This window comes from Ziziphus jujuba, chromosome 12 (genome assembly GCF_031755915.1).
Source record: "Ziziphus jujuba cultivar Dongzao chromosome 12, ASM3175591v1".
NCBI classification, from domain to species: Eukaryota; Viridiplantae; Streptophyta; class Magnoliopsida; order Rosales; family Rhamnaceae; genus Ziziphus; species Ziziphus jujuba.
The window spans coordinates 19250678-19394856 of record NC_083390.1 but is presented as its reverse complement, the minus strand read 5'-3'; the positions used below and the strand labels follow the sequence as shown (position 1 = coordinate 19394856).

The following is a 144179-nucleotide window of genomic DNA, read 5'->3' as shown; positions in this document are numbered from 1 at the left end:
TATATAACAAATTACAAGAAAAAAAAAAAAAGGAAATTAACTCATAATAGAAAACTAACTCAATCCTAAATATATATTCACCAAATCCCTTAATTAAAGGGATTTTAACTAATCACCTAATTTATTTACAGCTCATCTACAACTCAACATACAACTCAAGACACGCCTTTCGGAGGGTGATCACCATATTCTTAGGACAAATCACGTGACTTAGCTATTAGCACAAATATTCAGGTTGAGCTTGTGGTGAATGCTCTGAACCAAGATGCAAGGGTTATTTTTTAAATGCAAAATTTCATTGACGTTCTACTTCTACCATGTAATTGTACCTTTCTTCTCAGTTCCCATTTTCTATGTTAGTAGTCATTCTTTTGTTCTCTTGTCCTTGGAAGTACTTTATTAATTCCAGTAGCTAAATCAGGGATTTAATGCACTGTTTTTCTTGTAGAAAATATAGATATATCTTTTGATTGGTTTCTGAGTAATTCGTTTTTCGTGGTTGAGCAAATTATTCAAATTCAATAAGCTTGAACTTTGATATTGCATCATTGTTGGTAGGTGGAGACAATCAGAAAGATTCTATCATTTCATAGAGAAGATAGAAGCTCTGATCCAAAGAATCCTCAAGGCATCCTGCTTGATTTTATAAGCAGTTGTCAAAATTTACGTATTTGGTCATTGAATACATCTACCAGAGAATATTTAAGTAATGAGCCGCTTCAGAAATGAAAGCAAATCGGTGAGTGATGGAGGCAGGCAAGTAAAGGTACATTTCAATTGATTATTGTGTCATGGAGTTGAGTTTATTGATAAATCAACTGTCTGATAATGCAATTAGGAATTACCAAGTCAAAGAAGAAATAGAGAAATAATTATGTTATGAATTTTTCTTGTGTAAGTTATGTATTGGGCCTATTTCTACTCTACATTACCATCATATACTGTCTTGTCCGAGGTTATATGCCATTGGTAGATATGTCTTACTTTATAGAGTGATCTTGCATTTAAGTTCATGCCTTCTCTGAATTATGATAGTTGTTAACTGTTTTGAAAATGAAGATGTTCTAACTTCTAATTTACTACCATTTTAATAGGGTTTTAGACTTCTATTAGGCTGAAGTGAGCAACAGTCGCTTGTCCAGATTTCAAAATTTAAGAAAAGGAGCGTTCACCTAGGTATTCATTGGGCCACAGTCAATCATTCCAATTAAAAAATTTCTAAATTGTTAACTGTTTACTGTGTTAGCTGATCTACATAGTTTAACCACAAAATATCTCAGTAGTTGTTTAAATTTTAAATTGTTCTATGCATGAAACATGAATATAATAGGTGTCTGACCTGTTATTAATGTCTGCATCGAGGGATGGTTTGCCACTAAAATTTTTAAACATGTACATGTTTTTTCCTGAATTCAGGGGATCGAGTGATGGATTATATGAATATGGATGATAGGTCAATTGGGATGTTTTGGGTTGTATCTTACACCATGGAACAGCCAGCCAGTGAAACAGTAATGAATTGGTTGTCCTCTGGTGGTGTTACAGAATTACTGGGACCAAACCCTCAGTCGAATGAGAGGTTAATGGTTATGAGGGAAGTAAGTCCTCTACCAATGTCACTGTTATCTGGCTTCTCTATGAACTTATGTTTGAAGCTGGCTAATGAAATGGAGGAATCGTTATTTTCTGGGCAGGTACTCTTTATTTCTACCTGGCAATTGTGGCCTAGAATAGGCATAAATGGTGTGCACGAAACTTAAATGTTTGGATTAGGTTCACATAGGAGAGTGAAGGCACAAACTGATACTAGGGAACTTTATGGAAAGATAATACACGACAAATGGTTAAACATATCATCAACCCACATACTACTTATCCTTTAGTGTTATATCTGTCATTATTTTACTGTTAATTCATGTTTTGGTTTAATAATTTGTTATAAATATACAAAACTGAAGGTCACCAAGGCCTTGACATTACCTGGGAGTGTAGTTGTGTCAGACATCATATAATGGCAGTTGATTCAAATGCTTTCTTTTGTTCCTTCAGAGTATGTCAATATATAATTTTGAACAAACAGCCAACTACTTTGGAATTAGCTAAGCAAGGTACGTAGCATTCAAGATCCACTGAAATTGGTTAAAACCAGTTATTCTGTCCTCAAAAGAAAAATGTAAAATCCAGCCAACCAACTGCTGCACGAAATACCTTGCAGTTGTGTGTCTATGAGGTATTCGTGTATTTCCATTACTCTTAAATTACTTGTTGTTAGCTTTATACAAATGAGAATAAATGTGGACTTAGATGCAATTTCCTTTACATTTGTCGGTGACTTATTTGCAGGCTCTAGTGTTTGGCTGGTTTTATTTTTTAGTCTCTACAAACTTTGGACCATCTTTTGATATTCATTGTTTATTCTTTGAAGCAGGTTGTGCCTAGCATTTCAATGGCTGAAACCTACACATGATTGCTGCTCATTGCACCTCATTCCTTATTTCGTTCTCATTTCAATGTAATTTTCTTTACTTTCAAAATTTCCATTACTCCTGTTATTTTTGTCATTCTTATACGTAGCATAATTAACTGTTCATAATAATAGTGTACTAATCATCAATAAAATGTATAGAAGGGAAATTAGTTTCCACCCTCGACCACCTCCCAAAGACAAAAAAGGTTTCTGTGCTCTCCTATTTTCTGTTTGAATAGACAGGCAAAAATAGGTCATGTATAATGGTAGCCTTCTCACACTCATGAACACCCTAACTCTGATCAGGGGAGAAATTCAATCTTGTTTCTCTAATTGGACCCATAGAAATTCCCTGGTGGCTCCTTCAAAATTGCATTTTCACATAAAGCAAAGGCTCATAATAGATTTTTGGTATCAGTTGCCTCATCGCCTGAATATCTACCATTTTTCTTCCCTGTTTGACCATAATGGGCTAAAGCATGATTCTTTATGAATAACCCTCCAAGAGGCTGTGACTTATGGAACAATTCCTATCTTTTCATTGCCTGCTCTTGATTTTGTTTGAAGTCTCAACTTGTATTTTTAGAACTTTTGACTTAATGTTACTTCTCTAACACTTACAGTAAGGTATAAACTACTGTTTAAGTCTTATGTTTGAAGTCCATTATTCTCTATCATCTTATGTAACTAAATATTGGGATAGTTTGTCTTTTTGATTATTAATATCATTCTAATCTGTCTGAAATGTGAAACTTTAGCATTTGGCACGAAGTAATCTGGCAGTGTTGAGCAGGCCTGGGTTTATTCTTTTGGTGCTTGAAATTCTGAACTACCTTTTGCTTCCACTTTACAGGTGATTATTAATATGATATGGGATATCACACATTTTACAGCTCATTTATATTCTGCAGCAATATGGGACTTCTTTTTTCCTTCATGCAGCTGGTTATCTAGATTTCATTTTGATTTTTGGTTCCTTGCTATTAACACCTTAGTTTTGGATGCTACAACATGTAACATGATATTTATTTTTGCTGTATGATTGCTTGACTGGCTAAAAGTTATAGCTTAAACTTATTTTTGTCTATATAGGTATCGAGGAAAAAGCAAAGCCTTAATGTATGATGTTACAAAAATAGCATCTGCACTAAAAGGAAAACGTGGAGATCATCATGTATTTAGATTGGCTGAAAACTTATGCATGAACCTTATTTTGTCACTGAGAGATTTTTTCTCCAATGGTCTCTAAACTGCAATTACTTCTGTTTACTTATTTCCCCATACAAATTACTGAAATTCCATGCTTGTCTACTTTGACAGGGTCCAACTGAATTTGCTGAAACTTTGAATCGAATAACTGTTCTCACACTCGCAATCGTCATTAAAACACGTGGAGTTACTGATGCTGATCACCTGCTTTATCTTCAAACAAAGTTAGAACAGATACTTGGAAGTAGTGAACATACATGGTCAGAAAAAACATTACGTTATTTCCCTTCTGTTCTTCGCGACGCCTTGATTGGACGGATGGATAAGAGAGACCTCGCAATTCAAGCATGGCAGCAGGTTCATTACTACCCCTTTCGATTTTATTAATCATTATTATATGCTTTTCGTTACACTGTATCTTTGGCAGGAAAAATTTATTTGCTGGAGACAAAAACTATTTTAGTCTCCAACAGCATCAACTAGTGATATTACTTACTGGCTTTAGGGAAATTATAGGGACGCACTTGCTTATTTATGTTACCCTCATTTTGTTGATGTACATTTTGTTCTAGTTCTGAGGTAGAAGGCTATTAAACGAGCTGGCCATGCGTCAACATATTTGCCATTTTTGCCTGGAAATGGTGTATTAATGTGGAACTTAAGGATTAATTTTATATAAGATATGGTAAAACATGAAAAACCTCTGCAAATTTTTTGGATGGACAACATTGACTAGTGGCATACTCAGATTGTGATCTCAGAGCAGAAGAAGAACTCCTCAACAAATAGTTCTCTCTGTTATATGCTTCCTGCTTAATGTCTCAAAAAAAGATACAATTTTGAAATGAGTTTTTTTTTTTTTTTTCCTTTCTTTTTTTGGGTCATTTTTATTACCAAAAAAAACAAAAAAGAAAAAAAAATTCTCTCGTGTTAAGAGAGGTTTAGGTGCCTCATGGATTGTAACAGAGAACTGAAACAATGAGAATTCCATAGTATTATTACTTATAAAACTATAATTATGTTTGTGTTACGCATTTTTTTATTTTTTATTTTCATTTTTTAGAAACAGTTGGTCAATATTATATCTTAAGTAACAGTCTTATACTCGCAAATAAATTACACTGAAAACCATCAAGATTACATTAATCTAAATTTTGTGGATGTTTAAAAAAAAAAAACAGATTTGTTTTGTAACAGAGAACAATAATTTAATAATAAGAAACAGATGTATTAATTGACTGTTTAGCTGACAAATGAAAAAGATTTTTAAAAAAATGAAACTAAATTTTTTTTTTTGTCTTTTAATATGTTGTCCTTTAAGTTTCCAAACACCATTTATAATTATTTCTGCCCTTCAAAAGTCCTTTTTCTTTGGACATGTTTTCTCTTTTTTTTCAAATTTACTTACATGATTGTTTTACTAAACCCAAATTATATAAAACAAAATATAATTTATTTTCAAAACAATATTTATTAAATAATATTTAAAATTTAATTAATTTATTTTTTAATTTATTTATTTATTAAAAATTATATTTTATATTTAAATTATATAAATATATCAATTAATAATATTTTTGATATCTATTATTAAAATAAACTTTTCTCCCAAAATCAAATCCAACAATAAAAGTGTTACGTCATATATCAAAAATTCAAAATATTTATTTTTTTTGAAAATAAAACATGTTTTCCATTTTCCTTTTCATTGATAGGACACTCTTGAATGTGACTGCTCGTATCCTCTCAATCATATAATTGTTCAAAAGAAAAAAAATCATATAATTGAGTTTCTCCCTCACAGACATTCAAAAATAAAAAAAATAAGCCATTTAAAATAAAAGTTATAAAAATATAAATGGGCCCCACAACTCACGTGGCCGATAGGCTCACACTCATAAGTGGTGACAGCACAATTACGTGACTGCGAAGCAAAGTCATCGCTGCTTGGTTTACGGGTTTTGACAGAATTTCACGACATGTTCGACCCACATATGGGACCCACACCCCCCTGTCTAAGCTAACTAATTTAAAACGTGACTTATATATAGTACCTATCATCCAATAAACAAATAAATAAATATATAAAATAACATTTTTACGACACAAAAATTAAAATATATATTTATATATAATAACATTAAAAAAAATGATATTTTCTTTTGGTTTTTTTCTCTGACTTTTAGGTTCCACAAAATTAACCGACAAATCCTAGAGAGAGAGAGAGAGAAGAGAAAAGATTCTTCAATCACAACCATTCACTTCACATAAGAAACGACAGCCATTTATTACCGGTTAGTACTGTGCTTTGCCAGGTGATTGTCGTTGTATAGAGACAGTGACTTTACATCATTTTTGTTCCATGTCTGCCATATCCTGCTCCGTCTCTAACCTATTCTTTTTATTTTTAGAACCAAATATAATATAACATATAAATTAAAATTTCTTTTTATAATTAGAACCAAATATAATATAACATATAAATTAAAATTTCCTTCATATTGCTCTCAAGTCCAAGATTCTTATATATATAGAAAAAGTTACTATAAGCATTTAGATCAAAATTAATATTTTTAAAAAAATTTATATTTTACAGTATACACATATATAATAAAATTAATATTTTTTTTCAAAACATCAATTTTAATATAGTATTAGATATATCATAATTTTTTCCTATATTTATATATATATATTTTTTCAATTTCCTTTGTTATATTAGATTTTAAATTTCTTTTAATTATTTGAACCAAATATAATATAACATATAAATTAAAATTTCCTTCATATTGCTCTCGAGTCCATGATTCTTTTATATATATATATATATATATATATACACATATATTATTTTTTATTTATTAATTTTTTTCGATTTCCTTTATATTTGATTAGACTAGTCAATTATTGATAGTCCAATTGTCCAATCAAATTAGATCATCCATAAAATAATTCAGTCTAATGTTTAGTTCGGTTCCTTTAATTCCATAAGACTAAAAAATATCCCTCTTCCTCCAAGTCCCTACATAATATTAAAAGGTCTGGTTCACAAAATAAAAAAATAATAATAATTCACCAAACTTAAATGCTTCCACAAAAAGCGATAGAACTAACAAAATTTAAGGATACATAAATGTTGTTGGTTCACATCTCAATCATACTTTTAAGTTTCTAACCAATGCATTACATTTCTTTACAAGAGGGTCCTTTGTAAAATTAAATAACTTGTCTACTGACAAAGACTCTTAACATTCTAAGGTGAAACTCATGTTTCATTTGTTTCAACATATATAAGATTTTTATTTCCTCATTTACCCCCAAAAAAAAAAAAAAAGATTTTTATTTCCTTAAGAGCTAAAAACTATTTCCCAATTTATAATAAACAGTAATGTGAGAAAAATTAGGCTTTTTTAATTTTAATTTAAAATTATTAATTGAGATAGAAGTTCTGCATATACTGGGGTTGTGGTTCATGTAAAGTCCAAGTGGCACCATGTCATCCAACATGCCATCGGCTCAATCATCCAGTAGAATATTTTTCTCAATTGAAAGTACCGCAGTTATATAACTGGCCACATCACCATATAGTCTATTATAAGCTGAGAACAGTTCTCATATATATGTAATATGTAATAAAATAATGAGGCAGCAAAATGTTCAAATAATTTTAGAAAATTGAGCATACTCTAAAGAAACATCAAAATGGTATTTTTCACCAACAAATTCTCATATCATATTCGTAAATATTAAAAGGTGAAAATCACAAACTTCTAAAGATCAGTTTTAGAGGGACATGACCCTTTAGCCAGTTGCGTTTACGCGCATGTTAATCATGGATGGATGTGGAACTGTGATTTGCAATAAGTGTTTCCTACACATAGATCTCAGATAATTCAACATGCAAATTTCTTTCACGGTACACACAGTAAATTTTGACAAAGCTAACAAAGAATTGACTAAATTTTACAATACCAAAAAGCTATCCGACCAATGGCTAAACAGCAACATGAATGGGAAGATCTATATATATATAAATATTTTTAATCTGGTTCTTATTTGCACAATGTAAAAAAAGAGTGAAAAATAGTTACACAAAGGTACTGCAGTTCTAAAGTCGGAAACAGAAATCCGACCAACATAATAACATTCAAAACAATAGAAGATAAAGAGACAAAAAAGAGCCCTACATCCAACTATATATTAGAAAGTCTGGGACTTCAAATCTGAGACAGCAAATATAAGTCTTCTTGAATAACAATAAGAAACATTTGTTTCCTACATAAATTTGGCATACTTCTTTTCAAATATGGCTTCATTCCTCACAGATTTTCTCCTTGCTTGCGTAGGGAATCTGCAACAGAACTTAAAGTGAAGTTTGCACCATTAGATTCTGGGGTGGCACATTCTGAATATTTCTTGTTCAGCTGGTAAGGTGCTGAACTCATCACCCTGCATGCACAAAAGATACAGACCTCAAATTATCAATATCTGTCCATTTCTCCTGCACTAAAGGATTGTTCATATGCTTGTCACTTGTACAATTATTAAGGCACAGTGACTTTTTCGTTGTTTATCAACATTTACTTAAGCTAGTACAATATTTACTATTCCTTGTGGATTCAAGAAACTAAGATTTCAATTTCAAAATTAGGAAACAGTAATAGACCTTCTCAGACCTTTTTCCTTCCCAAAAGAGTACAACAAAAAGGGTAAGTTGTAACCGAAAGCACATATTTGTAAACCCACCTCTCGATAACCCTTAATGGCAGCCCAAAAAGCAAAGTTGAACAATCATAGTCAACTTCAATTTTCAAAACTTTCCTTTCAGTACTTTACCATCTAATTTTAGATATTGGTCATTTTTATAATAATTCCAGGAACAGCAGATAGAATCATAATTATGAAAGCATCTTTTGCTTGAGAGCAAACAATGTTGTCTGACAACTGACTGACCTTTCCTTGCGCTTCTCTAAAAACCGAGCCAAGGATGCTTTGCGAGCTTGTGGAACAGCTGCATAAAGAAAAATACGTAAATTAATTGGCAAATGTTGCATGTGATAACTTTATTCTATACTAATATTACTAGTCCAGACAACAAAACACTTCTTGATGAGTAAAGTGAAACATGGTGAATGCCACAAAGAAAGTCATGAATAGTAAAAGACTAGGCGCCAATGTGTAGGATTTTTCACAGCACATAGTTGATTGAGAAGAAAATATCAGAACACTACAACTCAATGACTGCATCATACCTGAAGGCATCATAGGACTTGCAGCAACAGACCCAACGGCATTGATCATTTTTGGCGGCTCCACTTTGCTAACAGGAGAGCTTGGAACTCCAGTGGGTTTAGCAGCCATCAGTTCATCAGTGCTTGTGGATCCACTCCCCGACTGGGCACCAGTATGTGAAGAAACAGATAGAGGGCTTGAAAGAGCAGAATGAGGTGTGCTTATGGGCTGATTCACCGGAACACCATCAGCTGCTGCCAACTTTAAGCTAGGTCCCTGAACTTGAGCTTTCAGGTTTGCTCCATTAGAGGCCATGGAAGAACCATTTCCAGCCAAGAACATGATAGCTTGAGCCTGGAACAGATGCCACAGATAACTTTAGCTCAAACACGATCAAATAGAAAGTTGGTTGTGACTGCAAGACACAGAAAGGAACAGAGAGAGAGAGAGAGAGAGAGAGAGAGTACCTTCTCAGGTGAGATACAATCAAAGACATTCACAGTACCCGCATAAAAGATGGTCAATTGAGGAGGAGACCCAGGGGCCTTGACATTGTTCCTATAAAAGACATTCCAAAAAAAAACGAACCATCATCATCAATTCTAACTTCCATTTCCATGAAAAATGTTCATCAAGAATTCTAGCATGATATGAAAATTACCATGGTTCAGTGATACCAGCAATTGAACCAGCACTTGGAAGAACTAGATGCTGAGACGTAATAGGAATTCCTCCTAGTAATTGTTGCTTCACAGTTCCAGCAGCCAAATTCTGACCGGCTGCAGGAAAACCCATAGGAACAGATACTGCTGGATTGGAAAGTGAAAGCATCTTCACATCATGAGGACGGTGCACAGAATGCATATCATGTTGCACAGGATAAGCTGTCAGGGAAAAGTGAGTGCCACCTTGCCTATCGTGATTGAAGGATTTCTATATAGTGAAACCAAAAAACAATAAGAAAAGGGGCAACAACAACACCAATTACTACTAGTAGAAACCTATATTTCTTGTTAAATCAAGCAGGTGTTAAAATTTTGATGAAACTAATTTTGTAATTGCTTCAAATCATCCTACTTATGCTACAAATTTGACCTGGTTTAAAAAAAGAACATGAACAAACCAGACAGCTTTCAACCGTTAAATATGCCAAAAAGATGATAACAACTTCATTGCCATCTGGTTCTAGACAAACCCTGATGCAAACAATTCAAGGCATAATATCAAACCTGGATTTCACTCATAGAGCGTTTTTTACTAGAATCAAATGCATCTGCAGTTGCCATAGGTAAGAACCCAGAAGACATAAGGGGCTCAGATACCATCTTTCTAGTCTTATCTTCTTGACCCATCTTGAAAGACATCAAATGGGGTAGGGCAGAGACCTTATTTGAGAAAGGCCATTGCATACCAGAACCTCTAGTGTTTCCTACATATCACAAAAAATCTTGGTAAGCAACACAATATTTTCCAACAAAGCACATACCCAGAAGGAAGAATTAATTTATAAATTAAATTAAATTAAAAAATAAAAATAAAAATAAAACACTTTCTATGATACTTTTTTTGGGGAAATAAAAACAAAAATTTCAAACCTCCAAAAGTAAAAAGTAAAAACAAAAAATAAAATCATAGCTGCCACAAGTTTGCAGAGATACCCTCAGGTTAAGAAGTTGAATAAATCCTAAAATTCTTTGAATTCTTTGTGAGTATTCCAAAGCCGATTTCTTTTTCAAACATCTAAACATGTAGTTATTGGGACTTCACAAATTTAAACGTATAGCAATTCAGCCATATCCAGGCAATCACATATAAAAATAGAAAATATTTCACAAAATTTCTTTCAATTTGATTAAGAAGACTATAACAAATAGCTGCCATTTTGATGCGCAATTATAGAAAGAGGGTTCAACTTTCAAGTATAAACCATAAGATTCAAAAGGAAAAAAAAAAAATGCTTCTGAATCGAGCAGACCCATTACTTCAAATGTTAATACCAAAACAATAATAATTTTAACATATTGATTCAAGATAAACCCATGATTCAGAGCCAAATATTACAATTTCAGAAAATAAAAAACAAAGCCTCCAAAAAAAATGGAAAAAAAAAAACAACAACAACAACAACAACTAAATTCAACCCGAAAACAAACCTGGGTCTTTGCAGGAATCATTATGAATCTCTTCCTTCACCACAACCACTGGCTCCTTTGAGTTTAAACCCAAGAAATCCCTCTCCATCTCAGACCAAAATCACTCGGAAAAGAAAAAAAAAAAAAAAAACCAACAAATTTCAGTGAAAACCCAACTCAAAACCAGGCTAAAAGACCCACTTCTTCACCACCCACCAAATTTCCCTACAACACAAACCCTCTTTGTCTAACATGAACTCAGAGAGAGAGAGAAAGAGAGTTAAGAGAGAACAAAGAAAAGCTTCCAACTATAGCAAAAGGAAGAGAGGAAGAGGAGGAGAGAGATTTTTTTCACACAGAGTATTATATAAGATATTGACCGTTAACTTTATTTATTTACAAAAATAAAGAAATAAAAACTACTTATTATCAGCAGGTGTGATAGCTACCTATAGATCCGGTATTGATGACCGGCTGGTCCGGTAAAGTACCACGTGCGTTAGCATTTAATCTCACACACACATTACCAAAATTCGTTCCCACCTGTCGGTGGTACCACAGGTTTGTACTGCCACCTTCTGGGATTTCGACACGTGGATTTTACACGTGACTGGATTAGCTCGTGATCTTTAGTATCACCAAATCGCCCCCTGTGTCTACGCCGATTTTATGAGCACAGCCCGTGAACTGTGAGCTTTGAGATGTAAAAAGATCGCCGTCTATTTTATTTTATTTTTTTCTATTTTAATTGGATATTCTAATGGTGGGACGAGGAAGTGCTAAATTAGCCTGTGATGTACATTAATGTTATGTTGTACTCACTAAATGTGTATTTATTTTCCAAAAAAAAAAAAAGAAAAAAAGAAATAACAATGTGAATTTGGTCAAATTAATTTAAATAATAAAACCTTTGCTACTAAAATGAAATAAAATTGACTTAGATATTATGTCATTCTAAAATAATTTTTTTTCTATTTTCTACTTTCTATATTAGGAAGCACAATTTCTATTTAGTAATTTACTATCTATATACTTTCAGAAATCACAAAGTTACTCATTATATTAGATTTTAAATATTTGAGTTTACCTTAATTAATTTATAAAAGTAATTTTTCCCACATCACAAATTTAGTATTCTTATATATTGATTGTATAACAATTAATATATACAAATCTTATATTTTAACAAATGCAATTATGTTTTTTATATTAGTTGTCCTAATTTATTTATAATTTTTTTGAAAAAACCAAAAATGTAAATTACAATTGCTGTATTTGTTATTAGGATTTCCATTAAAAAAAATTATGACGGTAAAAAAAAGTAGCTAATTTAAAAGCATATGATTGACAAAAATTATAACACATATACATAAATAAGACTATTCCATGAATAGTAGAAAACAGAAAAAAAAAATCTTGGAAATCAACCATAATCGATTCAATTTGAGACCATAGATCGTAGCCACATCCCTCCATTAGTAATAGTGACATGCAGTGCCTTCTAGATACATGCCTTAATAGAATAAAAATAGCAACTGAATTCAAACCAAAAAAAAACCTTACTAGAAAATTTAGAAGAAACTAATTTTACGCATTTTCTTTTTATTTTTTATTTCTCAGAAAAGCATTTCATAAATAAAAACTTCAACTTCAATGAAACTGTTTTATGTAATTTTCATCACATGCAATTCAATCCCAAGGACTTCTTTTATCTATTTTTGGTTGGACAACAAGATCCGCACATTCAATTCATAAGAATAAAGTTCACAATTTTATCTAACTTCAAATATGATATAATTATCTTTATGTATATTTGTGTAAAGTTTTTGTCACTACTTTTTTCCTCTTTTGTTTTTTTTTTTTTTCTATTTTTGATCAAATCGCATGCAAAATAGCAAATTGGAGTTAAGAAAAACCTTTATAACATATAATTAGAAACCAACTAGTAAAAAAAAAAAAAAGAAAAAAAGAAAAAAGAAATTACACACGAAAATTGTGAAACATTTATTTATTGCATTTAAATAAACAAAACAACGGATGAAGAAAAATAAAGTAAACTAATATACCTAACAATAAAATAATTGTAATTTAAACAAATAAAGATTAAATGAAATAAAGTAATAGAACATATGGTCGTTATTATTTACGTTAATCCATTAAGCAGAAAAGAGCACGTGCGGAGAACCGGAATGGTAGAAATTAGACAATAAGGTGGAGGCATAGTGTCACGGTCCTACATTTTATGCAGCGGAATAGACCGTGCGGCGCCAAGACTCTCCAGTCATGGCCAGCCTTTTCACTATCCGAGTTCATATATCGACCCATCTGATACCAATTGTATGCTCATGAGGTTCCCATAGTCGTCATGGCTCATGTCGCTCAGCAAGCTAGCCCGATGGCCTTGCGCCCACTCGGTAGCTTGTTACTCAATCTTGTGCCAAGATCTAGCCAGCAACCCATCTCTTCACTCGGGCCTTGGTCCATGCACATCTCGAATAGCATCCGACCCTAGAGCATGCACACCAGCATCATGCCAACATGCCCTCAGGGTAGCAACACAAGGTTGGAAGCCCACATATGAATGTCACCCGATGGCACGGTGTCGTCCCGTCCGTGCCTATTTAGCTTCCGACCCTCTTGAGCGAGGCAGAACCCGAGCCCCCGCTCAATGGCACATTTGCCACAACCTTGTAACAAAGGCCTACGTGTGTTCTTGGCATAGCCGATAGAAAACGGCATAGCGAATGCTACACTTAGCCTCTGACACAGGAGTGACGCGCAATACCAGCTCATAGCGCCTACCGGTACTGTCCTCGGGACTCCCTGTCCCTCGGAGACATATGCCCACCTTCGTGGCACTATATGTCCGCCCCATGGCTTGCCGTCGCCCATGGGAAGCTCGCTTAGCCCAAGCTAGAAGCCGGAGCCGGGGGCCGTGGAGAGCCAACACGGACCACCCCCCTAAAGAGCTTATTGAGCCATTTCCATTCTGGCAGCCATAGATATCACTTTGTGCGAGGAATCATAATGGGGTTTTCTCTAGCAAACCTTCACATCTTGGCTTGCCATTCGATATGCACCATCCTAGTGACATTCTTAAGAACTTCCCACGGCCCGGGATCGAAGATCCCGACCTTCAAATATTTACGAAAATGCCACTAGGCCATTCCAAAGGTGCGGACCGTTACATCCTCCCCCACTTCATTACGTCGATGCCCTCATCGACGTGCCCGCTTGCTATCTTCAAGACTCCTGCACTCCGCGCAACACCTTTCATCCACATAAGCTCTTCAGGCTCAAACTCAAGATCCTGCATACTTCGTCCCTCTACCTCTGTAGAATCACCCTCTGTGACGACCTTCGCGCGCCCACTTTTGGACTTGGCCAAGGACCTACTGCATGCGTTCACCCAAACTCAAGCTCTCCTCAAAACATGCACCTCCTTGTGCATAAATTAGTGCTTCGCCCCGCACTTTCAGCTCGATATGCAGATGGTGTCCCCCCTCGGACAAATTCTGCCTCTTGTGTATCTCGCTGGCACCCTAGCCAGACTCATGTCCCCCTTGGACAAATGCTTTCTTCACTTGTTGGCATCACTCTTAGCCAACTTCATGTCCCTTCTTGGACGAATAGCTTCCCGAGCTCCAAAGTAAGGCATCCTCTTGCCTTCAAGGTCCTCTCGTGGACCGAACTCTACCAAATAATCCGATGGTGACATTGACCCTCTCATCGAGCACACCGTCTCCTCTCAGGTGGTGCCCCTACGTCAACTATCCCAACGGTACCCAAACTCGAGAGTTCTTCATGTGGTAGTTCTCCTCTCTCTTGAACTCCACTTCATGCTTTTTCGGCACTCTGTTGCCGTGACGAGCTAAGTTTCCCTTCTTAGCTCTTGTTCCCGCGCTCAAATTTCCATCTCCACGATGGTGATGTGCTAGCAATTCTCAAGCTAGCTTTGCCTTCTCCAAAGGCAAATTTATGCACAACATCCCTCGAGTGTGCATCTCAAATTTCCATCTCCACGATGGTGATGTGCTAGCAATTCTCAAGCTAGCTTTGCCTTCTCCAAAGGCAAATTTATGCACAACATCCCTCGAGTGTGCATTTATCCTTGTGGCTTCCAAAGCCAACCCTTGCGCAAGTGGCATCCTCTTCCCGACGAGTTACCACATCTTGAATGGAGGTCCTCTCTTCTGCGACCTCCTTATTTCGGCTGTTGACACCTAGTGTCACCTTGAACTAAGTCCCTTCCTTAGTTCTTTGCCTCGATCTTGCTCACTTTTGTATTTCGGCTCCTCCTCTGAGCCAGTTTTGCCCTCTGGCAAATTTACAGTGCTCCACGCATCCACTCGTCTTGACTTCTCATTCGCTTCGACAAGGTTGTCTTTTCTCTTGGACAAACGTGGCCTCTGCCACCCAGCTGCACTGGCTTGCTCTTTCTTCCCCACTCTTTGTGGCTGTCAAGACTCTTCGTCAAAATGGACCTATTTTTGGTATTTTCTGTAATTCTTAAGACCAATACCCCAAAAGAAACACATGGCTAACAAGCCCTCAATTATTCAAGAGAACTGCACTACTTACGGCTTGTGCTCTCATTTAACAACGCATGAATTCCTTTCTGAGCACCAGTCACTTATTCCAAATGCTTGTCCCATTCATGAACTTCGCATTTGCCTCGCTGCTCGAGCATCCAGTTAAAGATATTTGTATCGCACACTGGTACTCGTTTGGTGAACATCCCCACATCATATTCAAGTTGGGCATGCTGCCACAACTAACCACGCTCCATGCAAGAACGCCCCCTTCACAGTAGCATCGGGGTTCTACGGATCCAAGCATCACCAACCAATACCATCCGTTCCTCGGTTCGCCTATTGCAGGACAAACCGGGCTCTGATACCACTTGTCACGGTCCTACATTTTATGCAGCGGAATAGACCGTGCGGCGCCAAGACTCTCCAGTCATGGCCAGCCTTTTCACTATCCGAGTTCATATATCGACCCATCTGATACCAATTGTATGCTCATGAGGTTCCCATAGTCGTCATGGCTCATGTCGCTCAGCAAGCTAGCCCGATGGCCTTGCGCCCACTCGGTAGCTTGTTACTCAATCTTGTGCCAAGATCTAGCCAGCAACCCATCTCTTCACTCGGGCCTTGGTCCATGCACATCTCGAATAGCATCCGACCCTAGAGCATGCACACCAGCATCATGCCAACATGCCCTCAGGGTAGCAACACAAGGTTGGAAGCCCACATATGAATGTCACCCGATGGCACGGTGTCGTCCCGTCCGTGCCTATTTAGCTTCCGACCCTCTTGAGCGAGGCAGAACCCGAGCCCCCGCTCAATGGCACATTTGCCACAACCTTGTAACAAAGGCCTACGTGTGTTCTTGGCATAGCCGATAGAAAACGGCATAGCGAATGCTACACTTAGCCTCTGACACAGGAGTGACGCGCAATACCAGCTCATAGCGCCTACCGGTACTGTCCTCGGGACTCCCTGTCCCTCGGAGACATATGCCCACCTTCGTGGCACTATATGTCCGCCCCATGGCTTGCCGTCGCCCATGGGAAGCTCGCTTAGCCCAAGCTAGAAGCCGGAGCCGGGGGCCGTGGAGAGCCAACACGGACCACCCCCCTAAAGAGCTTATTGAGCCATTTCCATTCTGGCAGCCATAGATATCACTTTGTGCGAGGAATCATAATGGGGTTTTCTCTAGCAAACCTTCACATCTTGGCTTGCCATTCGATATGCACCATCCTAGTGACATTCTTAAGAACTTCCCACGGCCCGGGATCGAAGATCCCGACCTTCAAATATTTACGAAAATGCCACTAGGCCATTCCAAAGGTGCGGACCGTTACAATAGGTAGACTACATCATGGTACATGTTTGGTTATATAAGGTCTTCCACTCCTATTCTGTTCACGTGGGGTACTTTATTTTATTATAGATAACTTTTTATTCTTTGGCGCGTTTTCCCACGCGCCTTATCTGCTCTGCCCACATGCTGACCCATCCACTTCTTTCCTAGCTGTCAACCAACTACTACATTTTCCCTCCTTTTTTTACTATGCATGACAAACACGTGTGCATTAACATACCAATGAAATGTTTACTTTTCTATTTTTATTTAATTTTTTTTGTTTTTCACAAGAATTTTGTTTTTGTTTTTGTTTGTTTTTTGAACAAATCAAAATGTACTTACAAAAGTTGCGAAAATAATTGAAACAAGTTGGTCCAGCAGAGAAGGTGTTATATTTTAGCTAGTACGTCATGTCATTCTGTATTTCTCTTTTTACATTATAATTTTAATTATCTATGATTATCGCATATAACAATAAAAGTTTTTCATTCCTGCTTTCATAGTGGAGTAATTTTTTTTTTTTAACAATAATTTTGAAATTGAAATGGCCATATCCTTAATATTTTTTTATTAAAAAAGGGAACAAATTGTAATATATATATTTATATATATATATATATATGTATAATAATTTATTTGTAAATATGTAAAATTTAATAAATAATTTCGATAACTATATTGTTAATGTTAATTTCTACTCAAGAAAAGATTGTCATTATGTTAAAATTTAGGATCAATATTTAGAGTCACATGGGGAAAAAATGAACACCGAGTATTATAGAATAAAAAATGTTGCAAGTGGGATATAGCTGAGTTACCTTTTAGTTTTCACACATACATTTTTAATAGATTTAAAATAAAACCAATTAATTATTATTATCTTATTGCATGATATGAATGATGATTACCCATGATAATAAAATAGTATTCTATGTAATAATATTTGCTAACCAACCATTTTATAAAACCATTTGCAAATTTGTTATGAATATTAATTAATTGAAACAAAATCCAATACGTAAAGAAAAGAAAGAAAAAAAAAATTATTTGTGCGTGTGTGTGTGTGTGTGTGTGTGTGTGTGTGTGTGTGTGTGTGTGTTTATGTTTTTGCTGCAATGAAGCTCCTCATGGAAGAGTAACTGATGGAATGTATGGTAATATGCTTCAAATCACCGTCTGTTTCTGTGACATTTGCATACAACTCCAAATAACAGGAACATAAAACTGAAAAATAAAAAATTTTAAAAAAATTTTGAAAAAAGGCAAAGAAAAGTCAAATGCTTTAAATATTAATTAAGCAATAACTAGTTGCCGGTGGCGTGGAAATATAAAGAAATTATTATTTGATTATGACGTATGTAGTTGACACGTGATATGAAAATGATTTGATTTTATGATACTTTTAAAGCATGTGATTTCAAGGAAAATGGTTTTCTATAAATTAACAATTCCAACAACATTGTGTTAATGATATAAATTTGGTGAGTGAAGCTATTAGGTGAATTGGGACCACGGGAAATTCCTAGTTTATTATAAATCCCAAATAATGAATTTATTGTTTCTCTGTTTTACACATGTATATAATGATTTTTCTTGCCTTTTGATGCCAAGGAAGATGAAGAAGTATTGACGTAATTAATATTGGAAATTTTAATTATATTCTCATCATAATATTTGTCGCAAAAAAAAATATGAAAAATATCCCAGAAAAAACAAAAAAAAAAAGGGTTTGTTGGAAGCAAGCGGAGTCACATATATTTAAAAGTTAAAATGTTGCTATTAGTATTTCATATTCCCATTTTCTACAAATCTTTTAATTATATGTTGTATAACTATTCATATTTAAATAATATCACAAAATAACTTTTTGAGTGCATCCAAACACAAAATTCATTTCTTTTAATATGAGGATAAAGCGTTTTCATAGGACAGTCACTTCAAGCGTTAAAGTTATTATTTTATCTTAGAAAAAATAAAGAGTTTAAATATTAATTATATTTAATATTAATCATTTAAGTATGTAGATGTAGAGTTTAAACTCAAAATTATTTTTTGAGAAAAATAGCTGTTTGGCACATACTATCCTAAGGATAAACGTTTTTATCTATATTATGTTTGTAATTTGTAATTTATCTGTATTTTTTTATTAAAATATTAGAAGATGTTCAACAACCATATATATTTCATCTTTGTATTTATTCTTCATACTAATAATGATGGCAATGATGCGATGGTGGGCATGAGAGAGAAGTATCAGATAAGAATGGGGATTAGAGAAGTAATGATAATGTAAGCATAAAAAGGGACAATTAATTCGATGAAAAATCTAAATCCATTATTGCAAGTTTGTAAGATGGAAAGAGGTCATCACTACTGAGTACTAGCAGCATACACAATTATAATATTTTGAGCGCATGTTTCCTAATTTTGCCTCTTAATAAAGGGACATCGGCTGAATTCGAAACTACATCTTACCAAAGTCTTCCTCCAATATTTATTTTATTTATATTTATATATATACATATTTTTGCGATAAACTATGCACGTTTTCTTTATAGAATGGGTATCTATTATTAGATATTATATTGTGGAAAAGTTTTTGTTAAGTAATATATTGTCTATATTAAATGCCAATATTATGGAGAAAATAAATATGTTTGTAGATATAAATTTTGATAATGTTTAAAATGCACTAATTTGATATACATTTTAAATATTTTTATTAGAGAGTGATTTTTTTAAAATATTACTCATATTACTTATATGTTCATGTCTATTTTTGTAATCTATATTTTTATTAGAAATACTCTAACAATTCTTTATGTTAATATTATAATTTTCTACCTATAAAAAAAAAAAATCATTTTCTAATGACATTCATTCTAAATATTGTCATTAAAGAGTAATTTTTTAAAAATACTATTCATATTATTTATAGAGTATAACTATTTTCACAATTTACATTTCATTAAAGAAGTTTTAATAATCATTTCAGTTGTCATTATTATTTTCTATCTATAAAAAAGTGTTATTTTTCTATATTTAATATTTAAGCAGCAATCATACACGTTTCAATTTTTTTTTTTTTTGGGTGAATCAATCATACATGTTTCATGAATATTAAATTGGGGTCTGGCTAGTATCATCTGGTTGTTTCCTTATACTATATGAAGGTTTTGAAATAAAAAAAAAAAATGCTAATCGCTTTCGTGTTTTAAGTTTCTTATTTCTTGCATCAAGAAAAAAGAAAAAAAAAAATCTTATTTCTTTGGGATCTACTCTATTTCACATGCATTATAAAATATTATATACAAAGTCAAAAGTAATAAACAAAGAAAATGATTTGAAAAACATCCATGAAGGTAACTTGTTCCACTAGTATTCTATTATTGTATTTGTTAGTTGTTTTAATTTCTTTTGTCTTTTGACTTTCTTGTTACCTATACTAATAAATGGGTTTTTCAAAAGAAGATGCTTACCTGCTTAGCATAAAATATTATATTTATTTGTTAACCAAGACAAAATAAAATTATTTCACGTCCCCTTGTGTTCCATAGATTGGTTTGGGTATATCGGTAGGAGGGATAAATCCCAGGCAAATATATTATATGTGATATAAAACGTGGCATGGTGATTGAAGTTGATATAATTTGCAGCTTTAATAGTGGTTTTGTCGTTTTTGTTAATTATTGTCTTTGACTGACTTATATACATATATCTGGATTGTTCTGGCACATGCTGAACTCCAGTTTGAAACCACAGATTTCAGAAAATTGTTCAAAGTTTTATAATATTTTATTTATTTTTATTGTCTGGAAGCTCTAAATTACAAACAATGTGCTAGGCGCACTTTAAAATGTGGAATTTTATAAGACATAAGCACCATATAAAAATATATGAAAATTTTAAATTCTTAATCATTTTGTAATTAATTAATTTCTCTTGTAGTCCAAATTGACCAACCACTCATTTCTTAGGGATTCTTTATAGCGAGAGAGAAAGAAAACATATGTGGCTCCAAATATATAAATTGGAATGGAAAAAAGAATATATGTATTTGCCTTGGAAATTTTTTTATTTTTTATCTCTAAATCAATGTACTTTATAGTGTAGGTATTATTTTATTATGAAATGATTGTGACCTTATTTAAATATCAATTAGAATAATCTTATATTTCACTAAAAAAATATTAGAACAATTATATATTCCTTTCCAATTATTCAAGTCAACTGAAAAGCTTTCAGGAAAAAATAAAAAAAGTCAATTAAAAAGCCATGGGGCTTCACCATTTTATATATATTTATATGGGTTTTCTTTATTTATTTCCAATATTCTCTCTGGAAATTTCTAGGAAACTAAACGAATTTTAATTTGAATTGTATATATATAGTTCATTCGGATGTATTAGAACAATATCAAGTGGCTCGGTTTGATTGACTTGTATATAAATAACAGCTTCAGTAATTAATCGGCACCTATATAATATTATATTACATATATAAGATTAATCTTTGTCAAAATAAATGGTACATTGCTTTATTTTCTTGGAGGCTGCATTAGGAATTTACTGCAAAAGATTGTAAGGTTCCGAGGAAATGATTATAAATTTCCAAACTAAATACACATATATAAACTTACTTTCAAATTAAACAACATATGAGGAAATTATATCTACTTGCTAATAGATAGGTTTGTAAAATAAGAATTAGAGAACCTTGGGTTCGAAGATATATGAACCTTGAGAAGCTATAAATAAAGATGTATATAAAAGTAAATTTTCATGTTCGAAAAATCATCATTTATCTTTTTTTAATTTTTTTAAATTGTTAAAAAAAATTACCAGTTAATTCATATGTTAAAATTATATTTTTACAATGTTATTTAATTTAATTTTCTTATGACTTTAAACATTTAAAATTAACTAGTAAAAATTGATAAATGAGTATGTTTTGAGATATATATATATATATGTATATGTATATAAAAGGTTAAAAAGAGATTAATGATAATTTTTCAAAAGTGTATGATCAAAGTGAAATAATAACAAAACTAAAAGGATGTAAATAAAATTTAATCCGTATACAAATTGTCTTCCCGATGCAGGTGGATTTAATATTTGGATTGTTGATTAGGGAAAAAAAAAAAAAAAAAAAGAAGAAGGTTGATTCATGCAAGACAATTAAGGTATTAAGTATTATAAATATAATTTTTGTCAAACTCATTAATTTATAAGTAGGTAGTGATTCATGTAATACTGTAGAATCAGTTGAACTACTTTCATGTTAAAATATATTAGTTTACAATTAATCATCAAAATAACTATTGTAAGCATTTTTTGAGTAATCACTGTTTCCTTTTGTAATTTTTTATACATAGCTACAATAGAAAGAATATGAATATATTTCTCAGCAATAACAGAAAAAAAATAAAAAAAAATATATATATATATATATAACCAAGATATATTATTATTTTTATATACATATATTTGATACATAGCTATAATAGAAGGACTATGAATATATTTCTCAGCAAAAACAGAAAGGAAAAAAAAAAAAAAATACACACACACACACTCTGACACACATACGATCATTGTATATAAGTCAAAACCTAAAAGCAAACACCAAAGTGACATATTCTTTTGAGTCTTTGAGAAAGCTGTACAACACCCCAGCTTGTAATTTACGTCTCACATTTTTCTTATTATCAAATAGGAAAAATCTCACACTACAAGCTCGTGCTATGTGAAAATCAAATTTCATTATCATCTTCTTTACCTTGTTTTATCCAAACTTTGACTTAAACAGTAAAGAGTTAACACCTTTCCTAGTAAATGCCTTCTTTTTTTTTTTTTTAATAATTTAAATTTAAATTTTTTTCAAAAGGCAGATTTGCCAAACTTTTTTATTTTTTATTTTATTTTTGGTGATAAGTAGAAGATTTAACAAACTAATAGCATCAAATAATAATAGAAATAATAATTCACACAAAAGAAAAGGTGTTATAACTTTTTGCTTTTGGTAGAGCTATAAATAGGGTTGAGCATCTTGTGATCAGATTAAGTTTGGCATAATATTAATTTGTTCGAATTTGAATTCTAAAGAAAATAAGTCGAATTTAAATTAAGTTTATAAATAGTTTGTAAATAATTTGAATTTGTTATCCATATATATCTATATAAAAATTATACTATAAATTTCAATAAATTAAATATTTATAATGTATAAACAATTTTTTTTTTATATTTTAAATTTATAAAACTTTCAAAACTAAATTAATTTTATAATAAAATTGTAAATATAAGCGAAATTTATTAAAAACTATTATTTAAAAAATAAAATTTTAAATTTTTAAATTTTTATGTTATAATGAGTTGAGCCCAATTAAATTCAAATTCTTTATAAACGAGTCAAACAGAATTTGAATAAGTTATTTTAAAATTTTATAAGCTCGAGCAAAGTTTAAGCGCAAAAAAAATTCTACGAATGTTCGACTCATTTGAACCCCTAACTTTTAGTGATAAAAAAAATAAAATAAATTTTTTTTTGAACAACTAAAAGAAAAAAACTTTCCCATAAAAACTTTCCAAGCAATCACTCATCATAATATTATTCTAGTTAAGCAAATTTAATTTCAAAATTCTAGTAAGGTCCAGTGCACCTGAAAATTAAATCTAACTACTCGAATGTTGTTGAAAATAGTGGGGGCAAAAAAATTGATTCTAAAAAAAAAATATTTTCTAAAAAATAGTTTTGAATTTGAATACTTACATTCAAAATAAAACTAAATAAATAAATTGATGTGTCGTATCTATAGAAAAAAAAATTCAATATTTGTGGAATACTGAAGATTTTCTTTTATATGTATTAACTATTCAGTCCAATTAAAAAAAATAGATAAATAAATAAATACTATTGAGTCTATTTGATGGCAACCGACACCTAATTTTACAAAAAAACACATAATTATTGTTGATAACGTTTAATTGTTTAAGAAAGAATAAAAACAAGGAAACTGTTTTCTTTCTAGACATTGTACCTTTAATTTTCAGCTATTGTCAATTCAAATTGTACAATGAAGAACTAGTTCCCAACCAAACAAACCATGTTCATGGACAGTGATTTACTTGTATTTGAGTCCTTTTTTTTTTTATTTTTTTTGGGAAACTAAGGTAGAAAAATCCATTTTGAAGACGAAGGACAATGTTATTGGAGGCATTGCAAAATCACATGCCTAATTTCTTCAATTATTTTAGGCATCACATGGCTAGCTACTCTTATTTTGGATAAATATCCTATTTTTCTGTGTGAGTTCTGAGATCCAATAAAAGATTTTTCCATGTGATGGTGCTGTTTCATCAGCCAATACCCTTATTGAGTCAATGATTGCTTAATCAAAGATTCAAAAGCCCTTAAGGATCAGAATTTTCAAGATTTTCTCCTTGAAAATCCATTAAAACGATATATATCTAATTATTTTTCTTTTCATTTATTTATTATTGTGATTATACTAAAACTGGAAATTCAAATTGGTATTTCTGAGGGTCCTTAATTCTCAGGAAAGAAATTGACTGATGGCTTTTAGACGATAGACACACAGCACCGAAAAACATAAATGGTAAAAAGTGAAGAAGTTTCCTAGTACGGCAATAATTATATATAGCAAAAGCAATTGAGATGACTTTTTTTTCTTTTTTCTTTTTTTTTTAATTTAATCAGAAATCGGTGCCAAACGGCCCTTTAGAAACTTTATTAATCAATATAGAAGAAACTCTTCCAGACGACATTTCAATTTAATCAAAAAAAAGAAAAGAAAAAAAAGATGACATTTCACAAATATAATGTAGTTTTTATTTTTTATTTTTTATATTTAACTATATGTATTCTAGCTTAATTGAATTTTAGTAGCTTTTATGTATTACGCCACTTGAGATTAATCCGTAATGCAAGAAATATATATATAGAGAAGCATATAATCTGTGATAATGTCCATGAATTATAATTATACAAATTGAGATCGAGTTAATATATATAACAAGAATTTTCTTTTTCCTTTTCTTTTTCTTTTTCTTTTTTTGAAAGAAGTATGTATTTTTTTGGAGATAATTCATTTGGGACAAATAGACAAGAATATATTGATTTTTTTTATATTATTAAATAATTTAGACCTTTATTTGAAATAATAATGTAAATTTTAAAAATAAGCTATACTCTTGGCTTCAAGTTTACAAATTGAGATATCTCATTCTCCAGGATAGTACACTTTCTAGCATTAAAGCATATGGCGTTCAAGGTAGACGGAATTTAGAGAACACCTCTTCACATCAATTTCAGCAATTGAGATGACCATTCATATAATTCACAAAAAAATAAAAAGGATGACTATTATTATTATTATTATTACTATTATTACTATTATTATTTCCAACCTGATTGGGATGTCCTAGAAGCTTTTTATATCTGATTACTTCTTTTAGATTATTATTATTATTATTATTATTATAATAGCATGCCATATGTAATTCAATGTAAAGAATGATTTGAAGTGAAAAAAAAAAAATTAAAAATGTAAAGGATGACTTTCGACATATTGAATTTAAATATCAATATCTTGACATCAATTATATTAATTGAGATGAAAATTCATAGACTACAAGGGCCCCGATTGACAGTATAGTTTAAAAACTATTCTTAAAACAGTATTTGAAAAATAAATAAAGAAGGGGGGAAAAAGAAGAAGCAAAATTTAGAGAACCACTAGACCTTATATCCTGAAAACTATATATATATAGATATATATATATATATATATATATATATTTTTTTTTTTTCTGTTAAGAACTATTTTGAACAACACACAACAGAGAATATGACCAAATGGGCCTCAGTTTTCTTCTTCTATTCCCCAAAGCATTTCGATCCCACATCAATATTTACACCAGTTGAGATGCCAATTCATATGACATATTAAGAGATAATGATATAGGACTAGAAATGCCATGTAATCCTGAATAGAAGAGTTTGAGTTAATAATTCAGAACAACAAGATAATCAAGATTTTCCAGAAAAATATATATACATAATCAAGATTTTCTGTTCATGATTAAAGAAATTTACATTTTTACTGAAATTTAATACAAAATTTACGGAATCTCATGAAAACTCAATATTTTTTATGTATTTATAGTTTGATTTCAAAAGGCTAAGTCTTAAAAACTGCCAAGGCTAAGAAACACTGTATTAAAAATCATGAGCCATGAAAACTTAGGAAAATGAAAGGGGCTTAGGATTACATAGTTGTGAGGAAACTGGGAAACTACACCTACTACATGTGTCCAATCTGCCTCACATCCATTATTACATTTATACAATTAATGCACGCAACTTCTACTAATTATTGCCCATATCTAACTAGCTCCACCAAATTTTAAATAATGATAATGATAATGCTAATAATAATAATAACTCGAAATGGTGACTAGGTTAGGAAATTTAACAGCCGGATATCTCAACTTTGCTGGCACCTTAGCAACTAAAATAATTAAAAATGAAATAAAATAAAAGGTAAATAATGAGAAAAGTCAAGAAAAATATAAAACCCCAACAATGATTCCCTACTAGCCTTATTAAACCCAAATAATAATAATAATAACTACTCTGCCTATGTAACACAAACGGGATCAATGGTAAACTAGAAAAACCTACAATGACAGTGAGATTCTCAATGATACCTGACTTTCAAGTTTACCCCTATATCCGCCCCGGTTTAGCACCGGGCTTGGCTCTATGGGGAAAAATTGCCAAGCCTAAGTGAGAATTTATAACCAACTGGTTATTGAATTGGCTTGAATAATGCTAAGGCACAGAAGGCCTAATCATGAAGCTCTATTTCGTAACCAAAATTCTTTCCCTTACATTTTTGTTTCCAGTTCAAGACTGTAGATCATTAGGGAAGAAATACTGTTAGAAATTAGAACAACCTCTACTCAAGAGTAAACAGGAATTGAGACACAAAATGTTTAATTGTTGCTCTACAGGTGCCTACAGATTGGTAGCAAAAACAAGAAGGGAAAAAAAAAAAAAAAAAAAGATATTATCATCAAAGGTCAAATACGAATTTCAAATTTATATTTAATTTGTTGAAAAGAAAATAATTTATTAAAAATATGAAAACTTTAAAGGAAAATAGTTGAAAAAAATAAAGAGAATTTTATAATTTTCGGATCGGGTTGTTCAATGATTTATTTCCTTCATCAGAATCATATATTTCGAAATTCATTTATCAAAATTATAAAGAGTACAACAAGATCGCCTATTTGCACGTGTCAACCAGATATGAATAAACGAAAATTAAAGCATGTAAAAAGCCATAGAAAGCCAATCAAAGGAACACTTGTCAAAGAGAAAAAGATTGTTTTTTTATTTTATCAAAGGAACAAATGTCAAATAGAAAAAAAGATTGTTTTTTTTTATCAAAGGAACAATTGCCAAATAGATAAAAGATTTTTTTTTTTTTAACTTCCGAAAAAAAAAAAGAAAAAAAAGGAGAAAAATGATTCTCAATAGGCCTTCCACAAACAATGCCTTACAAAATCAACTTTATTGTAAAGCCACTTCAATCATCAAACATATACAAATGCACATTTTGTCAACTGTATCTGTATGATCATGTTCCACCGTAAGTAGGTGAACAGGAAATCACCAAAAAGTGCTAATGACTGAAATTTATAACAGAATGGTTTGATTCATGACTACACCGATGCAACAGCCGAATCAACTTCAAGAGGTTCACTAATTTGAAGGAGTTCATTGCGCAGCCCTGTAAAAACAATGGAATCTGTTTCAACAGGTCTAAACTTTATAAGCGCTGAGGGGACCAAGTCCTCTTCATCTAGTGTTGGAAGTTTCTCTCCTGCTGCTGGAAAACGAGGGATCACCCGCCGTTTGACGAGTACAGGATGTAATAGATCGTATTCCAAACTGGGTTCTTTCAGAGCTGAGCTCACAAACTGACATAGCAAGATAAGTAAATGTTATGCTGAATTCGAACAGATATTTGACTGCAGAAGCTGGTGACAAGGGTTTGAAATCAATAACAGTAAATAACATCCTCCAACACACCAACATATTTCACGTTAATTGTTTTTGTTAATTGACTGTGTTATTATTAATTAAATTTTAGGTCTCAATCAATAGATTATTACTTTTGATAAGCTCCCTGAAAGAGGCAGAGCTTGTACATAATGATAAACGAAAATCTGAACTAAATAATACAGACTGAAGGAAAGCAGATTTTTTTTTTTGGGGGATTAAGCAATGTACGACTATAAACAGTTTGTGTCTAAGTAAATGCTCTTCAAAAAAAGGCCAAGAAATACCTTAATTTCATGGTAAGGCTTAGAAGCTGAATAACAAAGAATGTAAGACTCAGAAGTTTACGATTTTTAAATAAAAAGTGCTTGTTGCTTTAGATATACTGGTAAAAACATATACAGTTCCTTTTTTTAATTTTTATTTTTAATTTTTTAATTTTTATGTTTGTGTATGTGCGTATGTACAATATTAATAAACAACATTTATAGCAGCAGAGAAATTCAAAAACTAAGTCATTATAGAAAAAGTAGAAAACAAACCTCATAGAGAGAGCTAGTTGGTTCCCATGGATTGAAAAAACCTTGAAGCACCACTCCATCAGGAAAATGGATACGAATAACAGTTTTAGTGTACTTCCTTCTAGCAGCTTTTGCCTGCTTTTCCTTGTATGACTTTGGGATTAAAAGCTGTGAATCTGCAATCTTCTTCCTTCTCAAATCAGCTTCTCTTTTCAGCTCATCAAAAGAGAGATTATAGAAAGAATCTGGTAGAACTATTTTTGCTGCTATGCTTTCGGAGACAGCAAAGAAGACCCTGACCTAAACTAGCCAAAAATTTAAGAAAATGAGGAGTAGGTAGTGGTAAGAAGAGACAAGTCATAAATATCGTAAAACTCTAAAACAAAAAGGTATTCATTTTCTTAAAAAAATAAAGCAGCAGAAGAATAATGGATTTCGAACAATAAAAGTAATGAGATATAATGATAGCACACATAACAAAGCAAGTCTGCATGTCAACAATAGCCAATAAAACTTAATCAAGGAATCAACTGAGCTATTCCAAACAATTACCATAAGAGGAATTAATATGAAGGGCCTTGCACAAGATAAGATGTTGCCAGTTAAGAACATCTGATCAAAATTCTAGTTTGCTAGCCATAGATAAAACTCACTGATCATTAGTTACAAACTTTCTTTTCATCAGTACAACAAACCATAACTCAGGTTTTGAACAATTCTAACATGAGTTGCGAAAGCTATAACTTTTGGTGTAATGACATCACATTTGCAAGTAAAACAAAAGTTACCAACTAACCCAACTAGCAATGCTTGAAATAAAATAATAGGATAATGCAAAAAATTTAAATATAATTGGGTCATCATGGTGCAGTTGGCCTATAACCTTATCTGAGAAAGAACTAACCGTTGATTATCTATGAAATACAGTTTTAGTAGTGAAGCTGGTGACTGTACATCGTCTATAAACTTAAATCACCAGAGTGCAAAGTCAACAGGAAAGGGGAACAAGAATTGGATCAAAGAACAACATAGCCTATATATAGTGCCTCCAAAGACTTTTGTGCGTGAATATGTTCAACATATCCTACATAAGCTCTTACTAGAAACTTTTGAATATGTTCTATAATTTCATCTTCAACAAGAGTGTACTTGTTGACCAAAGAAAGGAAAAACGAAGGAAAAAAAAAAAAAAATGATAAGAGCATAATTACAAACAATAACACAGCAAATCAAACGCTAACATTTGAACTGTTGGACTAACAGATTATTAAAGTTATCTTCCAATTTTAGTTTTCACCCTTCTTCACATGGTATTTGCTTTGCTTGTAGAGACCAGATGATTTCATCAACCAGAAAGCAGCATTGAGAAGCTTCATTTATATGCAACACTTTTTAGTCTCTTTCTGCGCTGCATCCCAGTTCACCAAAAGAAACTCTTATATAATTACTAATCGCCCCAAAATTACTTAATTACACAGATTCTGTAGTTCCTATACTTGCATAGCTTAAAAACCCATCAAACCAAAAGGTCTCAGGATTGTCAACTAACTCCAATCTAAAAACATTTAGAAGTCACGAATAAAGTATTTTAGCACTTTTAAGAACAAATATGTTCCTAACACTATTCCATGTTATTTTTTCATTTCTCTCTTGGACCGAACTGCAATCATATTCTAAAATCCCACTAAAATCAACTATTTTAACTATAAACATGATGCAATACACAGAAAATCAATTTAGCAAAGAAGAAAGTCATAATATTACTTAGAAGAAACGATCAGTAATTGATATACCTTTCTGTCAATCTTCTTTGGCGCAACCTTTTCATCCGCCCCTACTGAAGCTTGAGATGAAGGATTTTTCATCTTCTGAGGCTCTTGTACCTTCGGTGGTTCGAGTAAATCAATAGTCCTTTTTATTATACCAATTCGTTCCTCCGAAGGAACCTCCATTGCAGCCCACATTTCACCCTCCTCCTCTCGCAATTCAAACCCCACAAGCTCCAACAACTCGACCCCTCCGGCGACCTCACCGATCGCCTCCCTTATCTTTGGATTGCTCATTCTGATTTTTCTGAACTTTGCGTTTTGTGGTTCCCCAACTATATTCCTAAAAAGCTTGAGAACAACCTCAACCGACCCTGCTGTTGGCTTTCCCGAAAGAAATGTGCCAATACAAACCTCCAATTCACTCTGAGATGACTCCCCTCCATCGTTGTTCAATCCCGAAGCACCATCTTCTCTATTATTTTCAACTGAATCATTCTCACAGCTATCCACATGCTCAGACACCTCTTCTTCTGACCTAAACGATTGACCACAAAGTGGACATTCATACACATTCAGTGAGTGCCCATTTTGAGATCTCTTACCAGTAGTAATCAATGAATCGAAAGCATCAAACCCATTTGCCGGTTTGCGATCCGGGTTCGAATTATTCGAGAACTGTGACCTACTTTGTTCGTGATTCTGTGTTTTCTGAGAGGAAGGCTTAGAATTCAACGAAGCTGATGAGGAACTATAACTTGGAATCGGCTTCGGCTGAGGGGTTTGGGAGGGACGTGTAAGAATTGGATTCGAAGGTCCCGATGAAGACGATCCCAAAACTCTACCTTGGCCCTTGAATTTACCAGAAGAAGAAGAAGAAGAAGAAGAGAATGGATTATTGACCTTCTTCATGAACCCCTTAACTTTGTCTTTCATGTCGCCCATTTCTGATTAATCAAAAACCCTCAAGTGGAAAAAATAAAATAAAAAAAGTCAATACCAAGGAATCAAGAAATGAAAGATAACGAAAACAAGATTTATCGGAGGACGAAAGGAAACAGCTACAGATGGATTTGAAGAACAAAGTCTGAGTAATTTCGAGCGGAAAACGAAAAGAATTTCCCTGTTTGGTTTCTTGGAAAATGGGGGAAAATGAGGTGGGTTTTTGGCACAAAGAGTTGGGAGAAATAAACCTGATTGGAGAGACTTGTTGGAGTTGATTCGCAACCGCTTATTGTTGGCTGTCTGAATTTTTCTCTGCCCTGGACGACGCTGTTCGCTGTTCGATTAAGTTTCCGTGAAACCACAGTAAGTGGTCCAATGTGGTCATGCCACGTCAGGGTCGTATATGTTTACATTGTTTTGATTTGCTACTCACCGTTGACCATACAAGATCATAATAATAATAATAATAATTCCTATTACAAGATAAAATAAAATCAAATAATGCAGATATAGATTATATGTTTAATTATAGTTACTCTTTTAAAACTCCACTTATATATAATTTAATTGTATTATTATTAATCAATAAAATATTGACATTTTATATGCATCATAATAAATGTGCTAGATGTAGATTTAGCATTATTCAATCCCTTTATAACTTTTTGTTATTAAGGACGCTACAAAGTTTAGTAGAGAGGCAGCCATAGAAGAAGGTTTAATTAAAAGTGATTCAAAAAGAGCACAGGAATTATCGACCAATGCTGAAAATTGTCTTTTACCACACTGTTGGTAGAAGATATTTCCTATGAATAATTTAATTGTATCTTTAACCTAAGATTACAAACACAATAACATAATGGCACATAAGTTATTGTACCTTTTCACCTAAGATTACAAACATAAGTTATTGTACCTTTTCACCTAAGATGACAAACATAATGGCACATAAGTTAGCTCGTTCTGCTCTTTCTTTTGATTATGTAATTATTTGAGGAGGAACCGGATTGGCTACTTCCAATAATTCAGGATGATATTGGTTATCTTCTTTAATTAATTGAATTAATTTTTCCTTAGGAAAAAAAAAAAAAAAAAACTTTGCATTATTGAATTTTTATTTTTTTCATTACTCAATAAAATTAACTCCATCTTTCCTATAGTTACATAATTTCTTGTTTTGGGCTGGGACAAGGAAAAGGTGAATCCATATCTCCGATTTTAACAATTAGTTATTATTATTATTATTTTGCTAAAACAATTAGTTAAATTTTTATGCATAACGTGTTATTTCATATATAAAATCAAAAAATTAGTGATATTATATTAGAATTTAGAACGAATGATTTTGACAGATTTATAATTACTTATATAATTTAATTCAATTTTTAGCAAAAAAATAATAATAATAATTTTAATTCAATTAAACAGCAAAATAAAAATTAATTTCTTCTGCACGATTAAGGACCGAGGGAAGTTGTTTTTGTTTATATGAGAACTTTAGTATATAAGGGACAAATAAATTAAATAAATCATGATTTGCCGCCCAAGAGAAAAAAACTACCTCTAGATCTAATAAGTCCGAACACGAATACTCCAAACTTGCCGATCAAATAGTCTGCTAATGTTCCATACTTTAGATCAAATAATCTGCGAATGTTCCAAACTTCAGATGTGGCTATTAATTTATATATAATTGTCTGTATGTTGGAAAAAAAATAAAATAAAAACAATTTATAGTTGTTTGCTACTGTAGTACTTAACATTGCAGAAATGAAATTAAAAAGGGCTTAGGGGGCAGTATTGGCTTTTACTTAAATCCTATCAAAAAGCAAATTGCATTTGACAGCTTGATTAAATCCTATAACAAGCTAACTGCATTTGCGCCCTAGCTTGCACAAAGTCATAGCTTTGAGCGTGTGTTTGGATTCACCTTAATCTTTGCCATCAACATCATCAATCAATCACGTTATAGAAAGACCAGATGACCGAGAGAAGCCTATAGACCAATATTTGCATCAATTTACCAAGGAAAAGTAACATTCTAACAAGCAGAAGTTACATTCCATTTGGTTTTGGGCTTTTCCAGAGTCTCTTCCGATTATAAATCTATCTTTAACGCAGCATCTTGAACCGATCATATTTGCTAAACAAATTTTCTTTTTACAGATCTTCAAAGACATTATGTTCTCATCAAGTATTATCAATGAAAACAAAAACAAAAGACTGAATCGAGCTAGCCATTTTTAGTAGATCCAACCTCAGTCACAAACTTAGAAGCCAATCTTAAAAATAAGAACAAAGGTTAGTTCCTTCTCCATTGGCCAGCCAAGACTCGGATAAAAGTGATTAAATAACTACAAAGATGGAATAGGAAAAAGGAATCCACAATGTGGAAAGGAAAAAGGGAACTGACATGGTGGAAGAAAAACATGGAAACAGAGCTGTCAAAAGGAGGAGCAGATTATTGGCACTTAAATCTCCATTTGCACCACAAGTATAACAGACCAGATAAAGTAGACTTATCCTCAAGTAACATGTTTAATCTAATCAAGTTGGATTAAGCAGAATCTAAATCAATCTGTTCCTTTCCATATCAGCCAAGAGAGTAATAACTCGTCGAGTATATTCACTGAAGAAAGAGTATTACAGTCACAAGCTAAACGGTCCAAACAAAAATTCATTTCCATCCACAGATATGATTAGATAGACACTCATTAACCAGTGAATTGAAGCCTAAATTGAGCTAAAAATAGGGAAATCGATCCTAGGTTGAGACGGTGACAAAATTAGGTATTAATAAGGAAGACAAGGAATTTCAAACTCCTCATACCAGAACTTTCATAACCTGTCGTCCTAATGAAAATGCAAAAGAGTTGAAAGCCATGCTCAAAATAAGAGTTTAACATCAATAAGAGATCAAATTTGGAATCAATACAGCCAATACTTTATGCAAAGCCAAATATTGCCAAAAAGCTTGAATGGTGGACAACAAGAAGCAACCATACTTCTAAGGTCTACTCATCAAGACAAGCAGAGAAAGAGAAATCTATAAAAACACATTAAGCTCTAACAAATGCATGGGTAAGTTTAAGATAAAGACACATTCCATGCGCTTGATTACTAAGCTCATCGTTGGCAAACAACCATATCTTTGACTCACTCACTATAACTAACCTGACCTATGTCGGTATTCGAAAAGAAAACAAAACCAAAACCAACCAAATTCTCCGCAGCTCTATCTAGTCCCTAACAACACCATCCAAACAAGAATCTTTTTCACACCAACACCATCTCATAATTTCATAAACATAACCAAAGCCATGTAGACCGATGCAACAAGCATAACTTCTAGACCAAACGCATGAAATTTGGGGATTCATAATACATACTAAAAGAAAAAAACCCTAGTTGCAATAGCAGCTTCCACCTTCACTATGTTATTTCTTTTCAAAACTGAATGAGAGATTGAATATAATTCAAAGACTCAAAATCCGCAAATGCAAAATGCAGTAGTAGCTTTGACATTCGATTAATTTCAAACGCAATGCAGTATAATCCCAACTAAAAATTCCAAATATCCAACATTAAAGCAATTTATCATGTTATAAAAGCATCCAAAAACATAAAAATCTAAAAAAAAAACAACATACAAGAACATAAAAAAAAGAAAGAAAAGAAAATTAAAAGAAAATTACTCCATAATTCGTCTAAATCCATGTGAAATTTTTTTTGAACACAAACCCATATGAATTCAGTTCCGGTTCTTCAACCGCTCGATTCGCTGATTGAGCTGCTCGATCCGGACGACGAGGCTGGTGACGGAGTAGAGAAGCCAGTAGAAGATCAAAGCGGCGCCGATCAGAAGCGCATTACGCTGGCTCTTCATGATGGATTTCTGGTGTCGCAGATGCTCAGATGGGGTACAGGAATCGGCCTCACAGTTGGGACGGGTCTCGTACTTCCAGTAGATATCCAAGAGCAAGAAGAGGCAAAACGGCACAATCGAGAGGAAAGGCTTGAGCAGATTACGTGTCACGGCGATGAGACCCTTTCGGAGACCATCGAGTCCCGGGATCGTCAGGAGGAGGACCATGATCGCTTCTGCGGCAGCCGCGTAGCCCAACACAACCCATTCAAGCGCCATATCTGCCGGAGATTTTTTTTGCTTCTTTGTCTCTGAAAACCCTAGATCTTTGAAGAAGTGGTTATTTTTCAGACGGTGGAAGTTAATGAAGAATTTCTTCGTTACTTGAGCTTGTGGAATGAAATGCTGTGTCGGTTTTCTTTTTCCCTTTTTTTTTTTTTTTTTTTTTTTTTTTGGAATAAAATTTATTTTGGTATTGCTTCGTGAGAGAGGAAACTGAGAGAGCGTACTGCGGGCTTCAATGGAGGTATTGATATGTTGACCAATGGATTTACGAATCCCTTACACGTGGCTATGTTTATCGTCTCTCTGTCGACACCTGGCTCATTTTTGTAGCGTCACGTATCGAAAATTCCTGTGGTTTTTTGGTCCAGAGTTGAATGTCAGCCCAACTCTATGCAGTTTATGGTCTTGGGCTGATTTGGGCTCCAGTCATTTTCACCCAAACAAGTTTCAACTCTGGGTTACATAGATAATTTGGGCTTATAAACCCAAACCATTTTTTTTGGATTCGCACTTTTTATTTACTTATTTATTATTTTAAATATGGATAAATTACGAACTTCAACTTGTAATATTGGCCCCCAAAAAAAAAAACTCAAACTTGTAATTCTTTTTTTTTTTTTTTTTAATTCAAATTAGGGGAGGAAGGTTTTTCAGTCCCAGCCCTAGTCAAATCTAAGATGTGATATTAAACTATTAGATATTATTAAACTGTCCTTTAGAGGACAAAACTTGTGTTCAGGAAGTATAAATGCTATGCTTTCTTTCACTTTTATTAAGTATAACTTTCACAATTTTTTTCTTTCTAAGTATTGTATACAAAATATATTTTTTTAATTTTCTATGACTTTCACAATTTTTTTTCTTTCTAAGAATTGTATACAAAATATATTTTTTTTATTTTGAATGAGCATGTTAAATGAGATTGGAAGGACACGATTTTATAAAATAGTCTTATAAATATATGCAGTATGAAAATTGTTCTTATTTAAAAATTAAAAAAAAAAAAAAAAAAGCCTAAGCACAACGAATGTTTATGCAAATCTTAAGTGGAGGCCCATTTTTAAAGGTTGTGGGCTACCATATTAGTCTTTCGTTTTCACTAATGAGGTACTCCATGTAACACGTTAATTTCATCTATAGACGCTAGGTGCCTCCAGATTCGTCAAGTTGGCACGATAGTCCTTTTACTTCAATTCTTTTTTTCTTTTTGCCCTTTTTGTTTATTTGACAATTTCAAAATTTCTTCAAAATTCTACACTTTATTTTCTTTTTTAGTTGCTGTCGTTTAAAAGAATTTCAAGTTTTCAAAAGAAAAGTTTAGAATTTCGTGGTTTTTGGTAATTTGACGGAGGGTATAAAGATAAACACACGTTCAAATAGATGCTTTATCATTTTTTACTTTACAGGTGTCCAAAACAATGGGCAGTCCGTAGAGAAAGGCTTTACAAAATTGAAGAAAAGAAATATATAAGTTTAAAACTGAATATTTGTAATTTTATTCGAGGATGTCATGGTGAATAATAAGAATTGTAGAATTGGGTTGCCTCTAGAACGATAGTCCCATGTAGATTATTTGATGGACCTATTTAACTTGCAAAGAATGGAAAAACCTAAAAGATAAGACCGAGATCTTCCCATGTCATATATATGATTTATGAGAACCGATTAAAAATCGAGAACATGTATTTCCAAAAGCTGTGAAGGAATAATGTGATAATTCCACTTCCTACTTTAATTAAACAATACAAAAGAAAATGACATAAGAAAAGTAGAGGGGCAAGATAAAAAGGGATAAATGTTTGATATGATATTGTACTAGAGACAAATTTAAATGGGATAAGTATATGATATTATATTGTACAAGAGACAAATTTAAATGGATAAGAGAGAGAATGATATAGCATATTCAATAATTAATTGGGTTTGTGCAAAGAAAAATAGTATTTGTTATTATTATTGAATGATCATATGTTAAATGACAATTTAAATAATTATCATAAAATTATTTATTTTAAAATAAAAAATAATAAAATTAAATATTTTAATTAAAAATTATTATATAAATTGATGATTGTCGTTAATAATGATAAATAATAAAATTTTTATACAAAATATAACTAAAATGATGTATTCAAAATTTTGATTGAATAACAGTAAACTAGGGGATATGGATGGGTAGGAATCTATCTGTGGGACCAATATTGGATTAATCTTCATTACTTATTACCCTCCTAGATATATTTGTAAATTTTTTAAACTCATTTAGCAAATTTGCAGTGGCAATTGAAGGTCTTCTCAACTTTATTGTGAGACAAAGTGTCATTCCTCTAAAACTTGTGACCATATCACTTGGACAATAATGATCTTAACCATATATAATTATTGCACCAAACCATACGCTAAAAAACAGGTTATCATGCTTGCCCTTTTGTGGTCACAGCCCATGAAAGCCGCCAGGAATCTTATGTACTGTGGTATTGTAGCCTTCTTAGATGTTTCCCACCCTAACACTGTCCTCAACGTACCTACTCTCTAACCTGTCCCATCTCTTTCACATACAAAATCTCTATACACTATTCATTATTATACATAAGATATAATCTCATTTTTATATGCAGTGAAGTCTAGTGAACTTCATAATCCATTAAAATATTTTCCTTATCTATATAATTCAATATCTTTTATTTATTTGTTTTGAACATATGTTAAATGGAATTTTTGTGATTTTGATCGACCCTTATTTTGAGGATAAGCACAATAGTTATTGTCGTTTTGAGTTTATCAAAAAGGATATAATTTTTCGGGGTTTGTTGGCACTACAATCTGCCATAAATTTTCTCTCTCTTACATAAAAAGTCACAATGATCAGGAAAGAGATCCCTTTTACGGGAAGCTTCAAATGAATAATTTAAGTTTGTGCTAGGGTTGGCTATATTTCAAATTTTCAATAGCCTTGCCTTTTTACTGTGTTTGCCTCTTTCAAAAGCTGAAGTCCATGGACGGCCAACACAGTACTCTCCACGTGAGAAGAACAAGACAATGAATGACAAATAGGGAACCAGCTGTCATTGTTTTTTGCAAAATGGAGGAAGTTACTTGGTACTGACTTGTTGGTTAATTTGTCAGAAATGACAGAATTTTGAAGACATTTTCTAACCAGGCATAAATATCATAATAATTATTGCTTCTAATTGACTATATATCGAGGTTAGGTTTGAGTTTGACGAATGTAACAACAACCTCTTTTTGAGTCAATGAACAAAATAATAAAAATACTGAGAGAGGTGGGATTAAGAGGTACAGGTAGAAAGAATTAATGGTAGATTGTAAATATAATAATTAATTAATTAACTAATGAGAAACACCTTTTTGACTACACTATTTTTCCACTCTATGGAGGTTTCTAGCTAGTTTTATCCTCAGTGATTATTCCAAAAGAGAATAATCAACTCAGAAAAAGAGCTAATGGGGAACCAGGCAGCTGGAATTATAGATAAGCTGTTTTGCATAAAAATATGTGACGTAAATGATGATCAATTATGTTATAATGGGTAATTATCTGGAAAAAAATGAAATTAATATTTTAATATACTTTCATATGAATCAGAGCAACAATTGTTCAAGTGCTACTGGCTTTTTCTTTTGTCTGAGTGACAATGTTCTGGAAGGCTAGAGCGCTTAGTTTTTCCTTCCATCTTCTCATTTCCCAAAGTAGTTTTGCCAGTGCTTCCAACTTTAAAAGACCTTTTTTTTTTTTTTTTTTTTTTGGGATAGAAACTTTAAAAGACTTTTGCACACAAAGTTTTAAGTGATTATGGTTTTTAAACAGAACTTCCGTTTGAGATAGTATAAAATTTTATTAGTTAATTAGTTTTGATAAAAAAAACTGTTCTAAAAGTAATAAACATTTTTAACAAACTGTTCAAACATTATCAAAGATAGTTTTTCAAAAACCAAGCCAAACATGGTTTCAATAGTTTGTGAAAATTAACAACTATACATATATTGGGTAGAGAATTAAAGAAATTCATTAGCTTAAGAAAATAATTTCTTATACGATATATGAATTTTTCGAAAGGTAAGCAGAAAACTAAACTTATGAAAACTCTTTTGTATCCATATCATTTTGAATCTAATGGACTAATAATAGATTAAAAACTTAATTGTAGAAGTGGATTATTATATTAAGAAATGGTTAATAAATCATCAAACAAGTCATTTGTGCTGTTACCCAAGAAAAATTGGTTTTTTAATAATAAAAAAAAGAATTCACAGCAATTTTCTAAAAGGACCTTTTATATAATAGGACATAGATGATAGACCAGCATTTACGAAAAGGCTATACATTTTTATATAAAATAAAGAAGAATGCCAATTATCAAAGAATGGGAAGGAGGTAGAAATGTTTTATATTCTGCATGGAAGATTCTCTGGTTTATTTTATCTTCTTCTTTTTTTCTGGTAATTATGGAAGATTCTCTGTTTTGTATATATTTCTCATCTAACTTAAAATAGTGTTTTTGGCCGCTTGCCAAAGAAAATTAAAATAGTGTTTTTTGCCGTTTGCCAAAGAAAATTCTTTTAATCTGCCCTCTCAATTTGTAATGCTTCTTGTCACTTTTTTGTGACTTGTTTTTTTCCTTTATTTATTTATTTATTTTTTTGACCTATCTTATGTACTGTCCCAGTGTCACATGCAGGATTTCATCATATCTTCTCCTTTCTTGCTTTTGTTAATTAAAAAAGATTTAAAATAAAATATTTGTGTATTATTTAATTCTTACCTAGCTTCCATCATTCACAGCTTCCCCAATTACATCCATAAGCCGAAGACACATATACAATATTTATACACAAAAAATAAAGAGACAGAGAGACAAAGGTAGAGATTAGGACAGAAATAAAAACTCCTATATTAAAAGGCAAAAGAAATGAATAATGGATGAGAGAGAAAAGACAACGTTCCACAGGATACTATATATACCAGCATCATGAACCTGGTGATTATTTATTTAATTAAATGCAATCAAAGTTTCTTTCTGCTAAAAAATATTAGTCGGGCCGTTGAGCTAAAAAAAAAAAAAAAAAAAAGGTGCATAGTATATATATAATATAATTGAGGAAACTTTGGACCTTAATCATTGTTAGGATCACCATTTATACATCTTTGAATATCCAACATCATTTTTTCTTGACCAATTCGTTGTTCCTCAAAACTGGACAATCTAGTCAATACATGAGTTGGCAGATCACAGAAAGTGTATAATACTTTGAATTTGATCCCAAAAAGTAAGACAATCAGATGGTAGAGATTACAGAAAGCTTTAAGGCTGAAATACTGCAGTAACACAACCAACAAACTATTAGGTTTGTTGCAATATTTTGACATTTGAGAACTGTAGCACCGTCACATACATATCAAATATGGATGAAAATATATGATATGGGGATCTATTGAAACAATTTACAATCCCACTTGTATGTAAGAGACAATAGTTCAAATTCAGCTTTTGATTTAGTCATTAGTTAGATGCATCCAGAGGCCAGAAAGAAACAGAAATATATGGCCCGAAAAAAAAAAATGACAAAGAAGCAAACACAAAATCATTACTGTCAAAAAGATTAAAGAATCCAAATACTACAGAGCTTAGATGATCTTTCAATTGAAATCTCATAATTCGACTTTTACTCGGGTTTGTTTGGAATGTTAAACTGTAATGTATTGAATTGAATTAAACTATTTTAAACCTCTTTTAAGTCAATTTAAAGTAGTTCAATCTATCTCAATACAATCTGACATTCCAAATGAATGCTTAAAATTTCCAAACTTCAATAAAAAGTTGGCAATTTCTTTATAAGAAACTAGCAAAGATGAACTAACTCATCATTACAAATGCACTTTTTACATAAAAATTTGCACAAAATAAAATTCATGGTAAACAGGCTAACATTGTTCAAAACTTAAGTGGAAGTGTGGGAAAGTAAGGAATCTTAGAGCATTTTTTTTTTTTTTAATTTTTTTTTTCCTTCTTATTGCAAATTTCATTTCACTGGTTTCAAGGTACAGCTTTAAACATACACATCTTTTCTATATACCTTCAAGTATCCTTTATAGGAAATATGAAAGAAACACTTTCAAAAGGGAACAGTAGGAGAGGAAAAAGTTGGGATTAAAGAGCTAAAAACTGAAACAAAGAAAGAGCCACCAAAAAGCGAAATAATTTACCAAAGAGGGATTAGGAGAAACAGAGAGTCCATTCCAAGAATTATCAACAAACAGGAATTTATTTTCCACCTGTAGAGAAAATATGACAATAAAATTAAAGAGTTTAATAAACTTTTTCATGTTGCAAAAAGCATAAAGAAAAGTGGGATTAGAAACAGAGTAAAGAAAGCAATAATATTTGTACCTTTCCCTTTTTCACATATTTTTCTTAAGCAAGAGAGGAATACAATTAGAAGAGCCACACCAGCAATAAGTCCAATTAATATTGCAAGCGTCTTCTCAATCTCTTCATCGTTATTATTACTATCATTTTCGCCTACATCAACAACCAGAAGGAAAAAAAAAAAAAAGCATCAAATAATTTAAAATCCCATCTTACTTTAACTTTATGCACAACAAATAGAATAAAGCAACAATCATATATCAATCAATTTTATTTTATTTTTTTGGATTTTTGAATCTTTAAAATGGGAAAAAAAACCAATGAGAGCCACTCATTTTTAAGGCTAATTTTGTTTGTTCTTTCTGCACATGAACACGAGAAAGAAAATGCATACATGCCCGTCAAGTTCTGTTTATATAGTCATGTCAAGAAAATGGAGATTACGATATGATTATGATTTCAACAAGTATAGCTCTCACCTCTCTCAATATTAATCATGCATTATTTTAGCTCTGAGTTACTAATGAATGAGTGTTTTTTCTTTCTTTTTATTTATTTATTTTTTGGGTGGGGGAAGCTATCTAACTAGTGTGTATATATATATATATATATACACATATATAAACTGAAATTATCTACTAATGCTTCATCAAACCGTTTATATTGGGCACTTAGCAGTCTATTACTAGTCTATTGGGTGCTAATTAGTATATAATTTCTATATACAAGATGATTTTTGGACCGTCATTGATGTTCTTTTGGCATTGGATTCTTCCACCAAGTTCCTTATGAGACACTAATTCAAAGTAGGGTCTTACTTGCCCCGTTGGACTGCAATTTTGGGTTACTATGAACTTTACAACGAACTTTTTCTTTGTTGAATTTACAATTCTCGAACTAAAAAAAACAACTAGTCAAAATCAAAGAGCAATTTTCGAAGGCCTTCTTTTCTCACCTTTTTCTCTTTTCTTTTTTTAGTGCCAAATTGAATAACCTTTGAGCAAAGAAATATGAGTGAATTACAAAAATATAAATGTTATATATAATAATTCGCTTTATGTAAAAATACTCAAAAGGGATTAGATTTATTTCTCAGAATCTTGGAACCCCATTATGCACATAACCCACTCTAAGTGAAATCAAATTATGTGATTCAATTCACTTGAATATTCCCATATACCATAGAATGGGAAACACTTCACTAGGCATATATGGTAGTAAGTGAATGAGAAAAAGTGCTTCCATTAAATATACACTTTACACAAACTCATGAGTCACTAAGCATTAAGATAAATATGTTCATTACCACTCTAATTACACACACAAAAGTAAAATTAAAAATTACCACATAAAAAAAAAAAAAAAAAAGAAGAAAGGAAATAGAGGCTGGCTAGGAATTTACAATAAAGTTCTTGCATAATCAGAACTTACCCAAAATTTACCATGCATGTTTCAAATTTTGCATATTAGCTAGGTAAGTAATTTAGTATTTTCACATCGAGGGCGTTGGGTAAATTCATAATTATTCAAGAGGGGTCTTTACGCTTTTAGAAAATTAGATAGAATTCCACAGATTTGGGGCCAAAGTGCAAATAAACAAACAAGCATAAATAAACCAGAAACCACCACCGGAGTGGCCAAACTAGCTTACCATTTCCGGAGCGAGAGTGAGATCCACCTTCCGAGTAGCGCGCGTAGCACTTAGCTAAGAACATATCACCCCAAGCAGCGGGCCCACACTCAGTTTTGAGCCGTCCGATCGCCTCCGACAGACAATCCTGACACTCACTCGCACTCAAATCCCCTACACACTGCGCCTCACCCCGAACATCCCCAGAACCACCCACACGGTAAGGCCTATTAGACCCATCGGACGTCCCCAAATAAGCCAGCACGGCATCCCTCCTAGTCAACGCGTCAGAATCATACCCGATCGACGGCCCACATTTCTTCACCACCACAGTCTTGTCCTCCACACCCAAAAACTTGCTATTATCATACTTCACGAAACACCCTTCGAGCTGCAAAGCTCCACCGAACGAGTCAACGCACAGAGTCCCGAGTTGACTCACAGCGCGAGCCACGCAGCGGCCGCAGTCGTTCCCGTTGAGGTCACCGCGGCATTGGAAGAGGCCGTAGACGGTGTCCTGAGAGCTGGAGCTGGAAGAGCCTGAGATGGTGAAGTTGTTGTAGGAAGTAGACATGGCCGAGTTGACAGCGGAAGTGAGCAGCGAGTTGACGTTCGACTCGTAGGGCGAACCGGGTGCATATTTGAGCTGAGAACAACCGCCGAATACGAAAGTCTCGGTTGCGGAAGTTGATGGGGTCGTGACAAGAACTGAAACAGATAGAAGGAAAACGAGCACGGCAAGGGCTCTTTTGGTTTCCGACATGTTTAAGACCGAGCAAAAGGTAGAAGAGTGTTATGGTTTTGTTGTGGTGATGAATATTATGAGGAAGGAAAATTGCAGAGAAAGAGATAGAGAAAATTTTTTTTTTTTCCCTTTTTTTTATTTATTGGGTTTTGTTTTGTAGGAGAGAAAGAAGAGGAAGGGGTTTGCTTGGAGGTGAATTTACGTAAAGGAAGGAAGTTTGAATGATGTGGTGAGGGGGTTGTAAGGTGGGGGTATATCTAAATTCAGTGCATCCATGTGTAGGTGATCATAATAATAATTATTATTATTGTTGTTGTTGTTTATTATTTTTATTAATATTATTGGCCTAATATTGGAGGGTAAGGTGTCCTAGTTGGAGAGGGGGGTTGAAAGTCAATTATGGGTGAGAGAGATTGGTTATGGTTGACAACATCAATATGAAAAGCTACTCCAGAGTTTACCTATTTATATATATATATATATATTTATATATATTGTATAACTGGATCTTTGAATTGGGTCCTACAAATTTCATTGGCTTAATTATCAAGTTTGCTGGTTTTTTCTGGGGCAACCTAAGTTTCCCTTTCCTTGTTTTTTACATATTTATCTTTTTATTTCTGAGTAATTCCTAGGTAAAATCATTTTGTGGGGTTCACTGAAATGTATAACTTAACTGACACGTAGAATCATAACTTGGAATTTTATTGCTAATTATTATTATTATTTAAAAAAAATATATATTTTGGAAGAGAAGCTGTCCATCTACTTAAGTTTGTGGAAAGATTTGGTAATTCAACCTGACACGTAGCTAGAGATTCATAAAGAAAAGTGTTGAGATAACGCAAAGTAGGTTTAAAAATACCCTAAAAAAGAAATCAAATATATAATATAAAAAAAAGGGTATTGTTTTTGAGAGTTAAGTAGAATTATATCCATCTATTTTACTGTTCCAAAAGCATAACTACCAACTCTGATATACTGATGGGTCTCACACACAAATGGTCGTACTCACGAAAATATCAGAAACTAGCCCTTTGAGAGACAGGTTGAATTGAATTTTAGCAGGAGTAATTGAATATTTTGAAATAACACATTGTTTCGGCTTGACCCAAAAAAAGAAAAAAAAAAAGAAAAAAAAAAAAAAGGTAGAAGTGCAAAATGGGACACGTAGCTATTTACAAAACATTGGAAAAAAAAAAAAAAAAAAAAAAAAAAAAAAACCAAGAAGGTGCAAATCCGTCTAACTGATCAATGATGGTGTCAGTTTATTTATTTATATTAATTCTATCCAAACAACCTAAAAGTGAATATGAACAATTTATCCTCGGGAAAGTTGAAGATAAAACGCACCCATTTTCACTATATTCCATTGTAGAATCTTTGGATACTTCCATGGAAGTAGTTTCAAGAGCTGTGCCACGTCCTTTTCTACGAAAGACGGTCTGAAATTTCTGATTGCAATTTTATTCGTAGAAACAGAATATCAGACCATATCCGAAAAAAAAAAAAAAAAAAAAGAGTATCAGACCATATACCAAAAAAAAAAAAAAAAAAAAAAAAAAGAGATTATCTTCCTTAGGTACTTTATAACGAATTTAAATATGAATAATTTTAGTTGTTAGCTTATATATTATAATATTAATTAAAATATGAATGATTTTTAATTCAATTTAATTTTTTATTTCTTCATCATATGGTTTCCCTACTCAAATAAAAATTTGGCTGGGCAAGAATTTAATAATCCCTTTATTGAAAATGCAAATACATGGTATTGCCAATTTATCCGGCATGGATTTGTTGGTTCGCCTTTAATTTTTGTTGGTGAAGAAACATTTTGATTGCCACAAATAGAGGCCGGGGTCCCAAAATTGAGTCCTTAAAATAGGGGCCATCAACAACTTTCTCTATGAATTATGGTATTTTTATGTTTATAATTTAGGAAAAAAAATAATTCCTGATACAGAACTTTAACTTAAAATTATATGAAGGGAGTAATTAACAAATTCTCTTTTTTTTTTTTTCCTTAAAAAAAAAAAAACACTATTTAGGAGGACCAACCTGGCAACTTGTTTACATTTGACCAATGGATGCCCTGTTTGGAAGGTCCTTCAAAACAATTTAGAATCTATGGGTGGGTTGAATTTTAGAACTTCATAAAATCATATAATAATGTAGTCACCAAACAATAGATGAATAAATTCAGTTCTATATCAAATATTGTACAATATAGTTATAAAATCTTCATGGAGGAATCCAACAACTTATTATTATTATTATTATTATTTTTAATTACAAAGGAATCAAATAACTTGGCCACAAACCTTTAAAACCAAAAGGATAAGGATGGGCAAAAAAACAAAACAAGACCCCAAAAAAAAAAAAAATGAAAAAGGAAGGAAAAATAAAGTTCGTATATTTTATATGATCTATCAGTTTCTAACACGTCTCCATTTCACCCAAAAAAAGAAAAAAGAAAAAACACTAGAGAAAAAATAATAGAGAAAATTTAGTGCCATAACTTTCATCTTTTCCAATTTATATTTATACATACATATAATGACTGGTTTGTTATTTATAGCTCAACGTCTTCCTCTCATGAATATGATGCTTCAGCTGACTCCTCTAGGTTTTTGTTTATTCTTATGTAAAAGGAAAGGCCAATACTGCTGCTCATTATTTAATTGGAAATTTCTGATAAAGATTGATTTGTTGTTTGTGCTATATATATATATATATATAATATTAATTGTTCAATTTCGATTGAATTTGCAATATTATTTGTTTTATTTAGATGTTTGTTACAATTACGAATGGCTTTTGTTGTTTTAATCGTGTATCAGTAATTAATTCAGTCATATTAAACTATTTTTTTAATAATATTACCGTTAAAGCTATGAGCGATGTTGTTGGAAAAAAACTCAACACCGATGTCTCTGATTGTGCAAGCGTGCCACTTTCTGGATTGAAAGAAATAGAAAAAATAATAATAATAACAATTGCAAAAATAAAATAAAATCAGATGAATATATTTAATTGCAGAGAACAAACAATTAAAAAAGTTCTAATACTTTAATAATTAAAAAATTTTAATCAACTAAGAAAAATATATCAGAACAATACTAATAATAATAAAAATTAAAACCAATAAAATGGACGGTCTAAAAACCAGTATAAAATTAAATGGTTATAACCAAATAATAAGCTGTTGAAAACTAAAAATAAAAATGAGAGAATTGTTTTAGTGTAAAAAGGTGTAATAAAAGTTGAGGTGTCTCCTCGATGAACAAATAAAGCTTCAATATATAGTAAAAGAAGCCATTCACAAATTTTTTTCTTTTCGATATCGGATATTTGAAAATATTTCATTTCTAAAACCTAATTGGTTTTTTTTTTTTCTCCTAATCCATATGAGATATTTTTCATTTTGCTTCCTTATTATTTTAGACCGAAAACATTGGTACAAACAGATGTCAAATAATTGGTCTTACTATAAGCATTTTATTTATTCATTATTATTAGTGTTTAATTTTGACATGTTATGTAGTGATGTTAACATGTTTCGTGTGCAATATACTAATATTAGATACTGATGGCAATCTGGGTGCCATATGTAATATATGACAAATGACTCATTTAGGGAATTAATGTTTTATGTTTTAATTTTGGTTAATTTCCTTCTTTAATTTGTTTTTATTTTTTTTCTAAAATGTTTTTATTACGTTCTTTCTGAATTTAGAACAGGGAGAGCGGGGGAAAAAATCATTTTTGAATTATGTTTCGTATGTCTCTCCCTCCATTTTTTAATGTGTACTTTCCGGATTGATTTCTCATTATTTTTTTATAAAAATCAGATGAATCTCTCTATTTTTTTAATAAAAAAAGAAGAGTTTAACTTACATTTGTACGGATTCTTATTTTGCAATTTTTCTTTTCATTGCCTTTAATTATGGCAACTACAAATAAAGACTTTCTCTTATATTTTAAAAAATTATGCATTATATTTAATTCTTCCACACCATATACCGTACTCATATACGATTCTGAAAATCTCTATAATTTGAAAGGTAAGACTATATATGATGTACAATTAAACTCATGGATATTAAACAAAAAATAAATAAATATAAAAATAAAAAAGCTAGTGTACAAATTTTGACGAAGAATTGATCTTCTACTTTTCCATGCTCGTTGACTGACAAAAAAACACCATAGAACTTGCAAGGAAATCAAAATAGTTCGAAGCAATTATGCTTTGGTTGTAGCGCAATAATAAAACAAATGAAATTGACCGACGACTTCGACATTTTATTTTCTTAGTCAAGGAAAAAAAAAAAAAAAACCATATATTCACTTTCTCATGTAAATTAATGCACCATAAAACACGCAAAATCAATATCCATGGAGCTTCTCTGTCTTTCTCTGTCTCGTGATTGTACTATAACACCATGTTGTAAAGGAGATAAAATAGAGGGTGTTCAATCAACCAAGAAAAAGAAAATGGCCGAGGTAGTTGTCAATATGGCACTAGCTATTCTTGCTATGTCCCCCGTGTCCAGGCTCGAGTTTGGAAAAGGAAAAAGAAAGAAAATGGCCAAAAAGAAAAACTTCAATAATTATAGGCTTGTACCTTGTATTATATGTTTTCTTTGTAAAGCTAACTAGGAAATTTATATAGTAAATATATATATATATATATATATAAAGATTTGGTTTTGAACTATCTTTTACTTTATAATAAGTAATTTAGATAATATGATAAATTTTAGAGTGAATTACGATCTTAATTTTTAACTTTGTTATAAATGAATTCATCTTCAATTTTGATTAAATAAATTGATAATAGTTATATCTATGAATTAATAACGAAATTTATAAGAAAAGATATTAAGTTGTTAAAAATGTGATAATGCTTAAAATATGTCAATTGCCAGGTAACCATGTTTTATATTCTAAAATGGGAAATAGTTTTCCAGATCAAATTTATACCGAGAGAAATAGACAATAATATGAAGTGTATGGCTATTTTCTTAGGTTCCGACCAAAGGGATTGGCATTTTGCGAACAGAGATAAGGATTCCCCACGAGCAGTGCTCGGCTTGGTGCTTGAATAACCCAAAATTCTCGTTGCTTTTGTCTCTGGCCCAACCTCATGTGCCTGGCTTACGGATCTATACAAATTATGGAAGCGAATTATAAAACTTTCCCATGCTCTACGTTTTGTTGTTTTTTTGTCAAATTTTAATTCAATCTACGCCAAGCCTATATATATATATATATATATTTGATATGATAAACAATTTTTAGAGAAGGATTGTAAATAAATGTCCCTTACAATCTCTCTCTATAAATTCTAATTATATTAAAACTATATATATATATTATAGATATTGTTTTTGTTTGTTAATTGGGAAAAAAATAGTAAATGTTTTTCATCAATATTAATCATTTCTGTATTTGGATTTTACCTGAGAAAACAGTGATGGGATATTAATCTTCCAACTAATAAGAGTCTTCTTGGTAGATCTCCAACCTAAGGAAAAGACGTGAGAACCAACGTTCATTAGGAGTAAGCCGTGTTCGGAAGAGCAAAGCATTATTCTCACTTTGTACTAAATCTATTTTCTTTAATGCCAAAAATATAAAAAATACAATATATATATATATATATATATAAATAAACAAATAAACAGAGGAAATTAAGTTCCGCTTTCACTTGAAGGAACCAATGAATAATTGAAATTTCAATTACAAGCAAACTACTTTTACGTTTTATATTTTCTTTCCCCGCTATTTATTGGGGAGATACAATCAAACGATCTCATAGACAAATATAAGATATGGGATCGGCTCTATGTTGGCCAAAATATGGGGATATACTTTACTTTTGTTTACAGCACTTATTTTTTCAAAGGTGAAAGTTTTAAAAAAAATATTTGCGTTTTATTTTTTATTTATTTTTCATTGTTTTCTTCATTATTTGTTTCCTAAATTCAAAGAGAGTGACAAGCCTAGCAGGATTTATTATTATTATTATTATTTTATAAAAAAAAAAATTTGGGCTAAGTTGGCAACTAGCATGTAGCGACTTTTATGCTTTTTGCCACTAAAAAAAAATGTTAATCATGTAAAATCATTAATTTGCACTCTTTAATAATAATAATAATAATAATAATAATAATAATAATAATAATAATAATAATAATAATAATAATAATAATAATAATAATAATAATACGATGATTAAGTTCAATTTTAAAATACAATAAGAAAACACATTACTATTCTGAAAAAAGAAAAGGAAACAAATTACTGATGCTCAAGGGTTAGTTCATATAATAATCAATATCAATGAGAAAGTGTTTGAATTATTTTAGAAATTAAAAAGATATAAAAGGTTTTAAACCATGAACAGAAAACAATTTCCAGGAAATGGACAAAAATGGTTTTGTTGTGTGGAAATTTTCCTCGAACTAGTCCGAAAAGGCCCATACAAGGAGCAACGATAGGAACATTTTAAGCCCACTTAACAAGAAGGCGACATTCTTGTTAAAAAAAAAAAAAAAAAAAAAAAAGGGCCACTCCCCCACATATTTCAACCAATAAAAACAACAGAGCAATGCCATAAAGCTTCTTTTAAACACAAAACAAAACAAACATGGTACACACCCGTTGCTTAAAATCTATGAGCTGGATGATTGGTTTTTTTTTTTAATCTGGGACAGCCCAAATGTTCGTATGTACCTTTGTCCCCACATTGATTAGTTTAACAAATTTAAAGGGTATCTACAAAGTTTGGATTACCATTTTCATTGGGCTAACCTACTAGTGGAATTTCAATCGTCATTTGTGCTACTTAGTGCCATAGGGTATATAATATGGGCTATAAGCACGTTAATAGGTGTTATGGGGTATATATACCTTGGGCTATGATTAGTGGGTACCTGGGGTGGGTTTGGCTGTCCATAAGAGTGGTGCTTGATGCTTAATGTGAGGGAGTGAATCCTTAGTGTATGGGTATATAATATGAGTGGTGCTTAGTGAATTATGTGAGGGAGTGATGGCACACATATGAGGATTAAATAGGTTAACCTTTTTTGCTTTTAGGCTTATTTATTTATTTTTTTAATTCATGCTATGATAATATATAAATTCAAATTGAACACTAATATTAAAAATAAACCTATAAACCATATTATTATTATTATTATCATCTTAATCATTAGAACTTATAAAAATTTTATTTTTATTTCTTACAAATTGAAAAACTTGAAATCACAAAAAGTTGACACAAAAGGTACAAAATTATAATGTGGGTTTTCTAATATTTATATGCAAAGCAAAACAAAATCATGTACACCCGCATAAAATTGCTGACACATGCATGATAGGTCATTTATAAAAAGAAAAAGAAACGAAATAATAAATAGAAAAATAACAACCGTGAAACCTTGTAATATAAGAATCAAAACATAGTAGACGTATGTTATTAAAACTGCAGGAAGAACATTGAAATATCAATTTATAAATTTTATACAGATCGAATATTTGTACGAATACAACTCGTGCTATTAATAGGGAAAAGAAGCTGGATTGATGATAATAATAATAATAATAATAATCCTAGCTTTGATTTTGGATCTTTAATTTGCATAAATTTAATACATCAAGCACTCCATTACTTCTCTTTCATGTTTAGCTAGATGGAAATGGGCTCGATAAGCAATGATAAAACACGGTCTTTTATTTCTCTATCCGGCATACGATGTCTATCTCCATGTTGGTACATGCATTGAGCCATATTCAAGCAAGATTCATTGCAATTCTGATAAAACTCTCGGTTTGGAACCATTCGCATTAACATCTTCATTCATATTTTTCCGCGTTTCGCCAATAAAAAATTTGATGTGTTTCCGAACATCAGCTTCTGGAGCACCAGTTTCGTGCATATAACACTGGATTGATTTTGGAACATCACCTCTTTTTAATTCATCCTGAATATTACAAGAAACCGAAAAAAAAAAAAAAAAAAGGATGAAAAGAAATATTGTGTTAGGCACAGATTAACGAAAAATTATAAAAAAAAAAAAAAAAAGGATGAGAAGAAATATTGTGTTGGGCAGAGACTTGATCTTGCACGAAAAATAAACAAGACTAAACAGTAAGAAAAAAAAATCATTATATTTCATATAATTTGGATCCGAATTGGTTTGTTAAATTTAGTTAATTAATAATGAAACATTGGGTATACTATATGTGTAATGTTTATTTTTCTTCCCTTATTAGTATCTCTAAAGATCCAAATTAAACCCAGTTAATGGAAAAACTGGGTTTACAGATGATATAGTTTTGTTTACCGATGATGTTCCCAAATTGTCAGCAAGTCGTAAAATCATTGATGACCAAATAAGTACTTTTGGGTACTCTTCCAAGCATTGCATAGCCTCTTCTGTAATTAGATTTGAAACAAAGAAATAGGTATGGACCAATACAACAGGAGCTGATATTGATATCCATGCATTCTTCAAAACTTGGAGTATGTCCACTGTACTACTACTTTTTTTTGCTGAACCACTGTACTACTACTTTGCTTCTTGTAAATAACACTTACAAAAATCTGTCCGCTGATCCAACAGTTTATACCGATTAGTACAGCATGGAACATCAGCAGAGAGATTCAAGAATCAATGTAACAAATATTAAAAGATTGTCGCTTATCCAATTAGATTTTTAATTTTAAAATTAATACGGATACATGTTGAAAATATATTTTTATTACATTAAAATTACTACTTAGCTCACCAAGTTTTGTTGAACAAATGATGTATAAAAATGTAAATGTGAATTCATTTGGCTAACAAAATTTTGTGAAAAAATTTGATAGCCTTATGTAAAACAAAATATTTAAAAATGATTAACCATGAAATTACAAATTTTTAAACAAAAATTAGTACCGCTTTCCTGAGGTATTGAATGATGTGAAGTCCTTGTTCTTTAAGCACATCAAAGGCGATTTCATTAACTGAATTGTGAAAGAGTAAAGAAACTATCTTCAGGTAAGCTGGTAGCTGGTGCATTGCATCTATATCCCATCTATAACCCAATAACATAATTTCAGACTAAACTTATAAAAGATCAAATAATAAAATTAATCAATTGCTAATTGAATATCCATAATTAAATAGTTAATTACTAAAAAGCTCCAATTCTTCCAAAGTACCATAAACATCATATGCATCATCAATAACTGTGATTACTGATTAGTGCATTAATCTTGGTACATATGCGCCTAAAATATCCAAATTGAGGTTTATATGCGTTTCCCATCGTCCATAGGAAACTTTCCATCAACCTGTCCCTTGCAAAACTCAATTTTTCTCCAAGGCGAGTGCTTACTCCGCCACCTTTAATATAATATACACACATAAAATGAAGCCTATACCAGAATTGTCTATATATATATATATATATATAACTCAAAAGTCAAAATTTAAGATATATATATATATATATATGTAACAGATGTGAAATCCTCTCATGTATTATTTTTTTTTAATTTCTTAATTGATACCAATGTAAGGGAAAGGTATATCAAATTTCCAAATAGAAATCCCAAAAAAATAAAATAATTGAGATATATTATAATTCATATTTGGGCCTGTTTGTTTGCCAAGATTAAAGAAGGCTGGATAGGCTAGTGTAGGATGGGTTGGGGATTGGACTGGCAAGGACAGGATTGGAATGAATGTTTCTGTCCAATCCTATGTTTGTTGACGATGGGATTAATATCGAAATAGTTAAATTAGATTATATCAAATATTTAAAAATTTAGATTCTAAATTTTAAAATATTAATTTAAATTCTGGCGATCTTGGGCACCAAGCCGTTTGCGCGATCTTAGGCACTGGGATTGTTCGACCTATCCCAAATGTTGGGCCTGTTTTGGGTGATATAGAGCATTGGGTCTGTTGGGTGCTAGGGCTGCTGGGTTAGTTTGGGCGATACTAGGTGTTAGCCCTGTTTGGGCCTCATCAAATGGTTAGCCAGTTCGGACAACACTGGGCTTCAAGGTCGTTTCAGAGGTATCTTGACACTAGGGCCTTTCGGGCACTACGGGGCGTAAAGATGTTCAAGCAGTCCTAGACGTTGAGTCCGTACAGTTATTTAAGATCCTGTCGATCTCTAATCCCATTGTTATTTCAGTAATTTTAAATCAATATTAATTAATCCCTTTCCATTCTATTTAGACCCCAACCACGTAGCACCAATAGTCCAATTTTTATTAATACATAGTTGTTGGGTTGGATATTGTTAGAGCTTCCCTGTTAAAATGTTAACAAACAAACATGGGACAAATTTTATCCACTCCGGTCCAAATGAACGAACGAACCGTTTACTTTCATGCTTGTTTTCATAATTATCTGGATGCATGTTTCAAATATTCCTGATGATTAGATTGCACGACGTTGAAATACAATTTGGCAAAGCTCATGCATAATGGGTTCATATCTTTCTTCCTTTCATATACTGGTATGAATGAACCACCTATGCTCTAATCTTTGAACCCTCCAATGGAGTGGCAGCTCCAATACATGTCTCACACTAATACACAGGCTTCATCTTATTTTTTTTATTTTTTTATTTTTTTCCATTTATTCTTTGAGATTTCTGGTTGAGAAATCTCTTGCTTTTTCTAAAATATTTGCACTTTCTATGGAATAATTCAAAGTTTTATATAATGAAAACATTCTCATGATTTTTTTAGCCATGTAGTTAATTTTTTTTTCATCTTTGAAAACATCATAAATCTATACAATTGAAAATGAATCATATAAACTGTAAGTATGAAAATATGATCCTTAAATAGTATTTTTTAAGCGTTACTTTTGCAATGTACTATTGTTAAATGTCCATTGTAGTCCATTCACTAGGCTAACCTTAAATATTGTCTAATTAATTAATTAATTAGTATTGTAACACCCCGTCCCAAATCGCACCGGAATCCGTGCACGTTGATCGAGGTTGACCGTTGACCAAGCGGGTCAAAAGTTGACTTTTTGCTCCAGTTGGAATTTCTAGTTGACCAGGGTACCGTGGCGAAGTGCATGATGCCCCGAGTTAGTAGACTAGTAGCACGTCAAAAACGGGGTTACAGTTTGAAAGTTATGGGCAAAATAAGTTGAGGTACAAACAGTCCAAAAGGTGCCGGAAGTTGACTTTTTCTTGTGGTGTAATTTGGTATTGACTCTTTGTATGGTTTTAAAGTACTCGTCGATACGAGTTTATAGACTAGCGGCACGCTTGAATCGGACGTTTGGTTAAAAAGTTATGGACGTTTGAAATTCGCCGGATATCGTATTATTTTATTATATCTGGCTTAAGTGCACAGTGACGCCACGTGTCAGCTTCTGATTGGTCCACGTGGCATAAACAGTGTCACACGGTGGCTTTTATTTGATAAAATTCTCGGGGAAGAGAGAGAAAGAGAGAGAAAGTCCGACGGCCACCGGAGATTTTCAAATTTTCCGGCCGATCTACTGTACATGCACCGGCCAGCAAGGTTCCCCTCCCCATTTCCGGCAAAACCTCAAAGTTTCACGGCGATCGGCCGCCGGACGCGCCCGGATCGGACGTTCAAAGATCGGTGGCGACTTTTTCCCTCCACCGCCGATTGACCCATTTCCGGCCACACGCGCCAGCTAGCCAGCACCACCTCCTCAAGTCCGGCCGACCCACCAAATTTCACAGCCACCGAACCACCGACGCGCCGGGATCGGAGTGTTTTCCGGCGAGGGGTCGGAAATCTTCAAACCGTGATTTCTCCGCCGTCCGGCCTCCGTTTGCCTCACCACCGGTCCTGTTGGATTGCTCTCCCCACGATCTACAAATCTGCAAAAAATCCCAGCCAACGGCCACCGCACGCGCCGCCGCCGGCGACGGTTGCCGGTGACCGCGGCGGCTTGCTGGAAGTTACTGTTTCGGCGAGTACCCAGTCTCCCGGCCGGCCCCAGTCCACTGTGTTTGATCTCTTAAACCCGAATCCGGCATCCGTTTCTGTCAATTCGCGACGGTTTGGGAGAATTGCGGAACCGAAATCCGAAAAGCTTTCCGGCGAGATTCCGACCCCGTCGGGTCCGATTACCGAAAAGTAAGACCGAATCAGTGATTCTCATCACTCGAGCTTCGATTCGGTATATAACTCGTAACTTTTAGATATCGTTTAGTGTTCGCTCCCCGGGTACCCATTTGGGAATTATCCGAATAAAATATTAATATTTTTGGTTGGTACACTGTGGTTGTTTAGGTGCGCGTACGAGCGGTGGAGTTGATCCCGAGGAGGATCTTAGTTGATTTACGCGCTCAAGGTGAGTGACCCACCTTCAAAAATTATTTTGGGCAATTAATTATGTTTAATTGGTATTTAAATTAGTATTTCAATTATGCTCATGTGGTGCGATTTAATTATGAATTTTATTGCGGTTTAATTAATTTATTATGCATGAGCAAAGTATGTTTCGGTATTAATTGTACGTGGTTTTAAGTAATATTTTTTTTGGGCATAATTGGGTTAAATATTTTACGAAAATATTTATTTAAATTTTATAAATTATGCCCGCGATATTTTTATGGTTGCATCTCGTATTTTGAGAAAATTGTGGTTTGTCGGTTATCAATGTTTCGTACCGGTTTATTAAATAAAAATATGTGGGATGGTAAGTGTGAGAATTTAATGTATTTCCCACGGTAATTTTGGAAAACGGTACGGTTGGTTAATAATGTTTATTTTTAGACGCACTCATACAGTATTGGTGTTACGGTGTATGGACACGTGGTAGCGCGCGGTTATTATTTCTCCAGTTGTTGCCATTGGACTGTGGGCAGACAAGTTTGTTATTGGCCACAGCCACCCCCCTCCTTGGCCGGGAGATGGTTTCAGCAGCGGTACTGTCGAGACGCCGAAGTGCCGTTTGCAGGTTTCTCTCTTCAACGCCCCCGCCAGTCGGTGCTCGGGACGCTGGGTATCCGAGGGCATCAACGGTATATGGTGTGGTGCGTCAAGTGTAAATTGCAAATAATGTTTTAAACCCCAAAGGTGTTCAAAAATTATTTATTATAATTTATTACATTTTAATTATATATTGGGGTATTTATTTATTTATTTATTGTTTATCAAATGGTTTAATCCTTTGGTTTTCGGGAAGTACGTACATCGGGTTTTGTGAAAAGGTTTTAAAAAGGGAACATTTCAAACGGTGCAATTGGTGAGAGTTTTGAGGGAAATTATTATTTCCAACAGTTGTCATTATTTATTTATTAATTGTTGGTATTTATTCAATTCCCTTAATTATTATTATTATTGTTTTATTATCATTAAAAGTGTTCAGTAGTTAGGGTCACTCATTGAGATGATTAGCATCTCACGTTTTTAAGTTCCGTTCCCTTAGGTGCAAGTGGTGGTAGACGTTCTTCCGGAGCGAACCAAGTTTTCCGCTGCTGTTGTGTTTCGAGAAGTACTTCTGTACTTTTTCATTTCAGTGTATTATTTCTTTCATCCTTGTTGTATTTCTGTTGATTAGCACTTTTTAAAGCTCTGTATACTATTGGGACACTTATGTTTTATTTACGCACTGGACTGTTGTTGTTGTTAAGAAGTGCTGTAATTTGTGGAACAACTTGTAGTTTTGTGGGAGGAATAAGGAGGTGATTATAGAAGTGTGTTTTCAATGCAGGTAATTTGTGGTAAGTCCATCCCTTAGGGGAGGCTCTGCTGGATTTTCTATTAGAGGGTCCGGTAGGGTTTCCCTGGGATCAGGGCTTGTCTAGGATTCCGGAAAGGAATTCTGGACGGGTCCTGACAGGTATACTAAAAGCTAATAGTACCATGAATTGGAGTTACCTTGAGGTACAAAATACCCATGTTGTCTACGAAGTCTAAATTCAGTAGCCGTTGTATACAAATCTCTACTCTTCTATGTATGAGAAATGTTATTACTATGTAAAACCTTCAATATGCTTTTTATTTCCACCGCAAAGTGGTAAAATCAAAGTGGTAAGACTTTTCAGCACATCAATCAACTCAAGTTGACTACTTTATCTGTCTCCTTCTGGCCAAGCATTACTCTTACTTAATCTTTTATTCTTTCAGCTAATTGACTTGTCTTGCATATCTCTCTCCCTATACAAATAATTTCCATACATCAAATTCAGCGTTAAAAAAAAAAAAAAAAGCTATTAATTAAAAACTTTGTTTTTCACAAAATAGTGTTACCATATATTCGCTTCGCAGTGACTAACATAAACTCGAGATGCCAAATAGATTGGTAGTTCGTAGATCGCCGAGCAACATTTTCTTCGGAGTTTTTTGACAGCGGATATGCATTTGACTAGAAAGAGAGAATTGGAAGTGAGATGGGAGCTAAAAAATGGTTGTTGCAATATATTAGTCGAAGTGAAAGTGGGGAGTTTAGCAAACAAGTTTATGAATAGCCATTGAGGTTGTTGACACAAATAAGGTGATTTTGAAGAAATAAAAATAAAAGAAAAGAAAATCTCCCACAGAGGTGGAGTCAAAGAATGTCACTAAGGGCAGGCCATATGTTATAAATATAAAATTATAAGTTTGGTTGGGTTAGTCTAAGGGTAAACCCCATTTACTCAATATACTTAGAAGTTGTGGAACAAATATATATTTATGCTTTAAAAAAACCAAAAGAATTACCCAACATTATAAATAAAAGAATTATTAATTGAATTTTTACAGTAATTTTATATGACATTTGGATGGTACTTTATTTTTTTAAGATAACATACAGATCTTTTGTTTGGAAGGATGATTAAAATATAAAAGAGAATGTTATAAGACGTATTTATTCTAGCTAAATGAAAGATATGTATCAAATAAAATCAAATATTAAAACATAAAAGCTAGAGTCAAGATAAAAAATCCATTAAAAAGAATAAGTAATAAGACTCAAGAAAATTTAAAAATTAAAATGAATTAATAAAAAAATTATAGTAAATACTGAATAAAATAACTATTAAGTAACTTTTAACAACAAGAATAGTTGTAATTTAATTATTAATACGAAATTATATTAGTCTCTATTTATTAAATAAAGTTAGTATTTTTAATAAAATTTAGTTTATGATTTCGAAATACTTGCAAAATATAATAATATGTATTGAAAAGATAAACATTTGGATAGGGGAGTCAATTATCTATTTAAATATATATATATATATATATGTTATTTTTTTGTTTGAAAGTTATATATATATAATTAAAAAACTTAGGGGGTCCATGGTTCCCCCACCCTATAACGCGGCTCCGCCGCTGACCTGCAATAATTTTTCATGAGTTCATCCATAGAACTTTTATATGTGAATGTGTAACCAAAAATACATTATTTGGATATTGGACGTTTTCTATTTAAAAGAATCTTTTCACAGTTTCAGATATTTTCAATGCCTACTATGTAACCAATTCCATCAAAGTTAAAATTTTATACAACCACTCAAAGATGTTTCCACGGCATTTTCGAGGGAAAAAAAATAAAATTGCAAGCTGTTATGTTGTTTGGCATTGTACAAATATGTTTTGGACTCTAAATTGAATATATATATGGTTTTCCTGGATTGAATTATTGGTTCTGGCAGCTTCTGAAGTGATGAAGATTGAGTAAATATGTATAAAAAACTTAGGGGGACCATGGCTCCCTTACCCTATAACGTGGCCTCGCCAGTTCACCCATGGAAATTTTATATGTGAATGGGAAGTCAGAAATACGTTATTGGGATTTTGGACGTTTTCTATTTTAAAAGAATGTTCTCACAATTTCAGATGTTTTTAGTACCTACTATATAACCACTTCCATCAAAATTGAAATTTTATACAACCACTCAAAGATTTCCACAACACCCCCCCCCCCCCCTCCCCCCCCCCAACAAAAAAAAAAATACATAGAGTGGTTTTTTCTTTTTCTTTTTTTAATATACAATTCTAAAATGACTCTTTACAGTTTCATTCTTTATACACTACTAAATATATAAAAAATATAAAATTACTAACATAATATTATTTATTCCTAAAATATTCCTAATTTATAGCATCTCAAAATTACATATCTTTTACAAATAATTTTTTTTTCCACAATTCTAAAATAACTATATACGGTCTCTTTAAAATTAATTTCATTAAAATAATTTTTTTTTCTTTCTCATTTGAATTAGGATTGATTTTCATTTTTGAACATCTTCAAAATTATAACTTATTATTTTGGAGCATTTAGTCATAAATTTGCAGATGTTCGGTTGTAAACTTCTAAACGTTATCATTTTGTTTAGTTGTATATTTCTGAACATGCAATTACACATAGGTATATTTTTAGATGCTTGGTCGTAAACTTTTGTACAATATTAAAATATTCATTTGTATACCTTTGAACGTCTTCAAAATTATAACTTATTATTTTGGAACGTTCGATTATAAACTTTTGGATGCATTTCAGATGTCCTGTTGTGAACTTTTGAACATTATCCTTTTGTTTAGTTATATACTTCTGAACATGCAATTATACATAAGTACATTTTTCGATGTTCAATCGTAAACTTTTGTATGCCATTAAAAAATTTGTTTGTATACTAATAAACAAGTTAAAATTGTTCGATTGTAAATGTTTGAACTAAATGTAGAGATATTAAATGTCCTAATTTTATTTAGATATAAAAATGCAAAAATATATTGTACCTGCTTTATATCTATCACCAAAAATAAAAGTACAAAAAGATCATTTTGAGATTGCATTTAGTGTCATAATCGCAAATTAATTTGTTCAAAACTATAGACTATGTAAATCTATTGTCTCATGAGTGGCTACATCATCTGAAATTAAGTTTTTGAAAGCTTTTATTTAGAGAGCATACGGTGTTTCCTATCCTTGGACACATATTTGATGATATTTGAACCATTTATCAACAAATGGTAGCATTGGACATTCTGGTATCATGAACAACTATAACAACAACAAAGATAACAAAAATATTGTCAACATAAATATTAATATAATCCAACATTTCCATTATCTATATTTTTTTTCATCCTGCATATTTTTTACACTTAATTAGATATAAACCATCAATGATTAAAAAAAAAATTGGTATGTTTCATAGCGTAAGGTATTTGATATCTGTATATATATAATGCTCGACAGATAAAAGCTGAACATTTTGATAATGTTCGGATGGATGCTTTTGAACAATTAAAGAATGTTTAATTTTAAACTTTCAAATAAAAGATGAATTTTGGCATACCAGAATCAAATATAAGCCGACATTGTCATTGGTACATGATAGAAAAAATAATCCAAATTAAAGCAATCATCACAAAATGAAAAAAAGAAGAAGAAGAAAAAGCTAAATATATCTTACTGTTTCATATTTTTGGACTTTTATAATTTGTGAATAATTATTGTATCTGCAATCCTAATTTTTAATGCAGTATAAGTTAGATGGATATATGTAACGTATTATTTGATAAGAAGAATGAGACTGCATTAAAGAAATTATTTAAATAAATTTAGCTAATAAATGTCCTTAATAGTAATTTTAAACGGGGATAGAAATGTAAATCAATAATGAGACTGTATAGAGTTTAAACGGTAGTGCAACTAGAAATTCTCTTGTACAAATATATTTTGGACTCTAAATTGAATATATGGTTTTCCTGGATTGAATTATTGCTTCTAGCAGCTTCTGAAATGATGAAGATTGAGTAAATATGTTTTTTTTTTTTAAATTTTTTTATGGGTATTATGTATAACTTGTTGTCCGTACTAGAATTGATAACTCTTGGAATGCATTTGGTAAGTAGGATATATTTAGATTGGATTGCATATGTTTGGTACAATCTCGAACTAAATGCTAGATTAGTTATCCTGTAAATGCTGGATTAGTTATCCTATATTTGATGCAGCTTTAGATTGGAATGGACTATATTGTGATAATTTAAAATAAACGCTTCTAAAATAAAATAAAAAATTATGCATTTATATTTACAAAAACAAAATTATATTTACACCCATAATAATAATAAATATAATATTTTAAAAACTTATTTTAAATTAAATTATAATATGATAAACCACAAATAATAATAACATAAAAATAAAAAATTTAACATTATATTTAAAAATGTAAATATTATATATTTATATTTATAGACAAATTTTAATTTTTATTTACATCGACAAATTATGTTAATATATTGTTTAAAAATTAAAATTAAATTATAACATGATAAGCTACAAATAATAAAAAATTTAACTAATCTTGCATATATAATATATGTTGAATTTCATTTAAATAATTTACTTATACAACCAACAACTACATGCACCTATTAATAATACTCCAATTAAATTACCTAATATGAAACCATTAATTCACTCTTTGTCTAAGTAAGCATGTGTATGTGTGGTGATAGTTTATATAGGTTCATTCATTGATTTGACTTCAATCATTCAACATACTTAATATATATAATTTCAACTTCTTCAATTGTATGAAATACTTAATATAAATTATCTTTAAATCTATTCATTTGCAGATAACATTCAGTCATGTATTATATATTCTTGATTATTTATTTTTAAACACAACATAAGCTTCTTTCTTTGTCATTTAATATTCCTATATGCAATGATACATAATAATATACCATATCATAACATGATAAAATAGTAAAAAATAAAATAATATATATATATATATATATATATTATCTTAATCATTCAAATACATGATAATATAATACAAAATAACATACAATCATAAATATGTTATTAAATATATAATAATAAAGCAACAACCACTAATATATAATATTGTCCATAAGTTTTAAAATGAAATGTCCCTAAGTATATAATAAACATATGTATATAATACATAAAAATAAGTATATAATACAAAACATTGACTCATTTAATTATGTAAAAATTTAATAGCAAATTTAATCTTTTCCAAATTAGTTTCAATATCTTAAAAACCTTCATATTTAATAGATTTAATCTCATTGCCTTTGAAATTTTAAGGTTATCTGCAACATAGATGAAATTCAAATTGAAAAAAGATATTAAATATAAACCTTATAAATTTTTATCATTAGACATTATAAAAAAATTATTTTTTAGTTTTTACAAATTGAAAAACTTGAAATCATAAAAAACTGGACAAAAAGGCTAGAAAAATTATAATGTGGTTCTTAATCATAACATGGAAAGCACAACAAAGTTATACACACTCGCATAAAATGCTTACACATGATATGATATTGCCATTATAAAAAGAATAAGAAAGAAATGATAAATAGAAAAATAACAACCGTGAAACTTGTAATAAAAAAAATCGAAACAATAGTATACGTACGGTTTTTTTTTTTTTTTTTTTCAAAGCTTGTGCTATGAATACTATTGCCACCAAAAAAAAAAAAAAAAAAAGCCTGTGCTATTAGTAGATAAAAATTGATGGATTAATAATAATAATAATAATAATAATAATCCGGGCTTTGGTTTTGGATATTTAATTTGCGGAAAGAGAAGAATAAAGCACTTCATTTGTGCTATTATATGTTTAGCTAGATGGGAATGGGATTAATAAGCAATGACAAAACACGGTCTTTTGTTTCTCCATCTGGCACACCATGTCCATCTCCATGTTGGTACATGCATTGGGCCGTTCTAGCAAGATTCATTGCCATTCTGAAAAAAGTCCCGGATAAGGGACAGTTTGCATTTCCATAATCTTCGTTCATCTTCTTCCATGTTTCATCCATAGAAAATTTGATGTATTTCCCAGCATCATCTTCGGAGGTGCCGGTTTCGTACACATAACACTGGATTGATTTTGGAACATCACCTCTTTCTAATTCATCCTAAATATTGCCAAAAAAATATATATATTGAAAAGAAATAATATTAGCATGCTATAGGCATATATATATATATTTAATCTAGTAAAATAAAACATTTAGAAAATAATTACTACGTTTCATATATAATTCGGATCCTAATTATAATTTGTTAATTTAGTTGTTATGAAGGTAGCTAAATCAGTTGATGATATAGCTTTGTTTACCGATGATGTTCCCAAATCATCAGCAAGTCGTACAATCATTGACGGCCAACGAAGTATGTTGGGGTGGTCTTCCAAGAACTGCAAAGCCTCTTGTGTAATGGGATTTGAAACAAACAAATAGGCATTGACCAGCACAATAGGACCCCCTATTGAAATCCATGCATTCTCCATGTACTCTTCAAATCTTGGAGTATACCCACTATGATACCACTTTGCCTCTTGTAAGTAACACTTACAGAGATCTGCCCACTGAAAATTTAAGTAGCAATACAGAAACAATTTATAATTTATAAAAAAAACAAAAAATAAAAAAAAACAGTGATACATATAAAGGTTAAAAAAATGATTAAGGTTCATTAACCATGACATTAGAAATTATAGCGAAATTATTACCGCTTTTTTGAGGTATTTAATGATGTGAAGTCCTTGGTCTTTGAGCACATCAAAGGCCATTTCATTTACTGAATTGTGAAGGGCAAGAAAACATATCTTCATATAATATGGCAGCTGGTCCATTGCATCCATATCCCAACTATATGTATAACAACACATTAACCCAAAAAAAAAAAAAAAAAAAAAAGGCTTAGTTCTAGTTATAAAGTAAAACAAAGTAATCAATTGCTAGTTAAATATCCTTAATTAATTACCTCTCAACAGCATCTGTAAAGAGCTCCAGTTCTTCTAAGGTACCATAAATATCATATACATCATCAATTACTGTGACTAGTGAAAAAGACTTGGTGGTCATTCTTCTAAAATATCCAAATTGAGGCTCATATGCCATTCCCGCTGTCCATAGGAAACTCTCCATCAACCTGTCCCTCGCAAAACTCAACTTTTCTCCAAGTCGACTTCTACTCCACCACCTTCAGCATGCACATACATACATACATACATATATCAAAAAGGAAGTCCGTATAGAAATTCAGAATTGCCTATCTTTGTATAATTTCAAGTGAAGTCAAAAAATCAAGTCTATGAAAATATATATGTAAATCTTTGAATTTCTTGATAAAAAAACTAGCATGCTATTAATTAAACGAAATCAATAAAACTTTTGCTTGATATTTATTCATCAAAATATATTCCGTGATCAACATATGAGTTCATAAGCATATCATATTTTTGGAAACTTGAAACTGAATACAATTACTTATCTAAAGTAGTAGATAAAGAAGGCATTGCAACTTGAATTCAATTGAATTCTATGCATTGAATTATGCTCTCTTGAACCAGCTCTCTCAATGGCAAACTTGTAAGCATGTACAACGCTAGCCTCAAAACAATTGGACCTTTATATAGTTTCCGAGTTTGCATACACAATCAACACATGTCTATATACATGTCACCATTTTCACTTATTCTTGACACATATGCACCCACATGTCACAAATTCATAAATATTATAATAAAATCATATATTTATAAAAATAATAATTTTAATAAAAAAAATATAATGCTTATTCACTTAGGTTCATAAATAAGGCTTAACTAAAGAGAAAAATTGGTCTTTTGGTTTGATGGACAAACTAAAGCATTATAAGAGAATGAGTTCAAAAAAATTCACAATAAATATCAACTAAATAGAATGTTCAATTCCATTATTGAAACATAAATATCAATTAAGTAAGTTATATAATTATTGGTCGCCTACAAACATAAAAAATTCTAACATTTCTCTCATGTATATTATCTTTTAATTTCTTAATGGATTCTAATCTTCAAACATAGTGTTAATGTCAGGACCCGTCCAAAGTTCCCCACCGGAACCCTAGACAAGCCCTGATCCCAGGGAAACCCTACCGGACCTTTCTGTGGAAGATCCGGCAGAACCTCCCCTAAGGGATGGACTTACCACAAAATTTCCTGCACTGAAAACACACTTCTATAATTGTTCCCTTATTCCTCCCACAGTACGACGAACTGGTTCCACAAATTTCAGCACTCCAAAATAAAAATACAGTAATCCAGTGCAATACAAATACATAAGTGTCCCATACAGTATACAGAGCTTTATGAAGTACTACAAAATACAGAATACAGCAAAAGTGAACGAAATATTACAACTGCAGTAAAAGAAGAACAAGGTACTGCGCGAACAAATACAGCGAGGAAGATCAAGTCCGCTCCGAGTGAACACCGACAACCTGGTACCTAGAGGAACGGAATTTAAGAGTGTGAGATGCTAATCATCTCAGTGAGCGACCCTACTACTCTACACTATCATACCACGGTAATAGGTATATAAATAATAATTATTTGGAAATAATAATGTCTCTCAAAACCCTTACAATTCTCTCAGTTGGAAAGGTTCCCCTTTTAAAACATTTTCACAAAACCCTTTATTCATATTTCCCGAAAACCAAGACATCAATTAAATACCAGAAGCGGTAACAATTATATTTTTAATTCTAATTCAGTTTCCAAACATTTTATTTTTAAAACACAGTTCTGAAAATAATTTGATGCACCCACTATATACCAGTGGCGCCAACAGTACTCAGCGTCCCAAGGTACCGCCAGACAGGAGGTTATAGAAAGAAACCGGCATACGGTCGCGTGGCGTCCCACTGCGCCGCTGCTAACCTGGTGTCCCGGCCAATGGGGGGTGGCCGCCCTCTCCGATGGCATCCACAGGACACCCTCATAATATCAACCGCGCGCTACTCACACCCACCTGCGCGCTAATCATATCCGTGTGCACAATATCCATATCACATATACCATATCACATAATCAGAACACCAGTACGTGCACGGTGCATCTAAAAATCATAAAATCCACAATTTAAATTATAAAACAAATTTCACATTTTTCATAAACATAGCGGGCATAATCCATCCGCTTGAACCGGGAAATTCTCCACAATTTCCTTATAATTAATACCATAAATCCCATGATTTTCAAATCCACCAACTCCCAAATCCATCAATTCAAATATCCACATTTTTTCCAAGCATAAATAATTCTCAAAATCTCATAATCAAATCTCATAATATTTCATGGGCATATTTTATAAAAATTGAAATCACCAACATAACCAAATATTTTCCTTGAAATATTTGAAATTCAAATCGTGCCCAATTTACCATTAAAACCACACCAATTTCAAAATCCTCAAAACCATAAAATAATTCCACACGGCATAAATTTGTAGAATTCGCATTTTCTTAAATCCAATAAATTCATAAATAATTCTACAATAAATCCAATAAATATTTGGCACATAGAAATTAAATTCCAAATATTTAATTCACACATAATATATTCATCAATTAAATTCCCCAAAATTAATTTGAAGGTGGGTCACTCACCTTGTGCACGTATCTCAATCAAGATCCTCCGCAGGATCGACTCCGCTACTTGCACGTGCACCTAAAACATCCACAGTACCAAAACCACAAATATTAATATTTTATTCGGGTAATCCCCAAATGGGTACCCGGGGAGCGAACACCAAACGATAACTAAAATTTACGAATTATATACCGAATCGAAGCTCGAGTGATGCTAATCACAGATCCGGTCTTAATTTCCGATGATCGTACCCGACGGGGTCGGAATTTTATCGGGAAGCTTTTCGGGTTTCGGCTCCGCAATTCTCCCAAACCGTCGCGAATTGGTGGAAACGGAAGTCGGATTTGGGTTCAGGAGGTCGAACACTGCGGACTGGAGCTGGCCGGAATTTTCGGGGTACTCGCCACGGAATTTTCGGAACAGTACTTTCCGGCGGGCCGCCACGTCACCGGCAACCGTCGCCGGAACAGTAATTTCCGACGGTGGCCGTTTGCTGTGAAATTTTGCAGATTTGTAGATCGTGAGGAGAGCAATCCAACGGGACCGACGGTGAGCAAAACGGAGGTCGGACGGCGGAGAAATCACCGTTTGAAGATTTTCGACCCCTCGCCGGAAAACGCTCCGATCCCGGCGCGTCGGTGGTCCGATGGTCGTGATTTTTGGTGGGTAGGCCGGACTTGAGGAGAGGATCAAGGCTGTCAGGCGCGTGTGGCCGGAAAATGGCCGGAACAGTGCCGATTCGCGGTGGCCGGCGGTGGAGGGGAAAAATCGCCGCCAAACTTCGGACGTCCGATCCGGGCGCGTCCGGCGGCCGTTCGCCGTGAAATTTGGAGGTTTTGCCGGAAATGAGGTGGGCAATCTGGCTGGCCGGCGCGTGTACAGTAACTAGGCCGGAAAAACGTGAAAATGGCCGGCGGCCGGCGGGTCCTCTTTCTCTCTTTCTCTCTCCTCTCTCTCTTTCTCTCTCTTCTCTCTCTTTCTCTCTCTTCCCCGAGAGTTTTTCAAAATTAAAACCCTGCGTGACACTGTTCATGCCACGTGGACCACTCAGAAGCTGACACGTGGCATTTCACTGTTCACGACCCAAAAACATTAAAATAATACGGTATCCGGTAAACTTCAAACGTCCATAACTTTTTAACCGGATGTCCGATTTAAGCGTGCCGCTAGTCTATGAACTCGTATCGACGAGTACTTTACAACCATACAAGAGTCAACTCACAATTACATCACAAGAAAAAGTCAACTCCCGGCACCTTTTAGACAGTTTACACTTCAACTTGTTTTGCCCATAACTTTCAAACCGTAGCTCCGTTTTCGACGTGCTACTAGTCTACGAACTCAGGGCGTCATGCACTTCGCCACGGTACCCTGGTCAACTCGAAATTCCCACCGAGTCAAAAAGTCAACTTTGACCCCTTCGGTCAACGGTCAACGATCAACCTCGGTCAACGTGCGCGGATTCCGGTGCGATTCGGGACGGGGTGTTACAGCCTTCCCCCCTTACAAAAATTTCGTCCTCGAAATTTCCGCACGTCACTGGAACAGATACGGGTACTGCTCACGCATCTGTGCTTCGGGTTCCCACGTTGCTTCCTCGACCAAGTGGTTCCGCCATAAGACCTTAACTAGAGGAATAGTCTTGTTGCGTAGCGTGCGTTCCTCGCGATCCAAAATCTGTACTGGCTGCTCCACATACGAAAGATCTTCCCTTATCTCTATATCCGGACTCTCGAGTACGTGCGAAGGGTCTGCAATATACTTCCGTAGCATCGACACATGAAACACGTTGTGTACTCGAGCTAGCTCTTCCGGTAACGCCAACCTATACGCCACCGGGCCAATCCTCTCCGTAACCTCGTAAGGCCCAATATAACGAGGACCCAACTTACCTCGTCGTCCAAAACGTACTACTCCTTTCCATGGAGATAGTTTTAGGAATACCCAATCTCCTACCTCGAATTCCAAATCCTTTCTACGCACATCGGCGTAACTCTTCTGTCTATCTTGGGCAACCTTCAATCGATCCCTAATGATCTTCACCTTGTCCAAGGTCATCCTTAAATACTCAGATCCGACCGCATTAGTTGTTGCAAGGAGCCTCTCTTCTCCTACCTCACTCCAACACAAAGGTGTCCGACACTGCCTCCCATATAAAGCTTCATACGGGGACATTCCAGTACTCGCTTGATAACTGTTGTTGTAGACAAACTCTATCAGTGGCAGTTGTTCATCCCAGCTACCGCTAAATTGCATAATGCAAGACCTTAGCATGTCTTCTAATGTCTGGATTGTGCGCTCTGCTTGTCCATCAGATTGTGGGTGAAAAGCGGTGCTGTAGTTAAGTCTTGCTCCTAGTGCATCAGCCAACTTCCGCCATAGTCGTGAAGTAAAGCGCGGATCTCGATCGGAGACGATGGCTAACGGTACTCCATGAAGACTTACAATGCGTTGCACGAACAACTGGGCTAACTTCTCGGGCGAAAAACGTTCTCGTACCGGTAGGAAGTGTGCCGACTTGGTGAGACGATCAATGATTACCCAAATGCCGTCGTACCTTCTAGGTGTGGAAGGAAGCTTGAATACGAAGTCCATGTTGAGTTCTTCCCACTTCCACACGGGAATCGGTAAAGGTTGGAGTAGTCCCGAAGGCTTCTGTCTTTCTGCTTTCACTTGTTGACAAATCAAACATTTTGATACAAAGTCTGCCACTTCTCTCTTCATACCAATCCACCAATAATACTTAACAAGCGTCCGATACATCTTGGTACTCCCAGGATGCATCGCATACATCGAGCTATGCGCCTCCTCCAAAATCTCCTTCTTGAGTCCTGGGATATCCGGAACGCAAAGTCGTCCTTTATACACGAGGGCTCCATCCCTCCTTATGGAAAATTCCGGATCAAGACCTTCTTGTACCTTGCCCTTAATTGTCCTCAACTTAGGATCTTCCATTTGGGTCTCTACTATACGATCCACCAACACCGGTCGTACCTGGAAGCTAGCCATGAGAACTCCTGAAGGATGCATATGCATTAACACCCCCATCTTCTTCAACTCCACCATGAGAGGTAGTTGGATGACTTGGATGTGAGCAAGGGATCCAGTAGCCTTCCTACTCAAAGCATCTGCCACTACATTCGCCTTACCCGGGTGATAGTCAATCACACAGTCATAATCCTTTAACAACTCCATCCATCGCCTTTGCCTCATATTTAACTCCTTCTGAGTGAAAATATACTTGAGGCTCTTGTGGTCGGTATAGATTTGGCACGTGGCCCCATACAAGTAGTGCCTCCACTTCTTTAGAGCAAAGACTACCGCCGCCAATTCTAAGTCGTGCGTAGGGTAATTCTGTTCGTGCTGCTTCAATTGCCGAGATGCATACGCTACCACCCTTTGATTCTGCATTAGCACGCAACCCAACCCTTGATGGGATGCATCACAATAAACTTCAAAACCTTCATTCCCATCAGGTAAAGTTAAAACAGGTGCGGATGTCAACTTTTGCTTCAACTCCTGAAAACTCTGTTCACACCTGTCCGTCCAACTAAATTCAACATTCTTTCGGGTCAATCTATGAAGCGGCCCGGCAATCCTTGAAAACCCTTCAATAAAACGACGGTAGTAACCCGCTAATCCAAGAAAACTTCGTACCTCCCTCACAGTGGTAGGGCGCTCCCAACTCAACACTGCCTTTACCTTGTCAGGGTCCACATAGATACCTTCTGCCGACACGATATGTCCGAGAAAACCCACTTGATTCAACCAGAATTCACACTTGTCGAATTTAGCATATAGCTGATGCTGCCTTAGAGTTTGGAGCACTCTCTTCAAATGCCTCACGTGCTCTTCTTGGCTCCTTGAATAGATCAGAATGTCATCGATAAATACAATGACAAAATGATCCAAGTACGGACGAAACACCCTATTCATCAAGTCCATGAAAGCTGCTGGGGCATTGGTGAGTCCGAACGACATCACTAGGAATTCATAATGTCCGTACCTCGTCCTAAAGGCAGTCTTAGGAATGTCCGACTCTCGGATCCTTAACTGATGGTATCCCGACCTCAAGTCGATCTTGGAGAACACCTTGGCACCTTGGAGTTGGTCGAATAGATCATCTATCCTTGGCAACGGATAGCGATTAGGAATGGTGACCTTATTAAGTTGTCGGTAGTCTATACACAGCCTTAGACTACCATCCTTTTTCTTTACAAACAAAACTGGGGCTCCCCACGGCGATATACTTGGTCTAATAAACCCCTTATCTACCAAATCTTGCAACTGGACCTTTAGCTCCCTTAACTCCGCTGGAGCCATCCGATACGGTGGTAGAGAAATAGGCACGGTGCCTGGAATCAATTCAATGGGAAAGTCAACTTCCCTTTCCGGAGGCAATCCTGGTAACTCCTCAGGAAACACGTCCGGGAAATCCCTCACAACGGGCATGTCTTCCAACCTGACCCCACTTACTCGGGTATCTATCACATGAGCCAAATACCCCTGGCAACCTTTATTCAGTAGCTTCTTGGCGGTAAGGGTAGATATCAACCTCGGTAAGGGCCTTCCAACTCCTCCACGGAATACTACTTTTGGCAACCCTGGCCTCCTGAATGTAACTTCCTTGCTGAAACAGTCTACAGATGCATGGTTCCTTGCCAACCAATCCATGCCCAAAATTACATCAAGTCCGGACAGATCCAACAGGATCAAGTCCGCCTCCATCACTTGATCTTCGATGCAGAAGAAACATTCCTTGATTAACTGGCTAGGCCACAAGGATTCTCCTGCAGGAGTGGCTATCTCTACTAGACATTCTAAAGGAGTAGGGGTCATACCGACCCGAGTGACGAATTCCTTGGAGATGAATGAATGTGTTGCTCCCGGGTCTATAAGTACTAATGCATCATTACCAAATATATTCAACGTACCTGCCACGACGTCCGGTGTAGCTAGGGCCTCCTGCTGCGTCATCGCAAACACTCGACCCTGCCCTGTCTGCTGGGGCCTCCGTCCTCTACCCCTGCTCGGTCCAACAGGCTGTGGGACTGATCCCGATGAACCTCCTACTGCATAACTCCCTCGGGAACTCTGACCCCGCGATCCACTGGCCTGATGTGATGGTGGGCTCGCCCCTAACACTCCCGCCTCTCCATAAGGGCAATTTCTCTTAATATGTCCCGCCTGTCCACACTGAAAGCACACACCCTCAAACTGGCAAATCCCATGGTGTGCTCTATTGCAACGTCTGCAGAATGGCTTGGGGCTAAACCCAGAGTGCTGATATGAGCTCGTGCCGCCGCTGATGGAATGGCGCGCTGGTTGGGGCATACGATAGCCGCCTCTCCTCTGAAATCTGCCTCGAGGGCTGAACCCACCACTGTCTGAGCCTGAACTATGACTCTTCTTAGATGCCCCCTGTCGAGGTACCCCGCTGTACGAACCTTCGAACGGTCTGCGCCTCGAGGGTCTGTGTATCTCCGCCTGTCTCTCTAGCTCGAGCGCTGCATCCCTGGCGGACTGATAGGTGGGGTGTACTGACCCAGAAAGGGTGTAGCCGATGCTCTCGTTCAACCCGTCTATGAACCTCACCTTCTTCGCGTGATCGTCGGGAATCAAGTGCATGCAGAACTCTGACAGCTCCCGGAACCTCCTCTCGTACTCTGTCACCGTCATGTTTCCCTGGCGCAGTCCCTCGAACTCTCTCCTTCTCGCCTCACGGTAGGCAGGAGGACAGAACTCAGTAGAGAAGGCAATCTTGAACTGGTCCCACGTATGCCTTCTGCGGGTCTTCTCCATTTGCCACCACTTCCGGGCGTCTCCCTCTAACATGAACCCAGAAATCCTCACCATATCCTCATCGGGGCACTGCATCCCCTCTTCCAAGATTTTCTCCATGCTGGATAGCCACTTCAAGGCTGCAGCTGGGCCTTGGCTTCCATCGAACTCCACGGCTCCTAAACGTCGAGCCTGATCCACGGATCGGTTACTAGAGCTTGAACCTCCTAAGGCTCTAGTTAGCTGAGAGACCAGATCTCTAAGGCTTGATCGACTCCCGGAACTCTCAGCCGAGCATTCCCGAGTTCTACGTGTGTCCCGCCGACTCATCGTAGTCGATTAAAAACTGAAGAAACAAACAAGAGTTTAGAAACAGGGACACTTAAGCACGATTACAAAAGGAAGGAATTTACGGATGGGCTGTACAGCAATGCACAGTCCCTTAGGATTACAAGAACCTATGCTCTGATACCAACTGTCAGGACCCGTCCAAAGTTCCCCACCGGAACCCTAGACAAGCCCTGATCCCAGGGAAACCCTACCGGACCCTTCTGTGGAAGATCCGGCAGAACCTCCCCTAAGGGATGGACTTACCACAAAATTTCCTGCACTGAAAACACACTTCTATAATTGTTCCCTTATTCCTCCCACAGTACGACGAACTGGTTCCACAAATTTCAGCACTCCAAAATAAAAATACAGTAATCCAGTGCAATACAAATACATAAGTGTCCCATACAGTATACAGAGCTTTATGAAGTACTACAAAATACAGAATACAGCAAAAGTGAACGAAATATTACAACTGCAGTAAAAGAAGAACAAGGTACTGCGCGAACAAATACAGCGAGGAAGATCAAGTCCGCTCCGAGTGAACACCGACAACCTGGTACCTAGAGGAACGGAATTTAAGAGTGTGAGATGCTAATCATCTCAGTGAGCGACCCTACTACTCTACACTATCATACCACGGTAATAGGTATATAAATAATAATTATTTGGAAATAATAATGTCTCTCAAAACCCTTACAATTCTCTCAGTTGGAAAGGTTCCCCTTTTAAAACATTTTCACAAAACCCTTTATTCATATTTCCCGAAAACCAAGACATCAATTAAATACCAGAAGCGGTAACAATTATATTTTTAATTCTAATTCAGTTTCCAAACATTTTATTTTTAAAACACAGTTCTGAAAATAATTTGATGCACCCACTATATACCAGTGGCGCCAACAGTACTCAGCGTCCCAAGGTACCGCCAGACAGGAGGTTATAGAAAGAAACCAGCATACGGTCGCGTGGCGTCCCACTGCGCCGCTGCTAACCTGGTGTCCCGGCCAATGGGGGGTGGCCGCCCTCTCCGATGGCATCCACAGGACACCCTCATAATATCAACCGCGCGCTACTCACACCCACCTGCGCGCTAATCATATCCGTGTGCACAATATCCATATCACATATACCATATCACATAATCAGAACACCAGTACGTGCACGGTGCATCTAAAAATCATAAAATCCACAATTTAAATTATAAAACAAATTTCACATTTTTCATAAACATAGCGGGCATAATCCATCCGCTTGAACCGGGAAATTCTCCACAATTTCCTTATAATTAATACCATAAATCCCATGATTTTCAAATCCACCAACTCCCAAATCCATCAATTCAAATATCCACATTTTTTCCAAGCATAAATAATTCTCAAAATCTCATAATCAAATCTCATAATATTTCATGGGCATATTTTATAAAAATTGAAATCACCAACATAACCAAATATTTTCCTTGAAATATTTGAAATTCAAATCGTGCCCAATTTACCATTAAAACCACACCAATTTCAAAATCCTCAAAACCATAAAATAATTCCACACGGCATAAATTTGTAGAATTCGCATTTTCTTAAATCCAATAAATTCATAAATAATTCTACAATAAATCCAATAAATATTTGGCACATAGAAATTAAATTCCAAATATTTAATTCACACATAATATATTCATCAATTAAATTCCCCAAAATTAATTTGAAGGTGGGTCACTCACCTTGTGCACGTATCTCAATCAAGATCCTCCGCAGGATCGACTCCGCTACTTGCACGTGCACCTAAAACATCCACAGTACCAAAACCACAAATATTAATATTTTATTCGGGTAATCCCCAAATGGGTACCCGGGGAGCGAACACCAAACGATAACTAAAATTTACGAATTATATACCGAATCGAAGCTCGAGTGATGCTAATCACAGATCCGGTCTTAATTTCCGATGATCGTACCCGACGGGGTCGGAATTTTATCGGGAAGCTTTTCGGGTTTCGGCTCCGCAATTCTCCCAAACCGTCGCGAATTGGTGGAAACGGAAGTCGGATTTGGGTTCAGGAGGTCGAACACTGCGGACTGGAGCTGGCCGGAATTTTCGGGGTACTCGCCACGGAATTTTCGGAACAGTACTTTCCGGCGGGCCGCCACGTCACCGGCAACCGTCGCCGGAACAGTAATTTCCGACGGTGGCCGTTTGCTGTGAAATTTTGCAGATTTGTAGATCGTGAGGAGAGCAATCCAACGGGACCGACGGTGAGCAAAACGGAGGTCGGACGGCGGAGAAATCACCGTTTGAAGATTTTCGACCCCTCGCCGGAAAACGCTCCGATCCCGGCGCGTCGGTGGTCCGATGGTCGTGATTTTTGGTGGGTAGGCCGGACTTGAGGAGAGGATCAAGGCTGTCAGGCGCGTGTGGCCGGAAAATGGCCGGAACAGTGCCGATTCGCGGTGGCCGGCGGTGGAGGGGAAAAATCGCCGCCAAACTTCGGACGTCCGATCCGGGCGCGTCCGGCGGCCGTTCGCCGTGAAATTTGGAGGTTTTGCCGGAAATGAGGTGGGCAATCTGGCTGGCCGGCGCGTGTACAGTAACTAGGCCGGAAAAACGTGAAAATGGCCGGCGGCCGGCGGGTCCTCTTTCTCTCTTTCTCTCTCCTCTCTCTCTTTCTCTCTCTTCTCTCTCTTTCTCTCTCTTCCCCGAGAGTTTTTCAAAATTAAAACCCTGCGTGACACTGTTCATGCCACGTGGACCACTCAGAAGCTGACACGTGGCATTTCACTGTTCACGACCCAAAAACATTAAAATAATACGGTATCCGGTAAACTTCAAACGTCCATAACTTTTTAACCGGATGTCCGATTTAAGCGTGCCGCTAGTCTATGAACTCGTATCGACGAGTACTTTACAACCATACAAGAGTCAACTCACAATTACATCACAAGAAAAAGTCAACTCCCGGCACCTTTTAGACAGTTTACACTTCAACTTGTTTTGCCCATAACTTTCAAACCGTAGCTCCGTTTTCGACGTGCTACTAGTCTACGAACTCAGGGCGTCATGCACTTCGCCACGGTACCCTGGTCAACTCGAAATTCCCACCGAGTCAAAAAGTCAACTTTGACCCCTTCGGTCAACGGTCAACGATCAACCTCGGTCAACGTGCGCGGATTCCGGTGCGATTCGGGACGGGGTGTTACAGTTAATGTCTCCAAGATTAATAGCTTTGATATAATGTGCATCCATATAAATCTTTCAAATAGAAAATAAAATAATTGAGATATATATACATATATATATATATATATATATATATTTAATGCTTGGTTTTTTAATTACCTGGACACATGTTTCAAATCTTGCTGGTGAGTCGATTGGACCACGTTGAAATCTAATTTGGCAAGCTCAAGCAAAATAGGGTTCATATCTTTGCTCCTTTCATATATATTAATGAACCACCTGCTCTCTAGTCGTGGAACCCTCCAATGAAGTGGAAGCTCCAAGGCATGCCTCACTAATATACTAACTTCATTTTCGTCTTTGTTTTCTTCTACGTATTTTTTTAGATTTTTGATTGTGAAATCCCTTGCTTCCTCTAAAATATTTTCACTCTTTGTTAAATAATATGAAGCTTCATATAATAAAAGCATTCCCAAGGTATCCTCGGATGTGTCCTTTTTGAAATTCCCTGTCTCGTCCTTGAAAACATTAAATGTCTCTGCAATTGGAAATAGCCGCATGAAGTGAGAGTATAAAAATACGACCTTTTAAATAAATATTTTTTAAGCATTACTCTCACCATTTACTATTGTGAAATGTCATTTTTTAGCACCTTCCATTTCTGCTTTTAAGCATTACTCTCACCATTTACTATTGTGAAACGTCATTTTTTAGCACCTTCCATTTCTATTTGCGTTTTAAAGTAATATTAGACTACCAGATATACAATTGAGTATCGACTGGTAGGGGTAAAAATCAAAACAGAGTCGACGGGTATTTTAAAATATAAGTTCATATGGAATCCGTGTTTAATACTAAAGTTGTATGGTCATTATGATCTAAACTGTCAATCTTATGTAACTGGTTTATTTAGATATATTGTCAAGTGGTGTTAGTGTTTGGTATGTATACTATTGGTTAATGATAAAGTTGTAAATGGAAAAGTGACCTTTTCCCACATATCAATCATAACTAAATAGTAAACAAGGAAAACACCTGGTCACATACCTCTTACTTTAATTAAAAAAAAAAAAAAAATTCAACCTAAAAAGTCTTTTTATCAACTAATTAATTGCTATGGCGAAAGCTAATAGTTCCATGAATCGAGTTACCTTGAGGTACAAAATACCCATGTTGTCTAAGAAGTCTAAATTCAAGAGCCGTGGCATACAAATCTCTGCTCTTCCATGTCTGAGAAATATTATTACCATGTAAACCCTTCAATATGCTCTGTATTTCCTCCTCAAAGTGGTAAGATAATCCAAGCCTTTGCAGTATATCAATCAGTTCAAGTTGACTTAGTTTATCTGTCTCCTGATCAAGCATTACTCTTACCTTGTCTTTCAGCGTGTCGACTTGTCTTGCATATCTCTCTCCCTACACAAAATCATTTTCATATCACATTCAGCACTAAAGGTAAAAATTTGAGGTGCTTTTTCTTAATATTGTTATTTGTTTATTTTATTTAATTTTTTTAATCTAATTATTTGTACTTTGTTAATATAAAGTATGTATTAGTAGTACTTATAGTTTGTTAAACATTTTAAAGATATTGGCATGCAAGTATCCTGTACTATGTTATCTTTTGCATATTGCATCCCAAACAATTAAGTAAATTACACATATTTAGATAAAAAAATTTAAAAACCAACCACACTATCAAACAGCATCTAATTAGCAACTACTTTGTTTTTCACATAATACTACCAGATAATTACTTTGCAGTGACTGGATGTACTCGAAGTGCCAAATGGTAGACTGGTAGTTAGCATATCGCCGAGCAACATTTTCTTCGGATTTTTTGACAAAGGATATGCATTTGACACGACACTGAGAATTTCGACCTTTTAACGTTGAAACTGAGATGGGAGCTGAAAATGGTTGCAATCTATAATCTGAAGTCAAAGTGGGGAGCGAAGCAGACAAGCTATGGATAGCCATTGGGATTCTTGACACAGGCGAGGTGCTTGTGAAAGAATGAAGAGGAAAAGAAAATCTACAATTCATTAAGAGTTTACCCTTGTAAGCTTTTATAAATGTGTAGCCCAAAATCATTATTGCAAGGGCACGTTTCCAAAAGAATCTTTTACACTATTTCAGATAATTTCAATTTTATTATAACCACTTCCATCAAAGTTAAATTTTTTTTAGCCACCCAAAGATGTTTCCTAGGATAACTCTCCACTAACCAAAAAAAAATTAAAAAAAAATGTTATGTTCACAAATGGTATTATTTCGTTTGGCTTTGTGTATATATTATGCATATATATATATATATATATATGTATGTATGTATATATAGAGAGAAGGGGGCTCTTTGATCCTTGCACCAATAGTTTAAAAAATCAAAATTTTCTGTGAAAATTATGTAAAAAATTTATTTGTCCAATGTATAAAAAAGAAATTTAGGTTATAAATGAAAATAGGTATAATTTATATAATATATACTGATATTTCTTCATAGTTTCTATGAAATATTTTCTATATAATATATATATTAAATTTTTTATAATTTGGTTTAAAAAATCTATAATTTTTGTAAAAAATTTATTTTACCAACCTATGAAAAGAAAATCTAGTTTATCAATGAACATAAAAGAAAATATGTATAATTTATATAATATATATTGATATTTCTCCATAATTTTATGGATAAATTTCTTTGTAATATATACATTAAATTTTTCACAATTTGGTTAAAAAAAATCTATAAATTTTATGAAAACTTTTAAAATTTCCATCAAATTTTTATAAAAATATTATAAATATCTAAAAATTATTTTTAAAATTTTTTATCAAAAATTTTTATAAATAATATTAATAGTTAGTAAAATTTTTTGCCAAATTAACATTATTATATATTTTTTTTAACTTTTCCAATAATTAAGTAAATAAAAATAAAGAATTCGCATTTAACAAACAATGTTCAAAGTTATACTAGACAAGTTTACTTATTATATTTTTAAAGAAAATTAATGTCACAAATTATAAATTTATGTATCCATTATTATATATTTTGTACAATAATAAATTTAATATTTATATAAATATTATAAATTAAATAAAAAAGAATGTAAATAAAAGTTTAAATATATGCAATAAATATATTCTCTGCAAACTCAGCTAGTCAAAGTTCATATCGATAATATATTAATAAGAATAATGAAAATAAGAATAAAGAGAATAAAAGATACATTTTTAATAATTATTTATTATATTTTATATTTTAAAATAATAATAAACAAAAGACTAATAATTTTCAATTATTCAGAAATTCTTTATAATATTGAATGATATTTATAAAATATAATATAATTATAATAATTATTTTGTATATCTTAATTACTAAATAATTTTATTAAATATGAATTTTTTATATTTTTATTAATAATAATATATTATGAGCATTAACATTTACTTTCAATTGATTGATTAAAATAAAAAAATAATATCCTTCAATATTTTTTTTATTTAATTTGATAACTAATTAATTAAATTAATTAATTTTAAAATTTCAATAAACTTTTTTATTTTTTCATAACTTTCTGTCAATTTTTAATTTTTTTTTATGTATTTTTATCAATATTTAATAATTTTTAATATTATTTTAATTATTTTTATATTTTGAACTTTCATTAATTTTAGTGATATCAAAATTTTAAAACTTTGCTTACACCCAAATTATTAGAAACTACTTCTACGGAGAAAAGAAATAAAAAAGAAAGCTAAGATATTTATGATTCAATCAGATACTTGTTGTTACATGGTACTTTCCGATAATTTCTTTTTTAATTTTAATTTTTTATATTACAACTTGGGGATAAATATTTTAGCTTCACACACACACACACACACACAAACCAACAAGGATGCTGTGGAGGAAGAGACTACGCGAACCACCTGGTTAGACAGATATATTAGCAATGATCCATTGATCCAAATAGTTTTTGGACCAATAATTCCTACAAACAGGCTCTCTTTTGTCTAAATAAAATATAAAAACAGAAAATTAATAGAAAAAATAAAGAAATGGATTTAATCTCAGCATACACTTTCAGAATCAATTATTTATCAATTTGATAATAAAAAGAATTTAGTGTATGATATATATAATATATTTCCTTCTATATATATATTTTTTTTCCTTGAAGAACTTGTAGACAAGGTTTTAAAAATAAAAAATATTTTTGATATTTCTTCGATATATCCGTTTTTCCGTGGGATGGAAATGAAACTTAAGTTCCAAATAGAAACAGATAAAATTTCCATAATATCCATCGAAATTCTTGAAATTTCTTTATAATTTTTATGAAAATTTTCATTCAAATATTCACATCAAATCCTTAACAATTTGGTTAAAAAATCTATAATTTCTATAGAAATTTCCATGAAATTTTCACCAAAATGTCAAAAATATCCATGGGATTTTTCAAATTTTTTTGAATTTTTTAAAAATTCATAAATATTATTGATATTTAGTAAATTTTTTTATCAAATTAACTTCATTGATTTTTTTTTATCTTTTAATTGCCTTTTAAAAATTTATGATATAAACAAAATAGAATGAATTAAATTAAATAACATTACTAAGTTCTATTTATTGAATATTAATAAAATATAAATATAAAAATTATAAATTATATTTTTTAACTTGCCAAATCTTATTGCTGGAAATATCTGTTTTACAAATATGGTAAATAAATGATGAAACATGTATATGTGAATAATAATGTTTATTTTAAGTTTTTGTTTTTTTAAGATTTTTAAAGAAAAAAATCGTTCAAGAGTTCTTATGCCACCGATCATTTTATTATAATATTATATAATTTTATAATTAAAAAATATTTTTATGCCAAAAATAAATAATTTTAATACATCATTTAGTTTTAAAATTAAAAAAATATAAATATGTGTTTGACCATAAAATATTTCATGAAAAAAGCTCTTGCATCGTTGCTACAACAATACTATATAGTTTTGAACAATACTAGGTAGTTTTGAAATTGAGCAGCACTTGTTTGTGCATTATGTAGTTTTGAAATTGAGCAGTACTAGTAACACTTGCTCTGACACTTGCTTGTGCACTCTTGTCTCTGTATATTACACTTCTTTGTGTACTATCTTCTCTCCATATATTACCCGTGCCTTTTATATTTCGCCAAAACCAATACATATTTCATATAAAGTATAGCCCATATTTTTTCATTTTAATTACACAAATGCCCTTTCTAAATACATTTTTTAATGACGCTAATGTCATTAAAATAAAAATACCTTTAATGGCTTTAATATTAATAAACATAAAAATGTTAAAACTAAATTCTCTTGAATTTTTTTTAAAAAAAATATAGATATGTGTATTGAATTCTCTAGTAGTTAAGTGACCCGTGGCTCTCACCAGCTTTAATCCCGTCCAAGGCAATTTCGTGCATATAATATTATTAAAAAAAACTTTAAAAAGCAAAAGGAATTTAAAAAGAGAGAACCATGTCCATAAAGGGCACTTGTGTAATTAAAATGAAGAAATGTGGGCTATATTTCATATGAAGTATGCATTGCTTTTGACAAAAAGGAAAGGACGGTGTAATATGCAGAGACAGGAGAGTGCGGAAGAGGGTGTGAGAGCTAGTGTTGCCAGCACTGCTCTGGAAAATATTGTCATGAGTGTGCTTTTGATTATAAAATATTTTGCGGATAAAATTTTTAAATTATAATTTTATTTAAAAAGTAAGTTTAACGTTTTTGGTTTTAATATTTTTTCTTATATATATTTTTAAATTTTACCAAATTTCAAATTCTTTCGTACAGGAGAGTGCAGAAGTGGATGTGAGAGCTAGTGTTGCCAATACTGTTCTGGAAAATATTCTTTATGAATCATCAGTGTGCTTTTGATTATAAAATATTCTACGAACAAAATTTTTAAATTATGATTTTATTTAAAAAGCAAGTTTAACGTCTTTGGTTTTAATGTTTTTAATATATATTTTTAAATTTTACCAAATTTTAAGTTTTTTCATACAATTTATTTAAATATTTTTTTAAAGATTAATTTAATTATCTTTAAAAAAAAAGGCTCATATTTACTTTTAAACTTTTAAATTTAAATTTTTAATGCACTTGTATTATTATTAATCAAATTTTTAATTGTAAGCTCCAATTAATTATATATTAACATATCTATCTATCTATCTATCTATCTATATATATATATATACGTGGTAAAAATGTAACATATATATATATATATTTATATCTAGTAATCCTAAATGATTAGATTTACAAATTCAAATTTAATATATATCTTAAACTTAACATATGATGTGTGATTGAAAATATGTTTTTTTTTTCCTTGTTGGATTAAAAAAGCATAACTTAAAAATCCCACTCTTTCATTTTCTTCGTATTGTCTTCTACGTAAACAAAACTTTATAATATAATATGTTAAAACTTATTAGCAAAAAATAAAAACTTGATTAGAAAATAAATCTTATACATGTTTCTATGTAATATATTTTTTAAAAAAGCTATTTGATTATAAATCTTATACATGTTTCTACTTAATATATTTTTGTTAAATTTACTCAATATATTTTATATGAAATTTATATTTTTCTTACGTATGTTTCTAAAAGATAACCTTTATAATATTAACCTCCAAAATAAATATATTCTTTTTATGTTATTATTGCACATAATAATTCGTTACAAAATTAAATTTTCTTATAATTATAATTTTTCTTCTACGATAAGAGCATATATATTTGTTGGCTAGAATATACAATGTTAAAGTATATTGAATTTGCATAAATATATTGGTTATTTCTTTATATAGTGTTTTATATTATAGTATTTTTCTTTTTTATTTATTTATTTTTTTTGAAAGACATTTATTTATTCATATTTGATAACATAGGAGAGAACATCTAGACTCAAGATTTGGGAGAGCCATAAGGAATCCTTTCCGTAACAGGTACATATATTAAAAGAGAGTTATTTAATTTCAAACATTTTGATTTTTTTTTTATTATACCAAATTATTTTTCATAATTAGAAGAAAATATTTTAGTTCTCTTTGTAATTCATTTATGTGATCAATAGATATCTTAAATATTTTAATTCTCTGTGTAATTCATTTATGTGATCAATAGGTATCTTACTCATGTTTTTAAATGTATTGTCCCCTGTCCAATTGTAAACATCTAGAATCAAGGCATTGAAGAGCTCTAATGAATCATTTTCATACCAGGTACATATATTAAAAAAGAATTATTTGATTTCAAAGATCTTGATTTTTTTTTATTATACTAAATTATTTTTCATAATTAGAAGAGAATATTTTAATTCTTTTTTGTAATTCATTTATGTGACCAAGAGATATCTTACTCAAATTTATAAATTTAATGAATAAAATTTGTGGCATTTATATTTTTCGCCCCATTTCCAATTTTAGATTTGCCCCTATATGTGTAAATACAAAAATTTAAATTTTTTTTCCCAATTTCGTTCAAATTATATATAAAATCTCAAATTCAATGATGACCAAACTCTATACAAATATATGTACCCAATTCCTAAATAAAGATTCATATATATATATATATAAATATATATTTTTATATACAAATATTAAAAGTGTTATTGTTATTGTTATTGTTATTATTGTTGCTGCTGTTACTCTTATGGTTGTTGTTATGATTATTATTATTATAAGATAATGGCTAATGGAGGAAGCCAACGCGATCCTGCACAGGAACATGGTTTTTTAATTGAAAGTTATAAAAATGGAACAATATGCAAATATTGTAATTGTGTGATGAAGAGTGGTGGAGTAACAAGATCAAAGTACAACTTTAGTTGTATTGATCCCTCACACAACATACATCCTTGTGATCAAGTGCCTCCTGAAGTTAAAAAATTCATAACAAATTTGTTAAAAGGAAAACAACAATGCAAGATCAAAAAAGCAAATAGAATGGAAGAGATTCGTGCAGATTTATTAGGACAACTGCATGCTGAAGCATATGATATGGATGAAGAAGATGATGATGACATAGCATATCCACCTGGGATGGATTCATATGAGAAAAACGATTATCGAGGGGCAATTCATGCTTCTAATCAATCAGAGTAGGAAATAAGTCATCTCCATAAAGTTCCATATCAGGCTTAAGGAGGCAAATTTAGCAATTATGCTAAATCTGCAATACAACGAACACAGAGGTTTAAAGAACCATAATAAAGATTTATTGCATCAAGCTTATATAAGTTTTCTCAAGCAAAGTAAAAAAGTATATAAAAAAAAATTTTCTGGAGAAATAAAAGAAGGTATGAGAAGAGTAATGAGTAAATTTTTTATTTATGAAAATTTACTAGCAAATAAAGCATCGTCCCATTATTTTAAGAATTTGATAGTAGAATGCCAACAAGCAGGGCTAGGTATAGAACCTTCAAGCCTTTATGAGATAAGCACAAAATATTTGGATATGGAGTATGAAGAGATAAAAGACTATGTAAACAAAATGAAATCCAAGTAGGAAACTTATGATTGTACAATCATGTGTGATAGATGGATAGGTCCCACCAGGATGTCTATTATTAATTTCATGGTTTACTCAAAAGAAAGCACAGTTTTTCTAAAATCTATTGATGCTTCAAATTAGATAAAGGATCATAATACATATATCAACAATTGAAGAAAATAATTATGGAAGTTGGGAAGAAAAATGTGGTACAAATCGTAACAGATAATGGCTCTGCATTTGTTAAAGGTGGGAAGAATTTGATGCAAGATTACAATTTGTACTGGACTTTATGTGCAGCACATTACATTGATCTCATATTTAAGATATTGGAAAGAATGAGAATGTGGCTAATATGATAGAGCAAGCTAGAATAATCATAACTTACATCTACAATCATAATTGGTTGCTAGCAAAGATGCATGAAACTTGCAAATGTGACATTATTCGTCCTGGACTTATACGATTTGCCACAAACTATCTTTTGCTTGATAGCTTCGTTAAAATGAAAGCAGGACTTAAGCAACTATTCACATATACTGATTGGACTAATCATAATTATAGTGCTTCAAAAGAAGGTTAAACAATGGAAAATATAGTACTTAATCATACATTTTGGAATCAAGCACATAAGGTGTGTAAATTATTTGAGCATTTATATAAGTTTTTACATATTATTAACACTGAGGTTTATCCAACAATGCGAGTAGTGTACGAGTTTATGTGGATTGTTAAAGAGGAACTTGACAAGATGCATGCTGCAAAGTAGATATTAAAGATTATCAATAATAGGTGGGATAAAACCTCAAAGCATTCATTGCATGCAGCAAGTATAAGCTCATAGTCAATTTGCATAAAATATGTTAGACTTTTATTTTTTTGTTAACATAAAATACTTTATATCTTCATTGTTTATCTCTAATTATATATATATATATATACATATATTTCCTTTTATATAGCTTGTTATTGGAATCCTCAGTACCAATATAGGCCTAGGGTTGAAAAAGATTCTAATATTATAAAGGCTATACACGATATCTATGCTACATTGGATCCTAAATCAACCATAATTGGCTAGTTTGGAAAGAAGGTATAATGATGATAACTTATTAACGTAATAAATTCAAGTTGAGGGATATGGACGCTGAAGAAGAAAATCATCAATACTTGGATCTAACAATAATATTTGAAACTATAATGGAAGATGATGATGAAGAGGGCAACCAAATGTACCAATGGATTAAAGATATTCATTTAGATGATCATGAATAGAATCTTGATCCAAAGATTGCTCAACAAGCTGAAAAAAAAGAAATAAATGTTCAAAAAGTGATTGCTAAAGAAGTAAATTCTAGTAATGGTAATTCATTTCAAATGTTTATGAGAGAGCCAACTAGAGCTTCAGGTCCATCAGTTAGTAGACATTCACAATTTGAAACTCTTAGTTGTCACTTTAGCTCAAGTGATGATAAAAATAACTTCAATAAATTACCTGAATTAGAAGTAAAATAGTTAGTAGCCAAAAGAAATCACCAAGTCGAGAAGTTGGATTAAGTGCATTTACTGGTGAACAATATTATACACATGCAACACAAGATGAAGATCATAGAAGTAGAGATACAGGTCAAGAAATTTGTGTTCTTGGAAAAGACTATATACGTAAAGAGAAATAATGGAGATGTTATCACAAGAAGATGATTCAATTTCTACGAATTTTGGATTAATGCGGGTTGGAAGTCATTTTCATAACCCATATTCAATGGATATTTTTAGAATGTCATCAAGTAGCAACTCATGAGTATTATCTCAAACTCACCTATCAGAAAGTAGTAGTTATGCATATAGTCAACCGATAATATAAGATCCATATGATTGACATATTAATAATTATATGCAAAATTATCAGAGAAAGATATTTTTTCATAACTAGTTCTCATATTTCATATATCAAAATCAAAATAAAGAAGAGACCGATGATTTTCAACCATCCAGAAGTTTTATATGGTATTAAGATAATATTTATGAAATACAATGTAATTGTAATAATCTTTTTTATATATTTTAGTTAATAAATAATTTTATCAAATATATATTTTTGACATATTTTTATTAATAATAATTTATTTATAGTCATTGTGCTTATTATAAATTGACTAAAAAGAATATAATATCCATTCAATATTTTAGGAAGTTTTATAATCAGTTTGATATTTGATAGATTAAATAAGCTAATTATCAAGTTTTAATAAAATTTTTTATTTTTCAAAATAAAATTTCATCATTTTTTATAATTTTTTTATCGATATTCGATATTTCTATTAAAATTTTCTTATTTTGACTTCTAAATATTTACGTCGATATAGTTTTTTTGAATATTGCTTGTAGATGGTAAAAATTATAAATAATTATTTATTATAATTTAAAAAAATTTTGCTTTGCATACTTAAATAATATATTACACTAACTAAAATAAAAACATAGCAATTAGTAATATTTTAATGAACAGTTGATTAATGAATATTTGAATGAACAGTTGATTAATGATTTGAGTTCTGAATAGCTCACTTATCCTTGGAATTTTGAATTCTTCCACTATTATCGTTGATATCTTGTGCTTAAAAGTTTTGTTTGAACAGCACCACCAATACTAAAATCCTCCATCCCAAATTTATTTAAAAAAATGGCAATTCTAATTTATTTCAGGCTGTGCTAATAAAGTTAATGATCTGATGAAGTAGTTGATTTGATAGCTAAGAAAATACCTAGTAGATCTTTACCTTCCAAGCGGGAGACTGTTGTTCATATTTTTCTAATAATCTTCTTAGCGTAACTTTTTTTTTTTTTTCCTTTTTTTTCCCCCTGCTTATAATGAAAGCTTCTATTTTATTGTCCAGACAAAATAAATAAAATACCATAAAAGTTTTCACGGAGAAGTAATTTTGTTCCATTCATCAATTTTTCACGCCCATAGGAAAAGAGGAGATTTTGATTTTTAAAATTATGTACAAAATGAAAGCAGACATTCTTGATTTTGATTTTTTAAAAATTATGTACAAAATGAAAGCAGAAATTCTTTCCTTTTAGAATTTTTTTTGTTCAATTTTTTTTTTAAGAATATAAATCAAATATATATATATATAGACATGTTTAAATAAGATTTTCAATATAAAAATATATATAATTTGTTTTACTGTTAAAATTTAAAATTATATTTATTAATCATTAAATTTTGATAAAGTTTATATATTTGTATATGATTTTAGTATATTATTAAATTATATTTGATTATTTTTTAGATCATATTAAATATTAAAATTTAAAAATATATTTGTTATTTATCAAATTTTGATAAATTTTATTTTTTTAATAATTTTAATATATTATTAATCTATATTTGATATTTTTAAAATTTTAAATTTTAATATAATTAAATAATTATTAAAACTAAATTTGAATTTAATAAAATAAAATAAATTTTATTTAAAATTAATATTTTATAATAAAATATTAAATAAACAGTGACCAGTGAGGATAGACCTTTTGCTATCAAAGTCCGGCCACTTCTAGTGTACCCCGAAAGCAGCTGGGTGACAAGGACTGACTCTCTTTGTCGCTTTGTATATGTATGTGTGTGTGTGTCTATATATATATATGTATATATATGTATGTTGGTGAAATGATTAAAAATGGTTGTGGTCCCGTTAAAAAACACCAAAAGAATATTACAGTCCAGTACGATGGATGGTAACGGGACGGGTTTTGCACTTCCTATCCACGGTTTAATCCCCTCTGCTCAGATATTTTTTTTGGAACAAATTATCTATTTTATAAACTATTCAAAAAAAAATTTTCTTTTAATAATTCAGATACTCTAATAGATATAAATAAATATGTTTAACTACTTAAATTATCTTTTTTGTTCAGCCCTAACTCAGATCTACAGCATATATTTTTGCCTCGGTCCCATTCCCAAGCCTTATTTTAACGGGCAATTCATCCTTGTTAGGAGCGAGTACCTCGGGAACAAGTTATTATAAGATACGGGGATTCACAATAATTTTGTTCACAATATATATATATATATATTTTTTTTTTCTCCAAAAGGGAAAGTGTTAAAAAAATATTTGCACTTTTTTTTTTTTCCCTTTTTTTGAAGACGAACTAATACTTAATTAATCAATCAAGGAGAAGGAGAAATACCCTTCCGTAACAACTTTGAGAGCCCCCAAGTCCCTTCCTCAATCCAAGTGCTAACATTATTACAAGAAATTGCAAATTTAGCTACAGAATAAGCCATCGTGTTTGATAATGGTTTTTTTTTTTTTTTTTTTTTTTTTTTCTCTTTCTTTTGCACTTTTCGTTTTTCTCATAAATTCTCCATTATTTCGCTCCCTAAAATTCAAAGAGATTGATAACCCAAAAAGAAAAAAGTTTGGGCAAAGTTGCCAACTATCATGCAGCCACCTTAATGCTTTACGATCTTTTCCTCTAAATGTGTCAGTCTCTTGCCAAAAAGAAAAAACGTGTGTAAATGATTTAAAGTTGGTAACAATAATTCTCCAACAATAATTGTCGTACAAATAAATAGAAAAAAGTGAGTCAATTATTTAAAGTTGGTAACAATAATTCTCCGATGAATAAGTTAATTGATTTATTTTTTTATTTATTTAAAAATTAATTTATTAATATTTATAATATAAAAATATATAAACCAATAATATATTAACATATTATTAGATTATATCATTTGCTAAATATTTTTAATAAAAAATTTTATGTATATCCTCTCTCTCTCTCTCTTTTATATGTCTATATATATATATATATATATAAAATCCTTTTACTATCATGTCCCCTCAAAATGCATTCGGTTTAAAAATATGAAAAAATCCAAGACCGTTAGATTAAAAATGGATGGCACATACGGCTCAAATTACATCTGCAATTTCCCATCCATGCTCCCTCAGGTGCCTTCCCTTCCTCTTCTCCTCCGCTTGATATTTCCTTTTGTTAGAGAGAGAGAGAGAGAGAGAAGAAGGACAGAGAAAGGGAAAGAGAAGAAAGAGAGTAGGACAAGATGAACCCAGTAGCTAATGACATAATGAAAGTGCTCTATAATATGAAACGAACCATGAACCTAGGCCATTCCCTCTTGCTTTTTGCCATATAAATGCAAGGATAATACTTAATAGAGATTCAACTTCGACTTGTGGTAGGAGATACTTCAACACGTACCCTTTTCTCTTTCCTTTGAATACTATCTGAAGCTTGGATAAGCACTTGAACACCCTTGAATAGAAGAAAGCAAGCTAGTCCAACGGCTACAACCATATGGAGAAGGAACAAAAATAGAGATATTTTGTTGGTGTACTTTCTTGAATTTAGAGTTAATAGAAATTGCTGCTCAAAGAAGAGGGATAAATAAATAGATAACAGAAAAATTCATTTTTGGTAGAGAAATTCTGGGGAAAAAAACAAGTGAAGCATTTTGGGAGCAAGAACAAAAAAAGTAAAATAAAAATAAAAAAAAAATTTTAGTGACATGTTTCTAACAACCGTCATCAAAAAGGATAAAAGCTAACGTTTTGTATAGGTTTTTAATGACATGTTTTTAAAAAGCGTCATTAAAAACTTATATCAAAGCCAATACTTTTCTGAAAAAATGTTGATTTTTATCTTTTTTGATGATAGTTTTTTTGAAAATCATCATTAAAAACCTATTTAATTCAAAAACCAATTACATCCATATCCCAATTATATACATAACAACACTCTAGAACCAAAAATGTAATCTCAATTTTTTTTTATAGTTTTAAAATTTAATTCAAATTTTTTTTTTGCTTAAAATATCTTTATAATAATAAAATAAAAATAATAATAGTTTAATAAATAGATAATACTGTAACTATCAAATTTATTAACTAAATAATTTTTCAAATACTGTAGATGTTTTATTAATAGTTTGATATATTAATAAATGTTTTAAAATCATGTAAAGTAAATTCGATAAATAATGTAAAATCATTATATATCAAATATTTGATTAATTAAATTTGATGAATTTAAAATTTCTCTTAATAAATTATTTTATTATAGAACAAATAAATATATAATAAATATTAATAATATATTAAATAAAAATATAGCAAATTTGTAAAAATATAGCGGATTAGTTAATCTGGTTGGATTTCAAAAGTTTAGTGGGTAACCCAATAAATCGAGCTTCAAACCCAATCTACACTGTAAATCTGAAGTTCAAACCCAACTGAAATAAAAATTGAATGTTCAACCTCAGGCAGAATTTGGAGCGAGATTTTTAACGGGTTGGATCGAATTTTGAAGCTTCGGACTTTTAAAAATAGTCCTTTTTCTATCAAAGTCCAACGCACTTCTGCTCTAACCGTACAAAAGCATTTGATGACGAGGACAAAGCTCGTTGCGGACATTAAATGAAATCACTAACATGGTTGTGGTCCCGCTTTAAAAAAAAAAAAAAAAAAAAAGGTTGGTTTTTTCACACAACCAAATTTCTACTTACACACTGTTCCATTTAAAAATACTAAAATCCCCTTGAGCTTTTTTTTTTTTTGTCCTTTTTAAATTGTTTTTCCTAGGTTTCAAACACTCTCTCTCTCTCAAATCACTCTTCACCTCTCTCTTCACCTTTTCACAATTCACGGCAAACCCTTGATTAAAAAAAAGAGAGAGACTAAAGTCGAGAACCAGATTTCCTTAAATCCTTCGATAATTGCAAAATGAAACCACAAGTCCAAATTTGGTCTTTAATGGCAAACTAGTGGAATAATAAGATAAACCATAAATATTTGGTTTTAAACCCTAAAAAATAGTCAAAATAAAACTCCACTTAAAAAAATAATACTATAATTAATACGACTCGATAATTTAAAAATTAAAAATTAAAATGAATTAAGACAAAAAATTATTGTAAAAACTTACTAAAATAATTATTAAGTAAGTTTTGAAATAAAAAATAGTTGTAACTTAATTCTTAATACATAATTATGTTAGTATCTATTAATTAAATAAATTTAGTTTCTTAATAAATTTAGTTTTTTTTTAATAAAATATAGTTTATGTTTTAGAAATACTTGCAAAAGATAATATATATATATATATATATAGAAAAGATAAACATTTGATTAGGGGGAGCCAATTGTCTATACAAAGAGCTATTTTCCTTTTTTTTTTTTTTAAATTACAATATATATCTAAAAAAAAATTAAAAACCTAGGGGCCCATGGCTGCACACCCTACTGCCCCGCCACTCACCTACAATAATATTTTTCTCATGGGTTCATCCATGGAACTTTTACATGTGAATGTGAAGCCAAAATAACATTATTTGGATTTTGGACGTTTTGTATTTTTACAAAGAATCTTTTCACAATTTCGAATATTTTTCCGTACGTACTATGAACAGCTGTCATCAAAATTAAAATTTTATACAACCACTCAAAAATGTTTTCATGGCACTTTCTCGGAGGAAAAAAATAAGAAAAAGAAAAAGTTTTCAAATACTGTTATTTTGTTTGGCGTTGTACGAACATGTTTTGGACTCTGAATTGGATATACGGTTTTCCTGGATTGCCTTATTTGGTTCTAGCAGCTTTTGGAGTGATGAAGATTGAGTAAATATATTTCGTCTTTCTTTTTTTATTTTTTTGATGAGTAGTAAATATCTTTTGTCGGTATTGGAGTTGATGATTCTTGAGGTATTGTGGTCCTGGCACCAAGTTTGGGAACTATTATGTGACAGCAAATATCTGTTTGGATTCCCCCAAAAAAAAAAAAATCTGTTTGAAACATATATATTAACTAAACTTAGTGATAAAACTATTAAAAATATACAGTGATAAAACTAAAAATATATAGAATTTAAATTTTGATGCGTATAACAGTCTCCCATTTTCCAAATTGTAATAAAAAGAAGAAAAAAAAAAATCCAGGCAGGAGATCAGCGATTTTGGCAACAACAGTTGACAATAGTTGGGGATCAGCGGTCGGTAACCTACGAGCTTGTGATTGTTGGTTGGTGATAACGTGGAGGAATCCAGGCCAAACAGCTAGGGCTGTCAAAATTCCTTCATCATCCAGAGGGAAACAACCCAGATCACCGCCTAAGGGCCCTTGAATGATCGCTCAGTGATAAAATAAGATAGGGATACAGAGAAAGCCAGGAGATTTGCCTAGAAGCAGTCATCTTTGAAAGAGTGGATAATAGCTTATTGATTGAGGTTTTTTTTTTTTTTTTTTTTTTTTTGGCCGTTTAGAAAGTATTAAAATTAAAAAAAAAATTAATTTTTAAAATTTATTGTTCTAAATTTTTTTTTAGTAAGTAATAAAAAAATTAAGATTTATAAATAATTAATTTTAATATTATATAATAAATTATAAATAAATATTTATTTTAAAATAATTTAAAACTGTTTTATTGAGATTTTCAAAATGACATTTAAATAGATGGAAATAACTTTTTCATATATTTTTCTATATTGATGAAAATTTAATTTTCTAAATTTATATTTTTTCATTTTACAATAAATATTTAAATAAAAAAAATTATTATTTTTTCAAAAAAATTAAATTTACATTAATTTTATCTTTATCTTTATCCAAATATACTGTTAAGATAAATTTATTTTTTTTGGTAGCTTTTTTTTCCATTTGAAGATAAACTTATTTTGTTAAAACAAAAACTATATTCAAAAAATAAAACATCATATATACTCAGCAAGTTGTTTCTAATGTAACATCATATATACTCATATGGGCACTGATTAAATCTAGTTGTTTTTACCATTCCAATCCAATATAAGTTGCAGCACGATTAATAACCAACCAAATTCTGTGTAAAATTTAATTTTAGCCATTTTTTAGAAATAACTAATAAATTTAACTAATTTTTTAATGAATTTTTCAAATATTTCTTGAAAAATTAAAGGGAATGCTTGAAAAATTCAGATATTTTTTTTTTCAAGAATCTTTTACGGTATTCCAGATATTTTTTAATTTTTTTTATAACCACGTCCATCAAAATTAAAATTTTCTAATAACCCTTCAGGTGTTTCCATGAAAATTTCTCGAGGAAAAAAACAAAAGGAAGCAAAAGGATCTTTCAATATTTAGCTTTGTATACATTGGGTCATTGAGTCCTTTTCAATTAAATTTTAGTTATTTCAATATAATATGAACAACAATTTAAGGAATTCGACTAGAATATGAAAGATAGTTTAATATATAAATCCAATATAAATAAAATAAATATAAAAATCAAATAAAAATTAAATCTAAAAAGGGAATCTATATTTATTAATATGTTTAACATAGATTATATATATATATATATATATAGTGAGAGAGAGGGTCTATGAATTTAATATATGGTTTTCCAAATTGAATTGGTTAACTTCTGAAGTTATGAAGATTAAGTGAATATCTTTAGTCGGTGGAGTTGATAGTTCTGGAGGTATTGTGGTACTTTCATCCAAGTTATCGGAAACTACTGCGTAACAACAAAAATCTGTATGAAACATAAATATATATACGAGAGTATGGTGGATATTTTAATAGATATTTCACATTCAAGGACTAAGAACCCACAAAAACAATGTGCGGCCCCAAACACTCTGTGAAAAGCTTGCGCCTGTTGGGTCATTAAATTTTAACAATAATTTTTTATTTTATAAAATAAAAAATTATCTATTTCAACATCAGTTCTTAAAAATAATTTTAAAAAATAAATTAAAAACATAAAAATTTAGAAAATATTAAAATAATATTTTTTTTCTATTTTTTATTTTTTAATTTTAAAAGCTGTTATCAAACATTACTGTCCAAATACTATTATTTTCAAAAAAACAAATAAAAACAATTTAATTTTTTTATTTTTAAAAATTGAAAATAGAAAACATAGCCAAACAAAAGCTTAGAGACCAACCAAAATTGGGGACAAAGTTTTAGTTCTAAGTTCTAAAGCAATTTTTAATGGCCTTGTATATTGATTCTATTTATTTAAAATTTTTTTGCCACATCAGATAAATAGATAAAGTTTTAAAAAAATCATCTCTAATAGTTCTGTTTATTAGTTCTGTTAAGTTGATGTAGTAATAAAAAAATAAAAATTATAAAATTTACTGTCTACTTCTGAAAACTCTGTTAGACAGGCTGAGTCAGTATTTTAAAATAACTCCTGCGTGGGCTTTGGGTTTTTCATTTATATATAATTTTAAAATAAAAAAATATACATTAGCATTCCACGACATTTTAAACAAAATCCATTGGAGAGAAATTGTGTAAAACATTATCTATTAAATAGAAAAAATATCATATATGCATGAATACTTTTCAAAATCAATGTCACATAAATTCCAATTGAAAAAATTATTAGAGATACTCTAATTCACTCTTAGAACAAAAAAAGGAAAAAAAACCTTTATTTGCATGCTTGGTTTTGTAAATTACCTGGATACATGTTTTGCACCACGTTGTAATCCAATTTAGCAAGCCCAAGCAAATCAGGGTTCATATCTTTTGTCACCTTTCATGTACATAAATGAACCACCTATTCTCTAATGTTGGAAACCTCTGTTGGAGTGGAAGCTCCAACGCATGTCTCACTAGTATACAAACTTCATCTTCATCTTTGCTTTTTACCATGTGTCCTTTGAGATTTTTTACTTCCTCCAAAAAGTTCACTTTCCATTAAATATTATGGAGCTTCATATAATAAAAGCATTATGTCTTCGGAATGTCCTGAAAACTAATGAAAACATATATTCACGATTGTAGTGCCCAAACCCAAGAAATAACATTAAATAATTAAAATACCTTCTTAATTTATTTATTAAACATTGGGAATTGGGAAAGTGATTCTTTTGCTCCAAAAATATTTTTTGAAAAATAGAAATTATAATTAAAAGAGAAATAATGACCGGCAAATTAATTAATTGACAAATTAACATCTTTGAAAGTTCTCCCATGGATCAATTAGGCCATCATTGTTTCTATCAAAGAATGCAAAACATGTCTCGACAAAGGGGTGACTGAGATTCGTTTCTACCTAAGTCCCACGTTGGTTGGATTTAACAAAGCTAAGCATTATATATTAAGTTTGGATTAGCATTTCCATTAGCCTATTAGTGGGATCTAAATCCCCATGTGACGCTTATCTACCATGAGGTACCCATATATACTACGGCTATATGCACATTAATGGGGTAAAGGGTATAGCCCATTAATATGCAAATTCAAATTGAATACAGATTTTAAAAAAAGAAAAAATCATTAACGATATTAATTTTTTTTTAATCTTAATCATTAGACCTTATAATTTTTTTTTTTATTGTTCACAAATTGAAAAACTTGAAATCATAAAAGCTTGAAAAGATGGCTACAAAATTTATAATATGATTTTTATAAAATTATACACACTCGCATAAAATGCTGACACATAATATTGCATTTATAAAAAGAAAAAGAAACAAAATAATAAATAGAAAAAATAAACAACCGTAAATCTTGTAATAAAATAGTCAAAACACAGTATACAAGGATGAAATATCAATTATATAAATTTTATAGAGATCGAATATTTATACAAAGCTTGCGCTATTAATCCTGTTATTAATAGGGAAAAGAAGCTAAATTAAAAAAATAATATTATAATAATCTGAGTTTTGGTTTTGGATATTTAATCTTCACAAGGAGAATATATAAGCACTTCATTAATTTCTTCTCTTCTATGTTTAACTACATGGGAATGGGCCTAATAAGCAATAGTAAAACACGGTCTTTTGTTTGACCATCTGGCACACCATGTCCATCGCCATATCGGTACATGCATTGGGCCATTCTAACAAGATTCATTGCCATTCTTAAAAAGGTCTCCGATAAGGGACAACATGCATTTCCATAATCTTCATTCATCTTCTTCCATATTTCACCATAAAAAATTTGATGTATTTCCTAGCATCATCCTCGGAGACACCGGTTTCTGTTGATTTTGGAACATCACCTCTTTCTAATTCACCCTGTATATTACCAAAATATATATATACACAAATGAAAATGCTATAGTGAGGAAAGTCTTTCTAAATATACAATGAGATAGTTATTCACAGATATCAAATCGTTAAAATTTGATGGCTATGAATGGTTATTGCCCTCCATAAGGTGGATGACTTCGCTTACAGTAACAAGCTTGTATATATATATATATATATTCAATCTAGCCAAAAAAAAAAAAAAAGGATTTTAGATACTATGAGGTAGTTTAATTAATTAATGATATAGTTATGTTTACCGATGATGTTCCCAAATCATCAGCAAGTCGAAAAATCATCGACGGCCAACGAAGTATGTTGGGGTAGTCTTCCAAGCACTGCAAAGCCTCTTGTGTAATGGGATTTGAAACAGAGAAATAGGTATGGACCAGTACGACAGGAGCTGATATTGAAATCCATGCATTCTCCATGTACTCTTCAAAGCTTGGAGTATATCCACTATAATACCACTTTGCCTCTCGTAAATAACTGTTACAAAGATCTGCATGTCCACTGAAAAATGGCAATACAGATTCAATGTATAAAAAATAATAATAATAATAATAATACTAATAAGATTTTTTTTGGTAATTGAAAAAAATAAGACTTTAAAGCAATGATATAAAGGTTAAAAAAATGTGCAAGGTTAATTAGCCATGAAACTGGAAATTATAATCAAATTATTACTGCTTTTTTGAGGTATTTGATGATGTGAAGTCCTTGTTCTTTGAGCGCATCAAAGGCCATTTCATTTACTGAATTGTGAAGGGCAAGAAAACACATCTTCATATAATATGGTTGCTGGTCCATTGCATCCATATCCCAACTATATATATAATAACACCTTAACAAAAAAAAAAAAAAAAAAAAAAAAAAAAAAGAAAAAAAAAGAAAAAAAGAAAAGCTTAAGTCTAATTATAAGGGAAAACAAGGTAATCAGTTGCTAATAAAATATCCTTTACCTCTCAACAGCATTTGTGAAGAGCTTCAGTTCTTCTAAAGTACCATAAACATCATATACATCATCAATTACTGTTATAAGTGAATTAACCTTGGTGCCCATTCTTCTACCATATCCAAATTGAGGCTCATATGCCGTTCCCACTGTCCATAGGAAATTCTCCATCAACCTGTTCCTCGCAAAACTCAACGTTTCTCCAAGTCGACTTCTACTCCACCACCTTCAGCATACATATATATATATATATATATATATATATGCACAAAAAGGAAGCCTACATTAGAAATTCAAAATTGCCTATCTATGTATAATGTCAAGTTTGAAGTCAAAAAATCAATTTTATGAAAATATATATGTAAAGCTTTGAATTTCTCTCATTTATATTATCTTTTAATTTTTTAATGGATTCTAATCTTCAAACACAGTATTAGTGTTTCCAGGATCGATAGCTTTGACATGATGTACATCTATATAAAAGTACCAATTAGAAATTAAAATAATTGAGATACAATAAATATAAATATATATATATACATATATATATTTGATGTACCCGAACACATGTTTCAAATCTTGCTGGTGAGTCGATTGGATTACGTTAAAATCTAATTTGGCAAGCTCAAGCAAAACAGGGTTCATATCTTGTCTCCTTTCATATACATCAATGAACCACCTGTCCTCTAATCTTGGAACCCTCCAATGTAGTGGAAGCTCCAAGGCATGCCTCACCAATATACAAACTTCATTTTCGTCTTTTCCTTTTTCTATGTATTCTTTGAGATTTTTGGTTGTGAAATCCCTTGCATCCTCTAAAATATTTTCACCCTCTGTTAAATAATACGAAGCTTCATATAATGAAAGCATTCCCATGGTATCCTCGGACATGTCCTTCATAAAATTTTCTATCTTATCCTTGAAAGCATTGAAAGCCTCTATAATTGGAAATAGGTGCATAGATTGAGAGCATAAAAATATGACGCTTAAATAAATATTTTTTAAGCATTACTCTCACCACGTACTATTGTGAAATGTCATTTTTTAGCACCTTCCATTAATCTGTTAAGCATTTTAGAGTAATATTCACAACTAGGTATATAATTGAGTACTGACCGGTAGGGGTAAAAAACACAAAACAGAGTCGACTGGTCGGAAAATTTTAAAATACAGGTTTTTATCGAATTCGTGTCTAATAATAAAGTTGTATGGTCATTGTGATTTAAATTATCAATCTTATTTAACAGGCATATTTAGGTATAATGCCAAATGGTGTTTTATTCTACTTAGTATTTCGTATGTATGTATGCGCTTGTTTAATGCTAAAACTGTAGATGGGAAAGTGACCTTTTCCCACCTTTCAATCATAACTAAATGGTAAAAAGGAAAACACCTGATCATATACCTGTTACATAAAAAAAAAAAGCTAATAGTTCCTTTTGATCAACTAATTAAATTACTATCATAAAAGCTAATAGTTCCATGAATTGAGTTACCTTGGGGTACAAAATACCCATGTTGTCTGAGAAGTCTAAATTCAAATTCAAGAGCCGTAGCATATATACAAATCTCTGCTCTTCCATGTATGAGAAATATTATTACCATGTAAACCCTTCAATATGCTCTTTAACTCCTCAAAGTAGTAAGATAATCCAAGCCTTTGCAGCACATCAATCAACTCAAGTTGACTTAGTTTATCTGTCTCCTTCCGGTCAAGCATTACTCTTGCCCTTTCTTTCAGCGTATCGACTTGTCTTGCATGTCTCTCTCCCTACACAAAATCATTTTCATATCAAATTCAGCACTAAAAATAAAAATTTGAGGTGCTGTTTTTAATATTGTTATTTATTTATTTATTTTATCTACTTGTTTGTAGTTTGTTTATATAAAATGTGTGTTAATAATAGTTATAGTTTGTTAAATAATGTAAACAACAATAAACATGAAAGAAAAGAGAAAAAAACAATACAATTTTGAAGTTGTGTTTAATTTTATATGTATTTCTCTTTTAACTTTGTAATTGGCTAGTTTAGATGTCCAGAAAATTTTAATTATCACTATCTACTGTTTGAGGTAAGCAAATTACAGAGATAAAAAAAATAAAAATAAAAATAAAAAACCAACCACGGTAATGTTGTGATTCTTTGATCACGAAAAATACACAAAACCAACACAAAAATAAAGAGAGAGACAAAAAGCATGAAAATTGAGAAGAAAAAGATGTATTATTTACTATGAAACATAAACACAAAAAAAACTTCTCTAAAACTCTCTCTTCGAGTCTCAAAAAACCTGTGTTGTCTTTAACGTGTGTTATGATACAAGACTAAAAATGAGCATCTATTTATAATGCTCTCTAAGGTTGAAACCCTAATGGACCAGGCTTTAAGAGGAAAGGCTGGACCCCCACAATTCTCCCCCTCTAGCTGCATTTTAAAAACTTGATGGTCACCCACCATCTAAACCAGCTATGTCTCTATACATCTTCAACTTCTCTAGAGTAAACATATCTGTTGGATTCTCTTTTGTGTGAGTATTCACCAATTTGAGCCATTTATGCTCTATCACATCACATATCTAATGATAGCGGATATCAATATGCTTTGTCCGAGAATGATACATTGAGTTCTTACTCAAATCCATAGCACTCTGGCTGTTACAATGTATCTTATAATTATTCTGCTTGATGCCCAGTTCATAGAGTAAACGCTTTAACCACATCATCTCCTTATTGGCTTCTGCTGCAGCAATGTACTCTGCTTCTGTCGTTGATAAAGCTACACACTTTTGCAATCTTGACTGCCATTACACGGCTCCTCCAACAAAAGTGTAAAGATAACCTGAAGTAGATTTCCTACTATCATGGTCTCCGAGCATATCTGCATCTGTATAGCTTTGTAGAATTGGATCACCTCCCCCGTGACATAAGCATACTTTGGATGTATCTTTAAGATACTTGAGAATCCACTTAACTACTTTCTAGTGTTCATTTCCATGATTTGAAAGAAATCTGCTCACAGTACCAACTGCATGAGCAATGTCCGGTCTGGTACACACCATTGCATACATCAAACTTCCCACCGCTGAAGAATAAAGCTTTGAAGCCATCTCCTCTATCTCTACTTTAGATGAAGGGCATGATCTTTTGCTCAACTTGAAATGGTTTGCTAGTGGAATGTTGACTAGTTTGGACTTCTCTATGCCGAATCTCTTTATCACTCTTTTGACATACTTCTCCTGAGATAGCCATAACTTGTGATTCTTCCTATCGCCATAACCTGAGATAGGAAAACTTGTGATTCTTCCTATCTCAGGTTATTTGCATTCCTAAAATCTGTTGAGCAGGTCCCAAGTCTTTCATATCGAATGACTTGGAAAGTTTCTTCTTCAGCGTACTAATTTTCATTGCATCTTGTTCGACGATCGGTATGTCATCAACATATAGCAAAAGTGCAATGAAGTTTCCATATGGGAATCTCTGAATATAAACACATTGGTCTGCATCAGTTTTCTTGTATCCTTGACTCACCATGAAAGAGTCAAATTTCTTGTACCACTGCCTAGGTGCTTGCTTGAGGCCATACAAGCTCTTCTTTAGCTTGCAAACGAGGTTCTCCTTCCCTGAAACCTTAAAACCTTCTGGCTGCTCCATATAAATCTTCTCATGTAGATCACCATGAAGGAATGCTGTTTTCACATCCATCTGCTCAAGCTCTAAGTCTAAAGAGGCTACTAAACCGAGAATAACTCGTATCGAAGTCATCTTCACCACTGGTGAGAAAATATCATCAAAATCTATTCCTTTTTTTCTGAAGGAAACCTTTGATAACCAATCGGGCTTTGTGCTTCACCACACGTCCGTTTCCATCTTTCTTGGAGCTAGAATACACATTTGTTCTTCAGTGCCTTCTTTCCTTTTGAAAGCTCAACCAACTCATAGGTATGGTTATTCTACAAAGATTCCATCTCATCTTGCATTGCATGCAGCCACTTTTTTGTGTCTTGATGGAAATTAGCTTCCTAAAAACTTTCTGGCTCCCCCCTCTTCAGTAAGCAGAATATATTGAAATTCTGGATATCTCTTTGATGGAATATGGCTTCGTTAAGATCTTTGAAGAGGTGTACCATCATTTGACTGCTGTGATGGTCCTGCAGCTTGAGCATCTCCCTATTCAACATAATTTTCTCTCTCCTATTCTACTTCTGGTAATTCTCTATACCCCTCATCGTCATCTGTGGGGGGGTTGTGCTGGTGTTGGATCAGGAACAAAATCATGGGCATTGGTACTAGAAGACTTCATTGGCTTCTTAATGTCTTCTATAGTCTGCGTTTCTTGGAATACTACATCCCTACTTCTGATAACCTTCTTTGCTTTTGGATCCCATAATTTGTATCTGAACTCTTCATCTCCATATTCGATAAAAATGCATGGAGTAGTCCTCTCGTCAAGCTTTTGTCTAAGCTTCTTGGATACATGTGCAAAAGCTAAACATCCAAATACTATTAAATGAGAGTATGAGGGATTTTTAACAGATCACACTTTCTCTGGAATTTCAAAATTCAGCGGTACTGATGGCGATCTGTTAATTAAATAGTAGGTGGGACGAACAACTTCTCTTCAGAATGACTTTGTCAGCTTAGCCATACTGACCATATTTCTGACATTCTCCATAATTGTCCGGTTCATTCTCTCGGCTACATCATTTTTTGTGGGGTGCGAGGGATCGTCTTCTCATGCCAAATGCCCTGTCCTCTACAGTAGGCATCAAACTCTTGGGAAGTATATTCACCTCTATTGTCTGAGCGAAGACACTTCAGCTTCTTTCTTGTCTCACACTTTACCATGGCATGAAACTCTTTGAAGTGATATAAAACTTGATCCTTCGTCTTCAGAAAATAAACTCATACCTTTTGAGAATCATCATCTATAAAGGTCAGGAAATATCTGTTGTCACCTAAAAATTCCTCTTCCAAAGGTCCACAAACATCAGAATGTACCAGACTAAGCAATTCCGATCTTCTCGTTGAAGAAGACTTAAATGAGACTCTGTGTTGCTTACGATACAAACAATGATTACAAGGATCCAACACAGCATCCTTGGAAATAGTGATAAGCATTTTATTCGTCAAGGTAGACAATCCTTTCTCACTCATGTGACCGAGTCTCTGGTGCCACAGATTTTGAGATACCTCTCCTTCTATAATGTTGAGGCTATCTGCATAAATCTTCAGATGAGTCTTGTAAAATGTTCCACAAATATGTCTTCAAGAGATAACCATAGCGCCTTTTGTCATTTTCTATGTGCCGTTGTAAAAGTGGTTGCCGAAGCCTTCCTTGTCAAAGGCTATTCCTAAAGGTAGATTGAGTTGAAGGTCTGGAACATGTCGGACATCCTTCAAAGTAATTATATGTCCAACGTAGGTCTTTATCTTAATATCACCGATTCCAACGATCTTAGCGAAACTGTTATTGCCCATCTTCACTGTGCCAAAGTCTTCTACTTTATATGCTTTGAAAAGCTCTATATGCGGAGTAACATGGTAGGATGTTGTAGTATCAACTAACCACTCGACTTCTTGGCTTGAAGTGTGAAGGTATGATTCTTCATGTGTGGAACAATATGCCACTTCTTTTCTAACAGTAACCAAAGTTTCACCATCCTTCTTCGGCTAATTGCTTTTCTGTCCCTGCTCTCGCAACATCTTCCTGCAGTACTTCTTCAAGTGTCTTTCTTGGCCACAATAATGACACTTATATGTTGGCTTCCTTCTATCTGTGGATCTACCTCTGCTCTGGCTCCTGCCTCTTCCCTTGTCATGACTACCTTTTTGTTGTCTCCCTTGTTTCTCTATGACAAGGGCATATGATTAATCATTGCCAATGTTCTTTCTTCTGGCCTCCTCATTGAATAGGGCATCCGTAACCATAGTCATGGTAAGTTTGCCATTAGGGCCGAATTGCTGAGAGAGACTACTAGTGTCTCCTAGATGTCTGGAAGAAAGCTAAGAAATAAAAGTGCCTGTTCCTCATCCTCTAGTTGTAACTCCACTGCAGACAATTGGTTTACCAATTTCTGAAACATACTGGTATGCTCGGCTATAGAAGTTCCATTCTTCAACTTCAAATTCACCAAACGCCTCATCAACAAGGATTTATTCCGAGCAGTCTTGGCTTGGTACTTGTCCTCCAACTTCTTCCAGAGGATGTATGCGTCTGTCTTTTACGCAACATGATGGAAGACACTGTGGTCGATCCATCGTCAGATTTGATCGATTGTTTTCCTGTTCATCTTCTTCCATTCTGCTTCTTTGGTGGGATCAGGATTCCTTCCTTCGGCATCCAAGGGGTCAAACAAGTCCTTGCAATTTAGAAGATCTTCCATCTGAGGTCTCCAAAGTGTATAGTTGGTGGCAGTAAGCTTGATCATAACTCCCGAATATGACTCATCCATTGACATCTTACCCTGCAATAAATTTATATAGAAAAATAGGAGCTAAATTCAACAAAATAGAGTCCACCAATGCGTCTGGAACGGTAAAAAATGTTAGGTTTGACTCTTCTCGGGTCAAAATTTGAATCTCTAAAATTTAAAGTCAAAGTGCAATTTTCAAAAGTTCTAGGCCAAACTACAAATATCAAAACTTCTGGAAAAACCTACAAATACCATAAATATAGGGGTATTTTTATAATTTTAGAAAAATCTAGGACCGAAGTTGACGAGCTGGTGGATGAAGTGGCAGAACGCATGTTACGGCTCAGCTCTGATACTCAGACGTGACTTAGCTAGCGGTCGGCTCGGCTCGGCTTGGCTTGTGGCGTGTGGAGTGTGGGATGCGCGTGAAACCTGCAAAAAAACTTTGATCGACGCGTGAAAATCTGCAGAAAGGTTTGACCGGGGCGTGTGGGCGGGTGAAGCGTCGGATGGTGGTCCAATTGGGCTCGTTCTCTTCGTCTCCGTGAGATCTACCTCCTGGTATGCTCAAATCGTTTATTTGAGCTTTCGAACGGTGAACCCTATATCCAGATCTTGGCTTTGATATCAATTGTTGTGACTCTTTGATCATGAAAAACACACCAAACCAATACAAAAATAAAGAGAGAGACAAAAAGCACAAAAATTGAGAAGAAAAAAATGTATTATTTACTATGAAACTTATACAAAAAAACTTTTCTAAAACTCTCTCTTAGAGTCTCAAAAGATCTATGTTGTCTCTAACTTGTGTTATGATACAAGACTGAGAATAAGCATCTATTTATAATGCTCTATTTATAATGCTCTCTAATGGGCCAGGCTTTAGGAGGAAAGGCTTGACCCCCACAGGTAAAACAACATCTAATTAGCAACTACTTTGTTTTTCACATAATATTACCAGATAATTACTTCACAATGATTGGATGTATTCGAAGTGCCAAATGGTAGATTGGTAGTTAGCAGATCACCAAGCAACATGTTCTTTAGATTTTTTTACAGTGGATAGGCATTTGACTCGACACTGACAATTTCAACCTTTTAACGTTGGAACTGAGATAGGAGCTGAAAATGGTTGCATTAATCTATGATTAGAAATCAAAGTGGGGAGTGAAGCAGACAAGTTATGAATAGCCATTGAGATTCTAGACATGGGCAAGGTGCTTGTGAAAGAAAGAAAAGGAAAAGAAAATCTACAATTCATCAAGAGTTTACCCTAAGCTTTTATAAATGTGTAGCCACGGATCATTATCGCAAGGCACGTTTTCCATGCTTCAAAGAATCTTTTACAATGTTTCAGAAAATTTCAATTATATTATAACCACTTCCATCTAAATTAAAATTTTCTATAGGCATTGAAAGATGTTTCCAAGGACAATTCTCCATTAACCAAAAAAGAAAATGTTATTTCACATATATTTTGTTTGGCTTTGTATATATACATATATATATATATATATTTATATGTATAGGGAGAGAGAGGGGTCTTTGTGGTCCATATGCATAGAAAGTGCTTCTACCAAAAGGAAAGAAAAATAAATAAATAAATAAATAAATAAAGGTTATGTTCACATACGCTGTTATTTCGTTTGGCTTCGCATACATATATATATATATATATATAGTACATATATATAGAGGGTTTTTATGATGCAGATGTCCACATCATTTTATTGTGCAGACATCTGCAAATATGATGGTTTGGTCAAAACTATATATGCTATATATAAAGACGACGATTTCTTAAAATCATCGCCTTTGTGGACGTCTACATGTTAAAATGGTGCAGATGTCCGCACCATAGAATTCCTATATATATGTATATATAGAATGAGGGGCTCTTTGGTCTTTACACCCATAGTTTAAAAAATCGAAACTTTTTTTTAAATTTCAAAATTTTCATTTTTCCAATATAAAAAAGGAAATTTATCTCCTAAGTAGAAACAGATATAATTTTTATAATATCCACCGATATTTTTCCATAATTTTTATGAAAATTTTTGAAATTTTCAAGAAATTTTTTTAAAATTTTGAAAATATCTATGAATTTTTTTAAATTTCTTTATTAAATATTTTTATTAATATTATTAATATTTAGTAAAATTTTTACCAAATTAACATTATTATAGTTTTTTATTTATTTTACCTTTTAATTACCTTCCAATAATTAAGCAAATAAAGAGAAAAATTTTCTGCATTTAACAAAAAATGTTCAAAATTACACTATATAAGTCTACTTATCATATTGTTTTAAAAAGATTAATGTCATAAGTTATAAATCTACATACTTATCATTATATTTTTTTATAGTAATAACTTTAATATTTATATAAATATTATAAAGTAAATGAAAATTAGAATGTAGACAAAAATTGAAATATATGTAGGGAATATATTACCTACAAATAAGGTTCAAAAAATCGATATCGATGAAAATATCGAGAGTTTAAAATATAAAAATTTCCATAAGAATATCGAAAAATATCGAATATTGACAAAAAATTATAAAAAATGATGGAAATTTGTTTTAAAAAATGGAAATGTTTATTGAAACTTTAGAATTAGCTTATTTAATCCATTATTTATCAAATTGATTATAAAACTTGCTAAAATATTCAATGGATGTTATATTTTTCTTAGTGAATTGATTTATAATAAGCATTAATGACTATAATGAATTATTATTGATAAAAATATATCAAAAAATACATATATGATAAAATTATTTATTAACTAAAATATATAAAACAATTATTACAACTACGTTCTAGTTCATAAATGTCATCTTGATATAACATAAAACTTCTAGGTGGTTGAAAATCATCGGTTTCCTCCTCATTTTGATTTTGAGATGTGAAATGTGAGAAGTAATTATGAAAAGATGTATTTCATTATTAATTTTGCATATAATTATTAATATGCTAACCATATGGATCTTGTATTATTGGTTGACTATGTGCATAACTACTACTCTTTGATGGTTGAGTTTGAGATGGTACCCCTAAGTTGCTATTTGATGACATTCCATAAATATCCATTGAATAAGGGTTATGAAAATTACTTCCAACCCTCATAGATCCAAAATTCATAGAAATCAAATATTCTTCTTATTGTGACATCTTTATTATTGATTTCTCTTTACGTATATATTCTTTTCCAACAGCACCGAATCCTTGACCTGCATCTCTACTCCCATGATCTTCATCTTATGTTGCATGTGTGTAATATTGTTCACTAGTAAATGGGCTTAATCCAGCTTCTTGACTTGATTATTCCCTTTGGCCACTATCTCTTCTAACTTCTAATTCAGATAATTTATTGAAGTTGTCTTCATCATCACTGGAGCTAGAGTGACTATTAAAAGTCATCTCAAATTGTGAATGTGTACTACCTGATGGAGTTGAAGCACTAGTAGTTCTAGTTTGCTCTCTCATAAGCCTTTGAAATGAATCACCACTCCTAGAATTTACTTCTTCAGCAATCATTTTTTGAACATTTATTCTCTCTTTTTCAGCTTGTTAAACAATCTTTGGATTAGGATTTCCTTTATGATCATCTAAATGAACATCTCTAATCCATTGGTACGTTGGTTGCCCTCTTCGTCATCATCTTCCATTATAGTTTCAAATATTATTGTTGGATCCAAGTCTTGATGATTTTCTTCTTTAGCTTCCATATCCTTCAACTTGAGTTTCATATTATAATAACAATAGACTAGTTTTGTTTATATCACTAAATGTCTAAAAAGTAATTAAAAGGTAAAAAAATTATCAATAAAGTTAATTTGATAAAAAAGTTTACTAAATATCAGTAATATTTATGAATTTTTTAAAAAATTAAAAAATTCCATGAATATTTTCGAAATTTCAATAGAAATTTCATGAAATTTTCAGAAATTTCCATGAAAATTATAGATTTTTTAACTAAATCATTAAGGATTTGATGTGGATATTTTATGGAAATTTCCATGAAAATTTTGACGAAATTTCAAAAATTTTGATGGATATTATGGAAGTTTTATCCATTTCCATTTTGAACCTAAATTTTATTTCAACCCCTTCAAAAAAATGGAAATATCAAGGAAATTTCGAGGAAATATCGGATATTTTAAACCTTGTCTACAAACTCAACTAGTTGATATTCATATCGATTACATACAAAATTTTCAAGAGATATATCTTTTAATAATTATTTCTTATATTTTATATTTTAGAATGAGAATGAGGAAGAAACCAATAATTTTCAACCACCCAGGAGCTTTTTATGGTACTGAATGACATTTATAAAATATAATGTAATTATAATAATCATTTTATATATCTTAATTAATAAATAATTTTACTAAATATGTATTTTTTACATATTTTTATTAATAATAGTATATTTATGATCATTAGTGTTTATTATAAATCGATTGATTGTGTGATATAATATTCATTTGATATTTTTATAATTTTTATAACCAATTTGATAATTAATTAATTAAGTCAATTATAAATTTCAATAATAATTTTTATTTTTTAAATAAATTTTCGTTGATTTTCATCATTTTTTATGAGTTTTTTTTATAACCTATGGGATGAACCCAACCTTTCGGCACCGTGGCAAACCCGCGTGCTATAATTTAATACTGATCCAAGATATTGGTACTATATGGTATATCAATTTAACAATAAATAATACAGTATCCTTAAAACAATCTTGTAAGATCATATATATACTTTTCCAAATAATATTGTATCATAATTCATAATTAATATTTAAATTCAACCGTTTATTTAAATATTTCAAAATTTTCAAATCATCATTTCATGCTAAACCAGAAATACCACAATGAAATATATTCACCATAAATCAATTTTAAGCACATGAAATTATAAAATATTTAAACATGCTTAAAGTCATATAACTTTCAATCTGCTTTCTCAAATCAATTATTTTCTAAAATGATTTAATATCTCAATTCAAATACCAAGATATTTAAATACCATAAGTTCATTTATGAACTCATTAGAATTGAAAACCAATTAAAATATTGTAAAAAGTCACATAAAATGATGACACGTATATGTGAAAACTGATATTTATATATGCACAAAACAACATTTTAATCAAAAGGTATATGTCAGGACGTGTCCAAGAGCCCTCACCGGAACTCTAAAGAAGCCCTGATCCCAAAGAACACCACCGAACCTTCTAATGGAAAATCCGGCAGTATCTTCCCTAAGGGTAGGACTTACCACAACATTTCCTACACAGAAATACACTTCTAACAATATCTTCTTATTCCTCCCATCTTAGTACAATAATTCTCACACTTTACAGCACTTCAATATCAAGCTATCTATATGATACATGTATTAAAAATACTTTTAAGAACATGAAATAACATTAATTATTCATGTCCGTCCACACCACCCCCATAGTACCATATATTCCAAATACATTCCAAATATCGTTTTACAAATATACCAATGCATAATATAGAAAGAAAAGTAAAACAATCACTACGTCAACAATAATAATAATAGCAGTCGTTTTAATGATAAAAATAGTATTAATATGATTTGCCTAAAGGCTATCATATTACCATATATGCCCGAGGGCTATCATATATATCCAAGAGTAATCGCCTATCCAAGGGTTATCACATAATCGTAGCTGTCCCAAGGACTATCTCACTTGCCCAAAAACTACCACATGTCCAAGGACTATTATACTTGCCCAATGACTATCTTTCTTGCCCATAGGCTGTGATATTTATCCGAAGATTCCGTATGATAATAATAATAATGATAATAAAAATGATTGTAAACGAAATCATAATAAATAATAATAACAATATTAATAACAAGAATAATATTAGCAATAATGAGGACAATAAAAGTAATTAAGTATAATGTTAAAAAAATCAGATTATGAATAGTTAAGATAATATAATATAAGTAAAATAATATTTTAAAATTAAAAACATATAATAAAATATACACTCGCATCGGAAGTACGAACGATACTATCTAATATGCTGCGTGATCCATGATTCCAGCTGTCGCCAATACCTTGCTACCAATACAGCTCGGAATGGTTGCCTCGATTGGCAGTCCGATCCCCTGGACTTGTAGGCAATATAGTTATGAGACTAGCTCTTCATGGACCATATCGGATCATTGCCTCGTGTGATACAATACATACAAACATAATATACATATTAATGGTGCCCGATGGTGTCCAGCATCCCAAAGCACCGTCTGACAGGAAAGTTAAAGAGAGGACCGGCATACGGTCGTGTGGCGTTCCACCGTGCCACTGCTAACAATCATCTTAGATATGGAGGGGGGCAGCTATGGTCAATATCAAACTTACCTACCTCCGGTCCGATGGCAACCATAAGACAACCCTATAAATAAACTTGCGCGCTAATCATGTTTACCTGTGCACTAATCACATCCATAACTACAGAATACTGGTATGTGTATGGTGCATCTAAAAACTCTAAATTTTTATAGTATTATTAATAAAATAATGAGTCTCGATAAAATAAGATAAAATCAAGTTTATGAATAAATTAATTAATTAATGCATAAATATATTTTTTGGAAATATTAAATTTTAAATAAATAAATATTTTTTAAAATCCATGAAATCAATTTTTACCAAAATAATAACAAAATTCATGCATAATTAAAATCACATAAATGCATTATTTATGCATCAAAATTTCAACATTTTAATCAACAATAATTTTAATAAAATTAAACTATAATTTCATAAATAAATAAATAATTAACACATAAACATATTTCTTTATTATAGTTATTTAATATAATTAATTCCTCAAACCTTTAAATCATTTCATACCAAAAATCATTAGAACCACATACCATTTCACATATAATTAAATATATAAAGATATATTTTATTAGATGCCATAACCTCACAATAAAATAAACAATAATTTAACAGCAGTTTAAATTTTATAGCTTCTTAACTTTTTTGAAAACACTAGCTCAAGACCACATTTATTCAATTCAACACAATTTGGTATCTTTAATAAATAATAATTATTTAAATATTAAACAGACACATTTTTCAAACTATCACATTAAAATAATAATATTTTATTCAAAAATGGCATCTTTTAAAAGACTCCACCATAATTGCAAATAAGGTACCTATAGAAAGCTAATGAGACAAGTAACACATTTCTAACCTCCATTGGCCACAATCTCACCGATGATGGCCGAAATTTGACCGGGAAGTTTTGGCTGAGCTCCTTCTCCTCATATCTCACAAATGGCTTAGAATTTGAGCAAATGGAGGTCATTTTTGGAACCCGGGGATCGAAAACTAGCGGGAAGAACCAACTACGAGACCGGTGGCGACCGAAAAATTGAGCAACCAGCGTCGCGTGCCACCGGCTTTGGGCGCCGATCCCGGCGCATCTACTGGCCAATCGGCTGGCGATTCGACGCCCGAGCTTGCCCAGCCATGGGCCACCATGCCATCCTATGCATGTGGTCATGCGATGGCCGGAAGGGATGCAAACAAAGAGAGGGACCGACGGGAGGGAGACAGAAAGGAAGAAGAGGAAGACAGAAGAAGAAGGAGAAGAGGGGCCGTGGGTGTGTGGGGAAAAGAAAGAAAGTAAAAGAAAAAGATAAGGAAAAAGAAAAATAAATAAATAAATAAAATAATATTAAAAAAATAAATTATAATATAATAGTGTAATATAATATAATAATATTTTAACAAGATTATATGTTGTGACACATATCAATTGGTGACACGTGGTGTAATTTAAAGGCTCCTTTTAGTACTCTACTGCTCAGTAAAATCAGTTCTAGGAAAAATGAATGTAACTTCAGAGATCCGTAACTTCTCAACTGTAGATCCAAATTAAGCATACTACCAGTTCATGAACTCGTATCAATTAGTACTTTGCAACCATATATGAGTCAAACCCAAAGTAAGTAAGAATAGAAAGTCAACTCTGGCACCCTCGAACAGTTTGGACCTCAACTCGTTTTGTTCATAACTTTCAAACCGTAGCTCCGTTTTTGACGTGCCACTAGTCTACGGATTCGAATCGATGCGTACTTCACAAAAGTACCTCGGTTAACCTAGAATTCTATCCGAATAAAAAATTCAAAGCTTGACCCCTCTCGGTCAACGGCGATCAAATCCGGTCAACTTCGGTTAGCGTAAAAAAATTTCGATGTACTTTAGGATGGGATGTTAAAGTATATACGTAAAAAATTTAAATCACATATATATTATACTATATACCCAAAACATTTTAAAATGATATAACCACTCAGTACTGCAGATGCTCACTCCTGCTCCCCTGCAGGATTGCCTCTTGGCTCAATTCGAGTGCCTGTAATATAATAAAATATTTCTCAGGCTCCAATAACTAAACCAAATACATTGGCGTGTACCAAATTTCTTAAAATAAATTATACCACTATAAAAATTACATAAATTGGACACCAAACAGTCCAATTATACCGCGTATCTTTAGGACCCTGTACCCAAAATTGGGACTTTTCACCCGAAGGCTAATCTTTCAAAATTGAACATTTTAATGGGTCCTAATAATATCTAATTTCACTAATCCAACTCCAATTTTAATCAATTTGACCAATTTTATCCAAACACAGTCCCAATTTATTCGGTATTTAACTAATTGACCCAAAAATGAAAAGATTATCAAACGATATCCAAAATTCACAAAATTTATATCTACAGAAAGCCCAAGAGATAAGAAACAAAATGGTGTGCTCACCTCGGTCCAAAATTTCCTCTGGTGGCCGAAAAACTTGGTTGAAGTCTCGGCCAAATTTCCTGTTGTCGTATCTCTCAAACGGTGAAGAATCTGGGGAAAAGAAGCATGGAAATGAGTTCAGAGGGTCCAACAATGGTAGGATAGGTGTATGGATTGGCCTAGAATGGCCAAAAAACAAGAAAAATTGATGACCCACCTCGTACGCCGTTGTGAGTTTAACCGGCCCGATTGGGGCTCGTCTAGCCGCCATTCACCGTGAAATTTATTGGCCGAGCTCGCCGCCATGTGCGATTCCTCCTAGGATGGCACTTGTAGATGGTGGATGGTCGAAATTGGCAAAAACAGCGATGATCTGATTCGATGATAAACAGGTTCAAAATAATCTGGTTCGAACCCACGGGTCTGGGAAGGAATTTCTCGGGATTTGGAGGATTAAATGGATATTTTGAAATTTGTTTCCTGTTTGAAATGCTTCCCGACGCTTATATAGAGTCTTGGGTCACTAACAGAAAAAAACTTGGGACTGGTTTGGACACTGATATAAAACTGATGCTTAAAACTTCTCAGAACCATACCTTTTTATCCGCAATTCAGAATTTGGCGTGCCACTAGTCTATGAACTCGTATCATCGAGTTCTACACCATGGTGCCTCAGTTAAACCAAAAATCTTAACCATAGAAAAAGTTAACTTTGGACCCATATATTGTTCACTTAGTCAAACCTGATCAAACCTAGTGAAACTTGTTCAACAGGTGTATTTTGGTACGGGTAGTTACAATGTTCCGAAATCATTAGCAAGTTGTAAAATCATTGACGGCCAATGAAGTATGTTGGGGTAGTCTTCCAAGCACTACAAAGCCTCTTGTGTCATGGGATTTGAAACAAAGAAATAGGTATGGACCAGTATGACAGGAGCTAATATTGAAATCCATGCATTCTCCATGTACTCTTCAAAGCTTGGAGTATATCCACTATAATACCACTTTGCCTCTTGTACATAACTATTACAAAGATCTGTCCACTGAAAAATGGCAATACAGATTCAATGTATAAAAATAAAAAATAATAATAATAAGATTTTTTTTTTTGGTAATTGAAGAAAATAAGACTTTAAAGCAATGATATAAAGGTTAAAAAAATGTTCAAGGTTAATTAGCCATGAAATTAGAAATTATAATCAAATTATTACCCTTTTTTTGAGGTATTTGATGATGTGAGGTCCTTATTCTTTGAGCACATCAAAGGCCATTTCATTTACTGAATTGTGAAGGGCAAGAAAACACATCTTCATATAATACGATAGCTGGTCTATTGCATCCATATCCCAACTATATATATAATAACACATTAACCCAAAAAAAAAAAAGATTAAGTCTAATTATAAGGGAAAACAAGGTAATCAACTGCTAAAAAAAATCCTTAATTAATTACCTATCAACAGCATTTGTGAAGAGCTGTAATAACACATTAACCCAAAAAAACAAAAAGATTAAGTCTAATTATAAGGGAAAACAAGGTAATCAACTGCTTAAAAAAATCCTTAATTAATTACCTCTCAACAGCATTTGTGAAGAGCTCCAGTTTTTCTAAAGTACCATAAACATCATTTACATCATCAATTACTGTTACAAGTGAATTAACCTTTTATATAATACATACACACATAAAATGAAGCCTATATCAGAATTGTCTATATATATGTAGAAGTCAAAGGTCAAACATCAAGAAAAATATATGTAAAAGATTTGAATTCCTCTCATATATTATTATTATTTTTAATTCTTAATGGGATTCCAATGTAAAGAAAAGGTGTATGAAAGTTCCAAATAGAAATCCCAAAAAAAAAAAAAAAAAGAAATTAAAAATGAAAATAATTGAGATATATTATGATATATGTTTGGGCCTGTTTGATTAGCAAGATTAGAAAAAGCTAGATAGGTTAGGATAGAATGGGTTAGGGCTGGATTGGCAAGGATAGGATAGGATTGAAATGTTTTAGTCCAATCCTATGTTTGTGGATTATGGGATTAATATGAAATAATTAAATTAGATTCTACCAAATATTTAAAATTTTAAATTTTAAATTTTAAAATATTAAATTTTAATTCAGGCAATTGGGCACCAAGCCATTTTTTTTGCATGCTTGTTTTTATAATTACCTAGGTACATGTTTCCAATATTCCTAATGATTTGATTGCACGATGTTGAATCACAATTTGGCAAAGCTCATGCGAAACAGGGTTCATATCTCACTTCCTTGCGTATACTGATATCAATGAACCACCTATGCCCTAATCTTTGATCCCTTCAATGGTGTGGAAGCTCCAATGCATGTCTCACACTAATATACAAGCTTCATCTTCATCTTTCTTTTTTTTTTTCTACTTTTTTTTTAGGTGTACTCTTTGAGATTTCTAGTTTCGAAATCTCTTGCTTTTTCTAAAATATTTGTACCTTCTATGAAATTTTGTTAGAACCCGTTCAAAATTTCTCACCAAAACCCTAGACAAGCCCTAATTTCAGGGAAACCTTACCGAACCCTCCAATGGAAAATCCACCAGCATCTCCCCTAAGGGTTTGACTTACCACAAAATTCCCTATACAGAAAACAGATTTCTAACAATATCTCCGTATTCCTCCCACCTTACTACAATTTAACACCATAAGTTTGCAGCACTTCAAATAAACAGGGAATAAGTGCAATATTAAATAATTAAATGCCCAAAGCAGTATAAAGATACAATTAAGTATGAGATTTAATACAACAAAAGATAAAAGAATAATACAAGATAAAGAGGAAAGAAGGGAAAGCTTCTTGGACTTTCAGTAACGAACAAGGCGTCGGGCTCGCCTTTGGACGATCAATGTCTACTAATTTGGGTCTAAGGAAATGAATTTAAAAACGTGAGATGCTAATCATCACCGTGAGTGACCTAATCTACTATACAATAATGATGATGATGATGATAATAATAATAATAATAAAATAAACTTGATTAATTAATAGTAAATAAGTGATTTAGTAATAATAGTTGAAAATAATAACTTTTCTCTCAAGACCCTCACAATTCACTCAGTTGGAAATGTTCCCCTTGATGAGAATCCGTCTGTACCTGCACAACCGACAACCAGCTGGGTTGCTGACCCGATACGAATGAAGACCGGACCGATCACTAGGGCTTAAGCTAAGAGGTTTAGGGAAACCTTTGCTGCCTTAATCCAGGGGGTAATTCATTCTTAAGAGCACTTTTTTCCATACCCGAAGATCCAAGACCTGTTTTGGGCATACAAGTGGTGGAAGCCGATACGGACCCGGATAGTGGTTTTGGTGCATCTTTGGAGTCCGGGCAGCAAGAAATTGTTCCAACTCTTTATGGATTCAATAAATATCACTAAGAGGTCATGGAAACAAGTCAAGGCAGAAGTAAAACCAACTTGTACAGACAACTTCAAACTTTGGCCAAAAATTGCTGTATTGCTTGCTGGCTTTACTGTATTTTGCTGAATTGGCTTTTTCTCTTTCTTTCAAGCAAGGGCAACATGTGAGACTCCATAATAAGCTTATTTGGCATCCTAAAAAGCATATTGAAGCTAATTTGGAGCTCAAATTGGTCAAAGATTGATCAAAGTCAACTTAGTCATAAAGCTTGAATTTTATACAAAAACTACTTTGTGAGATTGAATTCTCTTTGTTCACTTTGAACACCTAAAACACCATTAGAGAGTGAGTGTTTTAGTTTGACTTATCAATAGGACTTCCATCATCTATTGTGGCGTCTTCACTATACCAAGGTTTCTAATCACACGTTGGTTAGGGGTTGAGGTTAATCCATTAAAACTTGAACATAATTAGATTCGGGCTAATATAATACGGGTTTAGGAGCAGATTGTCCTAGGTTCGTATGACCCCTTTTAAAACATTTCACAAAACCCAATATCTAAAAACCCCGAGAATCAAGAATAATTAATTAAATAAATTGCAAATAAAATACAATAAATTAAAGATCTAGATTAAAATGAAAATAAAATAAAAATAAAAATAAAAATAATTTTTATAACAATCAGTAAATGATAAATAAATAAAATATGATAAGACAATCAGAAAAAAATCACAATAAAATTCATATTAAAATATTTTTGTAAGTATTTAAATAAATAGAATAAATCAATTAATTAATAAGAGAAGTATTTAAATGAATTTAGAACATCTATTTGAAATAACTGGTAAAGATATAAAGAAATCCATTTAAAAATCAATTCAAATAATAAAATCATAGAAAAATGCATATTAAAACATCATTTGAATTCAATGAACACCATTAAATACATTTTAATTTAAATACAAATTTTAAAATATTTTGTTTGAAAATTCATGTCAAAAATATCCTGACGCACCATACTATATACCAGTGATGCCCGACGTTACTCAACATCCCAAAGCACCGCCTGACGGGGAGGTTATAGAGAGAAACCTGCAGCGCCGATGTTATAAACCTCAATCCCGGCCATGGAAGGGGGCTGCTATGGCCAATCTCAAACTTGCCTACTCTCTGTCCGATGGCAACCACGGAAGAGTATAAACCTGCGCGCTCATCACACTCCGCCCGCGTGCTAATCACATCCACAACTACATAACACTGGTACTGTATGGGTGCATCTAAAACCAATAAAATCATATATATATATATATATATATACCATTTCCCATTTTCATAAAACAGGGGCTAACACCCATCAATACCAATTCATCAATTAATCCATCAACTCAAAATCCAACGGTATATATATATGTCCAAAATTTTCCAATACCATAAAATAATTTATGAAATTCATCTCAATGCATAACAAAATTAAAATAAGTAGTTTTCCTTCAATTCCAAAACATACACCTGATGAATTTCGTATATCCTTAAACTCATGCGCATAAATTTATTATGCATCAAAATTTTCAAAACTGGTTCCACAATAATTTGATAAAATTTAAATTTGAATTTCCTTAAAATCAAAATATAAGTGATATGCACAATTGTTTTATAAGCATAATAGTTTAAATCGATATTTCTCTTTCAAATCTTCAAAACCAATTTGAATTAAATATTTCCTTTAAACCTCATAAAATCCGAAACAATCAAATTTTCTATAAATACATTTTCAAACATATAATAAATCCATCAATGAAATTAACAATAATTAAAAATAAATATTCCTTCAATCCCTCAAAATTCAATATATGAGAAATTGCATTAAAATCGCATAAAATTCCACAATGTATAATTTCATATAAATATATGTTTTTATTAAACATAAATATTCTACAATTCAATTCAACAATGAATTAACAAAAATTAAAACTATAATTCCTTCAAAACCCCAAATTTTATGGGCAGCAATACATATATTAAAGTTCACCAAAAATGCACAATATAAATTCAATTGGGAATTCTCTTAATTATTAAACACAATTAATATAATTTCCAAAAATTAAATTATCACAAAATATATATAATTTAGTACCCAAAATAAATTTGAAGGTGAATCACTCACCTCGAGCATGCAATTCAATCAAGATCCTCCATGGGATCGATTAAACAATTCACATGTGCAACTAAAATATCAATATTACACAGGATCAAATAAATTAATATTTTAATCGGGTAAGTTATTCACGGTTACTCGGAAGATTTAATACAAATATTAACCAAAATTCACAAATGATATACCGAATCGAAGCTTACAATGCGAGGATCGTGAATTGAGTCTTACCACTGGAAGATCGGACCATTAGTGGCCGAAATCTTGTCGGAAATGTTTCGGGTTTAATATCCTTAGATCTCATAAATCACTAAGAATTGGGGGAAAAGGACCTCAGATTTGGATTCATGGATGTCAAATTAGGGGAAGAGGGTAGGAGGTGTCATTGGAAACTCGCCGAAGATGGGCTTTCCGACGAGCCGCCATGGCCACCAGAATCCACCACCGCCGCCGGCGTGTCCGGCGGCCATTGTCCATGAAATTTGGTGCAGGGGTAGATCTGGCTATGGGTAAGCCATTGGGACCGGCGGTGAGGCAAACAGAGGTTTGGTTTGGGAGATATCGAATGGAGAAGGAAATCGACCACTCGCCTGAAAATGCCCTAATCCGAGCCCGTCGTCGGCGATCTGGCTGTGATTTTTAGCTGGCCGGCCGATTTCAGGTGGGCTTCAAGGTGGGGTGGCGTGAAAATGGGTCAATGGAAGGTGGCTGGTCCTTCCCCCCTTTTTCTCTCTTTCTCTCTCTCCTCCCTCCCCCTTCTGCCACCTCAGCTCCCCCATCACCAATGAAAGACCCTGTGGGTGCCACTGTGCACTCACAAATTGGTCCAAATGGTGACATGTGGCATACAATGTTCACACATTAAAAAATAATATTAAAATAATACGATATTCAGAAAATTTTACAGGTCCATAACTTTTCAACGAAATGTCCAAATCAAGCATGCTGCTAATCTATGAACTCATATTGATGAGTACTTTACAACCATATAGGAGTCAAATCCAAATTTTGCAACAATAAAAAGTCATCTTGGCACCCTCGGACAGTTCGGACCTTAACTTGTTTTGTTCATAACTTTCAAACCGTAGTTCTGTTTTCGACGTACTACTAGTCTACGAACTCGAGTCGATGTGTACTTCACAACAGTGCCTCGGTCATTCTAGAATTCTTGCCAAGTCAAAAAGTCAAAATTTAACCCTTCTCGTTCAACGACAATCAAACCCGATCAACTTGAGAAATTTCCGACGTACTTCGGGATGGAGTGTTATAAATTTCGTATACTATAAGCATTTTTACGGTATCCTTAGACATGTTTTTAAAAATTTTCTATCTCATCTTTGAAAACATCATAAACCCCTACAATTGAAAATAAGCCATATAAATTGTGAGCATGAAAGCATGATCCTTAAATAAATATTTTTTAAGCATTACTTTCGCAATGTACTATTGTTAAATATCCATTGTCGTCCCTCCACTAGGCCAACCTTAAATATTGTCTAATTAATTAATTAATTACTATCGTGAAAGCTAATATCTAATAGTACCATGAATTGGAGTCACCCTGCGGTACAAAATACCCATGTTGTCTAAGAAATCTAAATTCATACAAATCTCTGATCTTCTATGTATAAGAAATATTGTTGCCATGTAAAACCTTCAATATGCTTTTTATTTCCACCTCAAAGTGGTAAGAGAATCCAAGCCTTTGCAGCACATCAGTCAACTCAATTTGACTAGTTTATCTGTCTCCTTCTGGTCAAGCATTACTCTTACTCATTCTTCAGCTTATTGACTCGTCTTGCATATCTCTCTCCATATACAAATCATTTCCATATATCAAATTCAGCGTTAATAAAATGCTATTAATTAAAAACTTTGTTTTTCACAAACTATTGTTACCATATAATCGCGTCGCAGTGACTAAGATAAACTCGAAATGCCAAATGGTAGATCGATAGTTCGCAGATCGCCAAGCAATATTTTCTTTGGATTTTTTGACAGCGGATATGCATTTGACTAGAAAGAGAGAACTTCAACCTTTTAATGTTGGAGGTGAGATGGGAGCTAAAAATGGTTGTTGCAATATATTAGTCCAAGTGAAAGTGGGGAGTGAAGCAAACAACTTATGAATAGCCATTAAGAAAAGAAAATCTACCACAGAGGCAGAGTCAAAGAATGTCTGTAACGGCAAACTGTATGTTACACATAAAATTATAAGTTTGGTCGGGTTAGTCTAATGTAAGCCCCATTTACTCATATACTTAGAAGTTGTGGAACAAATATATATTTATGCTTTTGAAAACAAAAAATTACTCAACATTATAAATAAATGAATTGTTAATTGAATTTTTACAATAATTTTATATGACATTTGGGTACTTAATTTTTTTAAGATAACATACAGATCTTTTGTTTGGATGGATTATTAAAATATAAAAAATAGTGTTATAAAACGTGTTTATTTTAGCTAAATGAAAGATATATATCCAGTAAATCAAATATTAAAACAAAAAAAAATAGAGTCAAAAAGAATAATACTATAATTAATAAGACCCTAGAAAACTTAAAAAATTAAAAATTAAAAATTAAAATGAATTAATACAAAAATTATAGTAAAAACAGAGCAAAATAATTATTAAGTCAGTTTTAACAACAAGAATAGTTGTAACTTAATTCTTAATACGAAATTATATTAGTCTCTATTAATTAAATAAATTTATTTTTTTAATAAAATTTAGTTTATGATTTCAAAATTCTTGTAAAAGATAGTAATATATATAGAAAAGGTAAACATTTGATTAAGGGAGCCAATTATCTATTTAAATAGTTTTTTTTTTTTTGAAAATTACAATATATATATATATAATTAAAAAAAGGTGGCCATGGCTTCCCAACCTTATAACGTAGCCTCGTCATTTATCTAAAATAATTTTTCTTGAGTTCAACCATAGAACTTTTACATGTGATGTGAAGCCAAAATTACATTATTTCGATTTTGGATGTTTTCTATTTTAAAAGAATCTTTTCACAATTTCACATATTTTCAGTTCCTGCTATGTAACCCTCCATCAGAATTAAAATTTTATACAACCACTCAAAGATGTTTCCATGGCACTTTCTCAGAAAAAAAAAAAAAAAAAAAAGATTCCAAATGTTGTTATTTTGTTTGGCTTTGTACAAATATGTTTTGGACCCTAAATTGAATATATGGTTTTCCCAGTTGAATTATCGGTTCTAGCAGCTTCTGAAGTGATGAAGATTGAGTATGTATAAAAAATTTAGGGGGACCATGGCTCCCCTACCCTAAAACGCGGCCCCGCCACTGATCTACAATAATTTTTCATGAGTTCACCCATGGAACTTTTATATGTAAATGTGAAGCCAAAAATACATTATCTCAATCTTGGATGTTTTCTAAAAGAATCTTTTCACATTTTCAGATATTTTCATTACCTACTATGTAACCACTTCCATCAAATAAAATTTTAAAAAACCACTCGAAGATGTTTCCATGGCACTTTCTCGAGGAAAAAAAAAAAAAAAATTCCAAATGCTGTTATTTTGTTTGGCTTTGGACAAATATGTTTTGGACCCCAAATTGAATATATAGTTTTCCTGGATTGAATTATTGGTTCTAGCAACTTCTGAAGTGGTGAAGATTGAGTATATATTTCTTTCTTTTTTTGATGAGTAGTACATATTTTGTTGTTGGGAACTCTTGGAGTGTGTCTGGTAAGATAGGTTTAGATTGGATTGGACATGTCAAGATCAGATCGAACTAGATTGGACAAAAAAAATATAGTCATGTTCTATGTTTGGTACAATTTCGATCTAAATGCTGGATTAATTACTGGAATAGAATATATTGTAATCATTCAAAATAAATGCTTCTAAAATAAAATAAAAATTATACATTTATATTTACATAAAAAAGAAATTATATCTACACCCACAATAATAATAAATATATTAAATTAAATTATAATATGGTAAGCCACAAATAACAATAACATAAAAATAAAAAAAACATTAATATTATATTTAAAAATGTAAATATTATATATATTTATATTTATAAGCAAATTTTATTTTTATTTACACCCATAAATTATGTTAATATATTGCTTAAAAATTAAAATTAAATTATAACATGATAAGCTATAAATAATAATAAAAAATTAAAATGAAAATAATTAACATTATATCGATCTTCCTTTCATACGTTTATATATATAAATATAATTCGTATGTAGGTTTAATTTTAACTAGTCTTGTATGTATAGTATATGTTGGATTTTGTTTAAATAATTTACTTATACAACCAACAATTACATACACCTACCGATAATACTACAAATAAACAATCTAATATGAAACCATTAATTCATTCGTTATTTAAGTGAGCACATGTGTGTGTGGTGACAATTCATACGGGTTCATTTATTGATTTGGACTCAATAGGATTCCTTATCAATTGTTCAATATATTCAACGTATGCAATCTCTGCTTCTTCAATTGTATGATATACTTCATATAAATTATTATTAAATCTATTCATTTGCTAGTAACATTCAAGCCATGAATTATATAATCCTGATTGTCTATCTTTAAACATAATATAAGGTTCTTTTTTGGCCATTCAACATTTCTACATGTAATGATAAATGATAATATACTACTTATATATAACATTATCCGTAAATTTTAAAATAAAATATTTATAAATGCCATTCTATCAAGCATAAACATAAGTATATAATCCATAATATTGACTCATTTAGTTATGTAAAAAATTTAATAGCAAATTTAATCTTCTCCAGATCAATTTCAATGTTTTGAAAACCTTCATATTTGATGGGTCCGATTTCATTACTTTTGAGATTTTAAGGTTATCAGTAACAAATATTAAATTCAAGTTGAATACAGATATTAAATATAAACCTATAAACCGTATTAATTTTTTTTTTTTTATCTTAATCATTAGACTTATTATTTTATTTTATTTTTTTTAGTTTTTACAAATTGAAAAACTTGAAATCATAAAAATTGGACAAGAAGGCTAGAAAAATTATAATGTGCTTTTTAATTTTAACATGAAAAGCACAAAAAAGTTATACACACCCGCATAAAATGCTAACACATGATATGATATTGCCATTGTAAAAAGAATAAGAAAGAAGTGATAAATAGAAAAAGTAGCAACCGTGAAACTTGTAATAAAAAAATTGAAACACAGTATACGTACGATTATTTTTAAAAGCTTGTGCTATATAAAACAAAAAACGTATGCATTATGTATCAGCATACCCTTATTCCAAATTCCCTCAAAAAACACATTTTTAATTTTTAATTAATTAATTAATTAATTAATTATTATTTTACCTTTTATATTTATATCCAAATATATATAAAATCAATTTTTGATATAACTATCAAACAATTGATAAAATGATACATGGTAATAATTTTAAAATAAACAAAATATTTAATTTTATTTTATTTACCAAATAAGTCAAATAAGTTAAATACGTTAAATATATTTCCATATATATAGTTTCCTTAATTAAATATATTTTAAATAGTTTTACATATATAAATATGGTTACATAAAAATTAATAAAGATATATTTTTATTTTGACATAAAAATATAATATAAGAAATAATAATCGTTAAACATAGAAAAATAAGATTTATTTTAAAAACAAATTATTTGATATGATTTTATTACCAATTAATATATATTTTTATTGTTATATTAGATAGGTAGTTGAGAAAAACCAGATTTTAATCAAGTATATTCGAGCCAATGGGGAAGATCTTAGAGATCATTATCCAAAAATGCAGGTTTTACCCTTTTTATTTATATATATTTTTATTCTTATTATTATATTGTATTATCTATATCTATATAATATATAAAAGAAGAATCATACGCGCCACATGTCAGCATACGTTTTTTCGAAATTCCCTCCAAAAGCACCTTCTTTATTTTTATTTTATTCATTATTTTACCTTTTTATGTATATACCCAAATATATATAAAATCAATTTTTGATATAATAATCAAACAATTGATAAAATGATATATGGTAATAATTTTGAAATAAATTTAAAATAAACAAAATATTTTATTTTACTTTATTTACTAAATAAGTCAAATACGTAAAATGTATTTACATATATATAGTTTCCTTAATTAAAAATATTTTAAATATTTTTACATATACAAATATGGTTACATGAAAATTAATAAAGATATCTTTTTATTTGGATATAAAAATATAATATCATAAATAATAATTGTTAAACATAGCAAAATAAGATTTATTTTCAAAAACAATTATTTGATCTTATTTCATTACCAATTAATATATATTTTTATTATTATATTAGATAGACTGCTGAGAAAGATCATATTTTGATCAAGTATATTCGGGCCAATAGTGAAAATCTTGGAGATCATTACCCAAGAATACAAGTATTACCCTTTTTAAATTATATATATTTTTATTCTTATTATTATAATATTATATTAGATTAGATTATCTATATCTATCTATATAATATACCTTTCTTTAAAATTCCCTCCAAAAGTAGCTTTTTTATTTTTATTTCATTTATTATTTATTTGTTTATTTATTATCTTACCTTTTATGGCTATAAACAAATATGTACAAAATTAATTTTTGATATAACTATTAATAACTATGAAATAATTGAAAAAATGACATATGTTAATAATTTTGAAATAAATTTAAAATAAACAAAATATTTAATTTTATTTAATTTATCAAATAAGCCAAATACGTAAAATCTATGTGCATAAATACAGTTTCCTTAATTAAAAATATTTTAAATATTTTTACATATACAAATATGGTTATATGGAAATTAATAAAGATATATTTTTATTTGGATATAAAAATATAATATCATAAATAATAATTGTTAAAAATACAAAATAAGATTTATTTTCAAAACAAATTATTTGATTTTATTTTATTACCAATTAATATATATTTTTATTATTATATTAGATACACAACTGAGAAATATCAGATTTTAATCAAGTATATTTGGATCAATAGAGAATATCTTGGAGATCATTATCCAATAATGCAAGTATTACCCTTTTTAAATTATATATATTTTTATTCTTATTATTATAATATTATATTATATTAGATTATCTATATCTATCTATATAATATATCTTTCTTTCAAATTCCCTTCAAAAGTAGTTTTTTTATTTATTTTATTTATTATTTATTATTTATTTGTTTATTTATTATTTTACTTTTTATGGCTATAACCAAATATATACAAAATTAATTTTTGATATAACTATTAATAACTATCAAACAATTGAAAAAATGACATATGATAATAATTTTGAAATAAATTTAAAATAAACAAAATATTTGATTTTATTTAATTTACTAAATAAGTCAAATACGTAAAATGTATTTCCATATATACAGTTTCCTTAATTAAAAATATTTTAAATATTTTTACGTATAAAAATATGGTTACATGGAAATTAATAAAGATATTTTTTTATTCGGATATAAAAATATAATATCATAAATAATAATTGTTAAACATACAAAATAAGATTTATTTTCAAAATAAATTATTTGATTTTATTTCATTACCAATTAATATATATTTTTATTATTATATTAGATACACAGCTGAGAAAGATAAGATTTTGATCAAGTATATTCGGGCCAATGGAGAAGATCTTGGAGATCATTACCTGAGAATATGCAAGTATTACCCTTTTTAAATTATATATATTTTTATTCTTATTATTATAATATTATATAATGTTAAATTATATTATATTATCTATATCTATGTGTATAAATATACCTTTCTTTAAAATTCCCTCCAAGAGTAGCTTTATTATTTTTATTTTATTTAGTATTTATTTGTTTATTTATTATCTTACCTTTTACGGTTATAACCAAATATATACAAAATCAATTTTTAATATAACTATTAATAACTATCAAACAATTGAAAAAATGACATATGGTAATAATTTTGAAATAAATTTAAAATAAAAAAAAATTTTGATTTTATTTTATTTACCAAATAAGTCAAATACGTAAACTGTATTTGCATATATATAGTTTCCTTAATTAAAAATATTTTATATATTTTTACATATACAAATATGGTTACATGGAAATTAATAAAAATATCTTTTTATTTCTATGTAAAAACATAACATCATAAATAATAATTGTTAAATATAGAAAAATAATATTTATTTTCAAAACAAATTATTTGTTCTTATTTTATTACCATTTAATAAATATTTTTATTGTTATATTAGATGGACGATTTAGGAAGATCAGATTTTGACCAAGTATATTCAGACCAATGGGGAAGATATTGGAGATCATTATCCAAGAATGTAGCTATTATTCTTTTTAAATTATATATATATATATTATAATAATAATATAATATAATATAATATTATGTTATATTATATAATTTTAAAAGGTACATTATTATAATAATGGAATTGCAACATTTATTGCATTCAATAACTACATAGGTAATAATTTTGAAATAAAATTAAAATAAACAAAATATTTGATTTTATTTTATTTACTAAATAAGTCAAATATATTTGGCTATAAATAAGTTAAATAAATTTCAATTATAAGATTGATCTTCTTATTTGATCTTCTTAAATATATATATATATATATATATATATATATAATCATAAATAAATTAGTAATGATATTAATATTTTTATTTGGTAAAAAACATGTATATAATAAATGATTTTCTTATTATTACTAAATATATTTTGTCTAAAATTTCCATATGCTAATACATGTTCATGTATGTATATTAACAAATGGAATTACATTACAAAATAATAAAATTAAAATAGAATAATTAATAATGATATTGGCTTCTTTACTAAGAAATTTAAGGTAAATAATGCATTTTTTAAAATATTTTCCAAAAAATGTTTAAAATACACACACACACATATATATATATATACATATTTATGTTAATAAGGGAAACAAATGCTTAAAATGACTTATATATATATATATATATATATTTTTTAAATGCAATAACAAATGATGAGATTTATTTTTTTATCAAAAAATTTATGATAAATAATGTATTTTTTTAATATTTTTCAAAAAATGTTTAAGATGCACTTATATATATATATATATATATATGTACACACGTTAATAAAGGAAACAAATGCTTAAAAGGATTTCGATATATATAATCTTAAAATTATGATAACATATATATATATACATATATATGGTAAATAATATTGTACTTATATATATCCATACCATCTTCTCAGCAAAAAATAAAAATACAAAATACAAAATCAATGATAAAGAGTATTATATATATATATATATATATTTATTACATATATGTATATATATTTTTATTAGTTTATTATGTTTATTTTATTGTAAAATAAAAAAATTTTATATGCAGTAATTAATAATAAAATTAATTTCCATATTTTATTATATAATAAAAAATATTCTTTTTATTTTACAATAAAAAGAATAGAAATGATAAATATATATATATATATACGCCTCTTTTTAAATCTAAATTATTGTTAATTAAGTTATTATAATAATAATAATAATACTAATAACAATAACAATAATGATAAATATAATTAAATTATATTATAAGGATTAACATAAAAAAATTAATTATTTACAAAAAATCAAAAAAATACATTTGAATTTGAATTTGAATTCCATAGATGAAAAATATTATATAAATAAATTTGAATTTGAATTAACTTATATAAATATATTTAAATTTAAATTTGAATTTGAATTTTATAGATGGAAAAAATTAAATAGGTAAACATTTTATAATTTGAATACCATAAATAATTTATCTTTTAAGGTAAAAATGTTTTTATAGGATAAATAATAATAATAAATAAGTAAATAAATAAATAAATTACATTATGATTATTTAATATATGGAAATTAATTATTGGTAAGAAATCAAAAAAATAAATTTGAATTTGAATTTGAGTTTGAATTCTATAGATGAAAAATATTTGGATTTAAATTAAATTATATAAATCCATTTGATTTTGAGTTTAAATTTCATAGATGGAAAAAAATTGGATAGAAAAATTCCATAGATGAAAAAAATTAGAAAGGTAAACATTTTTGAATTTGAAATATATAATTAAATAATATTATAGATAGATGTCAAATTTATAGTTATTAACAAACTTTTATAATATAGATTGAAGAAAAAAAAAATCAAAATATACTTATTAACAATAAAAATTTTAAATAGGTTTTCAAATATAATAAATTATTATAAATTTTTTAAAATCTATCTGTTATACATGTCGTGCATCGCATAAAGATAGATGCTCGTAATATATAAAAGAAGAAGAGTCAGTGCCACGTGTCATCATAATGCTCTTTCAAATTTTCTCCAAAATCACCGATACAATAAAATATCATCTTTTTTATTATTTATTATCCTATCAAATATTAATCAACACCAAATTGAACAGCTATTTAAAGCATGAGATTTTTTTTTATCTTTTATGATTGTATCGAAAGATATATAAAATCTATTATTATAACCATTATATAATATATATATATATATTACATAAAATATTTCTATATATATAATAGATTTGGATGTGAATTGAAAGAATTAATTGAAAAAGTATGATAGTTTTACCTTCTATTCGTTGTACCCAAAAATATATATTTTATTATTATAATATTATATATGCCATGAAGCATATTTGCATATATATCGTTCCCTTAATCAAACATATTTTAAATATTTTTATATATACAAATGTAATCATATAGAAATTAATAAACATATTTCCTTATTTGGACACAAAAAAATTTCATACATAACATAATTTTATTTTATAAATGAGAAAATTTGAGATATTCTTTTCAAAATAGAATTGTTAAACATGGCAAAGTGAGATTTATATTCAGAATGAATTATTTGATTTTATTTTATTTATCAAATAAGTCAAATAAATTTGGTTATAAATTACTAAGCATCACATTCCAGTTATTTAAAATTTCAATGTTCAATATTTTAATGGTTTTTATTTTTTCATATTTCTGTTTTAGTTACTAAAGTTGTTAAAGTTTTTTTTGTTTTTATTGACTTTTGAAAACCAAGAGCTATTTGAGAAAATTAAGAGTTGATTGAGAAAAAATGATTTTGGGGGCTTCAATTCAAACCAGCTAGTTGATGGAAAAAATTTGATTAGTTTTATGATTTTTGTCTTTGGTTTTTTTTTTTTTCTTTTTCTCAGGGCATTATTGAAAAGAACATTAGTGTGCATCTCCTCCTCATGTCTCGGTTGAAGCCTAAAGGGTAGGAGAGTGATTACATGTTTAAAATGAGAGTAATTTGGAGAAATAATCTAAGTATTTTATTATTGTTTTTTAAAAATAATTTTTAAATTTTTAATTGGAGATTTATTTCCAAAAAAAAAAAAGCATAATTGGAGACTTGGAGTTGTTAGAACAAATTAAATATCTAATTAGGGAAAAGAAGAAAACATTGAAATAATTTTTTTTTTTTAAATTTAGAATATGATTTTCATAATCTTATAAAGTAATAATGGTATATATCTTTTTGTTTATTTTTTTTTTCCCTCTTTTAGTTCCTTTTCGTTTTATTTTGGTAGAAAGAGATAGAGACATACTACATGCTCACATACCTAATGACATAAATCAAACCAATTGTAGTTGTCATTGAAAAATATAAAAATAAAAAATAAAAAAAAGGAAGCATTTTTAGTTGTTAGTAAGTTTGCTTGAAATCAATTTTAAATATTTTTTTCTTAAATTTAAACTAGATTTACAAATTGAAATCTATATAATATATAAAAGTAGAATAGTTAGTGCTTTATGTTATCATAATGTTTATAGAGATGATCGCATCATCAAGTAGTCAAGGCAATGGGCACAGCATTGGGCAGTAGTAGGCACTAGGCAGTATAGTAGTAAGTAGTAACCTTCATGAACCATGCTCGGCACACTTTATATACAGCCTAAATCTTTAATAACTTCGGTATCTTTTTCTAATTCTTAAATTACTCTCTCATTTCTATTTTAGACCTTTCATATTGCCATAAAAACCTGTGTTTTTAGTTCTTTCAAGTTTATCAATTATATAGTGGCAATGGATGGTTTTCTCAAATGGATCTCCTTAATTCTAGAATTAAAACATGTCTAAAAAGATAGTTATAATAAAAAATATTTTAAAAAATAATAATCTATATAATTTGTATTGTTTTGTTATATTTATTTTATTGGTAGATAATAAGATTTTATGTACGGTAATTAATAATAAAATAGATTTTCTTATTTGTATAATTTATATATTAATATCTTTATTTCTTTGTCATATTTATTTAATTGTAAAATAATAAATTACTACCTTATAAGGTAAAATATATGTAACCATTAATAAATTACCTTAAAAAGTAAAAAGTAAATAATAATAATGAAAATAAAAATAAAGGTAATTAAATTATATTATAAGGATTTAATATAGAGAAATTAATTATTTGCAAGGAATTAAAAAAAAAAAGGATGGTCAGAATAAAAATTTTAAAAATAAATTTATAATCTCTTTATTAATATCTTTGTTAATTTATTATACTTATTCTATTGTAAAATAAAAAGATATTATATATGGTAATTAATAATTAGATTCCATACATTAATACATATACATATATAGATTTGCAATAAATAAAATTTCAATATCATAATATATAAATTTCAATAATGAAATTGATCTTATTATTTGATCTTAATAAAATATATCTAAGCATAAATAAATTACCTTATAAGGTTATATAATAAATAATAATGATAGTAATAATAACAATAATAAATATAATTAACTATATTATGAGGATTTAATATAGATAAATTAATTAATTGGAATATCATAATATAATTAATTATTTAAAATTAATTATGATGATTCAATATTATAATATATAGATTTCAATAATAAAATTAATCTCATTATTTAATCTTCTTAAAAGAGGAGTGGAGATCATACATGGTCAATTTATAAATTAATTCAAATAATGAAGAAAAAAGCTTTAATTTGGAATGGTGGTTTGATTTTAGAGATTGAGAAAAACTTACGTTCATTATATAGAACAATATTTATATCCTTATCAAGCTTGAAGGTCTTCACCTATAAACAGATAATAAAGCAAATGATCTTTAATTCCCAATCAATCAGATATATAACTATTAAATAATATTTTCTATTTAATTTTAATTTTTATCAATCAGATATATAACTATTAAATAATATTTTCTATTTAATTTTAATTTTTATTATAATAAAAATTATATAGTTAAGTAATTTGATTCGACTTAAATATAATTGATTTTCAAAATTATCTATTATAGTTATACATATCATGTATCACACGGATCAATACTAGTATTAATAATCATAATCCTCCGAGCTTTGGTTTTAAAGAGAATAATAAGGCACTTCATGTCTGCTCTTTTATGTTTTGCTAGATGGGAATGGGCTTCACAAGCAATAACAAAACACGGTCTTTTGTTTCTCCATCTGGCACACCATGTCCATCTCCATGTTGGTACATGCATTGGGCCATTCTACCAAGATTCATTGCCACTCTGAAAAAAGTGCCCGATAAGGGACAATTTTCATTTCCAAACTCTTCGTTCATCTTCTTCCATGTTTCATCCATAAAAAATTTGATGTACTTCCGAGCATCATCTTCGGAGGTGCCGGTTTCGTGCATATAACACTGGATTGATTTTGGAACATCACCTCTTTCTAATTCATCCTAAATATTACCAAAAAAATAAACATATTGAAAAAAGTTAATAATATTAGCATGCTATAGGCATATATATATATATATATTCAATCTAGTAAAATAAAACATTAGAAAATAATTACTATGTTTCGTATATAATTTGGATCCTAATTATAATTTGTTAATTTAGTTGTTATGAAGGTAGCTAAATCAGTTGATGATATAGTTTTGTTTACCGATGATGTTCCCAAATCATCAGCAAGTCGTAAAATCATTGACGGCCAACGAAGTATGTAGGGGTGGTCTTCCAAGAACTGCAAAGCCTCCTGTGCAATGGGATTTGAAACAAACAAATGGGCATTGGCCAGCAAAACAGGACCTCCTATTGAAATCCATGCATTCTCCATGTACTCTTCAAAGGTTGGAGTATACCCAATATGATACCACTTTGCCTCTTGTAAATAACACTTACAGAGATCTGCCCACTGAAAAGTAGCAATACAGAAACAATTTATAATTAGGAAAAAAAAAAAAAAAAGTGATACATATAAAGGTTAAGAAAATGTTTAAGGTTAAATTAACGAAATTATTACCCTTTTTTTGAGGTATTTAATGATGTGAAGTCCTTGTTCTTTGAGCGCATCAAAGGCCATTTCATTTACTGAATTGTGAAGGGCAAGAAAACATATCTTCATATAATCTGGCAACTGGTCCATTGCATCCATATTCCAACTATATATATAACAACACATTAACCCCCAAAAAAAAAAAAGAAAAAAAGAAAAGCTTAGTTCCAATTATAAAGTAAAACAAAGTAATCAACTGCTAATTAAATATCCTTAATTAATTACCTCTCAACAGCATCAGTAAAGAGCTCCAGTTCTTCTAAAGTACCATAAACATCATATACATCATCAATTACTGTGATTAGTGAAGCAGACTTGGTGGTCATTCTTCTAAAATATCCAAATTGAGGCTCATATGCCATTCCCACTGTCCATAGGAAACACTCCATCAACCTGTCCCTCGCAAAACTCAACTTTTTTCCAAGTCGACTTCTACTCCACCACCTTCAGCATGCACATACATACATACATATATATATATATATATATCAAACAGGAAGTCCGAAATTCAGAATTGCCTATCTATGTATAATTTCAAGTGAAGTCACAAAATCAAGTCTATGAAAATATATATGTAAATCTTTGAATTTCTTGATAAAAAACTAGCATGCTATTAATTAAACGAAATCAATAAAACTTTTGCTTGATATTTATTCATCAAAATATATTCCATGATCAACATATGAGTTCATAAGCATATCATATTTTTGGAAACTTGAAACTAAATACAATTACTTATCTAAAGTAGTAGATAAAGAAGGCATTGCAACTTGAATTCAATTGAATTCTATGTATTGAATTATATGCTCTCTTGAACCAGTTTTCTCAAAGGCAAACTTGTAAGCATGTACAACGCTAGCCTCCAAACAATTGGACCTTTGTATCGTTTTCTGGTTTGCATACACAATCAACACATGTCTATATACATGTCACCATTTTCACTTATTCTTGACACATATGCACCCACATGTCACAAATACATAAATATTATAATAAAATAATATATTTATAAAAATAATAATTGTAATAAAAAATGTAGTTCTTATTCATTTAGGTCCACAAATAGGTTTTAAGTAAAGAGAAAAAAATAATATTTTAGTTTAATGGACTGATTAAAGCATTATAAGAGAACGAGTTCAAAAAAATTCATTGTAAATATCAACTAAATAGAATGTCCAATTCTTTTATTAAAACACAAAGATCAACTAAGTGAATTATATAATTATTGACAGCCTACAAACATAAAAATATCCTAACATTTCTCTCTTATAAATTATCTTTTAATTTCTTAATGGATTCTAATCTTCAAACATAGAGTTAATGTCTCCAAGATTTCATATAATTTGCATCCATATAAATCTTTCAAATAGAAATTAAAATAATTGAGATACATATATACATGTACATATATATCCAGAGGGCTTCTATGGTACGAACGGTCGGTATGCAGACACATTCAAAACCAATGTTTTTATCCAAAAAGCGTCGGTTTTAGATGCGATCCGCATACGGACCATCCGCACCGTAGAATTCTTTTATATACACGTACATACATATATATATATATATATATTTCATGCTTGGTTTTTTAATTACCCGGACACATGTTTCAAATCTTGCTGGTGAGTCGATTGGACCACGTTGAAATCTAATTTGGCAAGCTCAAGCAAAATAGGGTTCATATCTTTTCTCCTTTCATATACATCAATGAACCTCCTGCTCTCTAGTCGTGGAACCCTCCAATGGATTGGAAGCTCCAAGGCATGCCTCACTAATATACAAACTTCATTTTCGTCTTTGTTTTCTTCTATGTATTTTTTGAGATTTTTGATTGTGAAATCCCTTGCTTCCTCTAAAATGTTTTCACCCTTTGTTAAATAATATGAAGCTTCATATAATGAAAGCATTCCCAAGGTATCCTCGGACATGTTCTTCTTGAAATTCCCTGTCTCGTCCTTGAAAACATTAAAAGCCTCTGCAATTGAAAATAGGTGCATAAATTGAGAGTATAATTTTTTAAACATTACTCTCACCATTTACTATTGTGAAATGTCATTTTTTAGCACCTTCCATTACTGTTTGCATTTTAGAGTAATATTCGACTACCAGATATATAATTGAGCATCGACTGGTTGGGGTAAAAACCAAAACAGAGTCGACGGGTCGGAAAAATTTTTAAAATATAAGTTCTTATCGAATTCGTGCTTAATACTAAAGTTGTACGGTCATTATGATCTAAATTGTCAATTTTATGTAACTGGTTTATTTAGACATATTGTCAAGTTGTGTCATATTCTATTTAGTGTTTGGTATGTATACTATTGTTTAATGCTAAAACTGTAGATGGGAAAGTGAACTTTTCACTTCCAATCGTAACTAAATAGTAAATAAGGAAAACACCTGGTCATATACCTCTTGCATTAAAAATATATATATATATTCAACCTAAAAAATATTTTTTATCAACTAATTAATTACTATGATGAAAGCTAATAGTTCCATGAACTAACTTACCTTGAGGTACAAAATACCCATGTTGCCTTAGAAGTCTAAATTCAAGTGCCGTGGCGTACAAATCTCTGCTCTTCCATGTGTGAGAAATATTATTACCACGTAAGCCCTTCAATATGCTCTTTATTTCCTCCTCAAAGTGGTAAGATAATCCAAGCCTTTGCAGCATATCAATCAGTTCAAGTTGACTTAGTTTATCTGTCTCCTGATCAAGCATTACTCTTACCTTGTCTTTCAGCGTATCGACTTGTCTTGCATATCTCTCTCCCTACACAAAATCATTTTCATATCACATTCAGCACTAAAAGTAAAAATTTGAGGTGCTTTTTCTTAATATTGTTATTTAAATATTTTATCTAATTATTTGTACTTTGTTAATATAAAGTATGTATTAGTAGTACTTATAATTTGTTAAACATTTTAAAGATATTGGCATGAAAGTATCCTGTACTATGTTATCTTTTGCATATTGCATCCCAAACAATTAAGTAAATTACACATATTTAGATAAAAAAAAATTTAAAAACCAACCACATTATCAAACAGCATCTAATTAGCAACTACTTTGTTTTTCACATAATACTACCAGATAATTACTTTGCAGTGACTGGATGTACTCGAAGTGCCAAATGGTGGACTGGTAGTTAGCATATCGCCGAGCAACATTTTCTTCGGATTTTTTGACAATGGATATGCATTTGACTCGACACTGAGAATTTCGACCTTTTAACGTTGAAACTGAGATGGGAGCTGAAAATGGTTGCAATCTATAATCTGAAGTCAAAGTGGGAAGCGAAGCAGACAAGTTATGGATAGCCATTGGGATTCTTGACACAGGCGAGGTGCTTGTGAAAGAATGAAGAGGAAAAGAAAATCTACAATTCATTAAGAGTTTACCCTTGTAAGCTTTTATAAATGTGTAGCCCAAAGTCATTACTGCAAGGGCACGTTTTCCAAAGAATCTTTTACACTATTTTAGATAATTTCAATTTTATTATAACCACTTCCATCAAAGTTAGAATTTTTTGTAGCCACCCAAAGATGTTTCCTAGGATAATTCTCCACTAACCCAAAAAAAAAAAAAAAAAAAAGTTATGTTCACAAATGGTATTATTTCGTTTGGCTTTGTGTATATATATGTATGTGTATATAGAGAGAAGGGGGCTCTTTGATCCTTGCACCTATAGTTTAAAAAATCAAAATTTTCTGTGAAAGTTATGTAAAAATTTTATTTTTCCAAATGAAAAGAAAATTTAGTTTATAAATGAAAATAGGTATAATTTATATAATATATACTGATATTTCTTTATAGTTTCTATGAAAAATTTTCTTTATCATATATATATTAAATTTTTCATAATTTCGTTAAAAAAATCTATAGTTTTTGTAAAAATTTTATTTTACCAACGTATGAAAAGAAAATTTATTTTATAAATGAACATAAAAGAAAATATGTATAATTTATATAATATATATTGATATTTCTCCATAGTTTTTATGGATAATTTTCTTTGTAATATATACATTAAATTTTTTATAATTTGATTAAAAAAATCTATAATTTTTATAAAAAATTTTAAAATTTTCATCAAACTTTTATAAAAATATTATAAAGGGGATTAGTTAATCTGGTTGGATTTCAAAAGTTTAGTGGGTAACCCAATAAATCGAGCTTCAAACCCAATCTACACTGTAAATCTGAAGTTCAAACCCAACTGAAATAAAAATTGAACAGGCTCATGTTCAAGCTCAGGCAGAATTTGGAGCGAGATGTTTAACGGGTTGGATCGAATTTTGAAGCTTCGGACTTTTAAAAATAGACCTTTTTCTATCAAAGTCCAACGCACTTCTGCTCTAACCGTACAAAAGCGTTTGATGACGAGGACGAAGCTCGTTGCGGCCATTAAATGAAATCACTAACATGGTTGTGGTCCCGCTTAAAAACAAAAAAAAAAAAAAAAAGGGTTGGTTTTTTCACACAACCAAATTTCTACTTACACACCGTTCCAGTTAAAATTACTAAAATCCCCTTGAGCTTTTTTTTTCCTTTCCTTTTTACATTGTTTTTCCTAGGTTTCAAACACTCTCTCTCTCAAATCACTCTTCACCTCTCTCTTCACCGTTTCACAATTCACGGCAAACCCTTGATTAAAAAAAAGAGAGCGACTAAAGTCGAGAACCAGATTTCCTTCAATCCTTCGATAATAGCAAAATGAAACCACAAGTCCAAATTTGGTCTTTAATGGCAAACTAGTGGAAGAATAAGATAAACCATAAATATTTGGTTTTAAACCCTAAAAAATAGTCAAGATAAAACTCCACTCAAAAAAATAATACTATTATTAATAAGACTCGAGATAATTTAAAAATTAAAAATTAAAATGAGTTAAGACAAAAAATTATTGTAAAAACTAACTAAAATAATTATTAAGTAAGTTTTGAAATCAAGAATAGTTGTAACTTAATTCTTAATACATAATTATGTTAGTATCTATTAATTAAATAAATTTAGTTTCTTAATAAATTTAGTTTTTTTAATAAAATATAGTTTATGTTTTAGAAATACTTGCAAAAGATAATTATATATATATATATATAAAGAAAAGATAAACATTTGATTAGGGGGAGCCAATTATCTATACAAAGAGCTATTTTCCTTTTTTTTTAATTACAATATATATCTAAAAAAAATTAAAAACTTAGGGGCTCATGGCTGCACACCCTACTGCCCCGCCACTCACCTACAGTAATATTTTTCTCATGGGTTCATCCATGGAACTTTTATATGTGAATGTGAAGCCAAAATAACATTATTTGGATTTTGGACGTTTTGTATTTTTACAAAGACTCTTTTCACAATTTCGAATATTTTTCCGTACGTACTATGAACAGATGTCATCAAAATTAAAATTTTATACAACCACTCAAAAATGTTTTCATGGCACTTTCTCGGAGAAAAAAAAAAAGAAAAAGAAAAAGTTTTCAAATACTGTTATTTTGTTTGGCGTTGTACGAACATGTTTTGGACTCTGAATTGGATATACGGTTTTCCTAGATTGCCTTATCGGTTCGAGCAGCTTTTGGAGTGATGAAGATTGAGTAAATATCTTTCGTCTTTCTTTTTTTATTTTTTTGATGAGTAGTAAATATCTTTTGTCGGTATTGGAGTTGATGATTCTTGAGGTATTGTGGTCCTGGCACCAAGTTTGGGAACTATTATGTGACAGCAAATATCTGTTTGGATTCCCCAAAAAAAAAAATCTCTTTTAAACATATATATTAACTAAACTTAGTGATAAAACTATTAAAAATATACAGTGATAAAACTAAAAATATATAGAATTTAAATTTTGATGCGTATAACAGTCTCCCATTTTCCAAAATGTAATAAAAAGAAGAAAAAAAAAATCCAGGTAGGAGATCAGCGATTTTGGCAACAACAGTTGACAATAGTTGGGGATCAGCGGTCGGTAACCTAAAAGTAGACCGGGCAATTCATGTTCGTGGGTCGTGTTCATATTAATCCGTTTAAAAATCGTGTCAAAAATGTATAACCCGAACACGATCCATTTATTAATCATGTCAGGTATCCAAAATACTAACCCAACCTGTTTATAAACAGGTAAACACGATACGACCCGAATAAAATTATTATTTTAATGGATCGTGTTGACCTATTAACCCGTTAATTTGAAATTGACCTATTAACCCGAAAACTAACCTATTAATCCGTTAACACGAAAATTAACCTATTAACCCGAAAAAAAATTTTATTTTTTTTATTTTTATGTTTTTTTTTTATTAAAGATGTATTTTTTGTTTTTAAAAAACTAGTAATAGAAAATTATTTTTATAAAATTTTTAATTTATAATATTTTTTAGTTATTAAATATTATATTAGTGATAAATATTAATTTAAAATTAAATTTAAATGGGTTGTAATAGGTGTATAATTATGTCGGATTGAAACTGATACGTTTAATAAATGGATCGTAACGGGTCAATTTCGAGTTAAACAGGTCAACCCGAAAATGACACGATTAATAATCGTGTTAAACGGGTTGACCCGATCATGATCCGAACCCATTTATAATAAACCCAAATCCATTTATTCCGTGTCGTTTTCGAGTCGTGTCGCAGTGTCATGACCAAAATTGCCAGGTTTACCTAAGAGCTTGTGATTGTTGGTTGGTGATAACGTGGAGGAATGCAGGCCAAACAGCTAGGGCTATCAGAATTCCTTCATCATCTAGAGGGAAACAACCCAGATCACCACCTAAGGCCCTTGAATGATCGCTTAGTGATAAAGGAGATAGAGACACATAGATAGCCAGGAGATTTGCCTATAAGCAATCATCCTTGAAAGAGTGCATAATAGTTCATTGATCGAGTTTTTTTTTTTTTTTTTGACCTTTTAAAAAGTATTAAAATTAAAATAAAAATTAATTTTTAAAATTTATTATTTTAAAAATAAATTTTTTTTTCGTTTAGTGAGTAATAAAAAAATTGATATTTATAAATAATTAATTTTAATATTATATAATAAATTATAAATAAATATTTATTTTAAAAAAATTCAAAACTGTTTTATTGAGATTTTTAAAATGACATTTAAACAGATGGGAACAATTTTTTTACATGTGAAAATTTAATTTTCTAGATTCATATTTTTCCAACTTACAATAAATATCTAAATAAAAGAAAATCATCACTTTTCCAAAGAAATTAAATTCCTACTAACTTTGTTTTTATCCAAATATGCCGTTAAGATAAACTCTTCTTTTTTTTTTTGTAGCTTTTTTTCCCATTTGAAGATAAACTTATTTTGTTAAAACAAAAACTATATTCAAAAAATAAAACATCATATATACTCAGCAAGTTGTTTCTAATGTAACATCATATATACTCATACGGGCACTGATTAAATCTAGTTGTTTTTTCCATTCCAATCCAATATAAGTTGCAGCACGATTAATAACCAACCAAATTCTGTGTAAAATTTAATTTTAGCCATTTTTTAAAAATAACTAATAAATTTAACTAATTTTTTTATTGAATTTTTCAAGTATTCCTTGAAAAATTAAAGGGAATGCTTGAAAAATTCAGATATTTTTTTTTTCAAGAATCTTTTACGATATTCCAGATATTTTTTAATTTTTTTTATAACCACGTCCATCAAAATTAAAATTTTCTAATAACCCCTCAGAGATGTATCCATGAAAATTTCTCGAGGAAAAAAACAAAAGGAAGCAAAAGAATCTTTCAATATTTGGCTTTGTATATATTGAGTCATTGAGTCCTTATCAATTAAATTTTGATTTATTTCAATATAATATGAACAACAATTCAAGGAATTCGACTACTTTAATATATAAATCCAATATAAATAAAATAAATATAAAAATCAAATAAAAATTAAATCTAAAAATAGAATCTATATTTCTTAATATGTTTAACATAGATTATATATATATATATATACTCAGCAAGTTGTTTCTAATGTAACATCATATATACTCATACGGGCACTGATTAAATCTAGTTGTTTTTACCATTCCAATCCAATATAAGTTGCACCACCAAATTCTGTTTAAAATTTAATTTTAGCCATTTTTTAAAAATAACTAATAAATTTAACTAATTTTTTTATTGAATTTTTCAAATATTCCTTGAAAAATTAAAGGGAATGCTTGAAAAATTCAGATATTTTTTTTTTTCAAGAATCTTTTACGGTATTCTAGATATTTTTCAATTTTTTTTATAACCACGTCCATCAAAATTAAAATTTTCTAATAACCCCTCAGAGGTGTTTCCATGAAAATTTCTGGAGGAAAAAAACAAAAGGAAGCAAAAGGATCTTTCAATATTTGGCTTTGTATACATTGAGTCATTGAGTCCTTATCAATTAAATTTTAATTTATTTCAATATAATATGAACAACAATTTAAGGAATTCGACTAGAATATAAAAGATAGTTTAATATATAAATCCAATATAAATAAAATAAATATAAAAATTAAATCTAAAAATGGAATCTATATTTATTAATATGTTTAATATAGATTATATATATATATATATATATAGTGAGAGAGGGTCTATGAATTTAATATATGGTTTTCCCAAATTGAATTGGTTAACTTCTGAAGTTATGAAGATTAAGTGAATATCTTTAGTCGGTGGAGTAGATAGTTCTACAGGTATTGTGGTACTTTCATCCAAGTTATCGGAAACTACTGCGTAACAACAAAAATCTGTATGAGACATAAATATATATACGAAAGTATGGTGGATATTTTAATAGATATTTCACATTCAAATTTTCTTTTTAAAATTTTTATCAAATAGATATATTATTTTTGTTGAGATGAGTCACTCCTCCAGGTGGAGGACTAAGAACCCACAAAAACAATGTGCGGCCCCAAACACTCTGTGAAAAGCTTACGCCTGTTGGGTCATTAAATTTTAAAAATATTTTTTTATTTTATAAAATAAAAAATTATCTAAATCCCTACCAGTTTTTAAAAATAATTTTAAAAAATAAAAATTTAGAAAATATTAAAATGATATTATTTATTTTTTTGTTTTGAAAACTGTTATCAAATATTACTGTCCAAATAATACTATTTTTAAAAAAAATAAAAATAATTTATTTTTTTATTTTTAAAATAATATTTTAAAAACTGAAAATAGAAAACATAGCCTAACAAGAGCTTAGAGACCAATCAAAGTTGGGGACAAAGTTTTAGTTCTAAGTTCTAAAGCAATTTTTAATGGTCCTGTATATTGATTCTATTCATTTAAAATTTTTTTGCCACATTAGATAAATAAAAAAGGTTTAAAAAAATCATCTCTAATAGTTCTATGTATTAGTTCTGTTAAGTTGATGTGGTAATAAAAAAATAAAAATTATGAAATACACTGTCTACTTCTGAAAACTCTGTTAGACAGGCTGAGTCAGCATTTATTTCTTTTTATTGATTTTTATTAAAAGAAAAATAACTCCTGGGTGGGCTTTTGGTTTTTCAATTATATATAATTTTAAAATAAAAAAATATACATTAGCATTCTACGACATTTTAAACAAAATCCATTGGAGAGAAATTATCTAAAACATTATCTATTAAATAGAAAAAATATCATATATGCATGAATTTTTTTTAAAATCAATGTCACATAGATTCCAATAGAAAAAATTATTAGAGATACTCTAATTCACCCTTAGAACAAAAAAAAGAAAAGAAATATTAAAAAAAAGGAAAAAAAAAACCTTTATTTGCATGCTTGGTTTTGTAAATTACCTGGATACATGTTTTGCACCACGTTGTAATCCAATTTAGCAAGCCCAAGCAAATCAGGGTTCATATCTTTTGTCTCCTTTCATGTACATAAATTGAACCACCTATTCTCTAATGTTGGAAACCTCTGTTGGAGTGGAAGTTCCAACGCATGTCTCACTAATATACAAATTTCATCTTCGTCTTTGCTTTTTACCATGTGTCCTTTGAGATTTTTTACTTCCTCCAAAAAGTTCACTTTCCATTAAATAATATGAAGCTTCATATAATAAAAGCATTATGTCTTCGGAATGTCCTGAAAACTAATGAAAACATATATTCACGATTGTAGTGCCCAAACCCAAGAAATAACATTAAATAATTAAATACCTTCTTAATTTATTTATTAAACATTGGGAATTGGGAAAGTGATTCTTTTGCTCCAAAAATATTTTTTGAAAAATAGAAATTATAATTAAAAGAGAAATAATGACCGGCAAATTAATTAATTGACAAATTAACATCTTTGAAAGTTCTCCCATGGATCAATTAGGCCATCATTGTTTCTATCAAAGAATGCAAAACATGTCTCGACAAAGGGGTGACTGAGATTCGTTTCTACCTAAGTCCCACGTTGGTTGGATTTAACAAAGCTAAGCATTAT

General features: G+C 31.0%; 6 protein-coding genes and 4 pseudogenes across 8 annotated transcripts; 1 reads left to right on the top strand and 9 right to left on the bottom strand.

The window, feature by feature from the left end:
- LOC107429272 (mediator of RNA polymerase II transcription subunit 23-like) overlaps positions 1-4706 on the top strand; it is a 13949-nt pseudogene extending 9243 nt beyond the window's left edge.
- Positions 4707-7683: 2977 nt separating this feature from the next.
- LOC107429275 (protein TIFY 6B) lies at positions 7684-11420 on the bottom strand. The gene is made up of 7 exons (XM_016039928.4): positions 11062-11420; positions 10138-10337; positions 9570-9841; positions 9376-9466; positions 8929-9262; positions 8630-8687; positions 7684-8125 (listed from the first exon to the last, which is right to left on the bottom strand). Exons 1-7 carry the CDS (start codon positions 11147-11149, stop codon positions 7996-7998), a joined length of 1173 nt encoding a protein of 390 aa, XP_015895414.3. The 5' UTR covers positions 11150-11420; the 3' UTR covers positions 7684-7995.
- Positions 11421-27467: 16047 nt separating this feature from the next.
- On the bottom strand, positions 27468-31648 carry LOC107429276 (plant UBX domain-containing protein 2). The gene is made up of 3 exons (XM_016039929.4): positions 30320-31648; positions 28548-28826; positions 27468-27923 (listed from the first exon to the last, which is right to left on the bottom strand). Exons 1-3 carry the CDS (start codon positions 31235-31237, stop codon positions 27666-27668), a joined length of 1455 nt encoding a protein of 484 aa, XP_015895415.3. The 5' UTR covers positions 31238-31648; the 3' UTR covers positions 27468-27665.
- Positions 31649-34735: 3087 nt separating this feature from the next.
- LOC107429264 (uncharacterized) lies at positions 34736-35577 on the bottom strand. The gene has a single exon (XM_016039918.4). It carries the CDS (start codon positions 35379-35381, stop codon positions 34989-34991), a length of 393 nt encoding a protein of 130 aa, XP_015895404.1. The 5' UTR covers positions 35382-35577; the 3' UTR covers positions 34736-34988.
- Positions 35578-40480: 4903 nt separating this feature from the next.
- Positions 40481-44369, bottom strand: LOC107429279 (plasmodesmata-located protein 6). 3 transcript variants are annotated; one of them, XR_007237627.2, is made up of 4 exons: positions 43428-44364; positions 41798-41929; positions 41614-41682; positions 40481-40725 (listed from the first exon to the last, which is right to left on the bottom strand). XR_007237627.2 is itself a non-coding variant. In XM_016039937.4 (3 exons), exons 1-3 carry the CDS (start codon positions 44167-44169, stop codon positions 41672-41674), a joined length of 885 nt encoding a protein of 294 aa, XP_015895423.2. In that variant the 5' UTR covers positions 44170-44364; the 3' UTR covers positions 41216-41671. The 3 variants fall into 3 exon arrangements, 1 of the variants encoding a protein (XP_015895423.2); XR_007237628.2 differs by lacking the exon at positions 41798-41929 and having other exon boundaries at positions 43428-44369; XM_016039937.4 differs by lacking the exon at positions 40481-40725 and having other exon boundaries at positions 41216-41682.
- A 7481-nt stretch (positions 44370-51850) lies between these two features.
- On the bottom strand, positions 51851-58268 carry LOC107429261 ((-)-alpha-terpineol synthase-like; annotated as a pseudogene).
- A 5386-nt stretch (positions 58269-63654) lies between these two features.
- LOC107429269 (terpene synthase 10) lies at positions 63655-78866 on the bottom strand. Its single transcript, XM_016039922.4, has 7 exons — positions 78613-78866; positions 78018-78282; positions 77026-77404; positions 64929-65147; positions 64675-64813; positions 64282-64530; positions 63655-64078 (listed from the first exon to the last, which is right to left on the bottom strand). The coding sequence occupies exons 1-7, from the start codon at positions 78844-78846 to the stop codon at positions 63782-63784; spliced, it is 1782 nt and encodes a 593-aa protein (XP_015895408.4). The 5' UTR covers positions 78847-78866; the 3' UTR covers positions 63655-63781.
- An 18132-nt stretch (positions 78867-96998) lies between these two features.
- LOC107429260 (terpene synthase 10-like) lies at positions 96999-106053 on the bottom strand (annotated as a pseudogene).
- Positions 106054-114473: 8420 nt separating this feature from the next.
- On the bottom strand, positions 114474-115947 carry LOC132800156 (terpene synthase 10-like; annotated as a pseudogene).
- Positions 115948-132692: 16745 nt separating this feature from the next.
- On the bottom strand, positions 132693-137134 carry LOC125418575 (terpene synthase 10-like). Its single transcript, XM_060813279.1, has 7 exons — positions 136825-137134; positions 136242-136506; positions 135324-135702; positions 133953-134171; positions 133695-133833; positions 133338-133586; positions 132693-133128 (listed from the first exon to the last, which is right to left on the bottom strand). The coding sequence occupies exons 1-7, from the start codon at positions 137122-137124 to the stop codon at positions 132832-132834; spliced, it is 1848 nt and encodes a 615-aa protein (XP_060669262.1). The 5' UTR covers positions 137125-137134; the 3' UTR covers positions 132693-132831.
- Between the last annotated feature and the right edge of the window lie 7045 nt (positions 137135-144179).

What these genes read in the sequence shown, in the direction of transcription:
- LOC107429275 (XM_016039928.4), bottom strand. Translation starts at nt 11,149, where the DNA reads ATGGAGAGGGATTTCTTGGGTTTAAACTCAAAGGAGCCAGTGGTTGTG. An exon ending in ATTGTATCTCACCTGAGAAG is followed by an intron (nt 9,263 to 9,375) that starts GTACTCTCTCTC and finishes CATCTGTTCCAG; the next exon opens with GCTCAAGCTATCATGTTCTT. An exon ending in AAGTCCTATGATGCCTTCAG is followed by an intron (nt 8,688 to 8,928) that starts GTATGATGCAGT and finishes TTCTTTATGCAG; the next exon opens with CTGTTCCACAAGCTCGCAAA.
- LOC107429276 (XM_016039929.4), bottom strand. Translation starts at nt 31,237, where the DNA reads ATGGGCGACATGAAAGACAAAGTTAAGGGGTTCATGAAGAAGGTCAAT. An exon ending in CAAAGAAGATTGACAGAAAG is followed by an intron (nt 28,827 to 30,319) that starts GTATATCAATTA and finishes TGGCTAGTTTAG; the next exon opens with GTCAGGGTCTTCTTTGCTGT. An exon ending in CAACTAGCTCTCTCTATGAG is followed by an intron (nt 27,924 to 28,547) that starts GTTTGTTTTCTA and finishes TTGCTATGTCAG; the next exon opens with TTTGTGAGCTCAGCTCTGAA.
- LOC107429264 (XM_016039918.4), bottom strand. Translation starts at nt 35,381, where the DNA reads ATGGCGCTTGAATGGGTTGTGTTGGGCTACGCGGCTGCCGCAGAAGCG.
- LOC107429279 (XM_016039937.4), bottom strand. Translation starts at nt 44,169, where the DNA reads ATGTCGGAAACCAAAAGAGCCCTTGCCGTGCTCGTTTTCCTTCTATCT. An exon ending in TCACTCTCGCTCCGGAAATG is followed by an intron (nt 41,930 to 43,427) that starts GTAAGCTAGTTT and finishes TTGTTGATGTAG; the next exon opens with GCGAAAATGATAGTAATAAT.
- LOC107429269 (XM_016039922.4), bottom strand. Translation starts at nt 78,846, where the DNA reads ATGGCTATCCATAGCTTGTCTGCTTCGCTCCCCACTTTGACTTCAGAT. An exon ending in TTTACAGATGCTGTTGAGAG is followed by an intron (nt 64,814 to 64,928) that starts GTAATTAATTAA and finishes TTATACATATAG; the next exon opens with TTGGGATATGGATGCAATGG. An exon ending in ATGATTTGGGAACATCATCG is followed by an intron (nt 64,079 to 64,281) that starts GTAAACAAAGCT and finishes GGCAATATTTAG; the next exon opens with GATGAATTAGAAAGAGGTGA.
- LOC125418575 (XM_060813279.1), bottom strand. Translation starts at nt 137,124, where the DNA reads ATGAATTGTAGATTTTCTTTTCCTCTTCATTCTTTCACAAGCACCTCG. An exon ending in TGGGTATTTTGTACCTCAAG is followed by an intron (nt 135,703 to 136,241) that starts GTAAGTTAGTTC and finishes TTTCAATTGCAG; the next exon opens with AGGCTTTTAATGTTTTCAAG. An exon ending in GATTTGAAACATGTGTCCGG is followed by an intron (nt 134,172 to 135,323) that starts GTAATTAAAAAA and finishes TGCATGCTGAAG; the next exon opens with GTGGTGGAGTAGAAGTCGAC.